General features: G+C 49.3%; 2 protein-coding genes across 5 annotated transcripts; one reads left to right on the top strand and one right to left on the bottom strand.

Annotated features, from left to right (window-relative positions):
- Positions 1-6,012: 6,012 nt before the first annotated feature.
- On the bottom strand, positions 6,013-95,097 carry TMEM63B (transmembrane protein 63B). Of its 2 annotated transcripts, XM_038395339.2 has the most exons (24): positions 94,820-95,097; positions 45,174-45,369; positions 42,632-42,711; positions 36,656-36,694; positions 29,412-29,502; positions 27,617-27,654; positions 26,201-26,343; positions 25,674-25,725; positions 25,152-25,260; positions 24,517-24,587; positions 23,544-23,624; positions 22,519-22,642; positions 21,905-22,038; positions 21,578-21,715; positions 21,017-21,170; positions 19,882-19,988; positions 18,430-18,516; positions 16,458-16,523; positions 15,685-15,847; positions 15,055-15,160; positions 11,509-11,676; positions 11,156-11,271; positions 10,575-10,655; positions 6,013-8,725 (listed from the first exon to the last, which is right to left on the bottom strand). In XM_038395339.2, exons 2-24 carry the CDS (start codon positions 45,345-45,347, stop codon positions 8,558-8,560), a joined length of 2,490 nt encoding a protein of 829 aa, XP_038251267.1. In that variant the 5' UTR covers positions 45,348-45,369; positions 94,820-95,097; the 3' UTR covers positions 6,013-8,557. The 2 variants fall into 2 exon arrangements, with proteins under 2 accessions (XP_038251267.1, XP_038251269.1); XM_038395341.2 differs by lacking the exon at positions 36,656-36,694 and having other exon boundaries at positions 94,820-95,049.
- MRPL14 (mitochondrial ribosomal protein L14) lies at positions 95,069-110,521 on the top strand. Of its 3 annotated transcripts, XM_038397633.1 has the most exons (4): positions 95,145-95,196; positions 103,164-103,199; positions 106,649-106,742; positions 109,984-110,521. In XM_038397633.1, exons 1-4 carry the CDS (start codon positions 95,160-95,162, stop codon positions 110,348-110,350), a joined length of 534 nt encoding a protein of 177 aa, XP_038253561.1. In that variant the 5' UTR covers positions 95,145-95,159; the 3' UTR covers positions 110,351-110,521. The 3 variants fall into 3 exon arrangements, with proteins under 3 accessions (XP_038253562.1, XP_038253561.1, XP_043367512.1); XM_038397634.2 differs by lacking the exon at positions 103,164-103,199 and having other exon boundaries at positions 95,069-95,196; XM_043511577.1 differs by lacking the exons at positions 95,145-95,196; positions 103,164-103,199 and adding an exon at positions 103,386-103,491.
- The last annotated feature ends 4,637 nt before the right edge of the window (positions 110,522-115,158 follow it).

The raw sequence follows: 115,158 nt of genomic DNA, 5'->3' as shown, positions 1-115,158 counted from the left end.
CTTGCTTCCCCAACACCAAGAGCCAACCAGATCCTCCCCAGCTGTTCACAGGACAACTCCAGCAGCTCCAGGCACTTTTCTGAGAACTGCCTTGGATCTGCTGCATGAAGGGCAGTGATCCAGCCAGCATCCCCTCCTTGGAGCACTGGGAAGGGCATTGCCTATGTCTCCAGGGCCAGGGGATCCCCTACCTCAGATAGCAGCCCACCCACAATGCTTAAATGCCCCTCAACGGGACCAGATCCCCTGCAGGGCAGACTAGGAGTTAATGCACTGAAATGAAATACCTGATAGCCTTTATAGTAAGATGAGGCCCTGAAAAATAAATCCTTATATCAGAGGCCCGGTATGAGGCCTAAGGCCTGAACTAAAGTAATGGTCAAGACTTTGCTAACATAAAGCAAAGTGAAGCTGTGAGCCAGAGGCAGGCCCTGCTCACAGAAGCTGGCAAGGAAAGGACTGATGTTGCAAATAAATAAATAAATAAATAAATACATAAATCTAAAAGGTACTGGACACTAGTTATCAGAACCTCCGATACTTACACATTTCACACACATAACAAGCTGACCCATCCCAAAGACAGGGGCAAAAGGGTAATATGATGGATAGAGTTGTTTTGTTCAAACCAACATGTACAAGGAGAGAGGCGGCACCTGGCTACATAAAGGGGTTATCTACCTTGTTACGTAGAGGGGTTGCACCTCAATACATCAGGAGTGATGCATAACTTGTTTGTACCTGTGTATAAGAATGCATCCCTGGGGCAGTGTCTCTGTCCGGCCTAGGGGCAGTGGTGTGTCCCACCACTGACTGAGCTGTGTCCATTGTCAGGGAGCACATATGTACTAGCAGAACTGTAGACATCTGATCCAGGGAGCTAGAGCCTGTTTTATTTGACAGTAAACCTGGCTGGGTGCCTTCATACCTTATCGGAGCCTGTGGTCATTGGGGGTTCTCTCGGGATCTGCTGTGTCAGCTATCTGTTCAGAGCCAGGGCAGCGCACAGAGGGAACACACGCACGCAGCCAACTGTTATCAACATTGGATAGAGCGGAGCACTACACCGGAACAGCCTTCTCCCTCAAGACACCTCTGAAAGGATGGACCAAGGCACGGTGTCATTCCCCCTCACCCCCGGTAATACGCATTGTCACAGCCTGTGGGAGGGAAGGATGTGCTGTACACAGGGGCCTGGAGGTGTGTGTGTCATTGCACACATGTGGGGGTCTGTACAATGAGTTTGGCTACACAGGTGTATGCTGCATGTATAGCTTTATAGGAACATATGGGTATACAGGTGAGTGCAAGGGACTGCACGTCAGTATTGTGCCCTGAGCAGGCACACATGCACTGGGGGGGTGGGGTGCACCTTTACACACGCAGGGCAAGAGTGCTGAGTGAGCGTGCAGAACACTGCATGGCACTGTATGTGCAGGGCAAATGCATGGGCTGGGGGCGGTGGGGGTGAAAGGGCGCCTGCACCTGCCCTGGACCTGCTGCATGAAGGTCAGTGATCCAGCCAGCATCTGGCAAGGGCATTGCACAACAAGGGGGTGTTGTGCGTGCTGCACTGTGTGACCGTGCAGTGAAAGTGGCTGGGTGAGTCCTGGCAAAAGCAGCTCTGGTTCAATGTCTGCTTTAAGCTCACCTGAGCTGCCTGTTTGTTTATTTTCCCAAAGGGCAGGAGAGACAGGAGCCAGTGAGGGTGGGGACGGGAGAGAGGGAACAGGTTTCCCCTGAAGGACAGGTTTGCCTTGGTGGTTATGACCAGGGCATAATCCTGTGGCTGACAGGCTAAAGCAGACAGTGATGGCCAGGTACTAATTAGAACTAGCTGCAGGAAGGAAAATGCCCCTGGGGCTGGGTGTGAGAGAGAGAGTTAAGAATGGGAAGATACAGCCCTGCTGTAAAGGGGTCCCAACCCCAGTGGCATTGCATACTTAGAGCAGGTTAGGTTTGGCTGAGGATTTTTGCTTTCACCCCTTCCAGCCTCAGCCTACTTTCACTGAAGTCAGGGGGAGATTTTGTGATTAGCTCCAAGGGAGCAGGATTGGGGTCAGAGCCTGGCAGTCTCTGCCCCTAAGAATCCCCAGCCAGATGGCTGCTTAATAGAACATCCTGCTGGGACTCCTTCTGTTCTAAGTGTCACCCATTGGTCCAGGGCTAGCTCCAAAATACCCAGCAGCCTTTTGTGGGATGCATAAGAATCCAGGAACCAGAGAACAAGGGCCTTTGCCCCGTGGACTGGGTCAAACAGACAAAGCTAGGAAAGAACAGGGCAAACTGAATGGAGCTGCAGAACCACTCCCGGTTCTGCTGGAGGCAGTGCTGCCAGGTCCAAGGAAAGAGCCACCCTGGCTGAGAGAAAGAGCTAGCGGCCTACCCTTTCAGCCCTTTTTACCAGGCAAGGGACAGACACGGAGTAGCTCAGCTGCAGAGACAGCAGGCACGGCCCAGATGGCGCGAGATGAGTTACTGAGCCCTTGGAGGTGGGAGGCAGGGATGTTGGGACCTCTGACCCTGAGAAGAGACGCAAAGGCAGCCTTTGAGAACTGTAAAAAGAAAAGGAGTACTTGTGGCACCTTAGAGACTAACAAATTTATTAGAGCATAAGCTTTCGTGAGCTACAGCTCACTTCATCGGATGCATCCGATGAAGTGAGCTGTAGCTCACGAAAGCTTATGCTCTAATAAATTTGTTAGTCTCTAAGGTGCCACAAGTACTTCTTTTCTTTTTGCGAATACAGACTAACACGGCTGCTACTCTGAAATTTGAGAACTGTGCATTTATTGCATGTGTCGGGCAGCCTCTGGGTGGGTGGAGCTGTTCAGTGAGCCCATCAAGGCCCCAGGCATGGTGAGGAGCTCAAAGGCACCCCAGGAGCTGGGCGATGGGCTCATTCATTCTGGTTCCAGTATGGAAAAGCGCTTCACAAGTTTCAGGGTTTGCTGAATTGTCCATTAGCTCTAGGCCCTGCCTCATCTCAGACCAAGAGGTGGGAGCAACAAGGGCTCCAACTGGGGACATAAGGGGACCATTTCAAGTGGGAACAAGCAGTGGGTAGGGGGTATAGTCAGTGACTTACGGGGGACGCTGGAGAAATTTACACCCCTTGTCCCCAGTCTCCCTGCCCCTCTGGGGCTGCCCTGTCAACTCCTTTCTGGGGCTGGTGTTTCCCCTGTTAATCTACAGCTACTCAGGACCTTGCTTTGAGCTCCCTGCCTTGGGTATCCCCCGGGCCCCAAACTCTCCTTCCCAGAGAACCTGCTCCGGCTCCCGCTGAAGTCAATGACAGTCTGGGCACTGATTCTAGGGAAGCAGGAGCGGACTCAGCACCGCAGTGGAGAGGTGCAGCTGGTGAGCAGGCCTGCCCTGACAGACTGTGCCTCATAACCCAAGCAGGGACAGAATGGCCCCTATGCCTTTAAGAGCCCAGCCCTCTCCTCCTCTTATTCTAGTGACAGTCAGCTGCTTTTTCTCCAGAGCCATAGCCCTCTGCATGAGTCAGGCCTCAGCTATGCCTGGCTGGCGCCATACCCAGAGCAGGGCCTGGATCCCTCCTGCCCTGGAGGGACATTCGCCAGGAGTGTCTGAATCCTGCCCAGGCTGCTTGGCTAGAGCAAAGCAGCCAGGCAGCCCCCAGCAGGGGGGCCAGGACCCTTCCATCTGCCATTGACATAGCTAGAGCAAGCCACCCCATGATTGCCCCGTGATTGCCCTCTGCTGCCAGGAGCTGGCATTGCTGAACCCAGCCCTCCTCAGGGCCTGCTAAGGAGCCTTGGCTCGTGCCCCATGTGTGACTGTCCCTGCCCCAGGAGTCTAGGGCTGCCCAAGAGTATTCACAGCATGGGCCATATGTCGATAGAAAAATGTTTTGTGGACCCCTCCACCCCATTTGTGCTCATGCCCTGCCAGTCACCATCACTCAGGATGCAGCTCCCTTCCAACCTCTGCATTGCATCCCTGGAATCACTAAGCTCCCTGGGATATGTGCCATCAGGAAGGGGCTGCTGCTCTTTAATAGTCTATCATGCAATCGGGGTTCTGAAAACAAACCTTACCCTGCTTCTCTTTGCTCTTCATTTCCTCCCCCTACATCTGTGCTAGCCCCCCTCTCTCTGGCATGTGCCTCCCTGGGGCTTGGCTCCCTTTTCTCCTACTCACCTGAAAGGGCTGCCCCGCCAGACTCCTCTTCTCCACATCATGCAGCCCGGCTGCATCACCCTCTTCTCCTCTGCACAGTGCTCTCCTCCTGGTGGCTTTGGTCCCTGGGAGTGGCACCTCTTTCCTGGGTAGCAGCAGGCCCCAAAGAGGCAACCAGACTGGTTCCTTGTTCTTTCCATCTGCTTTAACATGGTTTCCTTTGCAACAAAGAGTCTGGAGATCAGTATAACCAGCTGGAGACAAGGAGGTGCTCGCCCCAAGTGACCTGACAGCTCTGTGCAAAGCACAGTAAAAAGAGCGATAATCTGTCCCGGGGAACAGAGAGGGAACTGCAGCTCACCCAGACGCAGTGGGACCCCCACACCAGCTGATTTCTCTGCTGAACACACTATTGCTTTACTGCAGCACCTCAGGCTCTCAACCGCTTTAACCACGAGGGGCCGCTCCCCTGGGCACAGGCAGCGCTTTGAACTGGTGATGTAGTCTGGAAGTGCCAAGCGTTGCTAGTGGGAGAATGCAGCTGTAGGCCTGGGGGTCCTTTGGGCAGCGCAGGTAGGGGAAGCGTCAGGGGATTCAGCGAGGTGAAACTGAAGAGCGGAGGGGATAGGTGGGGGTTGGTGTATGATTCAAGTGTTCCTAGAGATAAGGAAGCTTCAGCTAGCCCTGCCTGCCGGGTGGGCTGTGTGGTGGGTTGGAAGAAGACCCACTCCCCCTTGCCAGACACCTGGCATGTGCATGCAGAAGCTGGACCAGGTGCTGTCAAGCCTAAGGGGCAGCACAGACACTGGGCAGGGAGCACAGAAAAGCAACAGCCACCCCTCCCTCTCTAGCCCAAGAGAGGACACTGGGCTGCTGAGAGCACACACACACACAGAGTGGGTAACACAGACACCAGCCATGAACACCACATTCCCCAGAGGCCTCAGTTCCCTTCTGTCTCCCTACAAGAAAGGGCGAGATATTGGAGCCAGGCCGTAGATAGCAGGGGAGGCAATAACCCACACCACTGGTTATTGGACTGTTACCCCACCGGCAAGCCCCTCTAACCCCACTGCTCAGGCAGAAAGAGAGAACCCCCTTCCACACACTGCCGCCAAGGGGCTCTCGCTTCAGGCCCCACCTTGGGGCTGCTGAACCTTACAAGGGCTGCTGCCAGCCTCTGCCACTGGGGGGAGGAGGGGCAAATGCCACCCCACACCTGTCTTCTCTCGGGCAAAAGGCCCTGTGGGAGCTAACGGGCGGAGTGGGCTTGAGTGCAGCAGCAGGCAGCACCTCAGGCGGGGCAGGCGGGACTCAGGGCGGGGCAACCGGGAGCCCAGGCTGGGTTCTAGGTGGGCGAGTCAGAGTCTATCCTGGATGCAGAGAGGAAGATGGTTTGGGGGCCTGGAACACGTGTGGCTCCAGGCCTGCCTGGCCTTCCTACAGCCCTGTCAGCACACTAACTAGGGGGAAAGGCTCATATTTAAGGCTGGGTAGAGCCTCCCACCCCCAGTGGTGCCTGAGGTCCAGCTCCCAGCTCTAGGCGGAGACCCCCCCCCCCCGCATGGTGCTCATGGCTTTGGGTGCCAGCCCCAGGCAGAGCCTGCCCCCCTTCCCCTTGCCTGAGGCACTGGGTTCCCACTCCAGGCAGAGGTCCCCTCCACACAGTACCTGTGGCTCTGGGGTTTGGCTCCAGGCATGGCCCACCTCACATGCAGTGCCCAAGGATCTGGGCAGTGCCCTCCGCACACGTGGTACCTGAGGCTCTGGGCACCAGGCAGAACCCGCCACCCCACATTGGTGCCCGTGGCTCTGCATCCGCCTGCCAGTGCGAACCCATTTGACACAGAGAGGCTGGCAATCTGATAAGTTCAATTTTTTTTTTTTTACACAAATATATACAGGGTATTATACACAGCTTGACACAGACACAGTGCCAGTTAGAACACAGCTCCCCGCCCACCCCCAGGCAGTGCCCAGGGACCGCGCCCAATAGCCGCACATACAGAGCAACTGCAGCCTGCCTGCCACACTGGGGTGAAGGGGGTGCTGCAGATGGGAATAGGCAGCCGAGGGACCAGCATCCCCCCTGCTCCCCCGTCTGGACAAGGGCACTTAGAGCCCTGTGCTTCATTTCCCCCAGGCCAAGCTAGAAATCAATCAAAATTAAATTATGTGCATTTCAACAGGGAGCTCTAGAGGGGAGGGGAAGTCTGCCTGAGGAACCCACCAGGCCCACCCTCTCACAGTCACTACCATAGAAGAACATGCTCCAGCCATCAGCTAGCTGCTAAGAATGAGCCAGGGTCTGAGCCCTTCATCCCTTTGTCTTCCCCCATCAAGGAAGAAGTCCTGCTATTGCCTCTGGCTCTGGCATTCCTATTAGGGGGGCAGGGTAAAGGAAGGACATCCGGTCTCTGTTCCAAACTGCCTTGGACTTGCTGTGTGACCTTGGGCAAGTCTCTTCCCTGCTGTGCCTCAGTTTCCCCCTTTGTACCATGGGGATGACAAGTCTGACTGCCCTCCTGGGAGCAGAGATGGGGAAGGCTGAGGCTTAACTCTTTAGTTTCTATAAAATGCTTTGAGCTCCTGGCTGGAAGTTGCTAGCAAAGGACCATAGCAGGTTATTACTACTTTTCCTGAAGTCTGCTCTGACACACCCACTGGGCTCCAAGCGCTGCTCCGGCTGCAGTTAATTGGAGCAGCGCCCACGTAGGGTGTGCAGTCAGGGCTGTGGCCAGCAGTGGCCAATGAACAAAGCAGCAGGGTGAGGGAGGCAAGGGAAAATAAATACAGCTCACCAGCAGGGAGGTTTATTTTGTGTTCCTGCTGCTCACTCTGCCTGGCACGCAGCCCCCTGTGCAAATCCAGCCTAGCATGGCTGTGGTGCTAAGGGTCGGAGGGAGGTTTTAGAAATATGCCCAGCAGGCAGTGATGTCCCGGGAGAGTCCCACAGCAGCATGTTACACTCACTCATGGGACCAAGTTCACAAAAGAGATCCAACTCTCCTGGAGACTGGGATTCCAGAGCTGGGCGAGGCATGATGGCAGAGGTTGCTTCTCACGCTGCCTGAGCAATGGGGATGGGGAGCCGCAGCCCTACGCTGGCAGGAACCAAACACACAGGAGGGGTCATCCAGGCTCTGTACCTGGGCCAGGGAATGATGCTTAGCCCCAGCGCTTGTTGGTAGCTGGGTTCAGTGCCCAGCTGCACTCCATAGCAGTCAGGGAAAGCTGACCCCAGTCCTCCCCCTTGCTGGCCCCACTGCGCAGACACAGGACAGCATGGGGGGCAGTGGCGGCAGCTGGGTGTCAGTTTTTTATTTTTTGGGGGGGGGGGGAAATGTACAAAATAACGCCACTTAAAACAATGCCAGATGCCCCATGGTGAGCCGCCACCACGGTCCGACTGGGCTCCAGCTACTACAGACGTGAAAAGGCCGTGCCGGGGGAGGGGCTCCCTCTTCTCCTACAGGCTGGATAGGATACGCACCCGTGCTAGCCCCCTACGCTCCCCTTGCCCTGTGCGGGGTCCTCCCACTATCCTCGCCACCCGGATGTGCTCTCCGGGCATCGCTGAGAATCGCGGTTTTCACTGGGTGACACCTGCTCCCCGCACTCGGCTGGGTGTTGTCACTGACGCTGGGCTCCATGGGGAAGAAGAGCAGGAGCAGGCCCAGGCTGTTACACTTCCCCCAAACCGGACCGTGGCCCTCACGTGCCCACAGAGCCAGGGGCTGGGGAGGGGCACCCACCCTCTGATGCACACGAGTGTGGGGGAGACACAGCTGCGGGGCAAAGGGCAGCGCAGCACAAGGGCACTGCTCCTTCCGCAGCTAGGACCAGTGCTAGCTGCAGGACTCCCAGCCGCCTGCTATTAGCTGGGGTTGCAATACCTTGATTAAAGCTTTTTTTCTTTTAAATCTAATAAATTGTTAGTGTTCAAGATTCCAGATGTGGGGGGGCAGAGGGGAGGCCACTGGAGACCGGAGATCTCCTCAACACTTGCCACCTCAAAGCATCCAGGCTTCTGCTGCCTCTGAGTCCTCTTCCTCCCAGAATGGAAGCAGCAAGGGTCAAAGTCATCTTCCTCCTCCTCTTTCCTCTCCCTTCCGGGGGTCTCGTGGTCTCAGTATGTGTTAGAGAAGGTAACTAGTAAGAGCAGGTCCCTTCTCACCCACCCAGATGGGAGTGAGAGGGAGCGGGGCGGGGGAAGCAGGGAATGTAGAATTTGATGCACGGCCCCTTCCCACCCTTGGAATGAGCATTAGGGCAGCAGCCTGGGCAGGTGGGAGGGGGCAGGAGCTGGCATCCTCCTTGCCACGCTCCCGGCTCCATTTGGTTCTCTCTCCGTTTGCAGCGGCCGCCCCGGCTTCCGGGACCGCCCTCCCCCTCCTGCCCTCTGGGGTCACTACTGGTGGATCTCGTTCTCTATCAGGCTGTCCTCACACGACTGGAAATCCGTGTCATTCATGCCGTCCGGGTTGATGAGCTCTTCGTCCTGGGACCCCTGCTCCTCAGACTCGGCTGCGTCGCCCTCCGGAGAGGAATCCTGCAGCACTTGGGCGATGTACTTTTGCTGCGGAGGGGAGGGGGAAAAAGACAATAGACCTGTTAGCTCTGTGCAGGCTGCTGGAAAGCCACAGCAGTGCAGTAGGGCGGGTAAGCGACATGCAGACAGGAGGCTGAGTGCAGGGCATGCTGGGGCTGAAAAGAACTCCTACTGCATGGATTGCACAAGTTTCAGCATGAGACGGGGGCAGGGAGAAGGGCTGGATGGTTTCAGGGAGGCCGCTTGGATGGGAAATGTTAGCAGCACGGCCAGGGGTGCAACTCTTGACGTCCCATTACAGGTAACCCCCCCACCCCCCATTTTCTGAAGACTTCGAGGAAGATCTCAACCTTCCAGAGAGCCAGGGGTGGGAGAATTGGGAGTAGTGGGGGTCAGAGCTTCTACAAGACTGGAGGGCCTGATATTAAAGGGGTCTGATTTTCCCCACAGAAGACAGGTGCCCCGCACTTCCCGGCAATCTAAGATGGCTCAAGCTGGGCACTCGCATATCAAGGCCCTTTTGAGAGACGCTTCCCTACTGTGGGGATAGGGCGTGGCAGGGGATCTAACCAGGAGGAACAAAGCCACCCCCTCAGGAAGCTGGAGTTCAGCACAGGACCTGGTTTACCTGTACGGACACCTGTCTGGCTGCATGGCCAATGTGAGCAGTCACGACAGTTTGGGGAATTCTGCCCATCTCTGCCCCCCAAATCTGCAGATCAGCCATGTCACCGCAGAACTTTACCAAACAGGGCCCTTGGGTAACTGGAAAGCGCATGGCAGCAGGACTGTGTGGGCTTGGGAAATAGTGACAAGGCCAGGTTCGCCGCAGCGGCCTTTACACATACACACAGCCATTCCGATGAGGCCTCATCAGGCCTCCCCCGTACCCTGAATACGGTGAATCAGGAGTCATGCTCCTGGAGGGGAATCCAGCCCTTCCTTTACTAGTCACACATTGTTTGCTCTCAGGACAAATCTTGACATTGCAGAGGACTCACAGCACCACTTCCTTGTCCCCTTTGTGCCACCCAGGGCCCCCTGGCATGGAGGAGTCCCCAGTGGGATCAGGACTGGTGTAGCCAGCTCCTGTAGGAGGCCCAAAGAGCCCTGTTATAGGAGATGAGGGAATGAAGGGGCATGGCTGGGATGCGTTGCAGTCCAGCTATCCCCAGCTAGCAAATGGTCTCTTGGAGATCATTACCAGCTGTCACAGGTCAGAGCAGCCCCCAGGTGGCTCCAACTTACAATGGAGATGCGGACAGAGTCAGGCAGTTGTAACCTGCTCCTTGAGACTCCTACCTCCCTCCCTCCGCCACCCGCAGATCTGAGCTGCAGCAGAGTATCTGGCCTTGGAAGGAACTTGATTATACCAGAGCCGGGTGCTCAGGAGAGATTTAAAAGGGGTAGCCTCAGGGACTCCAGACCCCAGAGAGCTGGGCAGGAGGGGGAGAGGTTACCCCAAAATGTTTTCATTCCATCTTGTCAGATTGCAATGAAAACAGCTGGTGCTGGGATGTGGCGGTCCCAGCCCTGCAACATTTGCAGCGTGCACTGATGGGTGAGAGCCAGAAAGCGAAACAAAAAGGGGAACTGACCAGTCTGGTTTCATTGTCCCAGCTGAGAGAGAGGCAAAAAGTGAACAAACAGCATCAGGGGCACGAGGGGGAAGGGAGGAGACGGACAGTACAATTCCTCATCTCAGCTGGGCGAAGGACATGCGGAAGGGCATTCTCTTCTGAGTCCTGCCTGCACCCCACGGATGCTGGCCGGGCCAGGCCAGAAGTGAGGCCCTCAGACAGGAAGGGATGTGTGCAGCCCCCTTCCCCTGTCCCAAACCGAGAGACGCAGGGCAGCGGGGGAACTGGTGACTCACAGCGGATTTGGGAGCTGGCGGCACGGCGGCGGGTTGTCCGTTCACCCTCCCATCCACGGCATCCACCTCTGTGTGGTCAATCTAGAGGGCAACAGAGTGAAATGGAGACATGTCACGGAGATGGCAGGGCAGCTGGTCCACTGACCCCGTCAAGCCTTCCCTGGGAGCCTTATCTGACCAGGGAACCTGGGCGCACAAGCAATGGCTGGGCTGCGGGGGGCTGAGTGCCCAGCTCAGGGGCAGCCCCATGAAGCTCCTGTTCCAGGAGGCTGGAGAGGGAACAGGCTTATGTGTCAATGATGAGGCATGGCAAGGGGGTGCGCCTCCCAATAAGCTTTCCTGCCCCCCACAAGACCAGTGGCGGTAGTCCTGAGATGGGGGAAATGGCCCTGTCCTAACTACACCCACCTGCATGTGAGTGGGGAGGCAGGAGAGGTATTCGACCAGGGAGCCCATAATGAAGGGGAAAGGCCCTGTGAGGAGCTTCCCTAACAGCCCAACTTGAGGTAACCCCTCATCACCTCAGCCACGGTTCCGTCCAACCAGACACCCCCCACCCCCAGTGCCTCCTGGGGCCTCACCTTGTAGTTGTGAGCACTGAGGTATTTGAAGTGTCCGAAGCAGACATGACACAGGCAGATCACAATGGTGATCACAAGAACCACAAAGGTGAACATGGAGGTGGGGGCCAGGAACCCTGGGCAAAGCAAAGGGTCACAGTCAGGGCAGTCGCACACTCAGCATGCAGCTCTGCTGGCTTCACCATCCCCAGGGGCCTTTGCCCTGGTCCTTTGCCCACTACCAAGGGGGGACAGCCAGCAAGCGGTGCTGGAGGGACGGGAAGCCCAGCACTCTCAGCCAGGCTGAGTTCGGTGTTTATAATTCGGTACCTGCCACGTGCCCCCTTAGCTCCCTCCCCTCGCCCCGTGCTTACCTGTGCGCATGGTGGAGAAGAAGAGAAGCCAAAAGAGGCAGAGAATGGGGGCTGCCACCACCTGGTTCACGGCCCCCGAATGGATCTTCTTGTCCAGCTTGGCTGGCAGGTAAGCGTAGTACAGGTTGTACCTGTCAACCAGATGCTTGAGTAGCATGTACATCAATCCTGAGAGAGAGACACAAACACAGTGAGCAAGAGCAGTGAGGTGGCTGCTGGGCTCCAGGGTCAGCAGCAGGGGATAGTGGGAGATCAGGGACCAGCTCACAGGTGCCAGCATGCTCTCTCCGCAAGGCTGCTCAGGGCTGGACTTTAGGGAGACTACTCCAAACTCAAGGTGCTGGGACACTGGAGCGAGTTAGACAATACTCAGGTGAAGCCCCATAAATTCTCCCTACCACACCTGCTGGGAAGGCCCTTCTCCAGTGTCCACTTCACCGCCGAACAGAGGGGTCACAGAGTGATGGGGGAGTTGCACTCCACGCAGAGCCCCACTTTCCATAAAGGAAAGTATTCATTCAATGGGGCTAAGGGAGGACTTTCCAGCGTTATCTGACCTATTCCACACTCCCAGTCCCCTCTCCGCCAGGCTGAGCTGCTGTTCTAGGCATCTGAGCGTCCGCAGCGACACATGTACCTGCTGTAACACCCCCCCACCCCGGGGAACCCCCGCTCTGGGATGCAAGCAGATTGCTCTGCAACTGCTGGAGAGGGGGATCCTCAGGCCAGGTGCGATACTCAGGGGGCTCATTTCCATGTCATTATTTGTGCCCCTTAGTGCCAGCAGAAGCTGGTGCCACATATGCATGGCAAAGCATTGAGTGCCACACCAAAAATTCAACCTCCTGGAATACCAGCATCAGGCAGGGCATTAGCACTGACCACTTCAACAAGTGTCGAGAGGGTAGCACTTGCTTGGCTGAGAACCTCTGGCCTGGCACACCCTTCTAGGCATGAGCTCTGCAAACATGGCCTCTCCAAGAAGATATTTCAGGGAACAGAAGACAAGGCCCATGATAATATTGGACAGAGAAGCTTCTCAACCAGCCACACATGGAGCATTATGTAGCTAGGTCATCGCTCTCCACGCTCATGTGGAGACTATGATCCACCAAACAGAGTGGTTCAGGGACTCCAGCATCAGCTGGACTGGGCAATAGGTCCATTCGCTGTCCCCACACACGACTTATCACCCTGTAGGGAGTGCTGTCAGAGCAGCAGAAAGGACATACTGCCAGTCAGGAAAGCGTTCTTTTGGGGCAAAAGGGGTCTTTGGGCAAGAGGCAAAGCAGAAACAGCTGTTATGCAAAGACGAGCGATGCCCTTTCTTTTCCATCTGGGAAATCTACAGCTCACTGCCCAGCCTGGCAGATGTTCTCACTGCAGTTACAGGGGCAGCCATCCCCTGAAATGGGGGCAGCAGAGAGCCTCCTGGTAGGGAGCGGGGGGATCATCTCTCTTACCTGGTCTGTGTAATACAGGTGAGAAACAGCAGCAGGCAGTGGGTGGAGCTTCCAGCTGGTAACTTGCTTGCCCCTTCACTGGGAATGCTGGGCACCAAGGGGGTGCGAGAGCCATTGTGTGTCTATTTACAGACTGGCTCTCTAAAGGGTCTAATTCTCACAAACGCTCAAATACTAGACCCAGGTGACAGAAATCATGCCACACAAGGGCTGTGGGGGTACCATCAACAACAACTAAATATCAAGGCCCGAAATCTAAGACACCCCTCAAAATGTATTCAGAGGAACATTTCTAATGACTTTTTTTGTAAGGGTTCACAAACAAAACTGGGCTTGGAATGTAAACCCCAGTTAAAGAAGATAAGAAATTGTGCCATTAAAGAATCATAGCCATGCTTTCCAAATTCCCTTCCCCAAACAGATTAAGGGGATAACATCTACTGATTTATAACACTGAAATAAATATGCAGGATGGCTAAATCGTCAAATGAAAAGCTTTGCTAGTTCTAGGTTAAGGATTTGTAACTGTGGACAGCAAATGACCTCAGATGAGGTAACACTTAGGCCAAGACCTTGGTGGTGTAAGTGTGGTTTTGCCAATTCTTCTTTTACATAAAATTGCTGATCTGCTTAAAACAGAGATGGGCAAATTTTTTGGCCCGAGGGCCACATTGGGGAATAGAAATTGTATGGCAGGTCATGAATGCTCACAAAATTGGGGTTGGAGTCTGGGAGGGGGTGTGGGCTGTGGATGAGGAGTTTGGGGTGTAGGAGGGTGCTCTGGGCTGGGACCAAGAGGTTCGGAGGGCAGGAGGGTGATCAGGGCTGGGGGAGGGGTGTGGGAAGGGGTGCAGGTTCCAGCTGGGGGTATGGGCTCTGGGATGAGGCTGTGGATGAGAGGTTTGGGGTGCAGGAGGGTGCTCCAGGCTGGTATCAAGGTTTTGGGGAGGGGGATCAGGGCTGGGGTAGGGGGTTGGGGCATAGGGAGAGGCTCAGGGGTGCAGGCTCCGAGCGCCACTTACCTCAAGCAGCTCCCGGAAGCAGTGGCATGTCCCTTCTCTGGCTCCTACGTGGAGGCATGGCCAGGCGGCTCTGCACGCTGCACCATCCACAGGCACTGCCCCAGCAGCTCCCATTGGAGCGCTGGGGGGTGGGGGATGACACACTGGAGAGTGTAGGAGCCGGAGCAGGGCCATGCCGTGGCTTCCGGGAGTTACGTGGTGCGACCCCCTACCCGGAATCGCAGCTGGAGTGCCGGAGCGGGGCTGATCCACTGGCTGGAGTGGGGCCAAGCCGTTGGTGCAGCTCGCGGGCTGTATCCGGCCCATAGTTTTCCCACCCCGCCTTAAAACGATGTTATTGCTAACAGAACAAAGGTACGTATTGTGCTGGAAGTTTTGAGGTATAAAGAGACAAACCTGTGACAACAAAAAAATGTCTTCATAGGAAGACCCAGGGCAGTGCGACATAAAATGACATGACCCACAAACTGCAGAACCATACAGGAAAAATGGTGAAGCTGGGTAATTAAAGCTTGTGCAGGAGTAATGTACGGGTTATCCCAAACCCAAAGGGTTAATGTGTTAAAAGCTGACTGAATAAAGATTTGTGATCTGTAACTTAGAAATGTACAAAAGATCTAAGAGAACATGTGCCCACACTGGAGAAACACTGCGGCAGAAACTGAAGGAGGAAACTGAAGGACCCCACCGAGGATCAGAGAAGGCGATGACTACCATGGAAGGTGGCAGAATTTCCCAGTGCCCCACAATATGGTAACTTGGGCCCATTTACCAATTCTGTCTTCTCGGTTATTAATTGTCTGGCATAAATGTATGTGGACACTATAAGTGACAATAAGTGTCTGAAATTGTATAAACAAAGGTAAAAATTGATTAAGCCTAAATCGGGTGGACTTGTGACTCAGTTTCCCAACTTTTTACCCCCACCAAGGTAATGCCTCCAAACGCACCCTGCAGATGGGGCTCCCCTACTGGAAGCAATGAAAGACACCACCTTCCTCCTGCCTTTGGCTGCAAGCCCTTCCAAGCGCAGCGAGGCAGAGGGGTGCTGGGCCACCTACCAAAGGGGACGATGATGGGGCAGGTGATGCTGTAGGTCATGACCACAGTGAAGACGCACATCATCCAGGCATAGGCGGCTCCGAACTGGAACTCATACGCTTGATGCTGCGGGAGGAAGCAGAGAGCACATCAGCATGGTGCGCAGAGCTACCCAGCGCCCTGGGTAGCGGGAAGCACGTGTGCATGCACAGGAGCACGCGCACTGCTCTGTCCATGTACAACAGTCTGTTCAGACTCTCTGCGGATGGGCCTGTCTGTGAGCGCACACATGGCATGGACTTGCCTTAAGAGGAGCTGTGGGCATCCCCCCCCAAACCTGCTCTCCCCAGGCTCTCTGGCTGCAGCTCTGATCTTCCTGACACGATACCTGTTAGCAGGCTGTTTCCTTAACCACTAGTCAACGTACACCTATGCGTGAGCATGCATCTGGATGTGCACGGTATGGCTGTGCAGCTTGCACAGGTACAGACTCACGGGTGCACGCTTGCACAAGTCTACAACTACAGGAACACGCCCAGTTTGTTCACCAGGGGCCTGACATGCATTGGGTGCTCGGGGCAGGTCTCCTACGGTGGCCGCGAATGTGCCCAGTATCTGCTAGGGGAGATGGGGTCGGCTCCACCATGTACCCGCTTGACATTCCTCCGCTCAGCGGCTGAGCGGGCCAGGCAGAGGCGGATCATGTACATGAGCAGGCCAGGGATGCGCAGCAGGTCCATGGCGTTCCCGATGAAGGCGGAGGCGATGACGTAGTTCACAAAGAAGGCCCCGTTATCAGGCAGGAAGACGCACCTGAGGGAGGGGAGGAGAGCGAGACAGGCAAGTAATGCTCCTTAACCTGACCACAGACATGGAGGGGCATATGGGCTGCAGGTCCAGCTGGGCAGAGAGGAAGTTGGCCAGGGCTGGCACTGCCAAGCAACGGTCACTGTTCCACCTCTTCCTCCTAACATTCTGCTTTCTAGGAGCCGGTGTGTTTTACCACAAACAGGCCAGTCTCCCCACGTTTCCCCCCAGGAATAAACCTGGCTAGGAAGAACCAGCTCAACAGCTCTAGAAGCAGCTTTGGCTTGGGAAGACCTCACAGAGGCTTAGGCCCCCTCTCCCAGCAGAAGGCACGGGATGGGACGGGGCAGGAGTACTGGCTGCGTGGGGAACACCCCAGCTACGCCAGTCCCAGGCTCTCCCAGCAAGGAGGCACGGGATGGGACGGGGCAGGAGTACTGGCTGTGTGGGGAACTCCCCAGCTACGCCAGTCCCAGGTGCTCCCAGCAGGAGGTGTGGTAAGGAATGGGGCTGGAGCTCAGGCTGTGGGGTGACTTCCCCCCAAACTCCAGACCCAGCAGGAGTTACAATTACAAAGAGAGGCTTTCTCCGCCCCCTGGTTTCAGATACCACTTACTCAAATCGCACTGCGGCCTCAGCCAGGAATTTTTTGTCAAACAGCCAGCGGAAAAACACATCCAGACTAGGGAGAACAATTAAAAACAGAGTCTAGTGTGAGTATATAAACGTTTGGAGATCAAGGAGCACAAGCTGTATGCACACGTGGTCACGACCCATCTCAGGAGCTGGAACAACAGCGAATACACAGTAATCTTGGAACACGGATGCTCTCAGACGTGTATATGTGAGAGAGTGCTGCTGTCCTCCCCTTTCTAGTCTTTAGGACAGCATGTATAGAGGAGGAAATCTTTAGTATATGGTGAGACTACTGGGAAAGAGGGCTCAGACCGTGCTGGGCTGTCTGTCTCTGTCGTCCATCCCATGCGCATCGTTGTACCTGTACTTCCTCACTCAATTCTGCAGGGGAGTTAGCAGCAACATCTGCTGCTATTCTCTGCTGACCTGGTGGGGAGTTATGCTGGGGTTTTAAATGGCTGCTTTAAAGGAAAACAGCACTACAATAGGAAGTAGTTTCTACACACTTGAACCAATATAAAAAATGACTAACACATTTGACATTATATATATATGAAAATTAAAGATGAAATAAAGATGCAATGATATTGTCAGTCTGAGGGGATTCATATCAAGATTAGAAGAGCAGAACGGTAGGGAATGGCAGACAATTTCTACAGCTCTTTTTAGTGCACATATTTACACCCTTCCCCCCCAGAAAAGAAAACATACAGAACTTGCCCTAACAAGAGCTGTGGGAATGGTTTGCTGTCTCTGGCTGCAGTTCTGAACTTCCTGCCTCCTGACACGTCAGTGGCTTGTGTATCCATTGACCTTGAAATCTAATTAATTAAAATAAATTTTATATCAAGGTAGTCTCAGGCCCCCCGCCCCTCTCCCTGCATCATATTTTTCTTGTTTTTTAAAACATTTTTCTCTCTGCTGGAGAGAAACACAAACAAACAGGTGAACCCCACCTATGCAAGGCAAACAGTGAAACTGACTAGCTCCAAAGGCCCAGATCCTAAGATCAGTGGAAGTTAGGTGCCTTAATCCCTTTGAGGATCTGAACCAACCTGCCCTCAAACACACAAAATAAACAAGCTGAAAGAAATCCTTGTTCTCTCTTTTAATTCTATTAGGTTTAGGCCCAAATTCTGCAGCCTATGGACTTGCACGTGCTCATTTGTGGAGTGCAGTTTGACCCTGAAGCATTGCTTGTGTAAATAGCCAGTAAAAGATTCTCAGTCAGAAGTGTAATTATTTTTAAACCAAGGGGATCCTTTTAAAGTGGAAGCCTCCTGGGGTCACACAGCTACTCAGCCCATATCAGTAGAGATTCAGATAAAGCTTCAGGTATTTTCAAGATACTCCTGGAGAATTTTCCTTACTCTTGTAGCACTTTGCACTCTCCCTCATTCCCTCTTCACGTCAGTGCAGCCTGGGCTCTGAGGCCTCCAGCACAGAGGACCTGTCCTAACAGCAGACAGCTGGTGGGAAACCATTTTGGGTGGCTTTGTGAGTGTTGCCATGGAACATTGGCCTGAGGATTTGGGAAGTGGGTCCAGAAGAAAGGCTGAATGGGTGACACTTCATTGCAACATGTGGGGAGGCTGGCTGCATCCTGCCCCCACCTGGCTACAATGGGGAATTGGCTGGTTTTGTACAAATGAGCTTATTTAATAGGTTTGTTGGAAGGGGCCAACTGAGCAGAATCTAAGCCCTGTGCAATCGGAGAGAAATTAACCAGCTTGCACAGAGCTAAAAGGGCCAACCCCGTAGCTCTCAGGCAACTGCCACCATCCCAAGCTCAAGGGGAACAATTCCCTATTTGCAATTAGAGAGAAGCCAGATGGGCGTGAGGGCCGTCTCCTCAATGATACAGGACAATACACTGGGCTAAGGGCATCCTCAGCCCAGTGCTTCACGTGGTGCTGGGTCTCCAGACCTGCCTTCGCTTCCTCCTCACCCACCTGCTCAGGCCCAGCGAAGGCAGCAGCAAGACCATGAAGATGAGGAAGGTGTAGCACTTGTGCATGGTAGTCCTGTTCTCTCCAGACCTGTGGGCACAGAGGAGGCCATTAGCAAGTGGATTGGGAGCCCCACAGTGGGCGATCACACCCATCTATCGATCCATCTTAATTATTTACAATGCACCCTCTAGGCCCCTTTAGTACTGATCTGTCCATTGTACTTGACTATTATTATCGTTAATTATTTGTATTCTGGTAGCACCTAGGAGCCCATCATGGACCAGCCCCCTGCTGCGCTAGGCACTGTACAAAAAGACTGTCCCAGGACGTGTGAAGGGCAAATGAGTACAACAGATAGATAAATGGGGGATTGCTGGAATATCTGAGGGCTCACAATCTGCAATGTCTTTATCCTCGGCAGTGCTGTTATCCCCATGCTACAGATGGGGACAGACTTGCCCAAGGTCACACAGGAAATCTGTAACAGAGCAGGGAATTGATCATGGTTCCCTAAACCCCAGACAGGCACTCTAACCACTGAATCATCCTTGCCCTCACCTAATATACTTCGTTCAGCCCCAGCACTCCCAACCCTCCAGGGGCTCCTCCTGAATCAGCCACAGCAGTGAATGCAGACAGCATCATGCCTGGTGCTTTACAGTCACTGAGGCCTAGTCTACACCAGAAAAGATTTGCTGGTATAGCTGGAATGGTAAAGCTCTCCCCTATGGCAGACATCTTATGCTGGCTAAAAACTGCTTTTGTTTGTATAGCTTATAACCGTTCACCTTATTTCACACTTTTGTCGGTACAAAATCATCACCCCTAGCCAACACTGCATTACTGGCACACACTTCTAGTGTAGACCCGGGCCTAATTTACCATCACAGATCTCCAGCAGGGGGCTGGGATCATTCTCCGATTTGGACAGATGAGGAAAGTAAGGCCCAGGGAAGGGATAGGACTTGCCCAAGGTCACACCCAGCTGGGATTAGAACTCTGGATTTCCAGGGTGCCAGCTCTATGCTCAGACCACTAGACATACTGATTGCAGGCCTGCTGCAATCTCAGCTCAAATAGGCTAAGCCATGTGACCTAACAACATGCGATCAGGGCAGCTGGGTCCGACACAGCAAATATCTTGGCTCACAAATACATAGTGATAACAATCATACGCATACGAATGTAATGCCTGCCAGCCATCTGGAGCCCATAGAGCTTAACAGACTGTGCATATTGCAATCAGTTCATCCAGTCACTGAAGTGCAGCCACCTCTGAGATGGGGTCCAGCACCTGATTAACAGCTGCAAAGTGTACCACCCCCACAGTTTACGCCAGGCGGATCTTAGGTGGGAGGAATAGGACAAGCAGACCTTGCTCTTGTGCAAGGTGCTGAGCGCACACAGCTGGCAGTGGTGCTCAGGCTGAGACCAGGTGCTGGCTGTCCTTACCTGGTCCAGTGTGCTTCAAAGAAGGCGGAGTAATACACGATGGTGGGCAGCAGAGCAGAGAAGCACCACAGCAGCAGGGTGGGGAAGAACTGGGTGATGATGGGGTTCTGGGAAGGCAAAGAACACACCATTCACTGCAGTCAATGCAAATCCAGAGGCTGGGCACGTTGGGGAGGGCAGCAAGCTAACCTGCTGCATTGCCAGTGGCAGAGGACAAGAGCTGCCAGCAGAGCTGAGTGTGACTCTGCCCCTTTGGGGGCTGTATCCATAAGGGCACTTTCCTCAACTTGGGAATCCTGGATGGGAACCCACAGCATCTCTGCCTTATCCCCTGGTGAGAAGCAAGAGTCTGGGAGTTGTATAGGGCGGGGAATGAGGCACCAGCCCCAGGTCCTGCCCTGGGACTCATTGGTCTCCATGTAGGGATCAGCAAGGGTGCAGCTACTCCAATGGTCAGGCTGGGATTTTCCCAAGTGTAGAGGCAGCCTAATGCAGTCAGTGTATCCCCTATAGTTCTCCTTTGCTCTCATAACACTTTGGTCCCTCAGCACATCAGCGGAGTGTTTTCTTGGTCTCCGTTATGGTAGAGAGAGCCAGGATTTCCTCCCACTTGCCATGCATACAAAACTGAGTGCTGGCTGCTGGCCGAAGAGCCTGGCAGTCCCTTGGGAGAGTGGAGATTGCCTGTTTGCCCAGGTTCTGACAAGAGAGGGATTCTCAAGGCCTCTCGTAGGGTCGCAGCCAGAATCCTTGGCCACTCACGTCTCCCCTGTAAATGCAGCCACCTTGGAAGCTCTGGCTCCAACAACGTGCTCTCTGTTCTACTCCAACAGGCTCTGTGGTGCCGCAACTCAGGACAGGGACAGGGAGTCTGGCTGCTTTCTGCCCTCACGGAACAGAGCAGTGCCCACACAGCAGTATATGGACAAGGCCCTCCCCTCCCCACACAGGAGCACTTGAGACCCGTAGGGACCTTGCTCAGCCTGATGGGGTCAGGCCTAGTCTGCTTGGATATGTGAGGTGGAGGGACCAGTGCACATTCGTGACCCACCCCCACCTCCCCAGGGCTGTTCCATGGGACGGGAGGAAGGGGAGGGCTCCTCATTCCTGCGCCTGTCCCTCTGGCAGGCCTTACATTCAGATACTCCACAGGCTTGGTGACGTTGAACTTATCCATGGTGGTGATGATGATGGCGGGAGTGGTAAGGAAGAAGAGGAGGAGGAAGAGGACGACGTTGATAACCAGACAGCGGATCCACCAGATGAAACCCCGGATGGAGAGGTGTTCCCTGGGGGGAGACAAGGTGCAGAAGCCAGTCAGGAAGGGATCACAGGGGGAGGCAGAGAGGCGCCAGAGACATTGGTCTGTGCTGGGCAGAGCCTAGGTTGTTACTCTTCAAGTGCCTGAACCCCCTTTAGAGGCACCCAGATCCCACTGCTCCCCATACAAGAGTCAGATCCATGGCCCAGCCAGGCTGTGACCCTGCACCCAGATGTTTCAGTGGAAGCTAACTCCTCCAGCCAGCTGTGTGGGCCTTTCGATGGGGATGCTCCCTCTTCTGAGCCCCCGAGCTGCCAAGGGCACTCCTGGGCTAGGCCCATGGCCCTGATGGTTCCTTCCCTTTACCAGGCTGTCCGTGCCCCCATATCCCTGCTGCTGCCCAGACCTGCCCGGCAGGAGGCGCGGCCTGCTCACCAGTAAATGTTCTGTGGGTCGGGGGCGTAGGTGACAGTCCAGTTGGAGATATGGAGGGACTCGCTGCAGGAGGAGGCCCGAGGCTCCCCGCGGCACGTGCAGCCCTGGCACTTGCACACGTTGAAGTCTTTGAGGATGCTGGAGGCAAGAGGAAGAGGGGGAGAGCGTGAGGCATCCCCAAAGGGGGAGATCAGGGAGGCTGAGCACCCAGCTATCGGGAGGGGCACCTGGCCATTGTTTTCTAGCCGCTCACATGCCTGCCTGGAAATGACAGTGACTCTTCTTCCCATCCCCTCCCTAGTCCCATGGCAGGCCCCTTGCACTCACATGGCTGTAATGGTCTCGTTGTGGAAAGTGACGAAGGCCATCCCCAGAGGCTTCTCATTCACCTTCTCCTTCTCCCGCTTGTAGTCATCCTTGAGCTTCTCCTCCAGCTTGGTGTAATACTCGATGGCCTCCACCTGGACATACGGACGTGGGTCAGAGCCGAGAGCCACGCAACCCCACCATGCTCCTGCCCCCTCGGGCCCCAGGCCGGGCACGCCCCCAGAGGGCACAGTGACACTGCTCCTCCCCGTGCGCTACATCCAGCGGCTGGAGGCACAGCTTGGCTAATCCGGACAAGCCGCGTGGTGCATCAACACCACTTGGTGTTAGGATTGAAAGAATCAGAGTTAACGAGGCAAATGGGTGGGAGCTGGGGCAGGGAGCTGTTTAGTGGGGGGCAGCAGGGACAGAAACAACAACAGAGAAAAACGAGCTTCCTCTGCTTGGAGGGCCCCGGAGACGCTAAGGGCAGACAAAGGGACAGCAACACGCTGGTGTGCCAGGATTTGGGCTGAGCCCTCCTCTACTTGGGGGCTGGCAGGAGGGCAGTCTCCCAGCACCCCCCACGCCACCCATGCTACTGCCTCGTGCCCTTCCACCCCCTGCCCCCGCACCTCCTCACAGCCCTTGATGACGCAGCAGCACAGGTGGCCACAGGGCTTGGGGTTGATCATTGACGAGGTGTTCTCCTTGGTCTTCAGGTTGGTGAAATAGATTTTCCCACGTTCTGCTTTCTTCCTGTAAGAGGAGGGGGCGGGAGGGGAAGAAGAGGCTCAGACAGGCCCTTCCCCTTGCTGCGACCACCACAGGGGCAGCAAGCAGGGAGAGCGAGTGAGAATGCAGGGAGGGTGGTGGTAGAAAGCATGGGGGCTCGATCTGCATATGTGAATCTCATATGTATTTTTTAAAGAAGGTTCCCACTCAGCTGAAGCAGAGGCTACTGGGATTTCATTACCCCAGGGTGAGTAACCACGGACCCTAGGAGTGTGCAACTAACTCTTCCCCCACGTCAGGTGGAAACACAGCTCAAAGGGGGCGCCACAGACACTTAAGGCACCGCGCCGGGACGTGGGACAATCCCAGGCTCACTGCGTGACTGCAGCAAGTCACTGCCCCTGTGCCTCAGTTCTGATCCTTCCCAGCCCCACAGGGGGGCTGAGAGTCAAACCCATTATGATCTGCAGAGTTCAGACACTGTGGTTGTGGTGGGGGCCATACAAGCAGATTGATAACCCCAGAGCAGTCCTGGTAATTCAACTCTGCCCTACCCCACTCTGCCATGCACCCAACACCAATGCTTAATGTCTCCTCAAAGTCCGGGGCTCCCCACACACAGCTCTGCCAGTGCCCCGCACCCCTGACCTGCAGCCCCCCTGCTATCCCAGCCCTGGGCCCTTCAAGCAGACCCTATCTCCTGAGCCAAATAGTCCCCAATTCCTTTGCTGTTTAGTGGTGCAGACAGGGCCTACGCAAGGACTAGCCCGAGACCATCCCATGCATTTTTTTGGTGACCTGCTCTCTATAACCCTCCTGTTGCTGAGTCTCACCCTCTCACCCCAGCTGCATCCCTTGTGCTCTGTGCAACACTCCTGGCTAGGCTTGTTGGGGGCCCTCCATCCATACCTGCCCCAGACTTTACCTCTCTGTATCAAGAAACATCAGCCTGGCCACGTTGTAGCAGGGGCGCGCCTCCAGCACAGTGCAGTTGGAATATGCCTCCCTGTGGATAGGAAACAACCCCCGGCTCATTAGTGATGAGATGGAAAGCAGCAGCTCCAACAAACCCTCCAGCAGCCAGTGGGATTGCTGGGGGTGGGTGGGAACTCAGACTCCATCCTCAGGCCTAGGCCCTATCATCAGGGAATTCTGCTAAAGCTGTGCTAGGTGCGGGGGGAGGATATCGCCCATGCACTCTGCTCTTATGGGGGAACGTGGTGGGGAGGAGAGTGCCTGCTTGGAAAACAGTGTTCTTGGGCTCCTCTTCAGTCCTTTCCCCTTAGAAGAACCAGGGTCTCATTGTGGGGCTTCTAAAAACAAGTGGTGGAGGGGAGAGTCCTCTACTGTTGGAGAGGGTCTGGGTGTACCTCAGCCACCGCCCCCCACTCCGTCTCCCCCGACATCCCTTGGTTTAGTCGTGCCCAGGGAGATTTCTACAGAGACAGGGTTGGCGCTGAAGGGTTCAGCATTCCCTCTCCCCTGAGGGCTGGGACAAGGGCTGCTTTCTATATTGGGGTTTTTTTTGTCAAAAAAAACCCCAAACAGCTGAAAACCAAAACCACTCAATTCAGAAATGCCTCCATAGTGCCTCATGGGAGTTGTAGTTTTGGTGCCTTATGCCCACATCCTCCTCTACAAACCAGGTTCCCCTGCTGGACTACATCACCCATGATGCACTGTGGCACTTGGTGCATCCTGGGAGATGTAGTCCAGCCCACAGACTAGACCATAGGCATGAGGCACTTCAACTACAACATGAAACAGTGCGGTGACAATACTTTTTAAAAAATTTATTACATTTTTATAGTTTTCAATTTTTTGCCAGAAAGTTTAAATTTTCTGCAGAGGAAAAAAGGTAGCTGAAGCTGGGACCCAGCATGCATGCACAGACTCACTCAAAATGCTTCTTGATCTTCTCCGACTCAGCATATTTTGAGATCCCATTAATGAAGAGAGTTCGCTTCACCTGGAAGAGACAAAGGGGCAGAGGGAGGTGAGGGCAGTATGGGAACCCACACTAGGGCAAGCACAGGACACTGGGCTGTGGCCAAGGGGTGAAGCCAGGTCAGGGTTAACGTCAGGAGAGTAGGCTCATATTTTCCCGGCTGTGCCCAGGGTTACACATTTAGCAGGTTGTCTCTCATCCCCCACCCGCCACGCAGCCAACGTTTCCTCCAGCCCCAGTTCTGTCCTGGTGAGACAGTGATACAACAGCTGCCTGAGCAGAGAATGGGTGGGGACATTAACGATAGGTGGCGAGGTGGCTTTCAATGGGGGAACCTAGAACGTCCCTAGCAGAGGCGTTGCCTAGTGGGAAGGGACAGGAGATTGCACGCTCACTGCTGCAGCTCAACTCACCCAGTGGGGGCCCTGGAAATCCCAGGACCGTTATAGTTGCATCAGGGGTGAGGTGCGGGCAAGAACCCTGCGCGGGGAGTCACCCCCAGCATGAACGGGATGCATGGCTGGGGTGGCAGAGAGAGGGAGGCTGGAAGAGCAGAGAAAGGGAGGCTGGAAGAGCCAGCCTTACCAGGTCATCCTCTTTGTAGCGCATCTTGGAGGTGTGCCGACGCATGCTGTACACCGTCAGCAACAGGTACAGGAAGGCAAAGGACGTGTGCAACCACAGCAGGTTATTTCTGTCACCAGAGAGACACCACTCAGCTGAGGCCACCCCGTTGGTGCTGTGAACCCACCCCCACCTGGTGCCTGGCCAGTTAGCCAATGTGGGCTACCCCACTCCCTCCAGGGCCAGGCTACCAGCCAAGGGCACTGCAGCTGGGGACAGTCCAACTGGCTGGCATGGTGCATGCATGCTGAAAGGCTGCTACCCAGCACAGGGCTCAGTGGTGGCATCCCAGAGGCTGCTCCCAGGCTTTTGTTCTGGAGACTGTGGCTGGGACCTGGTTCTGCAGAGCGAATGAGCTGGGACAGCAGCAGCAGGGGACAGAGGAGGCAGCAAAGCAGCCTCCCAGGCCTTCCTGGGGCAGCAACCCCTGTGGTTCCACCTGATACACTCCAAGGGCCCTGCTCTGCCCCCTCCTCAACGTACCCAGAATTCAGGTTAGCGATCGTTGTTCTCCCAAAGCTGTAGGGGTTGTTCTCTGGGGAGAGAGCGACAGACAAGACACCTTTAATTCAATCCAGAGGGTTGTGGTTTGGGCTGCCTGAGCTGGGACATCCTGGAGCAGGACAGAGTTGCTCTGGGAGTCATCCCTGCAATGCCTCTGAAAACAGAATCACGCTGCAATCCCCGTGAAACACTAAAGGGTCAAAGGTTAAGTTTCTGAGCTCCAGTTTTCCTGGCTGAGTTGCAAGGGGGTGAGGGCTCAGCAGAACCCCCCTCCCCACTGAGAGTGAAGCCACCCCCGCAACAGCCTCCCTGCCAGCGGGCGCTCCCAGCTGCCACTGCAGCGCCAGGGCAGGAAGGGATGCTCCCTCACCTTGAGAGCCCATGTCCTGACTGGCCCCCCTCTGCAAGGACTCTTGCGAGGCTGCTGTAAGCAGGGCTTGCTAATTCCCTTCCAAAGGTGGGAACGCAACAGGGCCAGCAATAGCCCCCCCTCCCCATCCACTCACCTAGCAGGTCCCCTGAGAAGTTCACGGGCAGCACGATGCCAACGGAGAGCACGCCCACGGCTACCAGCAGCCCTATGATGTGCCGCTGGAAGGAGAGATAATGGACTGCATCGGCCCCGCACTTATCCCGGATCTCATCGTCCCTGGCAAGGACACAAAGGCGGTGAGGCATCACCTAATAAGGGTATGGGGCCAAATCCCAATAGCCCTTCGGTGCCCAGCGCTCAGCACCTTAAGCACCCAGAGCACTAGCCCCTAACACCAGGGCTAAAGCAGATCTAATGACGCCATCACTTAAAGGAGCTGCAGAGCCCTCAGTCCTAGCCCAGGGAGTGGCCCGTTAGGGACCTCAGCACCTTGCAGTCTGGCCTTGCACTAGCCCAAATATGAATCCACTAGCCAACATCCATCTGCTGCAACTGCATCCCAGTGCTCCCAGCCCCTGCAGGATGGGGATGCTCAATCGTGGCAGCCTGTCAGGCAGCTGTGCCCATGCAATCCACCGTCACTGTAACCCCCGTGGGTTCCCCATCTGCCAGAGGGGGTAATGGCACCGACCGCACAGACTTTAAGAGCTAAGGATGGAAAACACTAGAGAAGAGCTTTGGGGCACCCTTTTCTTGAGGCCCTGGTAAGTTCTCCTCACCTTCACTGGCACTGGACCCCGCTTTGAGAGCAACAGGCACAGCAGGGACCAGAATGAAGCAGGAAAGGGGGTATCGCCTCAGAGCAGGAGCTCGGTGGGCAGAGGGAAAGGGTTTGTGATTAGGCACTGGAATGGGACTGGGAGATCTGGGCTGAATCCCCTGCTGCACCACAGGCTCACTGGGCAACCTGGGCAAGTCACTCAGGCCCATCGAGACAGCCGTTGGCAGGCATAACCCCCAGCGCAGGTCCCAGATGTGCGTTAGCTTGGCTCCAGCGAGTGTGTTACGAAACAGCAGTGTGGCCGCAGCGGGCTAGCAGCACATGTACATTCCCAGGTGCCAGGTGGGCTTGCACTGGGGTGGCTGGTCCAAGCCGCTGCCGGTGCTGTTGCAGCCACACTGCTGTTTTTAGGCACTAGCTCAAGCAGACCTTGTGCATCCGTCTAGCCGCAGTGGGAACCACGCCTGCATAGACGTTCCCTTCGTCTCTTTGTGTCCCAATTCCTCAGCTGTAAAACAGAACAGTCTGTCCTTTGTCTGCCTTTTCTAGCTGGCCCATAAGCTCTGTGGGGCAGGGGCTGTCTCCTACTGCACACTCGTACAGCACCTAGTGCAAGGGGGCTTTGAGCCCACGTGGGGCTTCCAGGTGCTATGACAAGCAACAACCAACCACCCTAGAGCCCCACAGCGCCAGGTCTCCCACTGCCCCCACTGGTCTCTGGGCCCTGGAAGTGGCTAAGCTCTAGAACCAGATTCAAGGGCCACTTACTTTATCCTGAAGATGGCTGTCAGCCAGGAGCAGAAGCCCTGTGCAAAGAGACAATGGGAGCCCCAGGTTACTGAGGGTTCTCTCAGTCATACTCCCCCTTGGAAGGCTCCAAGGAGACTAGCCCCACTGCTCTCTTCTCCCCAGCCAATATAAGGCTCCTCTTCCCTGTTTTCCCCAGGCCCAGTGGTTCCCCCTGCCACGAAAGCGAAGCTGAAAGGGCACACAGACCACAAATGCCCAGGCATGTAGGATCCCAGATATGCCCTTCTGTGGTAGGTCACAGGTTCTCCTGACACATCAATAACTCGCCTGCGTATGACATGGGCCAGGCTCAACACCATGACCAACTGGCTGGTCACCCTCCCAGTTGAGTCGTAAGGTCAAAGCAGCCATTTTGCTACATTACAGTGGGCGATGGGGACAGCGCGGACCCCAAGGGCTGCCAGTTAGCACAGGAGCTCGGTCAGGAGTCAGCTGTCCCAGTGCAGGGTCACATCCCCAGGGGACACCTCAGCCATCAAACAGGAGAGGAGGAACGCACGATGGACTGGAGAGGGAGCAGGAACTAGGCCAGGGCTCCTCATGGCATGGCGCACACCTGGACAGAGAGCATGTCTCCTGGGAACCACCCTCCTATTTGTCGGCCTACCCAGACCCATCCCATTTCACCAGAGCTGCTTCTGACAGGAAAAGGGGGCAATAGGGAAACATTCAGTAGATGTCTAGCTTGTAATGGGGTTTAGCAGCTGGATGTGAAAAAGAGGAGGCAGCACCATGTGACCAACCACCTCTCCGTGGGACCACAGTTTGCTAGCTAGACGCCTTATCCAGGGGTGGGCAAACTTTTTGACCCAAGGGCCATATTGGGGTTGCAAAACTGTATGGAGGGCCAGGTAGGGAAGGCTGTGCCTTCTCCACATCTGGCCCCACCCACTTCCCGCCCCCCTCAGAATGCCCCACGCATCCAACTCCCCAGCTCCTTGTCCCATGACTGCCCACTCCTGGGGCCCCTGCACCATCCAACCCCCCCCGCTCCCTGTCCCCTGACTGCCCTGACCCCTATCCACACCCCCGCCCCCTGACAGGCCCCCCCGGGACTCCCACGCCTATCCAATCCCCCCGTTCCCCATCCCCTGATCCCCCACCCTGAGAACCTCCACCCCATCCATCCGCCTCCTGACAGGGCCCCCGGGATTCCCACACCTATTCAGCCGCCCCCTTGCTCGCTGTCCCTCGACTGCCCCCCGGGACCCCTGGTCCCCTTATCATGCTGCTCAGAGTGGCATGTTTGGCAGTTGTGCCACCCGGCCGGAGCCAGACACGCTGCCGCGCTGCCCCACCGCTCAGAGCGCTGCCCGCAGGGGAGGGGAGACCGTGGGGGAGGGGCTGGGGGCTAGCCTCCCTGGCAGGGAGCTCAAGGGCCGGGCAGGACGGTCCTGTGGGCTGGATGTGGCCTGCGGGCTGTAGTTTGCCCACCTCCGGTCTAATCACTGGTTGGAGGGATGTGGCTGGGAGCCTGGACTCCTGGGTTCCTGTCCCACCTCTAGGAGGGAAGTATTGTCTAGCGGTTAGAGAATGGGACTAGAAGCCAGGACTCCTAGGTTCTAGTCCCTCACTCATTTACCATGTGGTTTTGAGCAAATGGCTTCCCTTCTCCGTGCCTCAGTTTCCCTTCTGCAAAACAGGGATGATGATAACACCCCATTTCTCCGGGGGCTGCAAGACTTGGCTAAAGTGTGATGGGCTATATGCTGCGCAGCTGGCAGGCACTGGCTTAGTTTTTGCTCCTACTCACGTTGTCCCTCTGGTCGAAGTCCACGGAGCTGGAGACGGAGGTGAGGCGCTCATAGCGGTCGTGGCTATCAGAGTGCAGAGCAGATGCCACACTGAAATTACAGGGCGGGTGGGGGGAAAACAATCAAAGGGTTAACGAAGGAGGAGAGAGAAGCTCAGCCAGGGAGCAGCACCCAGGAGGTCAGAGGTTAATTCAGGTCAGTTTGCCCCAGGCGAGATAGAGAGAAAAGAGCCTCAGAGAGCAGAGAGATGACAGCAGTAGTGAAAAGCCCCCGCTCAGACAGCACTGTTCACACTGGAGTACAGGGGGTGTGCTGCAGTGCACAGGGCCAGCCTCACAGACACCCAGCTCTGCCGGCCTTCACAGGGACTGACAGAAGGGGAGTAGGTGTGAGCAGCTTCCCTGTCCTTCCACTCTCCTTGCTAACTCCTCACTCCCAGGCCTGGCTGCAGACATGCGCAGCAGCTCAGACACATTATCAGAGAACATGAAGAGTCTGTGCATGTGCACAGGAGAGAGTGAGGACACAGTAGATTACAGCCATACCCACCAGTGAAGAGGGGCCTGCAGAGGCTGCCACAGGAGGAGACGATAGGACTGTTTAGTTTAGAGAGGCGATGAATAAGAGGGGACCCAATAAAGGGACACACAATAACCAATGGTTGCACGTAGGTCAGTTGGGAGCTCCCGTTTTCCCTTTTATAACCCAACAGCAAGGAGGTGCCCCATGAAATTAAGAGGCAAACTTTAAAACTGATGAAAGGAAGAGATACCCCCACACAATGTGAACAGTACCCTGTGGCACTCCACAGGATATTATTGAGGCCAAGAGCCAAGCAAGGTTAAAAAAGACAGTAAGAAAGAGACATTTATAGGAAAAATTATAAATCACAGTTACTAGCTAGGATAGAAATGTCTGAAGGCTAGACACACTTCAGCTGATCATCAATTGCCAGGGCTTCCCATACTGGGAGGTTATTCTAAAATTATCCCCTAGACTCGAGGGGTTCTTGGTCCTTCTGAGGCATTTGGTGTTAGTGAACCATGTCAGAGATAGGATCCTGGAAAAGATGGAACATTGGGATGGTTCAGTTCCTATGTCCTTCTGGATGACTAAGCAGGTTGGTGGGAGAGTGAATTAATATACATTTTTTTTAAAATAAAAACACACACCTTGTAGCAAATATATTAATGCAAATTATAATAAAGTATTTCATTTCCAGGATCATTCCAAATGGCAGATGAAATTCAATGTTGGTAAGTGCAAAGTAACACTCAGTAGAAAAAAAAAATCCCAACTATGCATATATATAGTGATGGGTTCTAAGTTACCTGTTACTCCCCGAGAAAGAGATTGTGGGAGTCACCGTAGAGAGTTCTCTGAAAACCACTGCTCAATGCACAGCAGCAGTCCAGAAGGCTAACAGTATGTTAGGAACTATTAGGAAAAGGACAGATAATAAGACAGAAAATATCATAGTGCCACTATATCAATCCATGGTATGCCCACACCTTGAATACTGTGTTCAGTTCTGGTCACCCCATCTCAAAAAGCTCTGGAACTGGAAAAGGTTCAGAAAAAGGCACTGAGGTCCCTAACTGGGCACTCTCGGGGCTACCCTAAACCTCTATGAGAAGCTGGGAATGGAAGACTGCATGCATCACTCCATAATTGTTCCTCCATGATTTCCCCAACTCCTTACCAGGAGTGTTTCTTCCTTTGTTCTCTGATCCTGCCTGCACACCTCCACCATAACTCCCTCTCATGCTCTGCAAGCTGGTTCAAGAGCAGGGGGCTTGTTCACAGTGGGAGTAGCAGCTTGCCCCCCATTCAAATCAAAAACCCTAGAGCTGGGAAACACAGGGGGAGGCGAAAGGAGAGGTCTGGTTGAGGTTCCTTCCCTGCTCCCCAAAGCCAGGCCCAGCAGAGCTTGTTCCATAGCCTCAGCTGGGTCTGTACTGCAGTGTCTGGCTGGAAATCCCTTCTTAAAGGGCTAGGAAAACAGAGGGAAGACAGAGTGTGTAGGGGGTTGGGTTAATAAGAACACAAGAGCGGCAATACTAGGTCAGACCAATGGTCCATCTAATCCAGTATCATATCTCTGACAATGGCCCTTGCCAGATGCATCTGGCAGTTGGAGATTTAGGGACACCGAGGGAGTGGGGTTGTGTCCCTAACCATCTTTGGCCAATGGTCATTGATGAATCAGTTATAGGTTTGGCCTTCACAACATCCCCTGGCAAGGAGTTCCACAGGTTGACTGTGTGCTGTGTGAAGAAATACTTCCGTTTGTTTGTTTTAAACCTGCTGTCTATTAATTTCATGGGGTGATTCTTTGTTCTCGTGTTATGTGAAGGGGTAAACAACACTTTTAGTCACTTTTCCCACACCAGTCATCATTTTATACACCTCTATCATATCCCCCCCCAGTCGTCTCCTTTTTAAGCTGAAGCATGCCAGTCTTTTTAATCTCTCCTCATGTGGAAGCTGTTCTATACCCCTAATTGTTTTTGTTGCTCTTCTCAGTACCATTTCAAATTCTAATGCATTTTTCTGAGATACAGATCTGCATGCAGTATTCAAGATGTGGGTATACCATGGATTTATATACTGACATTATTATATTTTCTGTCTTATTATCTATCCCTTTCCTAATGGTTTCTAACACTTAACTTTTTTTTTGACTCAGCTGCACACTGAGTAAATGTTTTCAGAAAGCTATCTGCAATGACTTCAAGATCTCCTTCTTGAGTGGTAGCAGCTAATTTAGACTAAATCATTTTATATGTATAGTTGGAATTAGGTTTTCCAATGTGCATCACTTTGCATTTAGCAACACTGAATTTCATCCGCTATTTGCCCCCCTGAGTTTAGTGAGATCGCTTTGCTACTTTGCAGTCATCTTTGGACTAAACTATTTTGAGTAATTTTGTAGAGTCAGCAGATGTTGCCACCTCTCTGTTCACCCCTTTTCCACATCATTTATCTGGGTTAAGCAAATTGTTCATGGAGCAATAGTAGGGGAGGAGGTAATTTCTGCCCAGAGGAGGTGGTGATGATGGAGGTCAGGATCCTGGAACGCTTTGCATTAGTAGCATCACAGCTGAGAAGGAAACGAGGCCAGAGAACATAGTGGGGGACCTGAACATGCACTTGGAGCTTGAGAAAGTGGGAGTTAGGCTGCTGAGGAAGCAAAGGGGGAGCGTGTGATTACCTGAGGTGGGAGTTATAAACAGCAGGACACTCAGAGTTCTAGCAGTGAAGAGGGGAGGCCTGGAGATGGCTAAGCCCCAAAAGCCTCTAGTAGGCAGAGACCTGCTTCAAGGAGCACACAACAGCTGGGATATAGCGTGCGCTGTGGCAGCTGGGCCTCAGCACTGCAGCACGGGCCCTGAATCACACAGCAGTTGGCTATGGCAGATTCTGGGGCAGCTTGCTGCTGAAGCATTCAAAGCTGGCTGATGTGGGACATGAAGGCCTCTCTTTATGAGCAAAGACCAAGATGGCTGTCCACAGATGGGCCACAAGCTGGTTGCGGTTCTGGCCAAGGTTGGAGCTGTGAGGCAAAGGAGCAGCTGAAGTCACAGAGAAGAGAAACAGTGGGAGAGTCTCAGCAGGCTAAAACTCTGGAAGGGGAAAGGAGAGATGAATTGAAGGAAGTGGGAAAACCTGGCAGCAATAGGAACAGAGGGAAATGTGGAGCCATTCAAACTGGATCCTCATAACAGGCACTACCAGGCAGAGAATCAGATGGAGAAGAGCCCAAGGGAGGTCAGGGGCCCAGCAAGTGACCAAGAAGCAAACAGTCCTCATTACTGATTCCATGGTAAGGCCTATGGCCAGAGACACCTGTGACCCAGCTAAAGGAATTAGGATGATACATGCTGCCTGCCAAGTGTCCTGAGAGGAGACTGGAGAAGAGCAGAGCAGCTCCTGAAGAACTTGGCTCTTCCTCCATCCCAGCTGATACCTACATAGGAATTAATGCCATGAGCGAAGGGTGATTAGAAAGGCTTCAAGGGGTGTGGAAAGAAATGAGAGCGAAGAGCTGATGAGAGAGAAGCTTGCAGGTCTGAGGCTGCATATGCAGACACCTCTCCACAGGAGAGAGCCACTCTCTGCACTGCCCTGGGAGACTCAAACTGGGATCCCGCGCTGAACTCTGGGCCCCTCAATTCCACATGCCTTATGGCCTGGAGCAGGGAGGGGGCTAGCTCCTTTCTCTTGCTCCGTAGCTGGGTGACTGTTCTGTTCTGGCTCCTCGGTATCAGAAAGACAACTAACTGAGGGTGTGCAGAGAAGGGCAGAGAGGGACCAATTTGGAGAAAAGAGTAAGGAGGGCTATATCTGACAAGCTTGGCTTGGCAGTGAGAGAGTGTGAATTGAGTGGGAGGAGGAGGAGAGGGTCTGTTTAGGGAGATGCAGGGGGGCATAACAAGGAGTAATGCCACAACATTAACAAAAGGATTATTCGAATGATACTCGGGATACACTTCCTGACAGTGAGAATCCTGGGCTCCCACGGGCGCTGGCAGCCCCAGCAACTAGGATGTTTAACGCCAGGCTGGGCAAAGCTCTAGCAAAACTTGCTGTAGGGCCTGATCCTGTCTGGTCCCCAAGAGCTGGTTGAGATGGGACCGGTCAGGCCTTCCCTCCATCTGCATCATTCAGGATTTGATTTCTGCGCAACTATGACTCACTGGAGGAGTTAATAATCCTGCGCACAGGGAAACAAACACATACAGCACCCACCAGGGGGAGCCAGCGGGCAATGTGTTGCCAGGCAGATGACGGGGAAGGTTTGCAGTGGTGTGATGTCCCCGTGATGCAGGCAGCCGCGTGCGTGGGGAGCCCTGCAGGGCTGTGAGCTCCCCACTCCTACCTGAGAGATGCGGGCTGGTCTCCTCCTTATGGCATGTAGCTGGCCTTCTCCTTTGCTTCAGCTGATACCAGCTGGCTGACTCACTTATTGCTGGTGGGGGTGGGGAGGGGGGCGGCTCTCCGGGGCCAGATGACCGAAAGGCCCAGGGCTGAAGCAGACAGACTGGTGTGTGCAGGGACAGACTGACACGAACGAACACACACACACACACACACACACACACACACACACACACACACACACACGAAGCCGCCAGATATTTGCTAGCAAGGAGCAATGTTACAGCGGGAACCTACCAGGCTCACTGTAGTGCTGCTGCCAGCCATGGAGGAGGAGGGGTCTGGTCGGGGTTTCCTCCCTCAGCTCCATGAATTGGAGGTGAGCCTCACATCAAGGTTCAAACAGCAGGTTGGGGAGATCCCCGCCCCGGAGATCTCCCATGAGGACTGTGCCTGCTGCTGGCTGAGAAAGAGGGAGGAAGAACTGGAAGAGGTGGGAGAAGCCATGGAGTCTCTCTGGATGTGTTTGCTCTAGGCCCCGGTAGCGGGTGGTGTGAAAGGTCTACCCCATCTCTGCTGCCTTGCTCACACTGAGTAGACTCAAAGAGCAACCAGTACCTGCCTGCATCTCCCTGGGCAGCATCCACAGCTGAGTCTGCGCCTCCCCGTAGCCAGCACCTTGGCCAGGAGAGATGGGGCCTCTTTCTAGGTGGAGGCCCAGCACTCACATTGTTAGCAAAAAGGCAGATAAGTTAATCTGGGAACAGTTCACCCCACAGCCACACCAAGTGCAAGATTCAAACACAAGAAAAGCTGCAGGATTTGGCACAAGCACAAGATGCCCTTTCCCTGCATAGGTGCACATAGCTACAGGCAGCAGCCCTCCTCCTGTAGTCCCCACACCGGCAGCATAGCATTAGTTGGAGTCCCACCAGCCAGCCAGGGCACACATGCAGGATGAGCAACTGGGCACTGGCGCTTCCTGGATCATCCCAAGTGAACCAGACACACAGAATGAGGGCCAGACACTTTCTCAAACCAAAGGCTGCAGACCGTGGCTCTGCACCAAGGACCAAGAGTGCCAGAGTGGGGGAAAACAGCAGGACGGTCCTCCGTTACCTCATATGCCATGCCCACAGCCCCTACCACCTGGCTCCAGCAGCAAGCAGAGCAGCAGTGAGAACTTGACAAGCACAGAGCACTCCTGAGATGTGGTCAGTTTTTGTTGCTGCCCTACTCGCCCCTGGTGCTGAGCAGAACTTAGAAGACAGGCGCCAGTTTGCTGTGCCACGGTGTACTCCCTCCCACCCTGGACCTGCGTGACGGTGAGAGCCAATCACCCCCCAGCCAGGATAGACTGTCTAGCTAGTTAAAGCAGCACAAGAAAGGTCTGATTGTTGAGTCTAAGCCTCTGACTGCCAAGTGCTGGGGTGGGATGACGGGATGGATCACTTGATGATTGCCTATTCTTTTCATTCCCTCTGAAGCATCTGCTACCAGCCACTATTGGAAGACAGGATATTGGGCTAGATGGACCTTTGGTCTGACTCAGTGTGGCCATTCTTATGCTCTAGACTGCAGCTCTGTAGGAGATGGAGCATTTTAAAGAAGAAGTCAAAATGCAAAGGGACATCCCTAGTGGGGAAACAAGAAGAACGTGCGGCTGTACAAGGGGCTATTCAGTCTATCTGACCGGCCCACACATTCGCTGCTGGGTCTACAAGGGGCAGTGCCAAGCCAAGGTACCAGATGGTGCTGGTTCTGTAATAAGAAGCTCATGTCTGCATTACTGGCTGAGCTGGAGAGAGGGATTGGGAAGATGGGAGAGTGCACCAGTGCATTATTCACAGCTGCTTATTCTTCGGGTGTGGTAGCTGAATTTTGGCTCCCCTAGGGCTTATCTGATCACAGCCTAGCTCTGAACAGGGGGTGAGAGAAACCCCTTTCCCTACTCACCCCAAGAGAACAGCAATAATGAAAGGTAGTCTATATCCAGGGTTCTCTGTTGCCTCACTATCCATAGACACACAGGGGAAGAGTGGAAGAAAAGATCTAGGGGTAAGTAGTGTGGGGACACAGCCAGTCTTTGGAAATGGGCATGATTTGGTCTCTGTCCCAGCACACACATGAATTTGTGGTGAAGCAGGGTGAGTGCTGTGTTACCCTCCCAGGATCACTGTGGCCTTACTGTTGTTTGAGAAGGACCAGAACGAGCCCCGTCCCTTCCCAGCTGTGATGTATGGCTGAAGAGTCTGCATTGATCAGGAGACATTAATCCCAGCTCTGAACCCCTAGCCATTTCCAAAGGAAAAAAACAGGAGAGAGAGGGAAGGAAAAATACCCTGAAAAAACAACAACATACTATTCCCGCTCCTCTCGCTCTGTCTGCCAGTGCCGCCGCCTGGGGGCAGAGAAACAAAAAGGGAGGGTTAAGACAATGGGAACTTTGCAGCATCCACAGGGAGCCTCCTTGGCTCCAGTAGACACAGCGCTGGGCTGCTCCTCACCATCCTGGGGAGAAACCTGTCAACGATCAGATCAGAGAGAGAAAATAAAGGAAAAACTTCCTTGCAGCACTCAGTTTCCCAGCACACTGCAGGCTCCTCAGGGCAGGGCCCTGTCATGTTTGTCTGGAAATCTCATGCACACCTCTGGTGCTGGCTCCGTCCGTAACACATATACCGACCAGATCTGCACTGCAGTAGAGGCAGTCACAAGAAGGGTCTTTAGTTTGGAGTGGGAGACCCTAAGATGCGCTGGGCTCTGCGAAACCTCTCGGATTCTACTTGGGTGTGTATCTAAATCTGGGGTTTTGCAGAACACAAACTATTGCTTCCCCAAATGGAATGAAACAAATGTTGTTTTTCCCTCCTGAGCCAGAGCAAACAGTGTCTTCAAGGACAGATTAGCTTGTTCAGCCTCAGGGAATTAAATAAGGAAATACACAGCAGCCCAGAACTCAGGGAACCCCCAAAACTCCAGGTTCTGTCCCAAATCTAGAACTCACTATTTCCAAGTGGCTCCTAAATCTGGTGAAATGAGCTCTCCACTCCCGTGTCTTAGTGCAAAATGAGTATAAGGCCCAGGGAACTCATGCGTACCCATGATGCTTGGCTCTTCACAAACATGCTGAGTAATCTGTCCGGACATTCCAGTAGAGGCCTTCCCCTCTCCCCCCCCCCCCCCCCGCAACTAGGAGGGACACTCCTATGACAGCTATAAAAGAAAGGGAAAACACCAGCTGATCTTCAGGAACTGCCCTCCCTGGGAATGTCAGCCCAACTCCAGACCAGACTGGGCCAACTGCTGAAGAATCGAGCCTGGTGAGCTGAGAGAACTGCACTGACTGGGGCTGCTGATCTGGTGCAGCTGTTCCAGGCTAGGCCAAGATCCCTGCAGGGCGAAGTGAGAACCGCTGGTCCAGCTTCCCTTCCCGTCTCTCTTTTGTTCCTTCTCTTGAGCAGTTCTTGCGCATGGAGGCCTCTCCCTGCAGTGCTGTCCAGCCAGCTCAGACTGACAGAGAGGGAAGGAGGCTCTGTGTTTTATGTTAGGAGAGGGGGCAGTTTAGGACAAGCAGCTCCGCCTTTCCTAGAGGCAAAGACCACTGAAGATGATGGCAAAACCCCACTGACGCCCAGGGAAGCAGGATTTGACTTGTGTTCCATTGTCCGGTGCATCCCGAATGGGCTACATGAAAGCATCACACCGCAGAACTCCCTCCCCACTGGCAGGGACCAAAGAGTCAGCAATGACGTGAGGGAAGACCAGGAGCCCTGGTGCCAGGGAAGCACCTATCTGGGAGAGCCTCAGATCGAGGGTGCTGCCCTCTGGCCTCAATGCAGCTGACCCAGCTTCCACCAGCAGTAGTGGAAACAGATCAGGGCCACCCACACACAATGTGCAAGGCGCAGCCTATAGGATGGTTTAGATTAAGAAATTAGTGGTAGTTACATTTGGGGCTTAAATTAGCCTAAGTGTAGAGGAGTCAGGTGAATGGAGGTTGCGAGTTAGAGAGAAGCTGGAAACAGTAAGATGGGAAAACTGCATTTAGCAAGGACATGAGCCAAGGTTACAGTGCCGTTATGTTTTGGTTATAACTGCTTCAAGCACGGTTTTTAAATGAGTGTTTTTGAGAATTGTGAATGTTTTTTATAATTCTGTCTGTATTGATAGTATGGGAAGGACATTGGGTCAGATATTCATTTACACAATGTGTAATGTAAAGAGCCAATAAAGAGGAGGAGGAAATATAATTATGGTAAGGGGAAGTGTAATGTTAGGTAGTATGATAATGGATATAAAAGGAGTCATTTTGTTAATTTGGAAGGAGTTCCAATTAACGTCCAAAGGGTCCCGTTAGGTTCCAGGATCATCAGGCTGTTGTCAGTGGACTGATCACTCATTGATTAAGTAGTAATTGCATGCCTTTTTGCTTAGCTAAGCATTTTGCTTTTGAATAAAGTTTGGTTTTATCATTCTAAGTGATGTCTAGTGGTCCTCTACTAAATGCATTTTCTGTATCCCACCTAGAAGCTCACACCTGAAGACTATATTGGACTTTGTTGCACCCTTGTCTTTAACAACTTCATGTTAACTGGAAACATTTCAGCCTACGGTTCCCAAGGATCCGGCTGCAGAAATCTCCCATCCCCACTCCTGCCACTAGACAAATCGGCCCTATGGGTACATTTATTGATGAGCAGAGCAGAGCAATTTGCGTTCCCTTGTGGTGCGACAGAACTCTGGCTGCCTCCTCTCAGCCCCCTTTCGAATCCCAGATTCCCCTTTGGCCTGGGGGATGTAATCTCTTCCCATCCAAGTCAGAAGCAAACATAGGACCTGAAAGAATGGCCCCGGCTCTGCACCAGCTCCCCACTATTATCTGCACAGGACTGGAAGAGGCAGAGGCATTCTCACCATCTCCCTGCCCCAGTCAGGAACGAGAGGCAGCCAGGAAAACCGTCTCATATATTTTTGTTGTTCCAGCTCCTATCTGTTCTGCATGGAGTGTGTCCCTGCCATGGGTTACCCAAGGGGCAAAAGGTTTGTCTGTCTAATTGAGACTGCAGGCCCCCTGTGGCAGGGGCTGTGTCTCTGTACATGGGCCATACATCAGTGCACAGACACAGAGTGCGTTTGGGCTCTGGCCAGCTGTCACCTTTAGGATCCCATGGGGCTGGGTTTCTTGTCCCAACCCAAAACTAGCAGCACTTGGGCACCACATTTCATGGTAAAATCCAAAGTGTTCCCTAGGGAAGCAGCACCCCAGTCACGGTTTCCCTGCTGCCTGCCCCGGGATGGATGGGAGAACCTGCTTGTCTGCTAGAAGCCCAGCGGGAAGCAGCTGGAACCTGGCACAGTTCTCAAACTAGTGCCCCCCTCGACTCCCTCGCCGGGATCATAGCTTCCTGCAAACACTCCCACCTAGCCCTTCCCTGCCAGTTCACACCAGCCCCCACAAATGGCTGTGCTACTGAGGCTTAGGGCACACAGATGGGGATGCTTTGCTGCCAATACCTGCTGCTGTCTCAGTGACTGTCCTCTGGGCCTCCTTGTTCCCTAACTTGCCAGCTGGGCATTATTTGTTTCATGTTAGCTGCGGCTCTCCTTCCAGTTGGCAGCACCCAGACATAACGCGGTGACTCACAGATAGGTGCTAGCAAGGGTAGCAGGCCGTCTGAGCACAGGGCGAGGATTCAACCGCTAGCCAAGCTGTGCCAGTGTAATGCCAACAGACCTTGGTCAGTGGCGGGCGGGATCAAACCTGGGACCTCTGAAGCTTAATGCTACGCTACTGCATGGCTCTTAGCTGAGGCTGCAGCAGACTCATTAATTTCTAAGTGGTCTAGGTGGCACTAGGGGGGGACAGAGCACCACACCCAGCAGGCATGGGTTGCACCAGGACTAAATTGGACCTCATGTAGCATGCAAGGTGGGGCGCATCCCACACAGGAGGTGGCTCTGAAGGTTCCGGAGGGTACTGATATTCCCAGGTCTGAGGGAGCCAAGTTTGGAGGAAAGGTGTGTTGGTGGGTGGGTGGGAGGAGAGGACCAGGCAGGGAGATCTGAAGTTTGCATAGTTCTCAAAGGGACTGAGCAAGACAGAGAAAAAAATGTTCCCCTGGGGAAGGGCATGTGGCCTAAAACTGAAGAACAAATGAGGTTCCAGGCAGAGCCACCTCTCAAAGGGGAAGAGCAGATCGGGCCAGTTATAAGGGCAGGCAGTTGGTGCTGGGTGTATGAGACAGGTAGTATGGCCCAGGCCAGCGTCTCTCAGCTTTTCAGGCCGGTGACCCCTCATTCTATGTCAAACAATGTCACGATCCCCCTCTATAAAAAGGAAGAGTAGAGATGCACCAATGCGAACAGCGCAAAGCCTAGATAATTCATTTGTGGGTGTGGTTAGCCAGGTGGGTAGAGAACACTGGACCTTGAAGCGTAAGGGCATGTGAGATTTCCTTTGCTTTAGAGTGTAATAACTCTTCCAACTTCTTACCACGACCCCGACTGCCTTTGGTGACCCCCTGGGGTTGTGACACCCTGGTTGAGAAATGCTGGTCTAAAGGACTGAGATTGCCACTAGGAGCCTCAGGCATGGAGGCACCTTGAAGTGAAGCTACTTGCCAAAAACGCAGTGCCAGTCACTTTCTCCCTGGGGACGTTATCCCCTCCCTGCTCTAAAACAATGCCTCTTACCCTGCCACCCATGCTGCCCTGGCCTCACTGCAGCCACATCACATGGCAGGCTCATGTAATTAGCTGCATGTTCTCGCCCTGGGTCTCACACACCATTGCTGCTGACCAGGTTCCTCCGTCCCATTGAGATCTAGTTGTGGATTACTTTCCCCACAAGGGATCAGCTACGTTTCCTCACATGGCTGCCTCCTGCCTGCTTTCCCCTCATCTCTCTGGGTCCCCTGGTGCTGTTTTCTCTAACTTCAGTAGCACTCCTAAGTAAGGAGAAGACAGAGTAACTCTGGCGATATAGCTGATTAATTTATTCAAATACAGGTCCTTGTTCAGTGTTAGAAGAAAACGTCTCTGCCATTCTTTCCCTTGTCATGTAACAAGAGGTGCAAACCAGACTAATTTGAATGCTTACCACACAAAGCAGTGAAGCAAAGGTCAGCCTGGTAGCTTGTGCAACGGAAATTGAAACTGAAAATAAGTAGAACTCCTTTGCCTCCATTGTGGAAGGCAGTGCAAATACCTGGGACTTGGTTCTTCTGAGATTCTCCGAGCGCTTCGTTCCCCAATGGAACTAATGTACCTGGGTGCAATGGCCCAGAGAGCATAGAACCCTTTCTAAAGGCCGTCTCTGCCGGAGCTGAGCAGCGTTTGAACACAAGATCATCTAGCAGCTGGGATTTGAAACAAAGAATGTCATGGAATAAGGAGACCAGCGCAGCCCCTGAAACTACTTTGCCTTTTATTGCTTCACTGTTGAGCTGGCATCCTGCGACAGACTCCACAACATTCACATACTCTTCTTCCATTTCTGTAAAGAAAGTCATACCCAGCAGGGATCTTTAGATACCTCCTCCAGCTGGTACACTGCACTTTATCATCAGAACCCTTGGCTCAGTCCTTCAGCCAGTTTTCAGTCCACACGGCAGTGTCTTAGCCAAGCCACGTTCAATTGTATTTTAAGACTAAGATTCCATTAGCAGTTAGGGAAAAAGCTTTCCTTCAGCCACCAACACAGCCATCAATAACTTCACTTGGATCCTTTCGCCGGACTCACTTCGCTCACGCTTCCAGCTCAGAGCCCTGCTTCTGAACCATCCATGTTTGGCTACCTTTGCTTCCTCAGATTTAGTGCCATGACCTGTACAGCTAAGAACTACAGTACCTGAAAAGCCAGTCCGTGACTCCCAATCTACTTAAAGAAATCGGTCAGTATAATCACCTCCAGCTGCATTGCTAACAAAGCAGGTAGTGTGTCAGACCTTGCCCTCCCAGAACCTCTTCCCCATCCCATCCTTTTCCTTGCCCATCCCTGGCTGGGCCATGGCTGGGCCTTTCCACAAGGTAGGGAGCTGTCTTGTGTTGTAGAGCCTGCAAAGCATCATGCACACAGTAGCTGTAGGAATCATAAATCATACATTGCAATCCTATCTCCAGAGCCACCAGAGGCTTGCTCCTGCACAGGGATGAAATCAGAATGACAAAGGGCTGGCATGTTGGGCTGCAGGGACTCCCCCTGTTCCTGGGATGTATGGGGTTAAACCAACCTGAGCACTATTCCTTCCCCACCCACCCCTGCCATCTGGGCACACAGCAGAGGGTTTAACCCTGGACCCCGTTTGCTTCAAGCCCACCCCCATCCTGACCTTACCTGTCAGCATCAGTCACCAGGGCCAGACGTCCATAGTCCCAGGCTACTTTACGCAAGATCGAAAAGACAAACAACAGTGCCTGTAAAAGTGCCAAGGAGAAGCTATGAGACAAGGCCCCCTCTGGCTGGGGGAGCAGCCCTCCCTGACTCTCGTCCTCCCAGCCGTCTGCCTGGCATGGAGAGAACAATGGCAGGGGACAGAGGAAGCAGCTGGATCTGTGCTTGGCTTGCTCGTGTGGCATAAGAAATTGGACCCTTGTCACTCAGGTGTGGAAGCAAGGCCTGGGAAGAGAGGAGCAGACAGGGAAGTGGGATCCAACATCACAAGCACGAGATTTCCCCCCCAGTGACCACGTTCGCGCTATCACAGCTTGACCAACTGTCAGAGGTGGCAGCACTACAGAGCGGGCGTCTGGCTCTGCTTGGGTACCTCATCTACCGCAGCTGAATGAACAAATGGCAGCATCCTACAGGGGAGCAAAAGCTTCCCAGAGGCTTGCTCTTGGTGGGGGTAAGGAAAAGATAGAGCGTGATGTGGGGGTGGCCACAGCTCGACCTGCAGAGTGGATCTCCCATCTGGTGAGCAGAGGGGTGGCCCACAGGAAGTACAATCCCCACATGCAATGTGCTATGACCTGAGTGAGCAGGTTGCACTGCGGATTGGGCCTGGAGTCTCTGTGGGTAGCACCAGCCCTGAATCAGAAGGGAGAGGGGTGCACTGCAGAACTCCTGGACTCCAAGGGGGCTCCAATCTGCTCTGTTCTGTGTGCAGCCCTGCAGTTCCTGGCAAGGCACCAACATGGCTCTTGTTTGGGCACATCGGCATCAACACCCAGAAAACGGGACTCTGGGATGCAGGATTGCCTGCATCTGTTCCCTGGAGTGAGTCTGTAGCATTCTCCCACCACAGCCCAGAGCTCCGGTACCTGCCCCAGCTGCCGTTCCGCTCCAAGAGTGGCTGGGAACTTCACTGCTTGCATATTACAGCTCCTTCCTCTGAAAGGACCCCACAGCAGGGCTTGGCAGTATTTGCCCGCAGCTGATCCTGTCCCAGCCAGGGAATGCATCCGAGCAGGACAAGGGCTGTGAGGAGACAAGCCAGCCACGAGCTGCGTGTGCCCACAGCTTACGACGGAAGCCGGCCACGCCAGAGAGGTGGATCCAATGCAGAGACCCCAGATGAAGGAGTTCTGTGAATTTGGTTGTGGGGTGGGGGGCAGGGGGCATTGTTAGCGCTGGGGCCTAGCCCTGGCTGGAGGTCCCACACGACTGGCTGCTGGCTGATGCACAGGCAGAGTGGAAGCACGCTGGGTCATCCATCCTGCCAGCCACGCACACAGATCAAGGCTGTGTTTGTCTAACACCTAGCACAATGGGGACCTGATCCATGACTAGGGCTCTGAGGCACTATAGTAATATAAATCAATAACAACAGGTGGTGACCTGGCCTGTTCTCCAGAGCACAAACAGATGAAACCTTGCCGCCTCCCAAGCCCCGATATCACTAGCAGAGGTCGAGCCATCTGTTCTCAGACTACGCAGGAAGTGGCAGAAGAATCAGAGAGGGGCTTAGGTTCTGGCAAGGCAGGAAAGCCCAGCGTCTTGGCATTAGGTTGGCCCTAGTCAGATACATAGCTCTAGTGGCCACCCCAAACCTCCACATACCCAACCCTGACCCTGACCCTCTCCCCATCCCTATCTTCCTTGCCTGTCAAGTTCAGGCCGCTCCTTAGCAAGACATGAGCTAGGGCTGGAGGGACGCGGCACGAGGCCAGGCTGGGGACGCCTGAATCAGAGTCTGCTTATCACAATCGTCCCAGCTGGCCCTAACTGGCCCCCTCGTTGGCAGCCCCACCAGAGAAGCCAAAGGACTGAAGGGACCATGGAGAGTGAGCTCCCTGGCGCTGTTCCTTCTGGCGGGGCTGCCGGGCAAGCTCGCCCTGCCTGCACTGTGCCGTGCCATTTCAGCAGGGACACAGTCACGGCATTTTTTTCTTAAAGCTATTGGAAAAAACAAAAACCCTTTGTGCTTTGATGACGGAGAGTCAGGGTTCCCCAGCCAGCCAGCCTACCGCTGCCAGGGGAGGGGGCTGCGTTAGAGCAGCACATGGGTGGGTAAGGAGAAGCAGGAATAACAATACTGTGCTTTTCTAGAGACTGGGTTGTCAAAGCACTTGGCAGATGCTAATTCCTTGAGCTTCAGAACCACACTGCCTCTGGGAGGTCAGTGTCATTAACCCTATCTCACCAAGGGGAAACCAAGGCACAGGGCAGTCAAGTGACCTGCCCATGGTCACAGAGGAGACAATAGCAAAAGCTGAGAGGAGAATTCAGAAGTCCTAGCTATAACCACTCCCTGGCAACCAGGGCCAGGAGTCCTGACTCCCATGTGTCCCAGCTCCAATCAGTAGATTACACTCCTCCTCTCACACCTGGGGATAGAACCCCGGAGTCCTGAATAGTTATGTCCATCCTTCATCCTCACAGCTGGGCACTCCCCTCCCACAGCAAATGGCAGAGCACAATGGTGTGGGAGACTTACCAGAAAGCACATGAAGTCAAGGGCTAGGACGGTGGGCACTCCCCCAAAGGGCAAGCCCTGCAGCACGGTGCTGCGGATGCGGGCACTGTAGCAGTAATCCTTGGTGCTGTTACAGGCGGCGACCTGGCAGGTGGCTCCTGCCGAGCCCAGGGTGGCAAACAGGAAGGGAAGCATCTCTACTGCCTCATCGTCTTACCTGGAGGGGGGGGGGAAGGCACAGTTAGAAACACACCTGACCAACTAGTCAGCAGCCCGCTTAACAGGAGGTAGTGGCAGACGAGGAGCAATCAGGGCCAGCTCACCCATTGCCATCTCCCACATCCTCCAGCCTCCTCTGTGCTGTAGCCTCTTGCGTTACAGTCTCCAAGGGAGCTAAATAATGAAGTTATTAACTGGCCAACGATCACGTGGGGAAGTCCTGGAGAACCAGGGAGGTACCAAAGGATTGGGGAAGAGGAGATCTAGTTTGCTTCAGTCTTCTCTCAAAAAACAACATGTGACCAGACAAATAGTGAAGTTACCACAGACAATAAAGGGGAAGGGATGCAGCTCAGGATAAGTAAAGAACACACCAGAGATCTTCTGACCAATTTGAATTAATTCAGATCAGCGGGGCCTGATGCTATTCACCCAGGGTGCTGAAAGAATTAGCTGAAGAAATCTCAGAGTCATTGGCAATAATATTTGCAAACTCATGGATGAGAGAAGAGGTCCCGGAAGACAGGAGAAGGACTAACGTGGTGCCCATCTTTTAAAAGAGGGGGAAAGAGGAGCCGGGAGCTCTAGACCAGTCAGCCAGACTTTGATACCTGCGAAGCTACTAGAGCAATGTAAAAAACATTCAATTTGCAAATACCTGGAGGATGAAGGGGAAATCACGAGCAACCAGCATGGATTCACCAAGAACAAATCACGTCAAACCTGCTTGATTTCCTTCTTTGACAGGGTAACTGGTTTGGGAGAGATGAGGGAATGCAGTGGACATATTGTACCTGGGCTTCAGCAAGGCTTTTGACACAGTCCCACATGACATTTGATAAGTGTGCTGGAGAAACGCGGGCTTGGCGGAGCTGCCATTAAGTGGATACAGAGTTGGTTAAACAACCACAGCAAAGAGTAGCTATTAATGGAATGATGTCAGATTGGAGAGAGGTCTCAAGTGGGGTTCCACAGGGATCTGTTCTGGGCCCCGTGTTGTTTACCATCTTTATTAATGACCCGGATGCAGGAAGAGAGAGCACCGTGATCAAATTTGCAGATGACACAAAGCTGATGAGGGCTTGCCAATACTTGGGAGGACAGAGCTAAAATGTAGAGGGATCTTGATAAATTGGAGAACTGGGCTAGAGATAACAAAATGAAATTCAACAAAGACACATATACGATGCTACACATAGTCAAGAAAAACCAAATGCACAAATACAACATTGGGGAGAACTGGCGTGGCAGCAGCACTGTTGAGAAGGATTTGGAGTTGTGGTGAACCACAACCTCAACATGAGTCAGCAATGCAATACTGCTGCAAAAAAAAAACAAAAACAAAAACAAAAAAAAACCAAACAAACAAATGCAGTTTTGGGCTGCATTAACAGAGGCATCGCATACCAGTCACGGGAGGAGATAGTACCGCTCTACTCGGCACTGGTTAGGCCTCAGCTGGAGAACTGTGTCCAAGTTTGGTCACCAATGTATAGAGACTGGAAAGGATCCAGAGGTGAGCAACAAAGGTGATCAAAGGGATTGAACACAAGCCATATGTGCAAAGGCTGAAGAAACTGGGTATGTTTAGTTTGGAGAAGAGATTGAGGGGCGATATGATACTTGAAAGGCTGCCATAAAAATGATGGAGAAAAGCTGTTCTCTCTTGCCATACAAGGCAGGACATGAGGCAATGGGTTCAAACTACAGCATAGCAGATTTAGATTAAATTTCAGGAAAAACTTCCCAGCTGTGAGAACAGTAGGAGAATGGAACAGACTGCCTAGGGAGGCTGTGGACGCTCCTTCACTGGAGGTTTTCAAGAGGAGGCTGGATCCATCTGTCTGGGATGGTTTAGACACAACAAATCCTGCAGCTTGGCAGGGGGTTAGACTAGATGACCCTTGCAGTCCCTTCTAACTCTATGATTATATTATGTGATACTGGGAGCAGAGCAATCCTTGCAATTGCTGCCCTGGGAGCCCAAGCTTGTAATGCTACAGAAACAACAGAACTGCAGCAGGTCCCCGTGAATGCAATAATGCAGCACTTAAGAGCCTCTCGCACTTGGACTCCTCCCTCTCCCAGTGTAATCACCAGCAATCTGGTAACTTCAGTCCCCTTCCCTATGGCAGCTAGAGCACCCAGTTATCGGATAAACTCCGACTAATCTTGGTTAGAAGATGAAAATGAACTCACTTTCCTGCCACAGGGGCAGTTGCCAAGTTATGTTCCCCTATTCTGTATCTGGGCTCTATTTCCTCTCCCTGGTGGCAGGCCTTCACACACTGAATCCGCCTCTCCCCATTACATGTCCTTCCTCCCCTCAGCTTTGATCTTGCCAGGCCCTTTTCCAGGTTGGCTCCAATTTTCCTGGGAGTTTTCTTTCTGCCTCCAGTTTTGAGGTCGTCTATAATGCTGATCATAGTCGAATTTACACCAAAGAAACGGCCAACCAAGGAACACCTGACACACCCATACAGGAGACCAAGGGGCAGAAAGTGGTTTGGGATTTTTAGTTCAGTTGGTCAGAAAAATTCCTGGAAACCCTAAAAGTGTCCTGGACTGTGCAACTGTCAGCAGGAGACAGACACACACTTCTTCACTGGCCTGGAAGCAGCTCTATGGACCACATGGAAACAGGCAGTGGATCACAGTTTCAGAAGCAGTGACTAGAACAGAAGCAGCACCACACTGGGATGTTGGTTCCTTGCGGACCAAGAGGAAAAAGAGTTCCTTTTGCTGAATGGCCAAACACTACTTCCTTGAATGCTCAGGTTTTTTGGGAACATCTCCCATCCAAGTCCTGAGCCAGCCCCACCCTGTTTAGCTTGAGCGCTCAAATCATCATCACAGCACAAGACTGTCTGGATGCTGGTCCATGGGAAGGAAGATTTGCTGCTGTGTCCCAGGAGATCTTGCTTGAGAAATGAATCCCCCATTGGCTCAGCTTAGCCATAGACGCATGGATTCAAGCTGGCGGAAGAGCAGTAAACAAAAGGCCATGACAAACAGCAGCGTATTGATTGGCTAGAGGTGTCCAGTGGGAACTGGGAGGAGGCTGGGATTTTAAGAGCATCACTTATGATCTGGAAAAGAAGCCAAACATCACCTTAAATTAAATTCACAGATAAGCATAAAAGAGAGGGGGTGCTGACATCATCAGAGAGGAGAGGGAAAAGCAGGACAGCAGGGGCAAGCTGCGACAAAGTGATCAGGGACTAATAACATGAGAGCCAGACAGCTTTATTCATCCTGGCAAAATGAATGAGAAACAGATACTAGGTGGGAGGGAGAGACCTGGGCAGCTCAGAGCAACCTGGGTGAGTAAAGCAGGCAGCAAATGACACGGGAGCCCGTTCTGTACCCTAGCATTCAGAGTGGGGAAGGATGTGGGGACCTGCATGAAAACCTCCTAAACTTTTATCAGATTAGGTTAAAACTTCCCCAAGGTACAAACTATTTTTTGCCCTTGGACTTTCGCTGCCACCACCAAATGTCTAATCGGGTTTTTTATTAGGAAAGAGCCATTTGGAAATGTCTTTCCCCCCAAAATGCTCATCAAAACCTTGCACCCCCCTTCCTGGGGAAGGTTTGGTAAAAAACCTCACCAATTTGCATAGGTGACCACAGACTCAAACCCTGGGATCTTAAGAACAATGAAAAAGCATTCAGTTTCTTAAAAAGAATTTGAATAGAAGAAAAGGTAAAAAGAATCACCTCTGTAAAATCAGGATGGTAAATACCTTACAGGGTAATTAGATTCAAAACATAGAGAATCCCTCTAGGCAAAACCTTAAGCTACAAAAAGACACAAAAACAGGAATATCCATTCTATTCAGCACAGCTTATTTTCTCAGCCATTTAAAGAAATCATAATCTAACGCATCTCTAGCTAGATTAGTTACTAAGTTCTAAGACTCCATTACTGTTCTGTCCCTGGCAAAAGCCTCACCCAAACAGACGCAGACCCTTTGTTTCTTCCCCCTCCAGCTTTGAAAGTATCTTGTCTCCTCATTGGTCATTTTGGTCAGGGGTCAGCGAGGTTATCCTAGCTTCTTAACCCTTTGCAGGTGCAAGGGTTTTTCCTCTGGCCAGGAGGGATTTTAAAGGTGTTTACCCTTCCCTTTATATTTATGACAGGAGTCCAGCAGCAAAATTAAATAAGGACCCCTGTGATTTTGGGCTGCGTGCAGATCAGAGAGCGGAGGCCCTGTCCAATATAGCGCTGGAGAAACCCCACCCCAAATACTGCAGCCGGCTCTGAGCAAGACCCTCACAACGGGGTATCAACGAACCTGGAAGGCCTACAGGGCCCAATTCAACAGCCATTAGAGTCAATAGGAATCTTTCCACCAACTTCAATGGGCTCTAAATAGGACCCTTACGGATCTCTAAAAACGGTAATGACAGGTTTCAGAGTAGCAGCCGTGTTAGTCTGTATTCGCAAAAAGAAAAGGAGTACTTGTGGCACCTTAGAGACTAACAAATTTATTAGAGCATAAGCTTTCGTGAGCTACAGCTCACTTCATCGGATGCATTTGGTGGAAAAAACAGAGGAGAGATTTATATACACACACACAGAGAACATGAAACAATGGGTTTATCATACACACTGTAAGGAGAGTGATCACTTAAGATAAGCCATCACCCACAGCAGGGGGGGGAAAGGAGGAAAACCTTCCATGGTGACAAGCAGGTAGGCTAATTCCAGCAGTTAACAAGAATATCAGAGGAACAGTGGGGGGTGGGGTGGAGGGGAGAAATACCATGGGGAAATAGTTTTACTTTGTGTAATGACTCATCCATTCCCAGTCTCTATTCAAGCCTAAGTTAATTGTATCCAGTTTGCAAATTAATTCCAATTCAGCAGTCTCTCGTTGGAGTCTGTTTTTGAAGCTTTTTTGTTGAAGTATAGCCACTCTTAGGTCTGTGATCGAGTGACCAGAGAGATTGAAGTGTTCTCCAACTGGTTTTTGAATGTTATAATTCTTGACGTCTGATTTGTGTCCATTCATTCTTTTACGTAGAGACTGTCCAGTTTGGCCAATGTACATGGCAGAGGGGCATTGCTGGCACATGATGGCATATATCACATTATCTTAAGTGATCACTCTCCTTACAGTGTGTATGATAAACCCATTGTTTCATGTTCTCTGTGTGTGTGTGTATATAAATCTCTCCTCTGTTTTTTCCACCAAATGCATCCGATGAAGTGAGCTGTAGCTCACGAAAGCTTATGCTCTAATAAATTTGTTAGTCTCTAAGGTGCCACAAGTACTCCTTTTCTTTTTAAAAACGGTAAGAAGCTGGAGGGAAATATGAAAGTGACAATTAAAGGGGAAAATGGTAACACTCTGCTAGAAATCAGAGCTATGAACATCAGGAGGGGGAAAGCGACCAGAGGGGGAGTCAAGGAGAAGCAATAGAGTGAAATGGAAGAAGAAGAGGAGCATTAAAACCTTCTTGGCTAAGATCTAGGAGGCCGCAGGGCAGTGTCGCAAGGGAAGGGCTAAAACTCCATCGGTCGGGACATTTAAAACTAGACTGGATAAAGGACCAGGAAAAGTGCTGGAGGAAGCAATGCATGAGTGGGCGTCAGCCTACATCTCCAGGGGATCAGGAATGGGCAGAGATTAGTAATTTATAGACAGACCCAAGTCAAAAGAGAGAAAGAATAGCCCCATCACCCTCACACAACACCAGCACCATCAGCAGGAACTAACTCAATTAGCATCGATTAGCCCTCTTGTAGGTAGCTTCAGTCTAAGGACTGCATGGACAATGGAGATTCAACTCCTCTCTAGTTGTAGGTCCCTCCAGGGCAGGGCATGGGGGAAGCTTGCTTTGTCCTACAGCTGCTCGGGCTCTGTGTATCATTTTCTTCAGCTGTGTCCATCGGATCCATGCATGGGCAGAGGTGAGGATGGGGGCAGTGCCTGGTCAGAAGGGGGCAGGGAGAGGTAGAGGGAGAGATCCTGAGGAGCTGTAAGGGCTAAACCCTTAAAAAGCAAACCCTGGTTAGGCTCCAGAGATGGCTAGCTTGAGAGAGCCTTGCTCTGAGGGTCTAGATAGGTAAACCAGACTGCTCAGGGATCAGCCATGTAGCCTGCAGAGATGGGCCTAAGCTTCCTCGCAGCTCAGAGCATGGTTTCCCCTGAGACTCACTCCTCATCTCTTCATGCAACATCCACAGCTGCATAGTAATTAGCCTTGCTTAGCTCAGCCCCAGCCACAGTAACAGGGCTGAACGGCTGTCATTACCGCCAATTAGATACAGCTCAGGCAAGAAAGGACCATGACAGTAAGAAGGAAGAGATGCTTGGGGGTACCTGGCAGCAAGGTGTATGTGAATGCCTGGGGCCAGGGGAGCCTGGACGTGCCATCTGTGCATTCTTACCTCCCAAGGGTCAGTTCCATGTGGCCCAGCAGCTCTTCACGCAGTTTGGTTCTGTCTGCAGCTCCCAATGACCGACAGGGCAATCACAAAGGCGCTCGGGTGCTCATGCTAAAGACCAATTAAAGTGGCACTGGCAAAACCACGGGCTAGCAGACTTGCTCAACTGCAGCACGCCACTCTCAGGAACTGGAGAGTGCAGACCATCTGAATCCCCAGGAAATCATTCACAGGATTTCCGAGGAGAAACGTATCAAGGTGGGGAGGAGACTCAAGGCAAAGCTGCCTGAACCCAGGAGCCAAACACAGACTCAGAAGCTGGAGGAGAGGTCAGAAGCTGGCTCTGGGGATCTTGCAGTGAGAGTGGGAGCCTTAACATCTGAGGCTCCAGTTTCCTCCTTGCCCCAGGCTGCAAATGATTGACAATGGCAGGATGGCTGGTCAACCGCCCCTGGGTGAGATGAGTTGGGGACATTGGAACAGATTCACAAAAGGTATTTAGGCTCCTAACTTACATTGAATTCAATTGTCATTTGCAGTGAAGAGCTCTCTTAAGCTTGTCTCTTCCACCAACAGATGTTGGTCCAATAAAAGATATTACCTCTCCCACCATCTCTCTCTCATTGAATACAATGGAAGTTAGGAGCCAAAATACCTTTGTGATTTGGACCATAGCAATTGCCATTCTGGATCAGCCCAGAGGTCCATCTAGCCCTGTATCCTCTCTGTGACAGGACCAGATGCTTCAGAGGAAAGCGTAATCATCCCTGTAGCAGGCAATTGTGGAAAAATCCATCTATAGGGAAGTGTCTTCCTAGCCTCGTCAGGTGAAGGCTGGCACATGCCCTGAAACAGGAGGGTTTCTGTCCTCTCCATTGTACCTCTGGATGGCCTCATTAACAACAGAAAGGTCAACACTTTTTTTTTTGAATCCTGCTACACTCTTGGCCTCAAATGACTTCTTGTGACCGTGAGTTCCGCAGGCTAATTATGCCAAATCAGACCATATTCTTTTATCCATATCAAAATCTATTCCCTTTCAATTTTCTTTACACCTGTGTTATAAGAAAGAGTAAATAAGGCCATGTCTACACTAGAGACATTACAGCAGTACCGCTTCACCGATACAACTGCGCCAGTGCCAGGTCTCCCGCATAGTCACTCTATGCTTACAGGAGAGAGCTCTCCCATCGGCGTAATTAAACCACCCCAATGAGCAGCGGTAGCTATGTCATTGGGAGAGCTTCTGCTGCTGACATACTACTATCCACATCAGTGCTTCTCTCAGTATAACTTATGTCAATCGGGGTGTGTTTTTTTCATACCCCAACTGACAAAAGTGCTAGCGTAGACATAGCCTAAGAACATCCACTCTCCCTTCCCTAGACAATTCTTTGTTTTATACACCATTATGCCCACATATATATGCCTCCTCTCTGAACTAAACAGTCCCAGTTATTTTGATCTCCCTTCATGCAAAGTTTCTCCCAGCCTCTACTCATTCTTCTTGCCCATCTCTGAATACCTCCTCTGTCAGAAAAAACCTTTCAGGCTTACCAGATGAGGCTGTGCCATTGATTTACATAATGGCATCATAATATTTTCAGTACTTTTTTCTATCCTATTCCTCATGCATCTGAGGATCGTGAGCAGAAGTCGTTAATGAACCATCCTAGTCTTTCCCCTGAGTATTACAGTTAATTTAGAGCCCTGCGATGGCTGAGCAAAATACAAAATTATTCCTTTCAACGTGCATTCCCTTGCATTTCTCAATATTGAGTTTCATCTACCATTATTTTGCCCATTCACTTAGCTGTATGTCATGTCACGCTAGAGTTCCTTAGTCTTCTCTGGTCCTGACTAACCTAAATAATTCCATGTCATGTGCTGATTTGGCTACTTCTTTGCTCACCCCTTTCCCAGAGCATTAATAAATATATTTAATAACACGATCCTAGTACAGAACCTTGTGGTACCCTGCTTTCAACCTTTTGCTATGTTGAAAATTTGACCATTTATTCCAATTTTTTGTTACTGGTCACTTAGCCAGTTTCTGATCCATGACAGTACATCTCCTCCCATCACTAGTTTCCTTAATAGCCTTTTGTGAGAGACTTTATTGGAGGCTTTTTGAATGTTTCAGTAAATTAGGATGACCAGATCTCCATTAGCCACAATTTTACTGACATGTTCAAATAATCCCATTTGATTAAGGAGACATGTTTTTCCTTTGTGGAAGCTACACTGGTTAGTCCATAGTTAAGTGTTTTATAATACCATTTTTAAATTATTACAACCAGTTAGGCTCACTGGTCTATGGTTCCCAGGGCCTTTAAAAAAAACAAAACAAAAACAAACATGCACAGCTCTTGTTTTCTTTGACTCCACTGATATAGAAGTTGATTGAATTAGTGCGGAGCATTAGTATTAATTGGCAGCACATTTTGAAAGCATGTGTTTCTTAAAGACACAGCCCAAGTTCTGGTGCATGGCTGGAAGCGGAAACCTCCAGCTCTCACATGGGATAAATTGAGGTGTTCTTTGGTGCCAGCACTGCAAGTTCAGACAGGCTTTGCTTGGATGCTCTGAGTCTTTCCTGCATAATCTCTAGATACCAGTGTGGAGAGGAACTGGCCAAGGAAAGATGTAAAACTGCCATGTCAGGTATGCCTTGTTGAGGTGCACATCAGCTACAAAACAGATATGAGTGCAGAAGGGAAGCATTGGTTCAGACACCAGAGGGCTTCCAGCTGCCTAAGTGGTCTGGAGAGTCTGCAATGACTCCAAAAGGACTTCTCCCCTCCTTTCCATCTCCAAGCTCTCTGCCTCCTAATGGGGACATCTCAGGTGGTACACACAGACCAGACATGATGGACCCCAACACAGTGGCAACACTGAGTACCTACCTAGTGCTTTTCAGCTTCAGAACCTTTCACCACTAGCTGATTAGCTCAGCTGGATACCGCCTGGTCTTGTGGCTCGAAACAAGGTCTGGGAACCAGGAGGGGCCAGGTTGTAGCCTCCTGACTCACTGGGCATTAACAACTGGGAAATCAGGTAATGTCAGGGAGCTCAGTGACTAAATAATGTCCCCCCCACCCTGAAGCAACTCCTGAAAAGTGTGGTGTGTGGTCAAGGAGGACAGAAGGGGAGCTGCCCTCAAGCCTAAGCCACTGGGCAAAGATGGAAGATAAACAGGGCAACTGTTCAGTTAAAAGCTGTCCCCTGCCCCACCCCAGCCCAGTTGTGGCACTGGAGTGCCAGGCGCAGCATAGTCCATGCTGATGCAGCAGGAGAGCCCAGTCCTGGCACAGCAATGGGCAGCGAGATTTACTCCCAGCCAATGAACAGGGTGAGAGAAGAATCCCAAGAATGGCCCAAGCCTTTATGGCTGGACGGGAGCAAGGTCCCTCAGTCTGTGAATGCCTGTGGAAGCAGGAGGGAAGCACTGTGTCCATTCTGGGCATAGCCCATTGGGGAAGGATTCCCTGGGCCCTCTGGAATAGACTCTGGGTACAGGCCTGGGGGTGGGTTGGAGAAATGCCACTCGCCATTTCTGTTCCAGCACCACCCATATCAGCCTTTCACTTGGAAGATGAAAGCCAGGTCTTAGGCTGGATCAACAGTTTCACGCAACCTGCCCAAGCAGACAGCTTAACATACACTCACTGTCCATGTCTGCTCCTGGATACAGCCTCAACAGCTGGCTAGCCAGAGCATTAGACGTGGGCATGGCTCTCCCAGACAGCTGAACCGACAGGAATTGCACGAGCTGGCTATGCTCTCCCCGGGTACCAGACATCTCACGCTGTTCCTGCTGGAGACGGGACTACGAGAAAACACACCTCTGCCCCAGTAGGGTGTGCGGGCAAAGACACATCTGTCTTCCTCACAGTTCTGGTGGGGGTGCCTCAGTAACCAGTGTCATTCCCCAGGAAGCTCCCAAACCCATAAATGTCCAGTCAGCAGGCTCTGAGAACCATAATTAGACCCACCAGCACCACCCACATGCTGACAGCTACAGATCAGCCTCCCTGAGGAGTTCTCCTCCATCTAAGAGACTTGGGAGTCTCAGGTCAGGAGGCTGATGGGCAAATTAGATCCTACTTCTCTATCCAGCTCCGTGACTGTCAATTATTCGGCTTCTCCCAAGGTACACTGGGTATAACACTGCTCTCTCACAAAACACACCCACCACTGGACTTGCACTGAGACACCTGTGTGCTCCATGTGTCCCACCTGTATTGCCTGGGTCTGAACTGGACTATGTGGCCGGGATTGTGCCTTACGTGTCTGTTGAGCAGGTGCTCGGGTTCCGCCAGAGGAAGGGTCTCTTCGCTCTGCTAGGCTTGCCCAGAGTTTGATGATTCAGCAAGAATGAGGAAGTAAGGGAAAGAGAAAGAGAGGGAGTGCAGGCTTCCTGGATGGGAATCAGGGTCAGACCTTGCATGAGGTTCCTGGCAATCAGCTGCCATGACAGAGATGTTCCACAGACATGAGGAGCTGCCCCACTAACCAGGATACAGACCCTGCCCCAAACAGACCGGTTCTACCCATTTCGGGCAGCTCCCCTAACACTGCTGCTACCTCTCCTCTCCCTACCGTGCTTGGCTATTGCAGAGCAGCAGAGTACATGCTATTGGTATGAATGTACCGGTGACAGATCGTCATACCTGGCAGCTCCGGGGACACCAGGAACAACAACATGGCCCTGTGACGCTGCACAGCTGCTTCTGGGTGCCCTCCCTACTCATCAGCCTGAGGAGGACAGTGTCAGTCCCTGGTTAGGGCTTAATGCACACCACATGCCTCCAAGAGGGGGACCCACAGATCAGATGGACTGTTTCAGGCGAGGCAAAGGTGTGTGTGTGTGTGTGTGTGCGTGTGCGTGCGAGTGAACGTGGGGGGCTTGTCGGGGGTGCAGCCCTGGCGTTGGGGGCATGCCTCCTACTATGAAAAATAAAACAACCCATGTTGCAACAAGAGAAGCCCCTCCCTGCGCCCAAACTCCCCACCCCCGTTGTCTGACTCTTTTCCCAAGGTGCAGCTCTGCCCTGGAACACAGAACCATTTGCCAAGACACAGAACCCCCCTCAGCCCCGCCTCTCCCCCCCCCCCGCCCCGCAGGCTGCCAATCACAGCCCAGGAAGTACATATGTCCACAGCAACACAGCACAGGGGAAAGCACCCAGCATCACACGCTGCAGCCTGGAATCCAGGCCACTGAGGCCAGTCTGCAGGGGGGGGGGGGTGGGAAGAGGGCCCAGCATGTGGAAGGAAAGGGGCCAGGACAGGGCAGTGAAGTGGCACAGTAAGGATGAGAATGCTCAAGGCTGCACCGGCATTAATGGCACAATTCATTTGTCTGTGGCACAATTCACGGCCCTTATCCAGAGTATATTTCACTCTCCCACCCAGTGGGGGATGATGATCCAGCCTCTAGAAATTCCCTGTAGAAACCTCACTAGAAACTCCAGGGGTGGGGAGAGACTCACTCCCCTACCTACATTTTAGAACCTGCAATAGCTGCCTGGCCAGGGACTCTCCTAGCCACAGTTCAGCCACTTCTAGGGAACACCTCCTGGGTCGTTATTGGTTGTAGGGAAGCATGGAGCTCAGACGATGAGGGTACTATGGGCTTCAGGCTCCCACGAGAGGGAGAGGAGAGGGAAGGTGGGAGGAGAAGGTAACGTGCACGTTAGCCTACCCTCGTTGTAGTGGAGGCCCAACTCCACCCACACTGCGTCACTGCAATCGATTATATTTCTGTAGTCACAACACTCAGGAGCCAGCTGAAGGGCGGGGGGGGGGCTACTGGTGGCAGTACTTTAGAGTCACTCCTCCTCCAGCCCCAGACACCAAAGTGCTGCCTAGACAATGAATTTAGCTTTCCAGAAGGGTATGTAGGGCAGGATCATGACCCCCATTTCACAGAGCAGAAAACTGAGGAATTTGTGACAGAGCCAGGAATTGAACCAAGTTTTCCCAAGTCTCCATCCTGCACTCCGGCCCCATGACCACCCTGCTCCTTCTGCACTCCGTATATGCCTCTCTCATATAGACTTGTTTACAGCTGTAATAGCCCCTTACATGCCAAGTGGATTGTCAAATACATATAATCCATTCATCAAAACATACCCTTTCATAATGAACAACGCTGACCCCATGCCTGGCACAAAAGGGCCAAGACCCTGGGGTAGCATTGCAGAGAGGGCATGTAACTGTCTCATATTCCACAGCAGTTAATGGCTTGAGTTCCCCCAGATCAGCAGCCTCTGTTAGAAGTCTCTCTGTATTGGGAATGCACCCTCACTGGGGCCTTTAAAGCTTTCACACCTCCCCAGGCATCCACCTGCAGGCAACAAGAACAAAGAGTGAATCCCAGAATCAGAGCCATTCACAGATCTCAGGCCAGGCCACTAATCTGCAGTGCTCCGGAACATACCCAGATCTAAAGGTGCAGCTCTAACTCCAACCCTAGGCAGGAGAAATTAACCAGCACAGGTCTCCCCTACCCAGAGCATCAAATAGTTTCTAGCATCACTGGCTACGCTTTATAGACTCCATCTGAGCACTGAGCAGCTCTACAAAGGCAAGGTGAATGGGGATGGGGAGGGAGGAGGAGAGGTTGGAGAGGATTGGGTGAAATTCCTCAGCCCAGCATATTATGGTTTTAGAGACAGTGGCAAAAAGAGGCCGACTCCCAGTCAGTGAGATGCACACCAAGTCATTGGCATTCTGGGCAGCAGGGGCTGACACTAGGCAGGCACCAGATGGGCCCTCGCAGGGCAGCTGACAATGAGCTACTTGTTGAGGAGACAGTCTACCCCAGGACTGAACTCCACTGTGGCAGAGACCAACCCGAGTGCACAATAAAAATAGCAGCCTTGTCCCTCCAGACTCTAGCACCTCGCAGATCTGCTTTGCTCCTCAGCTGACCTTAGAATCCCAGCCCTTGCTCCTGCTGGGATTCTGTGCGCAAGAGACAGACACGCTCTGGAAAGTGTGGGGTTTAGGCACTTGGGAACAGCAGCCACGATAGCCTTTATCCTAACATCTCTGCATGGCGAGCCTTGCTGAGGTGCCCGAACACTGGAATAGCAAGTCCAGAAGCCACTGCGTGGTCAGCCAGCCAGTCGAGGGGGCTGCAGGCACAGGTGGAGAACTCTCTCCCCGCCTATCCAGCAGCCCTACGGTCGCATAGGCTCATCTTCTGAGCTGAGCAGTGCATGTCCCGACCACAGCGCTTCTTGACACTGAAACCAACTGTGGGTTTGGAGAGGCCACTGCCTCAACCAAAGCACTGAAGGCAAAAAGTCAGTCAAACCCCAACTCTGTCCTCCCCCACAGGCCTGGGCCTGACCTCACTAGGGAGCCAGTGACTGCAGGTCACTGAAACTGAGATCACAGGGCCCGGCCCCAGGTGACAGCAGTAAAGAGAGCCTTAGTCTGCGTGTGAGAGGATGCTGCTGACGGGACAAGACCCATGGCACCAAGGTCCCCTCTGCCTCTCCGTGGGCCCCACAGCCCAGGCTCCCTCTCAATAACACTGCTGTTGCTCTCGGCACGGAACAGTTAAATATGGAAGGTCTTGCACGCATGCTCAGCAGCGGCCTCCCATCCTAGCTACTCCTGCACCCTTCTGCAACACCCGCCACGAGCTTCACCATGCTGTTCCCAGTCCGAGACCAGGCACTCACCTGGCCACCCAGCAAACAATGAGAACCCAGCCCATCCTTCTGGTGGTAGCCACTAGACTACACAACTCCCCATGGCACACTAGGTACACTAATACTCAGGCCACGGGGGGCACGTCAACACTGTAATTAACAAGCCGTGCCTGGCCCTTGCCACTTGACTCTGGTCTGCAGGGCTCAGGCTAGGGGGTTGTTTAACTGCAGTGTAAACATTTGGGCTTGGGCTGAAGCCTGGGATATCGGATGCTGGGAGAGTCCCAGAGCTCAGGCTGCAGCCTGAGCCCAAACATCTACACAACAGGTAAACAGCCCTGCAGCCCGAGCCCCATGAGCCCAAGTCAGCTGGCACGGGCCAGCTGCAGGTGTCTGATTGCAGTGCAGACATACCTAGAGAGCACTGGTTTCAGAGTAGCAGCCGTGTTAGTCTGTATTCTCAAAAAGAAAAGGAGTACTTGTGGCACCTTAGAGACTAACAAATTTATTAGAGCAGAAGCTTTCGTGAGCTACAGCTCACTTCATCAGACGCATTTGGTGGCGGGTGTTGCATCCGATGAAGTGAGCTGTAGCTCACAAAAGCTTATGCTCAGATAAATTTGTTAGTCTCTAAGGTGCCAAAATAACTCCTTTTCTTTTTGCGAATACAGATTAACACGGCTGCTACTCTGAAAGCTGTGGCTATGTAGCTGATGATGATAGGTGCATTTTGGGAGCCTTTTCACTCTATTAGCAGTGGCCTGGGGAACTTGCTCAATGGAACTTTGCATAGAACGTATAATCTGCAATTCACACAGAGCAGAAAGATACTGCCCATTAAGAAGAACCCTTGGGGAGAACAGTATGGCTCTGTCTTGAGTAGCTGGTTTGGAGGCTTGCAAATGGCTGAGCTTGCTAATTAGCCAGGAGCCTCTAATGCAAGACAGCAGCAAGAAGAAAGAACAAGTATCATTTTGGTTGCACGCAAGGAGGCATTGCAGGATGGCTGGAGCTACCCATACAATATGGCTTAGCTGTGACCGGACGCCCCCCCCACAGCATTCATTGCCGGGCAATTCAGAACTAAATAAGTATTGACAGCTGAAGGGAATAGGGAGAAATACAGCCTGCTAGGCTGAGGAGTAATCTGCTAAGGGGAGCAGCAGAAACCCCATCACTTGGGATATTTAAAACTAGATTGGACAAAACACTGGACAGTACACAGGAGGGAACAACCCTGTGGTGGCTGGAAAGGGGGTAGGACTACGCAGAACCTAGTAAAGCACCACACAAGAGCTAAGCATTACTTCCATAGGAATCTCTCAATGGACTGAGTGGACTCTGGGTCAGGCCTCGAATGTCTCGCTCCCAGCACAGCTACAAGTCCTGGGCCGGCTTGTACAGCCCAGTGGTGCTGCGGCTTTGCCGCTATTATTATTATTTTTTAAAAATAAATAGACAGCTAGATCCAAGCTAGCTCAGGAGTGTTTACATGTGCTGCAGTCACACCTCTGACTGCAGTCTGTAAACATATCCACAGACACGGAGAAGAGCTTTTAGAAATCTAACCCATCACTGGTACTCAGAACAGGACTGTGCCCTACAGTACAAGGTCTAGAGCTCTGACCAGAGGAGTCTGAAGGGTGCCAAGCAATGGGTTTCTCTCCCCTGCCTTTGGGAGATTAGTTCCCAGCCTGAGAGATTTCACTGTCAGGAAGATTTTTTTTTTTTTTGGGGAGATTCAACCTAAAATAATTTCCCTTAATTTCAACCCAGTTCCTCCAAGTTAAATCCCATGGTGCCAGACTAATTCCTCTCCCTCCTTTGTGTCTGCACAGTTCAGCTAAGATTTTCACAAGCGACTTGTGATTTTGGGTGCTCAGCTTGACACCGGGTTGTTAGAGGCAGGTGCTCGACTCATTGTGAAATCAAATTGGGCACCCAAAAATCACACGTCACTTGTGAAAATTGTGAGCTTCATATAATTAGTAAAACATTTCATTTCCTCTTCCCCATCTTATAATTATTGCCTAGCTGAGCTACATATTTTTAGCTCTTTTCAGGTCCTCCAGACCACTAGTCATTCTAATTCCTCTTTGCAGAACTCCCATCAATCTCTCAACAGCTTTCTACTAAAGGTTCCCAGAATGCAATGCAGGATTTCAGGTGTGGGTGCATCCAAGCCGTACTGTGGCTTAAAGCCTCTGCATGTAGAGATGATCTTCTCTACCATCTCTCATTGTAGACTATCAATCTGCTGTCAGCCTGAAGTCTTTCAGCCATTACTGTTCTGGATTCTCCTCAGATGTATTAGGGCCATTTTCTCTCCATGGTCAATCTCAGTTATTTCTTGCCTATTTTTCAGTTTTCTCCAAGTCCTCTGGATTTCCTGTCCTCACTGGTGTTCTCTGCTCCTCCCAGCTTAATATCCCTTACGAATGTCATTTATGTGTTGTTTACTCCTCCCTCTAGATCATCAGTGAAGATATTCACCATGACCAGAAATAACACTGCTCCCTTCAGTCTTCACATGGCACCTCCCACTTTGGCTATGTCTTCACAGACAAAAAGATGGGGTTCTTTACAGCGAGATAACTAATGTGATATTCTCTCGCTGCTAAAGCTTAGTGGACACAAAGGCACTTGTAGCTTTTAACACGATGTAGCTAGGCAAGATCAACACTATTCTCTGGGCCATGGTTAACCTCATCTAGTTCACTTTAGAATAAACACTACAGGTGCCTCGTCTCTACTAGGATTTTACTGCAGGATAGCTAATGCGTATTATCCCTCAGTAAAAATACCTTAAAAAAAAAAAAAAGCAGTGAAGACATAGCTTTGCCATCCAACTGCTTCCTTTGGTTTGTGATCCTTCAGCCACTTTTCAGTCCACACAACAACGTCATAGCTTAGCTGATTTGCATTAAATCTGGAGCATTCAGTTTCATGAGACACTGAATCAAACACTTTACTCAATTCCAAATACATCAACCTGTTGCTTTCCTGTCAGCCATGCCTGTCTGTCGTTCTACCAGAAAGCCACCAAGTTCAACTGACTAGCTGAGTTTTAACACATCCCCCCTTGCAAATACTGTTAATTGCTCAGATTCCCATTATCCTGTAAGGTGCTCAATGACTTTTTCTTCTAAAGACAGTAGGATTCCCAAACAAAGAAGTCAGACTTAAGGGGCAGTAATTGTACTTAGATTGTACACTCTTTGGAGGCAGGGTTGGTCTTTTTTCCCCACTGCGTTTATACAGTACCTAGCACAAAGGAGTCGTGGTCCTAGCACAAAGGATCCCAGGTGCTATGGAAATGCAATCAAAATAAATAATAGTTGTTTGGGTTACTTTTTCCTGTTTTACAAAGATCACTACTAGGCAAGTTTTGCTTCAGTTTTCCAGGAATCCATTTACAGTACAGATTTGTGAGTTGCCCGCTCCCCCGCCATCTCTAAATCAGATTTTTGATTTCCTCCATCAAGGTCACATTGGCTGCTTGTTCTTCCTTGCATCTTCAGAAGAACCCTAGCCTGTTGCACCTTAGGACTTGTCCATACTGGGATTTCAGCTGCTGGCATAGTTGCATCACTGCTAACTCCTCCAGTAGACCTAATTCGTGCTGCTGCAGTGCGATTTGCATTGTACACCAAGGTAAGCTGTATGAATGCAAATCCTGAAGCACTGGTTGATGAAATCCCAGTGTAGGCAATGCCTTAATTCTGGTACTTTTTAGGATCCCACAGCCCTCTCCCATATGCATGGGCCTTAAAACTTCATCTCATCGGGCCTTATTCACTTGATTCTCAGAGTTTGCTTTTCTGAAATCTCATCCCCCTGGGTGCTGGTGAATTATGAGGGTCCCCAATTCCTCACTGGGCTGGGTTCAGGCAGACTCAAGTTCACTAATACTGAGAGTTTCCCCTACTATCATCACATCTTCAGCAGGAAGAAAGATCCCAGATGCCTTCTCTCTGCCTTTTACATCACATTCAATGGTGCAGGATCTCAGCTGGAATTTCCACTCTCAGAATCATATGGGTATCTTCTGCCCAACACGGCCGAATTCCTTTGAGGATGCCCTTTTCGCTGTCGCTGTCACCTCACAGATATCCAGGGCGCGGGAAACCCCACATGAGCCGGTGTCTTGTGGTTCTGAGCACCTTGAAAACAAAGAGCAGTAGCTCTCTTAACAAGGTACCCAATTAATATCATGATTTGTATTTCCAGAGCTCCTAGGGGCTCCAGTTTTGGCCAGGACCCCGTTGCACCCCCGTGCAAACACAGAACAAAAAGGCAATCCCTGCCCCCCGGGGATTATAGTCTCTCTTCATTTAACTGGAAAGCTGCATGTGGCAATTCCGAACACAAGAAGCTGGGGCTTCATTTCCAGGATTGTGGCCAAAAAATATTTAACATCCTCCACGAATCAGAGGGAGGTGGTTTATAGTTCCCAGTTATCCCCTCATGCCCCCGAACGGTTCAGTCCTCCAGCTGGAAAATTGAAGAGGCAAAGGAAAAAGGAAGGGGAAATAAAAAGTTTCCTGAACGAGCTGGAGGCAGATGGTTACTAGCAGCTAATGCAGGCAGCAGTTTGGAGCAGAGTCCAGGACACTGACTTGCCTCCAGCTCTAGCTATTTCTCAGGTCTGCTGGCAGGGACCAGGTACCTGATTCCCTACAGATGCTTTTTAGTTTTTGCAGTTAGAGAGGCTGTTTGCAGATTGCAGACCTTTTTATCTACTTTATTAGAAAGTAAGAGAAATACTCTACACAGCACGCTGTAGTTCAAAGTGTTTGCAGGTGGGAGATGGTCACACTCCTTTACCCCATCCCTGTTGCTCCTGGGAGGTGCTCGCTCAGGGACTCTCACCTGCATGGAACTGTCTAGTAGGTCGCAGTGGCTCAAGAGAGGAATGCAGAGAAGTGAGGTCAGGCAAGGTCTCAGAGTTAGGGATCTTTGTAGGACTAACTATCTAGCCAGTGTCAGATACTAGCTTGTGAAGCTGAACAGGAACCAGTTAGCAGATAGATCTGCTGCACAGGGACGGTGCAGAGCAAAGGTGAGCACAGCCACTGCCTAGCGGTGGGTAGGGTCTGGCTCCCCCAGCAACCCCTCCATGAAAAGAGATTTGGCAGCTAAAGCACAGGAAGAAATGAGATCAAGTGTTCCTGACTGACAGCCGAATTCGGCAAAGGGCCCTCGGTGCCAGAGATGACCCAGCAGGCCAGGATGATTACAGGGCAACAGGAGAGCAGCTTGCGGAAGGCGTGCCGCATCGGCTGAGGAAGATTAACAGGAGCCAGGGCATCCAATATGCCCCTCAGCTACTTCCACGACTCAAACAGACAGACAGACACACTGATCGGTGTCCAAGAGAGACTGACAGCAATGACAGCACGGACCAGCCTGGGGCAGAGTGTAAAGGAAAGCATGCAGGCAAGGCACAGATCCCCAGGTACGTCCCAAGACAGCAGCCAAGCCTAATGATTCCCAGGAAATTTGCTGCCTGTCGAGGCAAATCTACTCCCTGTGCATGTACACAGGAGTTTCGGATGTCACATCCTTGCTCCGAGATTTCACCCACGGCCAAACGTGAAGCTGGATTAGGAGACGCGCCATGCACGGCATAGGAAATAACCATGTGAGAAAGTGAGAGACTGGCCTTTCTAGCCTAAGACATCACTGCCTAGTACAATTCCTCGTGTGGTCTCACTACTAAAGCGATGTTCACCAAGACATACATTAACGGAAGCTGCACCCAGAGAAGCCATCACTGGCTTGTGGCATGCCGAGAGATTAATCACTGCTGAGAAATAAAGCGTACACTACTACTGCTTATTAGAGGAGATTCCATCTATTAGCTCTCTCGGTGAGCGGCAAACAGTTGCCATTATCCAACGGTTGCCAATGAGCGAAAGGCAGTTTTGCAGGACTGCAGCCAGGGAAGGAAGTGCTGGGATGTGTTGAGACCCATCCACAGGCGGGTTCAAGGGGCTGCAGCCCTGTACGGAAGAGCTGGGGCAGTACAGTACCTCTCCCAGTGTTCTCTGGGCTGTGTCCTGCCCTGGCACATCCCAGTACCCTTGCTCCCCATGGAAAGCCCCAGCCATGATGCTAGGGCAGGCCATGGCCTGGAGAGCACAGAGAGAGGCACCGTACAGCCCCACGGTCCCCTAGGCCACCTGCTCCATGCTGTCATCTGGGCAGCACCTCCCACCCCAGGGTCCCAAATTAAGGAAAGCATCCCCATCCCGGAATGCTCTTAAGTACATGCTTAACCTTACTCATGGCCCATTCAAGCGATTGGGACTTAAAGCACATGCGTAAAGTTAAATGCTCATCTGACTCAAGATGGACTTGAGCATGTGCTAAGGTGCTTTCCCGAATTGGGGCCCTATCTTTTGTGAGGCCATTAACCAAGCAGCACTATACACATACCTGGGATTGGCTAGATCACCCAGGTCAGGGGTCGGCATGATTTTTACTGGTATGCTGCTGCCAGCCGGGGTCCCGGCCACCGCCCCCGCTCAGCCCGCTGCTGGCCTGGGTGAATGGAACTCCAGGCCAGCAGCGGGCTGAGCGGGAGCTGGCGGACGGAACCCCAGACTGCTGGTGGCCGAGTCACACTAGTGAACTGGTGGAAGTCACTTAAGCCCTGGATTCCGAGACTGTTGAAGTGATCATCTCACTTTTAACAGCAGTAGCTTCTTCTGCTGCTGTAGAAAGAATATTTTTTTCCTTTGGACTAATTCATTCCAAATTGAGAACTCGTTTGGGACCTGAAAAAGCAGGAAAGCTTGTTTTTCTTTTCCAGATTATGAACAAATAGGAAAATGAAGGTGAAGACAACTGAGTTAGCTGCAGAAGCCAATATTTTAAGTTTCTCATGTTGACCTGACATAGTTGATTTAATTTTTTTGTTGTTTTTTTTTTTAAATATTTCATTCAACTATTTTAGTTAACAATTTTAACAAAAACAAACCTGATATTAAAAAACTTGAATGTTTAAATTCAAAAATTCATGCACTTGTTTTGTTAAAATATTACATGTTTGCTGTTGAAGAAAAAAATCCAGAATACATAATTTTGTTGTTTTAGTTGAATAAAACAATTTAAATGTCTGTCTGGTGATGTTCTCCTCCTAATACAGCATGGCAAGAAAATCCTCCACATATTAACGATTAACCTGTTGAATTGGAGATATTTATGAAGTCATTGGGAGTTGAACTATCTGCTTCAATTTACCTTTGGTAAATGAAATGACCAAACAATCATTCATTTTCTGATATAGCTGTAAAACTAATCTGAAAAGTTTTCAAAATAAATCACTTAAAAATGTATAGTATGTATCTTCTAAAAATGAATCCTACATCTATCTCTGAGTTGTAAAGAATATGTATTAAGGTTATACCAACCAACAAGAACGCACTTTTATTTAGAAATTCATGATTAAATCAAGTCTTCCTGACTAGTGATTTAAATCAAATCCACCTCGCTTCCAACATCTGTAGATTTATCCCATCCCCCATTTGCTGTCCCCGAGCCGAGCTGCACTCATTTACCTTTTCTAACTGTTCTGGTAAGCAAGTCCCTCCAGCCCCCTGATCATTTTCCCTGCCCTTCTCTGAGCTTCTTTCAATAAGTCAATATCTTCATGGTAAGGAGGGGCCTAGAATTAATACAATATCCCAGAGCCATACAGAGATGGACTGTCACCTGATATGGGACATGACAGCTTTACACTCAGGGCCCAAAATTTCATAGGCTTTCTTTCATTCAGATCACATTGCAAATATCAGTCTAATTTTCCATCCACTGTCATATCTAGGTCTCTAAGCACTGCAGCTTCCCTGATCTTTCTGGCTTGTCCAACCTAGGAAAAAAGTAGGGCTATCAAGTGATTAAAAAAATTAATTGCGCGATTGATAGCACTGTTAAACAATAATAAAATACCATTTATTTAAGTATTTTTGGATATTTTCTACATTTTCAAATATATTGATTTTAATTACAAACACAGAATACAAAGTGTACAGTGCTCACTTCATTTTTATTTTTGATTAAAAATATTTGCACTATAAAAAAAAACTGGAATTTTTCAATTCCCCTAATACAAGTAATGCAGTGCAATGGTTTCTAACCATCAGAGGAGTGAAGTTCTGGAATAGCCTTCCAAGGGAAGCAGTGAGGGAAAAAAAACCTATCTGGCTTCAAGATTAAACTTGATAAGTTTATGGAGGAGATGGTATGATGAGAGAACATGATTTTGGCAATTAATTGATCTTTAAATATTCATGGTAAATAGGCCCAATGACCTATGATGTTAAGTGGGGTAGGATCCGAGTTACTACAGAAAATTCTTTCCTGGGTATCTGGCTGGTGAATCTTGCCATATGCTCAGGGTTCAGCTGATCGCCACATTTGGGGTCAGGAAGGAATTTTCCTCCATGGCAGATTGGAAGAGGCCCTGGGGGTTTTTCGCCTTCCTCTGTAGCATAGGGCACGGGTCATTTGCTGGAGGATTCTCTGCTCCTTGAAGTCTTTAAATCATGATTTGAGGACTTCAGTACCTCAGACATAGGTGAGAGGTTTATCGCAGGAGTGGGTGGGTGAGATTCTGTGGCCTGCATTGTGCAGGAGGTCAGACTAGATGATCATAATGGGCCCTTCTAACCTTAATATCTATGAATCTCTATCATGAGAGTTGAACTTACAAATGTAGAATTATGTACAAAAAATAACTGCATTCAAAAATAAAACAAACAATCTAAAACTTTAGAGTCTACAAGTCCACTCAGTTCTAGTTCAGCCAATTGCTCCGACAAACAAGTTTGGTTACAATTTGCAGGCAATAATGCTGCCCGCTTCTTGTTTACAATGTCACCTGAAAGTGAGAACAGACGTTCGCATGGCACTGTGGTTGCTAGCATCGCAAGATACTTACGTGCCAGATGCGCTAAAGATTCATATGTCCCTTCATGTGTCAACCACCATTCCAGAGGACACGCATCCATGGTGATAATGGGTTCTGCTCAATAACGATCCAAAGCAGAGCGGACCGATGCTTGTTCATTTTCATCATCTGAGTCGGATGCCACCAGCAGAAGGTTGATTTTCTTTTTTGGTGGTTCAGGTTCTGTAGTTTTTGCATCTGAGTGTAGCTCTTTTAAGACATCTGAAAGCATGCTCTACACCTTGTTCCTCTCATATTTTGGACAGCGCTTCAGATTCTTAAACCTTGGGTCGAGTGCTGTAGCTGTCTTTAGAAATCTCACATTAGTACCTTCTTTGCGTTTTGTCAAATCTGCTGTGAAAGTGTTCTTAAAACAAACAACGTGTGTTGAGTCATCATCTGAGACTGCTATAATATGAAATATATGGCAGAATGTGGGTAAAACAGAACAGGAGACATACAATTCTCCCCCAAGGAGTTCAGTCACAAATTTAATTAAACACATTATTTTTTTAAACGAGCATCATCAGCATGGAAGCATGTTCTCTGGAATGGTGGCCGAAGCATGAAGGGACATTTGAACATTTAGCATATCTGGCATGTAAATACCTTGCAATGCTGGCTACAACAGTGCCATACGAACGCCTGTTCTCACTTTCAGGTGACATTGTAAATAAGCAGCCGGCAGCAGTATCTCCCGTAAATGTGTTCATCTTAGCAATTGGCTGAACAAGAAGTAGGACTGAGTGGACTTGTAGGCTCTCAAGTTATAAATTGTTTTGTTTTTGAGTGCAGTTATGTAACAAAAAACCCCACCTACATTTGTAAGTTACACTTTCATGATAGAGATTGCACTACATTGTATGAGGTGAACTGAAAAATACTATTTCTTTTATCATTTTTACAGTGCAAATATTTGTAATGAAAATACTATAAAGTGAGCACTATACACTTTATATTCTGTGTTGTAATAGAAATCAATATATTTGAAAATGTAGACGAACATCCACAAATATTTAATAAATTTCAATTGGCATTCTATTGTTTAACAGTGTGATTAATCACGATTTTTTAAAATCATGATTTATATTTTAAATTGCGATTAATTTTTTTTGAGTTAATCACATGAGTTAACTGTGATTAAATCGACAGCCCTAGAAAAAAGGTGTTTCTTTAAAACATAATAGCTTAACACATTAGTTGTTCCATGATGAACTACATCTTGTCCTGGCTACACTATGATTGTTTGCAATGTTGTAGCCATGTTGGTCCCAGAACATGAGACGTGGTGTGTGGAGTAATATCTTTTATCAGACCAATATCTATTTGTGAAAGAGACAAGCTTTAGAGTGCCACAGAGCCTGGTTTCCCCCCCTCCCCCACCAAATGCATCCGATGAAGTGAGCTGTAGCTCACGAAAGCTTATGCTCTAATAAATTTGTTAGTCTCTAAGGTGCCACAAGTACTCCTTTTCTTTTTGCAAATACAAACTAACACGGCTGCTACTCTGAAACCTATCTGGAGCCTGAAGAACTCTGTGGTGCTTGAAAGCTTGTCTCATTCACTAGCAGAAGCTGGGTCAATAAAAGATATTACCTTAGCCACCTTGCCTCCCTACACTACGGGCGTTAGCTACCACAATTTTAAACAACACAACCATTTACCCCTAGTATGGGCAAGCCCCCACTGAGTACTCTGTTTCAGCTCTCAAACGTTAGCGCGTAATACATCAGATCCCCAGAGACAATATCCCACCTCAATCAAGTGCTTTGCTTTCTATGCAGCTGTTACTGGTGTGGCAAATTGCCAGTCCTACTATGATGGGTCTCGCGCTCTCTCTTCTTGGGGGGAGGGTTTCAGGGCACCGTTTCTTGCCCCTGAACTGGGGTATTAACTGCCCCACTAGTGTTCTAGAGGAGGTGGAGTGGAGAGGGAGGGACCCGAGCCCCCCCTCTATTCTGGGTCCCAGCCCAGGGGCCCTAGGGATACCAATAAACCACTAGAACTAGCGGTTCCTTCCCGTGGGCTACTTCCCTCATCTGCCCTTCAGCTTGTGGGGCTTCCTGCCCTCCCTCTGCACAAACCAGGAGTCCCTTTACCTAGGGTCTTGGTGGTCTTAGCCCACTGCAGCACTTCTCCAAACTCTCCTCTGCTTCCCTCCAAACTGCTCTTTGCTCCCACACCAATCCACTCTGCTTCAACTCCTCCTCTTGTCTGATTGAAGCAGGGGGTTTTTATCATGTGACTGGCTTCAGGTGCTCTAATTAAATTTATAGCAAACTTTCTTCCCTCTACAGGGAATAAGGCTCCCTTTCTAACACTGTCCTGCTGCCCTCTGGCTATGCTGTATCACACTGGGTATTCTGAAAGGAAGTAACTCCAAAATCTAAATAAATCTGCCTGCCCTGAAGCTTTGAGAGTGAGGGTCAAAGGGTCCCGTGGTGTTTTGAGCCCTGTCTGAGCATTTCACTCAACAGCTGCAATAATCAGAAAAGCTATCTGCATTCTCTCTAGAAGAGGATACCTGCAGATACTGAGCGTCAACGAGGACTTCATTACTATGCAACAGAAAAGCAGCTTCCTGACATCTTTATCTGGGTTTCCAATAACAGAGCAGAAAAATATACCCTGCAAGCAAGAGGTAAACGGAGAATCTCTTATGAAGGTGTTTTGCCTTTTACTGCTGGTGGGGGAGGGTGAATTAATAGGGATGAGCTGGCAGGGCAGTGTCCCCTGAGCTCACTCAGGTCAGTCCAGTCCTCTCCAAACAGAGTTTTTGCTGCTCAGCTTTTCCTCAGTGTCTTGCCCTCAGCTTGGAGGAACCAATCCGATTTCTCACACACCGAACACTCCCTGCTAGGAGCAGAGCCCGGAAAACACCAATGACGCTGTCTGCCCAGGAGTGGGAGGATTAAGTGCCAGAGCTCCTCGGGTTCAGGAGCTTTCAGACAATGAATCCTGTTAGAAAGCCACTGCCGGACTCCAAAAAGTGGCTAAAACTACGAACTAGCCCCCACTCCCCAGGAGCTTCCAGCTGGCTACCTGCCTTTCCTAGCATAGCCAGCTCCTGAGCCATGCATGTGCCAACAGAACAAATGCTGTGTCTCTCTCTAGCACGTCCTCTCTCTCCGAGTGCCTTGCAGGGCCCTCTGACCCTTAGTGAAGCATCACCTCCCCCCCATGTGGCAGTACCCCCCTCTTTAGAGATAAAAAAGTCTCAGGCACAGCAAAGGCATCCCAGGTATCTTGACTCGCAGCCTCCTGTGCTAAGCGCTATACCAAGGGGTTATTTTCCATACCATGAGCTGCTATTCCATACCAAGACGACACCCACACTAAGCAAGAGCTAGCGGAGATCCCCGGCCCATGTGGTAATAAGGAAAGGGAAACGGGGGAGGCTTTCAGCCCCCAGGCTGAGAACCCATGTGCTGGGCCATACCCCAAGCTCTCTCCTTTCTGCTCCTGTCTGATTCATTCAGCGGCATCACTCAGCTCCTTTGCCTCCCCCATGAGCTCTCTGGATGGCTCAAGGAGCAAAAGAAACTGATGACACAGGTGAGTGCCTCGGCACTTGCACACCAAGGTGACCAGCAGTAACGGGGCAGGAACTGCTGCCCTGGTCCAGGCTGCATAACATGGGGTTTGGACAGACATCGTTGAAATGTTGGAGGGAACATTCCTCTGATTGCAATGAGATCACTGCTGCTGTTCCCTGGCCACATTAAGCCAAGGGAGTAGGGAGCTGTACGCCCCGAACAGGCCAGCTTGTGAGAGACACAAGCTCAGATATCAGCAGGGCCAGAGCCCACAAGGCGAGCCCATCCCCCTGCACCAGCTCCTGGGTTATATATAGTCCACCAGAGTCTGAAATGGAGAAGTACAAGGATCCAGGGGTGAGGACACCACCACCTCCAGCCTGCTGACTTGTTTATGCTCTATTCCTGTCACTTTAATCTTGCCACAGACCTGTGAACAAGCAGGAGGGATGGAATTTCATCCCTGGCAGCCTGCCCTCTTTTACATCATCCCACCGGCATCCCAAGGAATCCCAGAGCACAGAAACAAGGCTACGCTCCACCAGTCCTCCAAAGACCAGTGGGCACAACAGTAAGTGGCTGGCTGCCACTCCTGGATGGCACAGGGGCAGAGCATTGCAGCCCAGCTGGTGAATGCCTTGAGCCAGGCACAGGGCCTGGTGTGAGTAAATCCACTGGAGTGCGACTTCACTGAAGTCAAGTGGGACAAACTACAGTGAGCCAGATCCAGCCCTGGTGTCTGCATCATGAGAGGTAGGGTATGTGGATGTGAGGGGTAGAATCAGAGATACCTGTTTGATCCTTCTAGCGAATGCCCCCAGGCCAAAGGTAGGAAGGCTACTTAGTCTATTCCTCCATTCAGTTTTAAGAAACAAACAAAAGGGTTTCCACCCTTTCCAGGCTCAGATTGCTACACAGCTGCCGAGATGTCAGCATTAGAAATACTACGGGCATCCAGCCTACACTTCCTTCTGCTCGGTTTTATTCCATTACTCCTAGTTCTGCCTTCCTGGGCCTCTAAACAAACCTGCTGCCCCTTGGGCACAGCTGGCATTGAGCCAAACTGTTTGCACTCAGTTCTTTCCTCCCGAGGAGCAGAACCTTTATCACCCTTCTTCTAACTCCTTCCCACATTCTACACCTGGCATTTTTCTCGCTCTAGGGGCCCAGAAATGATCTCACTAGGGCTTAACAGAGAGAAGCTAGCACCTCTCCAGCCTGGGATAACACTGAGCACAGTATCCCATAGGTGCCTGCACCAGAACCACAAAGAGATGGAGCATCACCTCCTGGCATTACTAACCAAGCTGCAGCTCCGTGCACAGGGGCACGCGGCTCTCCGTCCCATTACACAATAGTGTCAGTCATTGGCAGTGTTCCAAGCTCCTCCTAATTGAGGATCAGCTGCTCCTTTAATAGACATTTACTGCCTCCCAGATCTCTAGCTTGAAAGAAAAGCACAGTGGCCTCCAGATCAAGGAACAGCACTGGGAACCAGGAACTGCTGAATCTTTCTGCCACTGCAGCACTGTGGCACCTTGGACAAGTCACCTGGGGACTGATTCAGTGGTGCTAATCACCTGCAGCTCCCATTGATCTCATCTGGAGCTGTGGGTGCTTAGCACTTCCGAAAGCCAGGCCCTTAACTTCTTTATTGATCAATTTCCCTACCTCTAAGAGCAAGAGAACACCACTTATCATTCCTGCCTTTCAAGAGGCGGCGAGCCGTTCATTTTGGTGCCTACAGTGCTTTGGAGATGAAAAGTGCCACATGAAAAGTTAAATAAGAACAGACTCAACACTGATCTCTGCGGCCCCCATGAGACACCTCCCCACAACTCCAGTCAGCTTAGTTTGGGGACTGACTCTGGGTTCTAGGGGTCCATCTACACTGCAATTAAACAGCAGTGGCTGGCCCATGTCAGCGGGCCCATGCCATCTTCTCAATGGGGGAGGGTCCAGAGCCCAGGCTCCTGCCCGAGCCTGAATGTCTACACTGCAGATGTACAGCCCCGCAGCCTGAGCTCTGCAAGCCCAAGCCAGCCAATGGGGTTAGCTGCAGGTGTTTTATTGCAGTGTAGACATACCCTCAGGGACCTGAGCTTAGTGCCATGCTGGGTGCTTGGAAGTGGTCCCTCGTGTTTCAGAGCACACAGGGTTTTTGAACTGGATGCCTAGATCACAGCCTCAAAGGACATCCAGGTGAACTCATCAAGGCTTACTCCTGGCTCTTCCCAGACCATCTGATTATCTGCTCACTCTCCCTTGGACGAGTCCCATTGTCCAATCATGCTGGGCCCATCTTTACGATCCTGCACTTAGCTGTTCCTCTTAGCAAAAGCTAATGCCTTCCTGCTTGACAACAGCCAGAAATGTTCCACTCGGTTATTATTCTGTAATGGATCCCCTGGCTCCGTTCTCCCTCTGTGCTTCCCAGATTCACTTCCCCCCATGTTGTTAGGCTGCTGGCTCAGAATCCTTGTAAGAAAGAGGACATGCTTCTAAATGGGATAGTTCAAATCAATTTCTGGGCCTCATACCTCTGCCTGCAGGCGCCATGACAGTGGGGCAAGCGACTCCATTAGAAGGCCTTGTAAGTGGGTTGAAAGTTTGCTCAGGGATGAGCGTGGAGCACAGGACCCTGGCTGGGGAGCCCATGTTAAAGATATACATTCTTGTTCCAAACGACTCCAGTCTGCTCAGGACAAGGGTTAGAGGATGGCATGGGGGAGGACGCAGTGAAGGGAGAACACAGTATATAAAACAGAGAAAGGACCTGACTGGTTTTTCAGCCCCCAAATAACCTTCACTTCCCTATGTGCTGTGCGAACAATGAGCAGAGCAGAGCACACATCTTGGGAGAACAGGAGCAAGATCCAAGCCGAGAGGCTGCCTCTAGAAATTGATCCCCAGCTCTCCACATTGAGCTCAATGTTCTCTTACCTTGAGGAGCGGGAAGAACCTCACTTCCCCTGGAGCAGTTCAAGCCCTCGCAGAGCGGCCCTCCGTTTAATCCTCACTCCCAGTTAGCTTCCCCAGGGTTTCACTTTGTAGCTCCTCTTGATGAAAGGCATCCTGACTGTTTTCATACATGTCCTTCCCCTCCGCCCCACTTGCCCCCTGCAGTTGAGTCATTCTCCCACCCCCACATTCACATACTCATCCACTTACCTACTCCCACCCTCAGAAATGCTAAAATGCTAAGTCATCGATGTTTGTAGGGCTACCGAATGTGATAGTCAAAACCCACAAGCCCCACACAATTCTGGGTATCGCTTTGCAGAATTCCCTATTCATCATACAAACCCATGGCTATTTATTCACACGCACACACATGCTACTAGTCTCTGTTCCTGCAAAGGCTCAGGTTCACTATGGAAGTGACAGATCTAGGGCTTAGATCACATGGGTTTAGAGTTCAGTGGGTAAGCAGTATGGGTTTGTGGCAAATGAACTCAGGAGAGTCAGTGGTTCTATTTCTAATCCTGCCAATGACTCACTGTGTGACCTTGGGCAAGTCACTGCCCCCTCTCTGTTCCTCAGTTTCCCCATCTGTCGAATAGGAATGATAATTAGCCCCCTCCCAGGGGTATTACAAGGTGAATGTGTTAGAAGAACACCCTGTGATTCTCAGATGGAAGGTGCTAAATAATAATCATCGCAGGTTTCATCAGCAGATCTCAAAGTGCTTCCCAGTCTTTTAATGCATTTATTTTCACACCATCCCCGTGGGATAGAGCAGTGCTATTATCCCCATTATACAGATGGGGAGCTGAGGCACTGAGACACGGTGAAGTGACATCCTCAAGGTCACACAGGAAGTCTGTGGCAGAGCAGGGAGCTGAACCCTGGTCTCCAAGATCTATGCTAGTGCCCTAGCCCCTGAGCCGTCCTTCCACTAAAGACGGACAAAGGGTTATTATTTCAGACTGGTAAACCAGGGCATGGCAAATCACCAGGAACCTGCCCTAAAGTGTCCTGACAGCTCTGCAAGTGGTGGGGATGAGGCTCGTGTCTGCTGCTCTGCTGCCTATGCTCCCAGATGCCATGAGTAGGGATTCTCTGATAGTCGAAGGGCGTGTCTACACTACAGTGCGGTAGCTCTTGCTGCAGAAAGCATTTATGCTACAACATGGACGGAAGGGGTTTTTCCGTTGCTGTAGCTAATCCACCTCTCTAAGCGATGGTAGTGAGGTGATGGAAGAATTCTTCCCTGGACCTAGCTGCATCTACAGTGAGGAGATTAGATGGACCGAACTACATTGCACAGGGTGTGCAATTTTTCACAATCCTGAGCACGGTAACTAAGTCGATCTAATTTGCAGGCGCAGACCAGGACCCATCCTCTCCCACCTGCCACATTTTTGGATCCTCCTCCCTTATGAATAGCACCTGCCTCTGCTGTTGCTCAGAGCTTGACCAGCTGCAGCACTACAATGAACACGGTTCTGATCAGTTTCACAGCAGCCCTAAAGATTCTGAATGACTACAGTGAAACTGACCAGAGTGTACTTCCTGCTCTTGCCCCATAGGTTTAGCTCTGACAGCAGGGAGACTGGAATGGCCTGTCTGCAGGCAACATGGCACTTCTGGAACGTTTTCTTTGTAACCATGAGGATTGACAGGTTAATTTTTTTGAAGAGGCAAATGCTTAGCTTAGGTACTCCCCACCCAGACTTTCACTCACTAGGGGAAGTTGGCAAGTAGCGTTTTCAAGCCCTGAGGTGAGCCTTATACTCCACTGACGCAATGGCTATACTACATCTTGGGTTGATATAACTTATGTCACTCAGGGGTGCAAATAAGCCACCCCCGTGCGATGTAGGTTACACTGACTTAAGCGCTGGTGTGGACAGTGCTGTGTTGGCAGGAGAGCATCTGCACTAGAAGCAGTATAGTGGCACAGCTACATCGGTGCCGCTGTGTAGCCATAGCCTAGGTGAATTTAAGTGGTAGCTTGAATGGGTTGGCACATGTGCGTGCGTACGTGTGCGCACGTGCACACACACACACACACACACACACACACACGTGTCTGTGGGGAGCTAGCTTGATTGTTTTGGGGACTGTAAATATTCCTTGTGGCACTAATGTGGCTGAGAAGCAGATCTCACTCAAAAGCAACAAAGTCCTGCCCTACACACGAGATAGCCTGTGGGAAATGAACCTTTATTGTAATACGCTGAGCTACAGTATATACTGCCTGGCTCCCCCCAGATATTCCTATAGCCTTCCTAATAGGTCAGCTTCTACTAGAATGGTAGATGTCACCCACTTGTAGCAAGACACCTACAGTGCTGCAGGAAATAACTTTGCCCAGTAGGAATTTGCTTGAGATGGCCAATTAAGAATCATCATCAATCTGCGCCCTGACACCACCTCCTCTTCTCTCCTGCTGCTGCCTCCCTCCTCTTCTGCTCTCCCCCAGGCCCCTAGTTAAGAGGAGACAGACAGGAGGTCACAGATGGGCTTCCCATTCAGCTCTATGAGTTCTACTGGCTGCATTACTCACTTAGGAGACCCAAGCAGATCCACCCAGGATGACAACACACCAACTTCATAAACAACTATTTGATCTCCTTCGTGGGAGGGGAGGGCATGGGAAGTACCTTCACAGTGCGATCAGGGCCAAGAACTGGCAGCTGGCTGAGGATACATGAATGATAGCGATACTTCTTCTGCAATGCAGGCTGCATAGGCATATTTCTCCCCTCATGAGGAGGGAAGAACTACTCATGGGGAGTAAAATTCAGACACATGGTGAGCCCAAACCAAAATCCACTAAAATCAATGGGAGCTGTATGTACATGGCCTTTGCTTCGCATTTCATTCTTATCTGGGACTGTATCTGATGTTTAACAGTTAATTAAAATAAGTCAGGTGCAAAGTACGCTTAGAATCAGAAAAGCAACTGATACACCTCATGGAAGTGCTACCTTTGTTATTTCTCAGCAACATTTCCTCCACCTTGCTGACACATCTTGCTGCTGCTTTACCAGGAAAAAGAGTCGGGCTTGCTCTCCCACAGCTGTACCGGCTCCCCAGGAGTAAAACCTGTTTGTGTCAGCAAAGCAAGTGGCTGTGACTCAAAGGCCTGTGAGGTGCAGAGATGTTGAGTAAGAAGGGGCCAGCTGCTTCTCTAGCCATAAATGCCCTTCAACAGTGATGTTAGTGTAGGGTGTCTCAGTCCTGGGCTTCTCTCCTGCTGGGATTACTCAGGGGTGGGGGGAATTTTGCAGAACAAACGCTGGCAGCAGATGGCTCTGAAATGCCATTTGTAAGGGAGGGGGAAAAATACCAAGCAAAACCTCCCAAATTCACTTCAAACCCAACCAGCAGTTAATTCATAGTGGATAAGATTCACCCCATGTAGAGGCCCAGCACTGTACAACCAAGTGAAGCATAGATCTTGTGATGGCCCTCTGCAAAGGGGTGAATTTCATGCACTAATAATTGCTTCTTGGCATGGAAACTCGTTCCAAGCCCACAGGGACAGCAATTCTGTGATCATACAAAGGTGGAGGATAACAATGCAGGTGTATGTAGGCTGTACACTGGTGTACATGCCTCTAGGGGAGGCGAACATCAGGTACAGGGTATGTGCACGTGTGTTTGAGTGGGAGGTGGAGAACTGCAGTGAATTTCCCCAGTCTACCCAAAACTAAATCAAATCTCACTTGTCCCAATATAAAGGGGGTAATAAGAGATCAGTTCTGGATTCAACCTGGTACAGCTCATCATGAAATAAATAAAATAAATCCAGTTTTTATAAAACAGGTAGGCAGGGAGAAGTCATCAGGAGCAATCTGTACTCTATAAATAATCCATGAACAGCAGCTAGGGCGGTACAAGGTCAGGTTGCTCTGAAACACTAGGGCTGTGTGGGAGGTAATTAGAGCTGTTTGGGGGACTGTTAATGCTGATGGGAAGGGTTAATCCACCTCTCCAAGTGGCGGTAGACAGAAGAATCCTTCTGTTCACCTAGCGCTATCTACACCAAAAGATTAAGGTTGTGTTACTATGAGCAGTGTGGATTTTTGAGCTGGGTCAACCAAGTCTGGATGTTTCCAGCACACGTTTACATTAATCCAAGCCAACATTCCTTTTCTTTATTATTAGATGATCATCACCACCACTGATTATATAGATGGGTATAAAACCAACCCAGTTAATTCCACTATCCCTTTTCCCAACTGCAACACTGCATAGGCAACACTGCATATAAAACATGCATGGCATTTGGTAGAACACAGAAAAGATATTGAGCTGCCTACAATTGTATTACTTCTCCATCGATAACAGAGCACTTCCAATCTTCCTTTTTTACCTGTGAGGCAGCCTTTCCTAGAGATCTTTAAAACGGCCTCCATAGAACTGCACATATCCTACCATTTTTGGTAACCCATCTTTACCAGACCCAGTCTGGCTTGTGCACTGCTAAACAAAGCAGTGCTGCCGTAACTGCCAGGGATCTGTGAACAGCTGCATTCATCTGCCATCCCACACAGTCTCACTTCTTTGTCTCAGCCACCTGTAGCGTCTTGCCTTTTAAATTGTAAGCTGTACAGCAGGGACTGTCATTCACTATACAGTTTGTACAATGCCAAGCAAATGGGGCCCAAACCTAGTTGAGGCCTCTAGACACAACCTAATTTAAATGTCAGATAATGCATAGTGAGTTACACCTAGCAAGGTACAAATATGGCAGTAAGAAGAGGTTCTATAAATACATTAGGAGCAAAAGAAAGATGAAGGAAAGTGTAGGTCCTCTACTTAGTGGGGAAGGGGAGCTAATAACAGTTGACATGAAGAAGGCTGAAGTGTTAAATGCACATTTTGCTTCAGTCTGCTCTTCAATAAAAAAGTTAATTGTGTTTAAGCATCTGGTCACAATTAACATTAACAACCAGGGGAAGCAACACAAGCCAGAATATGGGAAGAACAGGTTAAAGAATATTTGGATAAGTTAAATGTATTCAAGTCAGCAGGGCCTAATGAAGGTCACCCCTAAGGTACTTCAGGGGAACTAGCTGAAGCAATCTCCGAACCATTAGCGATTATGGGAACACAGAGGATCTGGGGAATTATAAACCAGTCAGCCTAACTTTAATACCTGGAAAGATGCTAGAACAAATTATTAAACAATCAATTTGAAAACATCTAAAGGATAATAGGGTAATAAGTATTGGCCAACATGGATGTGTCAAGAACAAATCATGCCAAACCAACCTAATCTATTTCTTTGACAGCATTACTGGCCTAGTGGACGGAGAGGAGAAGCAGTAGATGTGATAGAATTTGATGTTAGTAAGGTTTCTTACACATTCTCATAAGCAAACTAGGGAAATCTGGTCTAGATGAAAGTACTAGAAGGTGGGTCCACAACTGGTTGAAAGGCCATATTCAAAGAGTAGTCATCAGTGGTTTGCTGTCAAACTGGGGGGGGGGGGGGGGGCCAGGGGGTGGAATGTATCTTAGTGGAATCCTGCAGGTCTATTCTGGGTCTGTACTATACAATATTTTTATTAATGACTAAGGTAATGGAGTGGAGAGTATGCTTATAAAATTTGTGCATCACTCCAACCTAGGAGAGGTTGCAAGTACTTTGGAGGACAGGATTAGAACTCAAAATGACCTGGACAAATTTGAGACCTGATCTAAAAATCAACAAGATGAAATTCAATAAAGACAAGAGAAAAGTAATTAGAAAGGAAGAGATCTAATGCAAAAACTGGTTAGGTGGCAGTGCTGCTAAAGAGATCTGGGGGTTATAGTGGATCACAAATTGAATATGAGCGTCAACAGTGAGATGCAGTTGCAAAAGAGGCTAGTATTCTGGGATGTATTAATGGGAAGGTCACTTGTAAGACATGGGAGATAACTGTCCTGCTCTACTCAGCACTGGTGAGGCTTCAGATGGAATATTGTGCCCAGTTCTGGGTGCCACACTTCAAGAAAGATGTGGACAAATAGGAGAGAGTCCAGGGGAGAGCATCAAAAATGATAAAAGGTTTAGAAAACTTGATCTAGGAGGAAAAGCTAAAGAAACTGGGCATGCTTAGTCTTGAGAAGAGACATCTGAGGGGGGACCTAAGAACAATCTTCAAATAAGTCAAGGGCTGTTTTAAAGAGGACAGTGATCAGTTGTCCTCCATGCCCCTGAAGGCAGAACAAGTAGTAATAGGCTTAATCTGCAGCAAGGGAGATGTAGTTTAATATTAGGAAAAACTTTCTAACTAAAAGGGTAGTTAAGTACTGGACTAGGTTACTAAGGGAGTTTGCAGAATCCCCATCTTTGGGCATTTTAAAGAACAGGTTAGCAAACACCTATCAGGAACAGTTTAGGATTTAGGTATAGTTGATCCTGCCTCAGCATGCGATGGGGATAAAGAGGTGTCTGTGTGGAGTAAATGACCTCTCAAGATCGCTTCTTTTCTAGGATTCTATTCTTATATCTTCTGAGTTGCAAAGCTGGTTCAAGGACACCCCTGCTTTATCTTGACACGATCATAGGATTAATTTGTTATCACTGTGCTCGGAGAGATCCACATTGCTATTTCACAAGACCCTCCCTTTGGACACACTCACTCTACCCCTGACAATTATGTCTGATACCTCCTGGCAAACTGATCTTCCAAAAAGGACACAAGAATGATCTTTGCAGTTATTGCCCATAGGTCAAAATTCTATTCCCACTAAAATAATGGAACAAAGATTCAAAGGAAAAAAAGAAATAATTAACCACTGGGGGAAGGGCGGGGGGATTTCAGAAGTATAAATACATACCCAACTCCTACTGACTTTCAAAACAGGAGTCAAGAGCCTAACTGGACTTTGTAAATCCCCTGACTTCCCACAGAGGATAATGAAACATGCCTCGATACTACAGCACACCATGAGCAACAGGCAGCATGGATTTATCAATGCTAGATCTTGCCAGACAAACGGGATCACGTTTATTTTGAATAGTATTAAAGTGTTCGTGGACAAAGGGAAAGTTGTACCTGTAATACAGATGGAGTTTAGTAGAACATTTGTGGCAGTGTTTCAACAGCTCTCACTCTCAATATTAATTCAAACAGGCTTGAGTAGGAACTCTGTTGCATACACTAGAAACTGGACCCTAAACAAAGGGGAGCTTTAAATGACGAGATATTGAATTGAGGAGTCTAGTGGGGGGTGCAGGAATCCGCGTTAAATTTGGTTTCATCTGACTTCACCAGCGATCTAGAAGACTAGCTTGGTGTGTGTTGGGAAGGTGGTACGTGCAGTACTGGGATCTGTGTTGACTGCTCTCACAGATGCCATGGAGATGGGCACACTACAGAAACCTAGAGAGATGGAATGTAGATGGCAGGGCTGCATACATGGCGAGGTATGGAGAAGCAGTGCGTGTAAAAGGAGGGAACATTGCAGAACAATTCTGGATGGACAGACAGCAGAGCTGACTGGCTTGAAGGAGCCACCATGCCTGTATCTCCCATCTGATGACTCACCAGTAGCAACAGGCAAGGGAATTTGGCTGAGAGGGAAGCAGACAGTGAGGCAGCTGCCTCTGGAAGAACAGAGGGACTCTTGCTGGAGCTGGAGGGACTTCCTGACAGACAGCTCTTCCCCCTCCTCTCGCTGCCTGTTGCTGTGAGAACAAGGAAGTTCAATGGCTACCAGAGAGGGGAATTACAGGACATGCTCCCTCTGCCTGCTAGCCTAGGAGCTCAGTCATGTGCCCCAGTACATTGGGCCCAGCGGGGAAGTCTCCAGCAGATTACAGAAACCGGGCTACATTCTGGATGGTGGGGTGCCACTTCCTCTGCAGGACCAACCAGCCCTGATTCAGAAGGGCTCAGCATGGGGAAGCAAACCCACCCCCCAGCCTTTTTTCCCACAGGCTTCATCATCTTATATGCACACACAAAGCTGTTAGGTGTATAGAAAGGAATGTAACTCAGTCCTGGCCCCTTGGCACACGAGTCTCACCAGCTTACTCCCCTTTGACTCAGGGGCAATGTGTTAATTACATGTCAGTAAGTGGGTCTTAGGGCTTGTCACTTGTTTCGCTTAAGGGGTGAATTTACATCAATATTGTTAAAGCAGTGCAATCCCCTCTGTGGACACACTCATTTTAGTTTAAGAAGGGCTTTTGAAGACTAAGTAAACTCTAAATAAACCACTCTTAATATGAAATAAGAATGTCCACACAGGGGATTGCACCAGTTTAACTAAACCAATGCAAGCCTGTGTGTACTCGAGGCCATAGTCTTAGGGAGTCCAAAAGTTCCTCAACAAGCATAAGTTACACACGGGGCGAGGGGTGTGTGTGTCTGGGGCAGATGTTAGTTACACTAACTTCAGCTCACCTTTGAATCTCCATAGTCCAACAGCTTTGCATGGAAGGAGACAATGAGTCTCAGACAAAAGGATGCCTAGATACTGTGGACAGAGTCAGAGTCAGGAGAGCCCTTTGGGATCTGAAAATACCTGCACCTTTGGTGAAATAGCCTGAGACGAAAGCAGGAGGATTTCCAAAGTCAGATGCTGTAACATTTCAGTGGGAGTTTCCACCAGGTTCTAGCCCCAGCGAATCAATACAATACCTTGGTGACTATTTCACACTCCAATAAACATCGGCCTGTTGCCACCCGAGTTTCCCCTCTGCAAGGGAGTCCTGTGGTGAGCCCAGAGTTCCTATTTTGCTCACTGACTTTGAGAGGCTGCTGGGGTGATTCGAGGACAGTGACTGCTAAAGAGCTCTATTTAATTAACAAATTCAGGATGGACCAGCACATGACCCTCTCCTCTGTTGGCACTGGAGTTTTCAAAAACTTCAGCTCTAGATTGGGTGCAGTAGGCGATGAGCTAATTGGAGCTGCCTTCCTTCTCAACACATAGTTGGTCATCAGAGACTAGAATGCAGCATGCAATGCTCTCTCTCAATCCAAGCAGCCTGGCTGTATTGCATGCTGGGACACATGGTCTTCAGAGATCACATCTCAGACGGGCATCCATGTGCCACATTGCTTCTGAGTCACAGTCCACCCTCTGCTGGCACAGCCAGCAAACCTGCAACTGGGACGGCAGGTGAACACAGCTATTCACAGATCCCTTGCAATCATGGTGGGGCAGCTTTGTTCAGCACGAGTCAGAACCGTGGCTGATAAAGAGTCTGTAAGTTCCCAGCTCCTCCACCTCCAATAAAAGATCCCTAGAGATCCTCACATCTGCAGACTCCTTTCAGGGAAGAGGAGGGGTTCACACATCACAGAGAATCAGAGGAATCAAGGGGGAAAAGAAGAGGCTGAAACGCAACAAACAGAGCACATCCAATATGACAGCATGTGGGGCTAGTCTGTGGAGGGTGGTTGTTTCAGGGAGAGATCAGATCAGCAGCATTGAGGTTGAACAGACAGAGAACATGAATCTCGCTATCCAAGGGCTCAATGCAGGAGCAGAGGTCCACACAGGTCACTTCTCTAGGAGGAGAACAGAGGGGAGGGGAGCAGAGCACGAAGAAGAGATTTGATGGAGATTATTGTACTGAATGATCATAGAGCAGCTGCTCTGGTACCTGGAGTTTTCAGAAATAAATAGTGGCTGTCCTCTGGTGCTGATGCAACAAGCCTTTGGGATCATGGCCATGCACAGTGCCTGAGGAAGAGCATCCCCTTCCCCTAAAGTAGTGACACTCACAAGTGGGGCTCCTCTAAACTCATTCATACATTAGAAGGAGGTTGGTGGGGGGAGAAGGGGGAGGAAGAGGAAGGCAGGGCTATCTCTGCGTATCTGGGGAAGGGCAGGAATAAATCTTCAAGCACCGCCTGCTAGGTTTGTTTGAGGTTGTATGATGGGGGTGCATGTGAAGAGGAATTATGGAGCGGAGAGGAATTAACATGGTACGTTACAGGATGGAGAACAAAATTCTGCACTTACACTGTGGGTCATGGAGTCCCTGCTGCTAATTTGCATTGAAACAAGTATCGGATGCCCAGACTAACTCTGGGACAAGAACAAGTTGAAAGGGGGGCTCCAGGCTGGGGAAGGGGGTTGGCGTGCAAGGGGGTGAGGACTGTGGCTGGGGGTATGGGCTCTGGGGTGGGGCCAGGGATGAGGGGTTTGGGGTGCAGGAGGGGGCTCAGGGCTAAGGCAGGGTGTTGGGCAGGGTGCGGGGTCCCGGCAGTGCTTACAGCAGCTCCCAGGAAGCGGTCGTCAGGGCCTGCGGCACCTAGTGCATGGGCAGCCAGGGAGGCACCGCGCGCTGCCCTCACGCCCGCAGGTGCCGCCTCCGCAGCTCCCATTGGTTGCGAACCATGGCCAATGGGAACAGCGGAGCCGGCACTCAGGGCGGGGGCAGCATGTGGAGCTTCCCTGGCCATCCATGCACCTAGGTGCTGCAGGGACCTGACGACTGCTTCTGGGACCTGCGTGGAGCCAGGGAGCCAGCCTTAGCCTGGGGCCCCCACCGTGCTGTTGACTGGACTTTTAACAGCCCCAACCGCAGCCACCAGGGTACCTTTTCGACCGGCCGTTCTGGTCGAAAACTGAATGCCTGACAACCCTAAGCTTAATTGACTCAGTCACTCCCGTTCTTTAGGGAGGAAAAGGATGCTTCCATGGGGCAAAGTTAGCACGTTGTCCCCTGGTAAAGCCCTCTGTACCGCATTCGCGCCTCTACTCACACTCAGAGCTGCACTGCTGGGAAGTTTCAGGTCCCCTTCCTGCAAGTGTGCACAAGCCTGAAAGGGAAAGCTTCTCTTGAAGATGCACCAATCAGCCAGTCCAGTTCCCTGAGCTGCGGTATCTCCATTGTCTCAGATCAGAGCTGTCTGAGGTGGGGACAGTTGGGCCCATTCAGCTGTTGCACTGGAATACATTCCTCCTGCTGCCCATCCCATCCACAAGCCTTTCAGATACAGCAGAAGGCAGGAGATTCAGCTCTGCACTGACCAGACCTGCTCGGTTTCACATGGCATCTCACAGAAAGTGCATTGGCACCATTAAGAATGGCAACCTTCCCCCTTCCACCCTCCGAGTCCATTATGCACAATCTGGGATCTGCAGAGCCTGTTCAGGGGTAGAAATCCTGTCCTTTCACTTCCAGCTTTCCACAGGCCTTCAGTTTCCTTCCTATGGTCAGCAAGCCATGTAGAAAATACAGAGCAGAAAATATGCATCAAGAATTGGATCCTATTTGTGCTTTTCTCTCCTTGCCCTGGCTATGCCAGCCAGCAGATCACAGGAGCGGGCCGAGGGCAAGACGACGTCCTGCACTGCACACATTGGGAGCACCAGCCTCCTGCTAGGCATCCCCAGAAATTCCAGCTGCCATCTGTTCTAACAGCATCCTGCGAACAGCCTCACCGAAATCTAGATCAGAAACTGGCCAAGGATTTCCCATCATTTAGTTCCCCACTCCTGATCAGAGTTTCCAGTTCCCTTTTCCCAGTTAGAAGCTCAACACTGGACTTTGCTTCCTTAGCAAAGCTCTTTGGGGCAGACACTGCCTGGATTTGTATGCACCATGCAATGCTAAGCAAACTGGTAGTAACAAGGAAATAAACCATTCTTCGCAAAATGGGCTTGGCTGCATACCAGTTTGTTATAGGGTCTGCTCGCGAGTGTGGAGCCAAGCAGGATCGTTTGGGACAACTGGGCAATGGGGCGGGGGGGCGTTCACTGCTGTCAAGACAGCACAGGGGTCCAGGGCTGTGTTTGCTGGCTTGTTACCATAGGGACAGAGATGCAGGCTGGCATGGTTGGCACACATTTTAAAATAAAACATCCAAGCTCTTGGGCTGAAACAAGAACAAGGTTACACGGGCCCAGGGGGAAAAGAAGGGCAGATTCTGGCCTCTGGCCAGCCTGTTTATTGATTATTTGTCTAATGCCATGTTGCCGGAGGCACTTCACAGAAATATGCAAGGCCTTGAAGGACTAGCAATCAAATGACACAGCTTCCAGATAAGTTAGGGGAAGGGATCCCAGGGAGCGACTCTTCCTGCTTAAAGGGGTAGCACCAAGGACTTATGTTTAGATTTGCTCTCATCTGTTTTGTTCCCATGTTTTGGAAGACAGCTTTACAGGGGATAGGCTTTAACAATACATTTGTTAAAGGCCACAGATGCAATTCAGGGGGTTGTGCTCTCCCAGGACTGCCAACCAGAAAAAACTGGGGCAGATTTACCCCAAACTCCAGTAAGCCATGGTGGGAGGGGAGGCATCAGATTCCAGAGCTCACAGATCCTTTGATATGCAAACTGGCTTTTGGAACCACAATCACTGCTGGCCTGCAATTAACTAAGTGGGGGGAAGAGGCTCCCAAACAGAGACTGGTAACTAAACAGGGGTTGCAGAGTACCAGCTGTGTTAGTCTGTATTCGCAAAAAAGAAAAGGAGTGCTTGTGGCACCTTAAAATTTAAATTTATTTGAGCATAAGCTTTTGTGAGCTACAGCTCACTTCATCGGATGCGATGTAGATTGTTTGGGCTCAGGCTGGACTCTGAGATCCTCCCCACTTGCAGGGTTCCAGAGACCAGGCTCCAGCCCCAAACCTCAATGTCCACACTGACATTTTACAGCCCCGGAGCCCCATGAGCCCAAGTCAGCGGACAAGGGCCAGCTGCAGGTGTTAATTTCCTTGCAGTGTAGGCATACCATATGGGCCCCAGCATGCAACGTGCCATCCGGGCTGTTTGGATGAAGACCGAGCACTGCATGCTGTGATGTGCACTCTTCCCAGGCTGTATCTCGGTAAAGCTGAAGGTAGCACTATGGTCTGTGGGAGAATTCCATGAGGCTACCTGCAGCCTGAGGCACTTCAGCCTGGCTCCATGAAAGCATAATTAGCACTGGACAAAACTCAGTGCTGCCAACGTTACGGCTTAATCACAAATCTCATGGTATTTGGTGTTTTTCTTAAAGCCCCAGCTCCTGGAGGCAAGTGTTAAGGGGGGAATCTCAGTTCTCTCTTTTTGTAAAAGTCTTCTAGTCGCATGGCTGCAGAGAAAAGCTGGGAAACGTAAACCGAGGGCACCATGAAGGCTCAGAATCCAACATTTTTTAAAATGCCCATGATTTTTGTATCTGATTCATGATTTTTAGATGTTTGAAGTTGGCAATATTTTGTCAAAGGGGAAGAGGTACCAGCGTGCAAAGCCCAGGAGAGATCTCCTGACTGCAGCGCTAACAGCCAAAATACTCAGAAAATCCTGTAGTCTCAGTTCTTTCCAAGGTTACTTACTACAACACAAACAAAACACACAGAGCATTGTGTAAAACAATCTACTCACCACCCCCACTGGGATCTCTCCCCTACCCTCTTCAGTGCTTCATTTCCATACAACTCCCACCAGTGCTAACTGGATGGCTAAGGCAGAATAGAAAAGGAGTACTTGTGGCACCTTAGAGACTAACAAATTTATTAGAGCATAAGCTTTCGTGAGCTACAGCTCACTTCATCGGATGCATTTCCGATGAAGTGAGCTGTAGCTCACGAAAGCTTCTGCTCTAATAAATTTGTTAGTCTCTAAGGTGCCACAAGTACTCCTTTTCTTTTTGCGAATACAGACTAACACGGCTGCTACTCTGAAACCTAAGGCAGAATAGACTCCCTCCCTCAGTGACAAGAGTATATTCATCTAGAGAGGAAAAGGCATTTTCTAGGTAAGACATGAGCTAATTGCCGTCATTAGAGGTAATATCCTTAATGCTTTGCTATTTCTGGTTTGCAAGGAGTCCTCCGGGAGTTAGTTACTAGCTGAATGGCTTGCTCTCTGCACAGATTCTGAAACGTTAGAGAGGGATAAAAAGCTATTAAACCCCACCTTGTGACCTGTAGCTAGACTAGATGGGCTTTATCCCTGCAATGTAGTCTCAAAGATTTTTCTCCAGTCATGGGGTGAGGCATCTGCAGAAGTCAGGATACATTGTCCTAAAGGGGACCAGAACTAACACAAACCACTTGGTCACTATGAGCTATTACTGGAAATGGACGATCCTCCCAAACAGCCAATGACCATCCACCTAGATTAAGACGTGGAATAGACTGCCTCATCAAGCAGAACAGGCCGGGGGGGGGAGGGGGAGGGAAGGGTTCCTGGTACAGCATGTACTGTATATCTAGATCAGTGTTTCCTAGACACAGAGACATACATATCAGCATTGGGCTTCAGGTCAGTGTAACGTGCACTCTAAGCTCCTCTTCCCCCCCCTCCCATATATGACCCCAGTACATTCCTCACTACTAGTCCTCCATTCAGCTGGGAGCTCTGTAACCAGCAATAGACCGTGGGCTGCCCACAGTCATATTCCAGATTCTCTGTGTGGCATTTACATCCCCCAGTGGACTTGCTTTTGGGTAGGAAGAAGCAACACGCAGTGACACTCAGACCTTAGTGGGTCAGGAGCCAAATTAGCGATCAACATTACCCATAAGAGCCACGGTAGTGTGAATTTATTGTGTCACTTACTATAATACTGTATATTATTATTTAAATAGTGTAATGGGAAATATTTCTGTTATATATATTATTCTTACAGCAAAATGACTGACCAAGTATTATTTTAACAACTACAGTTGGTTAATAACATAGTAAAAGTATCCTGGTTGGTTAATAATTAAATCACACTGTGTTTTACTATCATGCTGCAGAGAGCCGCAGGAGACGTATTAAAGAGCCACTTGCAGCTTGTGAGCCTCTGTCTGAGCATCACTGGCCTAGTGGTTGGAGCAGAGGACTGAAGGACAGCAGAGTGAGTCCTAGCCCTGGCTCTGTCTTGGTGTACAATGGTGGGCAAGTCCTTTACCCCCCATGCCTCAGTTTCCCCACTTGCAAGACAGGAATAATACTTAACTACCTTTGCAAAGTGCTTCAAGACTCTTGGAGGCTCTAGAAGTGTTATTATCCTCTCCCTAACCTCTACACATCTGCCTGACCCCAATCTTGGCTTGTCCCCAGCTGCTGTCAGTTGTCACAATGCTACATTTGGGGAGAGAGGCAGGTCTCCCAGGTGGCCAGGACCCATTCCACACACAAGCTTTATAGAGCAATATCAACATCTCAAATTGTACTTGGAATGGAAGAGGAAGCCAATGTCATCTTCGGGGAAACTGGTGTAATGTCCTCTCTAGCTAATACAGCCACATTCTGTGCAACCGGTCCTTTCAAGGCCAGCCCCATGCACAGCATAGTAGAACAATCCAATCCACAAAGCCCGAGGCAAGAATAAACAAACTAGGGAATGGATGCTACTATAGATGGAGATACTATAGGTTGATGCATAACTGGTTGGAAAAATATTCCCAGAGAGTAGTTACCAGTGGTTCACAGTCAAGCTGGAAGGGCATATCAGCGGTGGGGAGAGGGTGTCTCACAGGGATCAGTTATGGATCTGGCTCTGTTCGATATCTTCATCAATGATTTAGATAATGGCATAGAGAGTACACGTATAAAGTCTGAGGACGATACCAAGCTGGAAGGGGTTGCAAGTGCTTTGGAGGATAGGATTAAAATTCAAAGTGATCTGGACAAACTGAAGAAATGTGAAGAAATCTGAAGCAAACAGGATGAAATTCAATAAGGATAAATGCAAAATACTCCACTTAGGAAGGAACAATCAGTTGCACACATACAAAATGGGAAATGACTGCCTAGGAAGGAGCACTGTGGAAAGGGATCTGGGGGTCATAATGGACCACAAGCTAAATACGAGTCAACAGAGTAACATTGTTGCAAAAAAGCAAATATCATTACGGGACGTATTAGCAGGAGTGTTGTAAGCAAGACGCGAGAAGTAATTCTTCTGCTCTACTCCAGTTGAGACTGTATCAGCACGGAGTAATGTGTCCAGTTCTGGGCACCACATTTCAGGAAAGATGTGGACAAATTGCAAAAAGTCCAGGGAAGAGCAACAAAAATGATGAAACATTGAAAAACATGACCTATGAGGAAAGATTGAAAAATTGGGGTTGTTTAGTCTGGAGAAGAGAAGACTGGAGGGATCATGATACTTTTCAAGTACATAAAAGGTTGTTACAAGGTGGGAGAAAAATTGTTCTCCTTAGCCGCTGAGGCTAGGACAAGAAGAAATGGGCTTAAGTTGCAGCAAGGGCAGTTTAGGTTGGACATTAGGAAAAACTTCCTATCCATCAGGGTAGTTAAAGAACTGAAAAATTGCTGAGGGAGGTTGTGGAATCTCTATCATTGGAGATTTTTAAGAGCAGGTTAGACAATCACCCGTCATGGATGGTCTAGATAATATTTAGTCCTGCCATGAGTGCAAGGAACTGGATTAGATGGTCTCTCAAGGTCCCTTCCAGTCCTACAATTCTATAACTGTGGCGAGTACTCAACAGAGAGACAAAAAGAAAAGGAGTACTTGTGGCACCTTAGAGACTAACAAATTTATTAGAGCATAAGCTTTCGTGAGCTACAGCTCACTTCATCGGATGCATTTGCAAATGCATCCGATGAAGTGAGCTGTAGCTCACGAAAGCTTATGCTCTAATAAATTTGTTAGTCTCTAAGGTGCCACAAGTACTCCTTTTCTTTTTGCGAATACAGACTAACACGGCTGCTACTCTAAAACAGAGAGACAGAGATACATGAAAAAAGGTGCTTTTATCCTGCAGCCATGGTGGTCAGTCAGGGACCCAAAAGCACCCACAGATTGAAAACCTCCCTCAGTGAAGGGGCAAGAGCTACTTTCACTATAGCCTCCACACTACTGACACACCAGCATCATCTGTCCTACCAGGGCTGAACTTCAGCCCACTCACTTTCATCCAAGTCTAGGGTACTGAGACAGCAAGGACACTGCACTGTACAGGTCTTTTGTCTGTCACTAGGAGGAGGTCACCAGCCAATGAGACCAAGCCTGACAGCTGTTCCTTCAAGGGAAGCAGACACCTTGCCCTCCTGCAGGGAAATGTCAACTATCACAACCAACAAATGGTCTAACCCACCTCTTTTTCATTTTACTAGCTGTCAGGGGCATAGGTACATCATAACTCCATTTGACAACATGAAATACTCCCCCTAGTCACAACTGGGTTCGGTCCCCTCCAAGTGATATGGATCTACATCATGCTAAATGCAAAGGATAAGATGCTATGATCGTCACTTGGGTAATTTATCATTGAGGGGGGTCCTATGGGATAGCTATAGGCATCAGCTTTTAATCAGGAATATGGTTTTAATGTTACTTTTGTAGCTGCAGAAATATTGTAAGATTCCACTGATTACATACATACATATTTACGCATTCTAACCCCACTAAGTATAGTCCTGAAACTGTAACCCATGGCATGTCATGCAGGTCCAAAGGTATCCCAATTTGGATCTGGTTTCAGAGTAGCAGCCGTGTTAGTCTGTATTTGCAAAAAGAAAAGGAGTACTTGTGGCACCTTAGAGACTAACAAATTTATTTGAGCATAAGCTTTCGTGAGCTACAGCTCACTTCATTGGATGAAGTGAGCTGTAGCTCACGAAAGCTTATGCTCAAATAAATTTGTTAGGCTCCAAGGTGCCACAAGTACTCCTTTTCCATTTGGATCTAACTGTAGAACGAGGGCTTTAAATTATAAGCTCTTTGAGGCCAGGGTTATGTTTATTATTTTTCTGTTTAAATGGAGCTAGAGAACTAGTGAATAATATATACTTGACTGTTAGAATCTCCACACAGAAGGGACTGGTAATTAGATAAATGGGGATACCATGTGATTTACATTTTTAAATGCTAATGGCAATAAAATCAAAGAGGCAATTTAAGCCAAAGCTCCAACACTTCTTGTACAGTTCAGCCCATTAGTAGGATGGAGACACACTGTTGTTAAGAAAGCACTAATTTCAGAACCAATGCCATCTGTACGAAAACTGCCAGCCAATCACATCAAAGTTCTAAGAGCCCCACAAGGCTCTTGGATGCGCCATTCATGCCCCTCAGTCTTCATCAGCTCCCCCTTACCTTTCAAAAAGGCCATACACATGTAGGTTATGTTATAATTCAGCATCAAAAATGTTGTTTTAAAAATATTAAGCGATTTTCCAATACATTGTGGCCAGAAGGGCCATGAGATGTCCCCTAAATACTTTTATTTTATTGCTCACTAAAAATTCGAGTCTTTTAGTATTTTGTTTACAATGTCAAAAGAATAAATTGCATCCAGAATGACAAATCTGAACCAAGCTGGGTTTCAACTCCAAGCCATTTAATAATACATAATACTGTGCACATATCTGGTACTGTACATGGCTCAACATTAGCTAATTCATCCCTGGGGAGGGGAGAGGAGCAGGTCAACACCATGAGATGATGACCCACATTAGCACACCGTGACTTGGAATAAAATTAGACAATGTTGCTATCATTAATGGAAGGAGGGAGGTTAAAATGCACAATTCTCAAGTCACAACAAACAGGAATGGCAGCAGCTCAGGATTCACACCCCAGCTCTGCTAGTTGCCTCCTTTGCTTTTAAGGCAACTTTTTATTTATAGCAGAGCAGCAGGAGAAAGACACCCTGGAAGAAAGTGAGTAGGAGGAAGCGGTGGTGGTGAAGCACTAGTGAAAGGGGTGGGGAGAAGTAAGCAAGGAAATAGCTGAGGTCAGTATGCAGCAGATAAAGGGTTTAGCAGGTGTAATCTAGCTTAAGGTAAAATAATTTCCTTGCACTCTTACTTGGGCTGAGAAGAATAGTTGCCCCATAGAGTCCAAACCAGACAGAGGAAAGAATCTCTGGTGCCTTGGAGTCAGGTCTCTGACAGAGATCCCAGCTGACCCAGCTGTTTGTTAGCTGCACTCACATTGCCTCAGAGCCTTTTCAGTCCAGCTATGCACCATTAAAAAGATCAGACTGATTGACAGACAATGAGCCACTGGACAGAAGCAAGGAAGTCCTTTAGCTCCCTGAAGATGCAGGGTGGATTCAACTTTGACTGAGGAGGACGATGGTGGATTTTGCCTCCAGAGCCAGGATCTTCCAGGCCTCTCTCCCAGGAATATTGTTGCAGTTTGAAGGGCTGCTGCAGAGCCATCTCCAAAGAAGAGCCACTCTGGAGTGGGATTGTAGCATGAAGCAACTTCCCTCAACTACACCTTCCGTCAGGGAGAAGGAAACTGCAGCACTATGAACCAACATCACATCACGCTACCCCACCCCATCAAAAGGGGAGAACAATAAAGCAGCACTCAGCCTCCTCTTGTCATCTTGATACACACACACACACACGGACAGTGAAACCTGTATCAATACTAACATCCAGCGTCAATAGCATGAAAATACAACGTTTCCTCCTTGGCGATTTGCTTTTGACATTGGGGGAGAGTCAGGGAACTGCAAGGAGGCAGAGCTAGGCCAGGTAAAATAAATAAATAAAAAAAATCGCTACAGAAATGGTGAATGAGTCATTGTGTTTATTGCGATGAGGCTAGTGTGTGTCAGCGGGCAGCCCTGGCTACCCTGTATCCTAGCCTCTGAGCCCGTTGCCGGGCTCCGCAAAGGTGTGTGTGTGTGTGTGTGCGGGGGGGGGAAATCACACAAGAGGCAAACGGGGCATTTGCAGGAGCCACTTCCCTAGCGATCCCGCGTCTATTGTTCCGGAGCCCGGCAGGCGGGCTGAGCGACACGCACCCCCCACAGATCTATTGGAAACCGATCCTGGATCGGGGAAGGAGAGAGCCGTTCCCACGGGTGGGGAGAGGTGCACACACGGCTGCTACTCCGAAACACAGAGGGAGACATTCACATTTCCAGGCTGCCTTGGAGACAGGTTCTTGGAGCTGCTGCTGCTGCTGCAGCAGCAAAGGGAAGAAAGGCGGGGGGCGGAGGGAGGGAGGGAGAGAGGGGAAAGGAACGAGCCATTGCAATGCAGTGTCTGCCAGGCTGCTCACTTACCCCAGTGTCAGACACGGACCGGCCCCCCGCTCCTTCTGCTGGACTCCCCAAGGGCTCCAGCTGGCCCCTCCGAAGCAGGGAGGGTGGCCCCGCACTCGCACGCGCACACGGGAGGCACCCCGGCCCCACACCCGCTAAATCTCCTGCTCCAGCCTCCGCCCGGCTCAGCTGGAAGAGCAAGGAGGAGATACGCCGCGAGGGGGGCGTGGCCTCTCCCTGCGCGGGCGGAGCTATTCCGGCGCTGCCCGCCGCCAGTGGCTGATGCGCATGCGCCCCCCCCCCTCTCCTCAGGCGATCGGATCGTTCCTCTCTTTGCCCACACAGGCTCCCCCTTTTGCGCATGCGCGCTGCGGATCGAGCCGTGGAGCCCGCTGCCTGTGAGTGATTGGGGGGGAGCGGGGCGCCCGCCGGCCCCCTGCCGTGCGCGGAGGGCGGGGTGGGGGGAGCCCCGGACTCCTGGGTTCCTCGAGTGACCGCCCCGGGAGGGGCCCGTTCCCTGCGCCACGCGGGGCAGCCAGAGCCGCCCCCCCCCCCGCCCCGGCTGGGACCCCGCCGCTCTCCGGGCAGGGCCGGGGGACCGGGCGGCTTCCCAACTAGTGCGGGGCGCTGCGGTGGCGGGGCGGTGCCCGGCCGCCTGTGGCCTGGGGTGGGCCATGGCCCGCTGCTGCTGCCGCCCCCCCCCCCGGGCTGCCGGCGTGGTGCACAGCAGGGGGCTGCGAGGGGGAGACGGTTCTCGCCATGTGTCCTTAAACCGCACTCGTTCCCCAGCCGAGGCCACCCCCGAGTCTGGCTGCATCTTCCTCTGCACAGCGCCCTGCGCACCCTCGTTTACTGTAGGTGCAGCGTCGCTGTAGATCGGGGTCGTCCAATTATTTTTTTGTCCGGGTCCAAATTTCCAGACTCCAGGGAAAATAACGATTAAAAAAAAAAAGTCAATGAAAAGATTTCAGGGTCTGTTCAAAAGTGTCTGGTGGTCTGGATTTGGCCAGCGGTCCACCTATTGACTGTCCCTCCATGGTCTTCTAGCCTGTCCTCTGTAAGCACAAAGTCTCTGTTTTCCTTTCCTGTCTCAAGAACACATTCACAACTCTCACAGATCTTGGGAGACAGGCCAGTCCTTGCTTACAGACAGCCCCCCAATCTGAAGCAAATACTCACCAGCAACCACACAACAGAACCACTAACCCAGGAACCTATCCTTGCAACAAAGCCCGTTGCCAACTCTGTCCACATATCTATTCAGGGGATACCATCATAGGGCCTAATCACATCAGCCACACTATCAGAGGCTCGTTCACCTGCGCATCTACCAATGTGATATATGCCATCATGTGCCAGCAATGCCCCTCTGCCATGTACATTGGCCAAACTGGACAGTCTCTACGTAAAAGAATAAATGGACACAAATCAGACGTCAAGAATTATAACATTCAAAAACCAGTTGGAGAACACTTCAATCTCTCTGGTCACTCGATCACAGACCTAAGAGTGGCTATACTTCAACAAAAAAGCTTCAAAAACAGACTCCAACGAGAGACTGCTGAATTGGAATTAATTTGCAAACTGGATACAATTAACTTAGGCTTGAATAGAGACTGGGAATGGATGAGTCATTACACAAAGTAAAACTATTTCCCCATGTTTCAGAGTAGCAGCCGTGTTAGTTTGTATTCGCAAAAAGAAAAGGAGTACTTGTGGCACCTTAGAGACTAACAAATTTATTTGAGCATAAGCTTTCGTGAGCTACAGCTCACTTCATCGGATGCATTTGGTGGAAAAAACAGAGGAGAGATTTATATACACACACACAGAGAACATGAAACAATGGGTTTATCATACACACTGTAAGGAGAGTGATCACTTAAGATAAGCCATCACCAACAGCAGGGGGGGGAAGGAGGAAAACCTTTCATGGTGACAAGCAGGTAGGCTAATTCCAGCAGTTAACAAGAATATCAGAGGAACAGTGGGGGGTGGGGTGGGAGGGAGAAATACCATGGGGAAATAGTTTTACCTTGTGTAATGACTCATCCATTCCCAGTCTCTATTCAAGCCTAAGTTAATTGTATCCAGTTTGCAAATTAATTCCAATTCAGCAGTCTCTCGTTGGAGTCTGTTTTTGAAGCTTTTTTGTTGAAGTATAGCCACTCTTAGGTCTGTGATCGAGTGACCGGAGAGATTGAAGTGTTCTCCAACTGGTTTTTGAATTTTATAATTCTTGACGTCTGATTTGTGTCCATTCATTCTTTTATGTAGAGACTGTCCAGTTTGGCCAATGTACATGGCAGAGGGGCATTGCTGGCACATGATGGCATATATCACATTGGTAGATGCGCAGGTGAACGAGCCTCTGATAGTGTGGCTGATGTGATTAGGCCCTATGATGGTATCCCCTGAATAGATATGTGGACAGAGTTGGCAACGGGCTTTGTTGCAAGGATAGGTTCCTGGGTTAGTGGTTCTGTTGTGTGGTGTGTGGTTGCTGGTGAGTATTTGCTTCAGATTGGGGGGCTGTCTGTAAGCAAGGACTGGTCTGTCTCCCAAGATCTGAGAGAGCGATGGCTCGTCCTTCAGGATAGGTTGTAGATCCTTGATGATGTGTTGGAGAGGTTTTAGTTGGGGGCTGAAGGTGATGGCTAGTGGCGTTCTGTTGTTTTCTTTGTTGGGCCTGTCCTGTAGTAGGTGACTTCTGGGTACTCTTCTAGCTCTGTCAATCTGTTTCTTCACTTCAGCAGGTGGGTATTGTAGTTGTAGGAATGCATGATAGAGATCTTGTAGGTGTTTGTCTCTGTCTGAGGGGTTGGAGCAAATGCGGTTCTATCGTAGCACTTGGCTGTAGACAATGGATCGAGTGGTATGATCTGGATGAAAGCTAGAGGCATGTAGGTAGGAATAGCGGTCAGTAGGTTTCCGATATAGGGTGGTGTTTATGTGACCATCGCTTATTAGCACCGTAGTGTCCAGGAAGTGGATCTCTTGTGTGGACTGGTCCAGGCTGAGGTTGATGGTGGGATTGCAAACTGGATACAATTAATTTAGGCTTGAATAGAGACTGGGAATGGATGAGTCATTACACAAAGTAAAACTATTTCCCCATGGTATTTCTCCCTCCCACCCCACCCCCCACTGTTTCTCTGATATTCTTGTTAACTGCTGGAATTAGCCTACCTTGCTTCAGAGTAGCAGCCGTGTTAGTCTGTATTCGCAAAAAGAAAAGGAGAACTTGTGGCACCTTAGAGACTAACAAATTTATTAGAGCATAAGCTTTCGTGAGCTACAGCTCACTTCATCGGATGCATTTGGTGGAAAAAACAGATGCATCCGATGAAGTGAGCTGTAGCTCACGAAAGCTTATGCTCTAATAAATTTGTTAGTCTCTAAGGTGCCACAAGTTCTCCTACCTTGCTTGTCACCATGAAAGGTTTTCCTCCTTTCCCCCCCTGCTGCTGGTGATGGCTTATCTTAAGTGATCACTCTCCTTACAGAGTGTATGATAAACCCATTGTTTCATGTTCTCTGTGTGTGTATATAAATCTCTCCTCTGTTTTTTTCCACCAAATGCATCCGATGAAGTGAGCTGTAGCTCACGAAAGCTTATGCTCTAATAAATTTGTTAGTCTCTAAGGTGCCACAAGTACTCCTTTTCTTTTTGCGAATACAGACTAACATGGCTGCTACTCTGAAACCTGTACTAAACCCTGCAGCCTCTCAGTTACACCTGTCATGGCCCGTCCTTGTAACCTTTCTGGAGCTCAAGGGACACTTAACTCAGGTTTAGATAGTGCTTGGTGAGGCCATCCTGGTTATGCTTTTGTATTACACTAGTGCCTCCAGTCCCCAACCAAAACGGCGGCCATTATTTTAGTACTGTACAGACATAATAATAGCCAATCCCTGCCTCAATAAGCTTACAATATAACTAGAAAAGTCAGCCAATGGGTATGTCTAGGCTAGACTCTTTCAGTAGTCTGGCTCCTATACACCACGTGTATTACAACTTACAAAATTTGTTCTTGAGAACATAAGAATGGCCATACTGGGTCAGACAAATGGTCCATCTAGCCCAGTCTCCTGTCTTCTAACAGTGGCCGATGCCAGATGTTTCAGAGGGAATGAACAGAAGAGAGAATCATCAAGTAATCCATCCCTGGTCTCCCGTTCCCAGCTTCTGGCAAACAAAGGTTAGGGACTTTACTCTTAAGGATCAACAAAGGGCAATGTTTCTCAAACGATGTGACCTTCAGGAAAGTAGTTGAAAATGTTATTGCAGTCTAATGCAAAGAAAAACTTGCTCCCTCACTCCTGGCACACCTTTCAGGGTACAGTATACTTCCCTCCCCAAACATTATTTATGTTTAGTCTTCTTAGCATCAGTGCATTTTTACTCTTACAGTAAATGAATAGGTTTCAGAGTAGCGGCCGTGTTAGTCTATATTCGCAAAAACAAAAGGAGTACTTGTGGCACCTTAGAGACTCTAAGGTGCCACAAGTACTCCTTTTCTTTTTAGTAAATGAATAGGAGTTCTAAATACCCCCTCTAAGTAAGGAGCCACCAGCCTGAAAGGGTGAGAAACATTGGCCTCAGGTAATTCATAGAATCATAGGGCTGGATCTAGACCATCCCTGACAGGTATTTGTTTAAACTGCTCTTAAAAATAGCCAATGATGGAGGTTCCTTGACCTCCCTAGACAATTTATTTCTGTGCTTAACCACTCTCACAGGAAGTTCTTCCTAAAGTGCAACCTAAACCTCCCTTGCTGCAATTTAAGCCCATTGCTTCTTGTCCTAGCCTCACAAGTTAAGGAGAACATTTTTTCTTCCTCCTCCTTGTAACAACCTTTGGGATATGCAGAGTTAATTAGGTTGATTAGTACCCTGGTTAGCTTAACCTGGGTGTGAGCAGCCACAGTGCAAAGCCATACCCAAATTACTGTGCCCTCCCTAGTGCTGCACTCACGTGGGTGTATCACTAGGACTTCTGGGGCCATGCCACATGGTTCTTTGTGCTGTAGTATGCTGAGCCTGTCCGATTCCATCCCAATGAATTGTGGAAGAATTTGTCTGCCTTTGGAGGGAATTGTGAGAAGGCATCAGAGGACTATCAGCTCACACGCTTTGCAGGGAGGATTAAATCATTTGAGCGCTATCAGCCTGAATGAAAATGGAACCCAGATTCTTACTCATACCTCCAGCTGTGCCAGCTAGCCTGTGTTGAAAGTACCACCAAACTTTGGGAGACAGGATTCTGTATGTTGATAGGAGGGGATTGGGGCAGCACCCATGTAAATGTCTGGGCCAACTGCAGTGAAGACATACCCGCAGGCAGTTAATGCAAGGTGGTAAATGTCTGGTGAAGACGAGCACAAAGAATCTAAGGTGAAATGGACGAAGACAGTTTTACATCAAGATAGCTATTTCTCAGTAAAATCCCAGTGGAGACAAAGCACAGATAACTTTTACCTTGATGTAGCCAGTAGAGGTCAGCCCTATACCCCGACCTGGGATTGACCTCAACTAGCTACCTTAGAGTAAAAACTAGCTTGGTCTGCACCAAGATTTTACATTGAGACAGCTGACTCAGTTAGCTATCTCAGGGTAAACAACCTCCGCCCCCTTTTGCTATGAAGACAGCCACGGTTGGATAACAGGTCAGTGGTAGAACTGGGAATAGACCCAGTCTTCTGATTTCCTGTTTGTTCTGTCCACTAGATCTCACTAATCTTTAAAAGAGATAAGTTTGTTTTGAGATTTGAGGTGTATATATGTGCATGTGCACGCTCTGTGGGGACTAGAAAGCAAAATCCAGTAATGCAGGTTAATGTTTGCACTCCCAAAAGGTTTTAGTGGGAATTTTACTATGAAAAGGTTTTGAGGCATCTATAGCACTAAAAAGAAAGGCCTGAATTTCAATTTGGAACACTTCAGTGTCTTTATTTTTTTCCCTGGTTAATTATGATCCTGAGAACCAATTCGAAATTCTTGTGATTCACTTGGAAACTATGCAAAAGTAGAATTGTTCCTTCTTAAAACACAGGTATAATGAGTTTCTGTTATTGCCTTGAACCAATAAATACTCTGGTTAGTAATCAGTCCTAGTAATAAAACTTGAATTCTAGAAGAATTAAGTCCCTCTGTGTGAGTTCTGGCCTCTATAGTCTGTCATTAATGTAAAACCAATTATGCCTTTGTAATGAATATCTCCTGTGTTTTTAATACACACAAGCTCTTAATCACATCTCGTTATTTCTGAAGAAAACTCTGAATTGGTTGCGCCCCTATAGCTCACAGTTGGCTCTTGTAGAGCAGGTTGGCAGACATTCTATAAATAAACCATACACTGCTGCTGCAGGTTCAGACATTTGCATTGTGCATATCATCTTGAGTTCATTGCCTTCATTTTAATGATGAATGAAGAAATCATTTCAAATCTGTATGTCCTAGTGCCCAGAATTTGACTTTTTTCCAGTCTCAGTTTGAAAGACTGCTCAGGCTAGACCCTGCTAAACTAACTGAGATAAGATTGCTACAATTAAGAGTGGTTTCAGAGTAGCAGCTGTGTTAGTCTGTATTTGCAAAAGAAAAGGAGGACTTGTGGCACCTTAGAGACTAACAAATTTATTTGAGCATAAGCTTTCGTGAGCTACAGCTCACTTCATCCAATGAAGTGAGCTGTAGCTCACGAAAGCTTATGCTCAAATAAAACTGTTAGTCTCTAAGGTGCCATAAGTCCTCCTTTTCTTTTTACAATTAAGAGTGAGAAAGATATTTTCCCCTGGTTTTTCTGTTGTGTTTTGTGAATTTAACAGCAATTTTGTATTTAGTTGGTTTCTGTGTTTGCCCTTTCACCTAGTAACAGGGGACAGGAAAAAAAGTTATAAATAGGAAAATGTGACTGAAACTACAAACATTCCCAGGGGACTTGGAAGCAGGTGGTTAACTCATTTTTAAAACTGACTACATTTCAAGTTAATTGTGTCCCTTAAAAGTGGATGTTCTGGCCTCTTGTTTTAAAATTTCTTTTAATCCTATAGTGAGCTAATGTGCCATTAGTAAACAGTTTTGCAGAGTGCTTTCCAATTTGTCTCTGGGTGCTTTTATCACTTGAATTGAGCTTTAGAAATGTATGTAGTAATCACGGTGACTGTCTATACAGAGTACACCTGCAATGGGCATTAAGGTTTTATCACCCAAAATGGAGTTGAGGGGAGAGGTGGTCTTGCAACATGTTGCTAAAGTGGGGGGGGGGGAGGAAGGCCACCTTTCCTATTGGCAGACTCACAAATGAAGTTAAGAGAATTTGAAGACTCAAGTCTTGTTTCCCATGTGGGTTGAGTCCTGAAGAAGGTACTCAGCAACTTGTGGATTGTTTGGCTTCCTTTGGGAGTAAACACGCATGGTCACTGCTATTATTTTAGTGGTAAGATGTCCTCAGATCATACTAGTTAATGAGACAGCCCGTGCGTGTTAGATAAAATATTCTGGGTTGGCCACTTTCTGTTCAGTGGAGTGGAATATTCCAGAACTGTAGTGTATTTGCTTCTGTTGGAAAACGCATGCATTTGCAAAATTAATAAAACACATCTTTATTGCCTCGTGGAGAGGGGGTTTTAATACGGCACTTGAAAATGCTACAGTGCATAAATAGCCTTCAGTGGTTTGTGACCAATGAACGGTTCCTCTTTCTGTGCAGTGTTTGAGCTTTGTGTAAGTCTGCTGAAGGCCTGTTGAAGTGGGGAGAATGCTGCAATACACTTGAGAATGGAATGTTTACTGCAGTGGGTTATTGCACATTCAGACTTAATCAGTATTTGTTTCTAGGAATTGTGTCACTTTGGTGAGCGAATATTTGATTAACTTCTTTTTTTTTTTTTTTTTTTTTTTTCCTAAAACTTATTCTGAAAAAAAATTGGTCAGATTGGGGGAAGATGGGTAAAAGAGCTTCAAGGTCTTGGATTTACAGAGTTGGACCCTCTCAATATGAAATAAAAGTCATTGCTAGAGTTTAGCTGCAGCCATGTGACCTAAATTAGAAAGGATGGATTTAACGTGTAGACATCGTTTAAGTGCTCTAGACATGTTGCTGTGTTGCAGTGCTGTGATCATTTCTGTGACAAGAAGCACCTCTTGTCATATAAACTCTATAATGTATGAAATTGGCTTTTGGATTGGTGGCTATCTCGAGTCTTAGTTTTGGGCAGTGGCCGTGACAAAGATGGTACAAATGTTAGTCTACATGAAAACTGGCCTTTTCTGTACTAGCACGAATGAGTCAACAATCAGAAGAATGTTAATATTTAAATATTAAACAGTAATATTCTCTTTCCTTTCTCCAATATTATAAAGCACCCTCATGTGCTGATTGGGCAATCGCAGCTACAGGTGAGTGGCTCTTGGAAGTACCCAAAGGAACAATAATTGCATTGTATAAGGCTTGAGAGAAGCTGGGAAGAACCTCTTACAAACGCACCACAAAGCGCCGAAACATGGACAGAAATGACACTGGAAAGCAAACTTAAGAAGAAAACTAAGTTAATTTGTTATTCACACGTTTGCGGTTACTGCTCTAATAGAATGTGCCAGATGCTGTTGTCTCCACTCTGGTCCACTTTGAAGATTTGCCAGCATGTGGTAACAGCTCTCTGGAGTGTTGAAGTGTTCTGTGCTGCAACTGGTGGGATGGATTTTAGTGCTTTATAATGACTGTTAAACCAGCATTAAACCAGGCTTTTAATACTTAGCGTTCACATACCGCCATACAGACAGTAAAAAATTAATCTGCCCCTTGGAGTTAAGATGGAGACACTAAGGCAGAGAGGATAAATGACTTCTTAAAGGCTACACAGAGTATATTGGAGCTGTGTCTAAACTTGGGAGTGTCTGACACCCAATACAATAGACCAAAAAACAGCTTATCTGCTGGGCTCTTGCTGCCAGTGGTCTAAATTTTCATTTCCTTGGGAAGTTTGGAAATGCTGATATTAGCCAAACAAATTGAATATCTGATTTACTGTTCATACAGTATTAAGTGCAAAGTGTGTTTCACTGCATGAGCTGAATTGTGGGGCCATTTCAGCTCAAAGGGAAAGTTAAGGCAAGTGGAATGTGATGGGGAAGAGGGATGGAAGAGTTTCTCAGCATTGCTATAAAGATGGAATACTGATCACACAAAGTTCTTGAACACTGTCCACTTTAACAGAGCAGAAGCTATCTTGTGTCAGTGGCTGCGTAATCTCATTCCACACAGAGGATTTGGGGTTAGAAATATCCAAGGGCTTTTTGTGAGCCAGTGAATATCCAGTGAAATGCTCAGTGTTTTCCAGGAGTTCACCACTGATGACAATTTGTGGGAGAAGGGGGGCAACTTGTGCTGGGGCAGTCTAGTGGAGAACCTTAGTCTTCCCAATGTTGAGGGAAAGTTCCAGGCTATGATAGGCACCTGATAAAAGATCTGGACTGCAAGTCACCCTCAGTGTGCACGAGGATAGAACTGTCGTCAGCATACTGACGGTCAGTAATAACAGTCCTGGTGACCTTAGTTTTAGAATGAAGACACCGCAGTTGAAGAACTCGTCGTCCATGCAATACTCAATCCCAATTCCAGAAGAAAGGTCATGAATAAGAATCAAGATCACAGCAAGATAGATGGAAAAAAGGTTTGGGGGCAATAACAGCCCTGCTTAACCAGTTATGGTAAGAGGACCGAGGAAACGCTACAAGGACACCCTGGAAGTATATCTTAAGAAGGGAGGCATTGACCCCACGAATTGGGAAGAGCTGGCTGCCAATAGACTGCTATGGCTTGCATCATACATCAAGCCTCAGCCCGTTTTGAAGAGAGTCGCCTTGCTCAAGAGGCTGAGGAATGGCAGAGGAGGAAGGAAAGGGTACAGCATCCCGGCCAGCAGTTGTGCTGTCTCCAAACAACCACCTGCCGTATATATGGAAAAACCTGTAGAGCACTGATTGGACCCCTCAGCCATCTGAAGTCTCATCAATGACTTTTTTCCCCTGGCAGACATAATCCTCGTATGGAAGGATAACTGTTGCTGAAGAATAGCAAATTTAGAATTTAAGTAGACAGCATGGTACAGGAAATGGGCAGACAGGCACTGGTATTTCTCACTGATGCAATCTGTCGGAAAGATCCATGGCTTGTGTTAGACACAGGCTCTGGAGGTAGTGAGAGTAACATGTAAACGCTCATGTATGTGCTTAGTTTTGCTTCCATTAGTCAAATAAAGCATATATAGGAGTGTTAGCAAAACTGAGGACAAAATCTCTCTCTTCACTGCCAGGAAAGTTGTGCTTGTTTACGGTGAGGTAACTGAAGCTATTTTGCTGTAAAATCCTAATGGAGTCAAGGCATACATAGTCTTAACCTTCATGTAGCTAGGGAAAGTTACTTTATCTCCCTGCCATAGTTGAGCTTGCCTAGCTACATAAAAGTAAAAACTACAGAGTCTTGTTTTTGCTAGTATTTCACAGTGAGATCGCTAATATGTATTAGCGCTCTTGCTATAAAAACACATCCTTTTTGGCAGTGAAGATGGTCACCCTAGGAATAGTGGAGGGGAACTCGGGCAAAATGTTAAGAAATATTGCTAATTTATTCCAGGTTCTGTTCTCTTCACCCCCCCCTGCCCCCCGAGGTTTTCTTTTGCTTTTTTTCTTTGCCACAAAAAAATCACACTTCCAATGTGGTAAGCCTCTTATTCAAAACCTACCCACGTGAGGCCACTTGCAGCACAGTTAAAAATACATGCTATATTGTGTGAGTGTTGGTGCAGAAGTGCTGCGGCAGGTTTTTTCAGATAGTCCTTAAAATGTGCCAGTATGTAGAACATGGCCCCAAGGTTATCAGAACTGGCTAAAAGAAAAGTGGCAACTGTATTTTAAGGGTTACTTCAGGAAGGAGAGAGGCAGAAGGGAGCCTTGTTGGAAAGAGTTCAGTTAATCTGTATGGTCATAGATACAAAGAAATAGAAGCACCTAAAATATAGGCCCTGTAGAAAGTCAGGGAATCTAGTTTTGTTAACATTTTGGTATCTGATAAATTCCTGCCCAAGTCTTTACAAAAGGCTATAATGAGGTTGGAATGCTGCAAGGAGTTAAGAATAGCAATACTACTCAAAACTGTGGCTCCAGAAAGAACTACTTAGGTTACAGGAGATTGTTTCCTGTGGGCACCGCAGGCCAAGAAATATTGCCTGAAGTAGTATTGGGGTCTAGAAACAAGCTGAGAAATGCCTGCTGCTTGCTAAGATTTGGAACACCATTGATCAGTGGCAGTTGGAGCTTCTTCGTTCCTTTCATGTTCTATAGTGACTTGCCTCCTTCAATCCACAAACCCACAGAATTTATATCGAAACCTGCGTTAAAGGAATCAGAATTTTCTTTGGCCTTTTTTTGGAGAGAATTTTAGTAGCTGTTAATGGTCGAGTAAAGTGTCTTACATAGTGACTATGTTCTCTCCATGCATGCCCACAATTCCCAAAAAAATGGGTACATGGCTTGCATTAAGAGGGAAAAGGCACTAAAATGATATATTTCCCCTTAAGTAGAAAACTGCACTGCAATGATATTGAACATGCTGCCTATGCGTTATGTCTGAGTTGTACTGACCGTCAGATTCAAACAAGGACTGTTGCTCTGGTTTGTACAATGCTGAGGATGCTGTCAGTACTCAAGTAATGTATGCCCAGCAGTGCAATGTACTATACATTCCAGATGTGTCTTTTGGGTTCCAGCCTATGATTTACCTTTTTTAAAAAACTGAAATCAGTACTATCCAATTTCCAGAATCCATAATTCTCTTGTTTCTCATGCAGAGCTTGTTACCAGAATCTCAATGGCTTTCTTGAGTAGGCGGCTGGGCTTGCTGTTAACACAAATAAACAGAGTGGTCGAGCAGCGGCACTTCAGGTACTTTTCAAATACTGCGAGCAGCTTTTAGTGAAAGCCTGTTGTTGTTGTTTTTAAACTGTTTTTTGTATTTAAAGGGACATTGTTAAGTAGGTCAAACACAAAAGGTCATGATTCTAATTCTATAAAAACAGTGTAAGAGAAAAATTGTCATTACAGTCCATGAAAAGCCATTCAAAAGATTGCTTAAGCAATCCAAACACAACAGCGTATGCTGGTGCCTGACAATCAAGACGTGATATTGGCTGTTGCCCTGATCCAGTGATCAGATATTGTGCCTGTGTGCTGAGTAGGTTTCAGAGTCTTCCTGTGCCCATCTGATTGCAGGATCAGGGCTTCGGAGCAGAAGTTAAAACTGCTTTGTTACTGTTGCCAGCTGAATGAAATGCAGAAAAGATGATAAAAAGCCCCATGTGGTGAAAAGTCAGTTACATGCTTAGAATTCTTTTAGTGTTAATTGTATGGTATTTAGACCAAAAATAATTTTAAAAATTCTTTTCTTGTATCTTGACAGTGTCCTATACGTTGTTTACTTTTAATTTAAAGGTTTCAGAGTAGCAGCCGTGTTAGTCTGTATTCGCAAAAAGAAAAGGAGTACTTATGGCACCTTAGAGACTAACATTTATTAGAGCATAAGCTTTCGTGCATCCGATGAAGTGAGCTGTAGCTCACGAAAGCTTATGCTCTAATAAATTTGTTAGTCTCTAAGGTGCCACAAGTACTCCTTTTCTTTTTAATTTAAAGTGCCTGTTCCTGCCTCTAGGCATTTATTGATTAGCTTCACATATGCAATGCACTGACTAGCCTTTAGGACCTTGATCCTGCAATATGCTCTGTGAGGGTATGTGGAGCCACCAACACAGGTCTCATTGCAGGATTGATTAGAAACTTAGTTTGCAGGGGGGATTAGTGTTTTAAATTGACTCGCTTTTTAGTCATTCACGTCACACCCATCACTGTAGTATCTGGGCTCAGTGTATCTTAGGCAAATAAAGACAATTTCCTTATAAAAGGAGCTTCGTTCCTCCCCTCTTTAGTGCCATGGGCTACATTTATATGGACATCCGGAATAAGGACCACTGACTCCCACTTACACTGGGGTAAATGAGGGCAGAATTTGTCCCCAAGACTTTTAAAAGGATTGTGACAAAAAGGTGTTGATGTTAGATAACTGGGAAACTGAGAGGCTCTGGAGCCATGTGGTGCTAACAATATGAGGCTGTACCCATTCTGTGGGGACTGTCTTCTTGTTCTGGGTTTGTGCAGCACTGCTCTTTGAAATGCCAATTTCTGTTTAAATCGGTACAAGTGAGTGCTGCACTTGATAAGCCAGGGAGTTTGCGTGCCACTCCTTGTAGAGGCCTGGAGGGGGGCAAAGTTGTGTGCACATACTCCCCATCTTCAAGAGGGAGTGAGGGATCTAGATGTTGTGATTTAGTTACTGTACAATTTATACTCTATAAAACTAGAAAGAACCTGAGTGGATAGGCTGGCCTTTCATCCTGAACTACTTTGAGTGGTCATTATGTAATTCAGAAACAAACTACTGGGTTGATGTCTACCAGCAATCAGATCAGTATGGGCCTAAGGGGTCTGGTGAAGTGGATTTGAACAGGGTCCTTGTAGTGGTGAGAGACTTTCCTAGATTTGGTCTTCTTTGAATGGGGCCAATAAACCACTTCAAATTTGATATTTTAAAAACTAATTCAAAAAAAAAACAAACTTATTTTAAAGTGAGGTTCTACTCTGAAAAGTGAACATGTAAAAATGACCCCTTACTGTAAAGATCTGCCCTGTTCTCCCTGAGTATATTCAGAATCAGATCTGCTGATTTAACAAACACATTTGTACTTCTTTTTATTCTTGTTAGTCCCGTGGAGCCAGTATAGCTAAGAGAATCCAACTCACGCTCTGTTCTTTTGAGTCATGAAGAGAATTTTCTACTAAGTGACACCTGTGCACATTCGCGGAAGGCAGTGGGACTTCACAGGTGTCTCTGAAGGGAGAATTTATTCTGCAGAACCTTTATTACTAATGAGGACATGCAAGAAACAAAGAGCCCAGCTTGATTCTCAGGGTATGGCTAGACTTGCAGATGTAGAGCGCTGGGAGTTAAACCACTCTCGGAGAGCGCAGCAGGGAAAACGCCACAACTGTTTACAGCATCAGCTGCAAATGCACTGGCGTGGCCACATTAGCAGTTTTTGCAACGCCACAAAGAGCAGTGCATTGTGATAGCTATCCTAGCGTGCAAGTGGCTGCAACGTGCTTTTCAAGTGGGGTGGGGTGGGGTGGAGTGTGACAGGGAATGTGTCGTGTGTATGGGGGGGAGAGAGTGGGTTTTTGGGGATGAGTGTGTGTGAGCATGCTGTCTTGTAAACTCAGACAGCAGCAGGCCCCTCTGCCCCCCCCCCCACTCTCGGAAAGCAGCATTCCACAGTAATGGTTGCCATGTCCTGGAGCAGATAAGCATACCGGCTATCAGAAACAGAGCTTTGAAAGGGGATATCCGCATTCCTGCAGCTGATTTCAAAACAATGACCAGAGTGGCCACTTGACTTCAGGGGATTATGGGACGTTTCCGGAGGCCAATAACAGTGTGGTAATGCAACACCTCGTTCACAATGATACCGGGGCGTTTCAGCCTGGGTGCAGCAAGCTTGGGGCGTTTCAGCCTGGGTGCAGCAAGCTTTATGCTTCTTGTGGAGGTGGATTACCAGGAGCGCTCCAGCTGCAGAGTCCAGATGCTCTATGTGCCTTGCCAGTGTGGACATGTCGGGAGTTAGAGCGTCCGGAGTGCTTTAATGCGCTCTAACATGCAAGTGTAGCCAAGCCCTCAGATCCCTGGTGCTGTTTGTAGCACTGACCAAAAAAACAAAACAAAATCCTTTCACTTGTAAACTGAACACATTGCATCTGGAGGTTTTAAAGGGTGCAATCAACGGGAGGCTCCACAACATCATGTTTTAAAGTCACATTTCAGAGTAGAGTGGCCTTTTGACTCCCTGTTTGCATGAATAATTTATTTACATTTAGTAAATTGTATGTGAAACCCAAAGTAGCACCTGACTTTCAAAGAACATTTTGCACGCAGTAGATGTGTCACTAGTATGGTATGTATTTCTCACTGACTCCTTATCACTGGCTTATGTAACAGCTTGATGCTGTGCTGGGCTTTGCCCTTGATCCCCAAGGATTGTTTAAGAAGCTCTGTCTAGCATTCTTACTTTTCTTTTGCCAGCATCTCTGGAGCATGCAGTGCGATACAGAAACTGACCCGCGTGCGAGTGGTGGACAACAGTGCCTTGGGGAACACACCGTACCATCGGCCGCCCAAATGCATCCATGTGTATAACAAGACTGGAGTTGGGAAAGTGGGGGATAAAATTCTACTGGCTATCAAAGGAGAAAAGAAAAAGGCTTTAATTGTAGGTCACAGGATGCCTGGCCCTTGCATGACGCCTAGATTTGATTCCAACAATGTGGTGCTCATCGAAGACAATGGAAACCCAACAGGGACTAGAATAAAAACCCCAATACCCTTGATACTGCGGAAGCGCGAAGGAGAGTTCTCTAAAGTGTTGGCCATTGCCCAGCACTTAGTGTGAAGACTAAGAAAGGTCTCAGGCTGTCCTGTGTCATGGGCTTTGAAACAGTAAGTGTTCCACATGGTTCCACTTAACCTAGAAGAGGATCCAAGGAGAATTGAGGTTCGTCAGGAGACTTGTCTTCTACTCGTGAATTAAGATCTACAGCTGAATAAAAGATTTTTAAGACAATGAGTATTTTTTTTTATTGCTTTGGCAAAACCATCTCAAAGGATGTGATGCAGTTAGAAAATCAAACTGTTTTAGATGAACCCTTCCCTGCCTGTGGTGTTAACCTGACCCAAGATCATTAACACTTAATATGTTAAAACTCTAACTTGCTTTGCCCATTTATACTGGTTTTTTACTCTTTTGCATTTCTCAGTTCTGGTGACTTGCGTGTTGAGAATGTGTTTTGTGATGAGTAACACACAAATAAGTGCAGTTCCTGCCCCCAAGATCTTGCAAGTCTAAATGACCCAGATAAGACACAGGGGGAGACCCAGAGAAAAGTATATGATTGAAATGAAATGTTGGAGTGCTACAGGCATTTGAGTGATAGGCTAGTCTCTGTGGACCTTGCAGAAAAAAACAGGTCTTCAGGAGGGATTGTAGTGAGGACAGTGTTAGGGGACTGCTCACATTGGTAGTGAGAAGTTGCTCCATGTTTGCAGGCACCCCAAAATGAGGTGAAGAGGTGAGAACTGGAGAGGAAACAAATGGGGGCATGAGGCAATGTGATAAGATCTGAGATGCAAGCCAGGACTCAGGTGAGTAGGATCTTGTAGGGAAGGATAAGAAATGTATGTGTGAGCCAGTGGAAGGCTTTGGAAATAACTAGTCAGTTTCATTTTCTGGATCTCTTCACTAGCTCCTGGGTTCGAGTTGCAAACACCGCTGGGGAAGGCTTATATTCAGTCTGTTTCTTGAGTGTGTTTCAACCTAATATTTTTCATTTTTAAAAAAACACAACACAAAGGTTGAGTTTAAACTAGACCCAGTCTCTTTTAGAAAACTTCCCTTTAAATCCTTTCAAGTTTCTTTTTGCACCTCCACACTTTCTGCTCTCCAGGTCCTCAGCCTTGTGGCGAAAGGGAAGAGAAGACTCTAGCTTTAGCTTAAACTGAGGGCAGTTTTTCCAGCTCATTTGATAGCAGTCGCCTTCCAAACAAACCCCTCCCTGCTTTGAGGGGACGTTTATGTCACTCTTCCATGCAAGACCTGTTGTGTCTTTGATAGAGGGAAGGGCCTCTTTTCTAACTCTAAGGACAGTTAAGCTCTGGAGTACGCTTCCATGGGAGGTTGTGGAATCCATGTTGTTGGAGGTTTTTAAGACCAGGTTGGACAACCACCTGTCAGTGATGGTCTAGTTATATTAGGTCCTCCTCAGTGCAGAGGGCTGGACTAGATGATCTCTCAAGGTCCCTTCCAGTTCTACATTTCTGTGATTCTCTGGTCAATAGGAACTCCACTTCTGATGGTTTACAGTGATAAGTGCAGCTAGATTAGATGCCTGAACCTGCGCTTGCTATTGTTCCACCATAATGTAAGGAGTTGCAAACTTGTAGGCATTGTATGAAGTCCTTTTTGGTTGAATGTGGCCCAGAACTACATGGGATACTTTTAGGGAGTCTCAGCTGCTGTGAATGTTGTTCTAAAAGCAACATTGAAATGTTCCACAGAGTGGTGTAGGCATCTGCTACCATGGGAAGCAAACACCTGTCCTATGATGTTGCATCAAGGCTTAGGAAGTGTGGGCTAAGGACTGGGGGAGATTGCATAAAGCTGATGCAATACAATCAAGGCTCTGGTTGGAAAAAGAGGTTATCTGAAAAGCCCATGCGTTAAGTTAAATCACACCTGTAACCCTCTTAAAATGTTCCACCTAGAGGAGTAGCAATGTGTGTTTTATTTGTTCTAACAATACTACTGAGTGTTTTAGCCATGGGCAGAGGAAATGGCCCTATTGGTTCCTAAAAAAGAATCTCACAATCCTAGTTAAAGGGAGTGAAGACTGAAGCATTCACTATTTTTGCACACTTGGTGCCCTCTAGTGGCTCCGTACAGCCTGAATGAGTCTTGCAGCTGGGGTTTTATAAAGCTGAAATCCATCTTCTTTCATCTGAATTACCTATTTATAAACCATATGTGGAGGCAGTCCAGACATACAGCATTGCTTCTCTTGTTGGGGTGGGGCAAACTTTGCCATCTTTAGCAGGTACTTGCTGTGCTTGTTGCAGGTTTGTTCATGCCGTCAACTGAAGTAAAATACACTAAAGTTGGAGAGAGAAAAGTAACCCAAAATTACTTAATTCCACTGGCCCAAACCAAAAGGCAGGTCCAGCTACCCAGTAGTAGTAAATACCAGACGCACCTAGAAGGTGCATTTGCTTAAAGTACTAGCTTTTCATCATAAGTGATTATGAGCTGAAGCTTACATGTCTGTCTCTATCCCTATCCTATTTTACTGCCTGTGTGCATTGCAAAGCCTTGTTTTACTACTAAGCATTTGATGCTTTGTATGAAGGCCATTCTGGAAAAATAAACTTGAACAATGATCTGCTGCCTGTTTAACCCAGATTCCATTCCCTGAAATTAAACGTTACTCAAAGCGAGCCGTGAACTAAAATGCATTGTTCAGTGTGTAACTTGTGTGGTGGTTGTCACTGATTTACAGAAGTAACTTTAAAGGATTACTGGGTCCGAGACACACTTTTTCCTGCTTTAAAGTTGTTTAGAATCCCAGGAGGTCGTTGCACAGATCATAAATATGTTAGTCTGCTGTGACTGAGTGTACTTACGCTTAGGAACTCTGAGCAAAGAGCAACCTGGAAAATAGAATTCTTCGTGTGCAAAAAATGTCAGCGCTGAGGGATTGGATTAGCAAGGTTCCTCTGATAAACATTCACCTGGTTCAGGGAGTGTCAGGCTTGCAGGGCTGAATCCCTGCTCCTATACATCTTCTGCCAGTACAATTGCAGGTAAAATGACTCGAGTTAAACCAGCCAAGGTTTAGAAAAATCAGCGTACCGTGGTATAGTTTGCTAATAGATCATTAAAGTTAAAGCGCTTTAGAGTACAGCTGTCTGAGTGCTCATCTACTGTGCTACTGACTAAAGCTTTTCAAGTAAAAACTCACCGAACTGAGTATATGTATTGCTAACTATCCCTCCATGCTACTTGTAGGAAACCTTCCTCTGATCTCAACAGCAACCCTCATCTCCAGGAAGCTGTATTTCCTATCAAGTCCCATCAGCTCAGTTGTCCTATCCATCCTTCCTGAAGACATGGAGAAGTCTGACTTCCTCCTAATACTGTTTGAAAGGGAGACTGAAGTAGGGGAAAATGAGGCATGTGGGTTGGAAAACTGCTATACAAGCGCTTTCACTGGGTCCAGAACTTGCAAGGATGAAAATATGTTTCCAAAAGTGTCCCTTGCCACTGCTTTAGGCTTCTGCAAGGAGTCTATCCTTACCATTATGATCATGAGTATAAGATCCACTATGGGCAGGAACTTGGGACAGCCAAGTTGTCTTGCAATCATCTTAGAAAGGTTTGGAGTCTCTAACAGTTTGCAAACATCCTCCAGTTTTTAACCTTTGAACATCAGGCTTATGCATTTCTTTTGGGATAAGTGGACCCTGCTGTTAGGATATTAAATATTTCACAGGAGAGTCTCAAAACTCTCCAGTGTTTTGCCGTGGGGAGGGGGAAGTGGACAAGACAATGGAATGTATTTAGGATTAAATAGTAAAAAAGACATTTTTATCTGCAAGCAAATAAATATGTGGAACTAAATCCTTAACTGATGAGATTAGTAAGCAGACATGCCAGACAACTAAGCTAATATCCTGTATAGAACCTACTGCTGTTTTTTACCGGTCTTGTCCCAACAAGAAATGAGTTTGCTGGAGAGTGGCCCACCAGAAATAAATGTGGCCCTGGTGTTATGCGCTCTGGCTCCAGTCCCTTTGCTTGTAGTGATTTCTTGCCAGGTAACAGTTCTTCCATCTGGGCTGGTACAGGGGGGAAAAAAAACTGTGGCTTGCAGAGAAGATATTAAGTAATTTCTTTGTCCTACAGAATTCTCTTCCGCTCATGGAATTGTAGGATCCCCAGTAACTCTGGGTTGGGGTAGCTATAGAATTAATGTAGTGAGGTAGGCTGCTTCCCTATTTTCTGACTGGCTCAGAGGTTTTTCATGCTCCTCCCTTGATCAGTACAAACTTTCTATTTTCTTTGTTGCTGGTTTTTGTTCAGGACAATATGGGCTTCTTGTTTTACATTTTCTTCCCCCATCTTCACTTTTTCTTCCAACGTTCTTCTCTTGCCACCTATGCTCTCTCTACGTGTGTTTGCCTCTGCTATTTGCAGAGGAGCCTAGTGGGAGTCCTTCAGATGGAGACAGAGACTACCAGCCATTTAGTAGATAACCGCAGTGGGGAACTCAAGGCCGTGTGTCTAGTTCAGAGCTGCCTGTTAACTTTGCAACAAGCATCCTCCACTTAGTTATGCTTCAGGGAAAATGTTGTCACCTGTTTGGGACATGTCTTTTTTAGTGTCCAGTCTCAAGCAGCTGCCCCGTAGGAAATGCAGCCACGGGCCCCACAGATGGAGACAGAACTCTCCAAATTAGAGTTCTCCTACGGTGCATCTGCACTGCTCATGGCTTAGTCCTGCCTTCTCCCTTACTACTAGTCTCTCAAATCCTTTCCCTGCTAAGGTGTCTGTCACCTGATGGAATGATGGATCAGAAAAATACAGCTCTGTCTCTTTCCTCCATCCACTGTTCATGTTCATACCTAAACAGCCAAGTGATGTACATACAA

The sequence above is a fragment of the Dermochelys coriacea genome, chromosome 3 (assembly GCF_009764565.3).
Source record: "Dermochelys coriacea isolate rDerCor1 chromosome 3, rDerCor1.pri.v4, whole genome shotgun sequence".
Classification (NCBI taxonomy): domain Eukaryota; kingdom Metazoa; phylum Chordata; order Testudines; family Dermochelyidae; genus Dermochelys; species Dermochelys coriacea.
The sequence above is the reverse complement of the archived record's forward strand: the minus strand, read 5'-3'. Positions and strand labels throughout refer to the sequence as shown.

What these genes read in the sequence shown, in the direction of transcription:
- MRPL14 (XM_043511577.1), top strand. Translation starts at nt 103,392, where the DNA reads ATGTGCCAGATGCTGTTGTCTCCACTCTGGTCCACTTTGAAGATTTGC. An exon ending in AGTGTTCTGTGCTGCAACTG is followed by an intron (nt 103,492 to 106,648) that starts GTGGGATGGATT and finishes TTTCTCATGCAG; the next exon opens with AGCTTGTTACCAGAATCTCA. An exon ending in GTCGAGCAGCGGCACTTCAG is followed by an intron (nt 106,743 to 109,983) that starts GTACTTTTCAAA and finishes TTCTTTTGCCAG; the next exon opens with CATCTCTGGAGCATGCAGTG.
- TMEM63B (XM_038395339.2), bottom strand. Translation starts at nt 45,347, where the DNA reads ATGCTTCCCTTCCTGTTTGCCACCCTGGGCTCGGCAGGAGCCACCTGC. An exon ending in ACAGCCATCTTCAGGATAAA is followed by an intron (nt 26,344 to 27,616) that starts GTAAGTGGCCCT and finishes TGTCCTTGCCAG; the next exon opens with GGACGATGAGATCCGGGATA. An exon ending in AAGATCAAGAAGCATTTTGA is followed by an intron (nt 23,625 to 24,516) that starts GTGAGTCTGTGC and finishes TCCTATCCACAG; the next exon opens with GGAGGCATATTCCAACTGCA.